The following is a 137,376-nucleotide window of genomic DNA, read 5'->3' on the forward strand; positions in this document are numbered from 1 at the left end:
TTCAGTGTCATTTTAACAATAAATGTATGTGGTCATAAGAAGCTTGTATTCATTTTTGTTCTTCAAGTGCAGTAAGGAAGAGACCAGCAGCATTACAATTATATATTATGATTAAGTTCAACCAAGGAGCTCCTTGGTTCAACATATGAAATACTGAGCAGTTACAATGGCAGTCAACTCTATCATTTGATATACTAGCTTTAATTGCTAATATAAGGTGATAGTTTTGTCTAAATTGCTTTGTTTGCTGCTGATCTTTTTCCTGCATGACAATATGATCCCACAACTTACATGCTATCTCATAAGTCAGATAAAATCCTCGGCCAGCTGAGTTCACGTCAGTTCGGAAGTTAAGTTGCAGCGTGGGCTTGCGAGAGTCAAACTCTATCAGCTGTCTACCACAGTACGTCAACGTACGACCAGTGTCGTCCTAGTTAACGGAGGGTTAGTTGGTTAAGTCATGGCAGTTAGTGCAACAAGCAGACCAAACTTTAAAATTTAAGGTTAGAAGACAATCATGCTGAACTTGTGGTGAAAATGCTAGAGTTGTTATTCCCATAATTTTGGTCTTGATTTTAGCCTCAAATAAGCCTCTACCAGGCTTTGGAAGCAGCTGAAAGAGTAGAAATTGGCCTTATTGACAGAAAACATGTCAGGGGAGTTGGTCCCACTAAAGGAGGCAGCAAACATTCCTTTAGCAGACCAACTCCCCTGGCATATACATATCTGTCTACATGTATTTGTACAGTTTCCATTCTTTCCAGCCACTTGCGAAGCCTGGTAGAGGGTACTTACAAATGAAACCTTAAAAACAAGCAACAGATTAGTAACACTAACAGTTACTGCACTGCATTTACTATTACTTGCCAATTTTGTAGCAAAGCAAATCTTCTCATGCAAAGCACATTTACATCCTTCACAGAACACATTGCACCATGTACAGAACACATTGCTATGCTTCAGAATCTACACATTTAATGCAACATGCTTGAAGAAATTGCCTTGAAGAAAGAACATATATTGCAAGACAGAAATTTAAAAAAAGAGATGTCTACAACCAGCTTCAACCATGCCAAATTTATAATGTCAGTAAACATTATTGTTAAATGGACAATAGGTTACCACTCTGGCAAAGAAATTAGTTACAAAATCATGTAAACTAATCAAGGCTAAGATCCCTAACGTGTAATAACAATGTACAAATTTTACCATCTTTCACAATTCCATGGAATATGCATGTGACTGCCGAATAAAATATTACATATTATACTACTGGCTCTGCCTAGAGATGTTGCAAAGAACACGAAAATTGCCGAAGTCAGTGCGACCTTACCATAGGGTAGTCCCTCAGCTGGAGGTAATCATATTGACACTGGGGATGAGCCTCGATCTGCATGTCTGTGATCTTGATCCGGAGCCTCTGTGCGGGATCCGGAGCCTGGATGGTCCAGCGACAGTTGAGGTTGTGAGGGTAGTTGCCGGGGTAGTTGGGCGACGTCAGAGTTTGCGGGGTACTGGTGGCATTGAATGTCCCTCCGCATTGTGCTGTGAATGTATTTTCATTTCAATGTTGCATTACAAATGTACATGCACTATATGCATTATACACCAGTCAAATTTATTGTCAAATGCAGCATCCATTTAGGCTACACCATAACATTTTTGACATTTTTCCTCTGACATTTTAAAGTGACCACGAAAACTGCAAATATAAAAGTACTGTGAAAAAAATCAGGAATTGCTAGTATATACAGTCTCCAGTTTAATTCTGGACTTCTAGTTTCCAGCAACGTTAACCTCACACCTACATGTAGATGGGGTAATATCGTAAACTATACGTAAAAATGATGTAAGAAATATGTGGTAGCCATCAAAAGATTAGGGATTAACCCAATTCTGCAGAATTCTGAACTGGAGCCAGAATTCTGCAGAATTTTGGGAACTGGAGCAATTCTGCAGAATTATTGGCAGCTACATACATGTATTCATATTTCTCACATCATTTTTACCTATAGTTTATGATATTAGCCCATCTAGATGTAAGGTTGCTGAGATATGGAAATTAGTCTGGAATTAAATTGGAACTCCAGATTTAAACTAAAGGCATGTTGTTTACTGGTATATCAACTGAGAAAAAATTTGTCAACAAATGAGAGTTGCTGCACTCACAGTCCACAGCCTGCCATCTGGCCACAAAGCCGGTGTTGGTGACGCTCTGGTCGGTGTAGAAGCGTATCCAGAGGAAGTTGGTGGACGTGTTGAAGGCAGGCGGGATGGTGTTACCACAGTAGGTGCCGATCAGAGGGTCCTGCTCACTCGGACCATCTCTTATCTATGGGAGGAAAATTACGTTTAATAAGATACTGTGGCAAAAAACAAACTAGAAAGTCAGAGAAAGGTGGATGACAGAGTATTCATGGTGCCACAATGGTCAACCGACATCAAACCAAGAACAGCAAGTTTTAACTAGAAAGGTAACATTTGCAAAGCAAATGCATAATGTTCACCTTTGCAGATGGTCTGCTCTGTTAATTCTTACTCAAACACAATATCATATGTATACATGTATATGGTGACAGGAGTCTAAATCCATCCTGCTATAAAATTACAACATGATGTAACCCAACACCAGTTTCCATGGTGACAGACGTCTGGTTCGGGTCATTGACCTTTTGTGTTTGGAACGGAAGAGTAAACTGAGAAAAAACAATGTTTTCCTTTGGTAAACATAAAAAGACATACTTGTAGGTAGTCGTATCTGCACTGGCTCTCTGCCTCCACAGCGAAAGAGTCGAAGCTCAGACTGATGACTTTTGTGTCGGCCGCCGTGACTGTCCAGGTGCAGTCCTGGTTGTTCTCGTACTGACCGTTGTTGTCAACGTCCACGGGCTGGATCGTCCCACTGTCAGCGATCAACGATCCGCCGCAGCCTTGGGCAGGGCCTGTTGCCATGACAACATCAATATAAGACCATTTAATTTGATAAACACAAAATCCTAATTATAAAAAAGTTAAAAGAAGAAGTTTTCATCAATGAACAACTTCTTGTTTTTAGGTTCCTGACTTAATAACTAAAATTTGGCCCAGGCACCTTCAGTTGTTTATTTCATTTTTAATTTTTTTTTGAGTAAAGAAAACATAAAAAAATTCATATTATTGTATGGTAAAATGTACATTTGTACCTGTCCACCTACCCCCCCCCATACCCTCTGAAGTAGAAGTGGCCAGATAAAGTACAAGGTAAAATACTGGGTACAACATACATGTACATGTGTATACTTTTATACCATGCGCGCATTCCACCTCATATTCTATGCTTGTAAGATGGCTAATGGAAAATAATACAAGAGTCATACATACCGAAAGTTTCACGATACACAGCCCTGAAACCGGCAGCGGTTACGGAGTAGTCCGTGACGAAGGCCACATACATGGCGTTCCCAGTCGACCTGACCGTGTCTGGAATCTCGCTACCACAGAGCTTGGCCAGCAGCGGGGAATCAAAGCTGGGCCCGTCACGCACCTCAAGGTAGTCGTAGTTACACTGGGAGTGAGCCTCAAGGTCAAACAAGGAGAACCTGTTGGGAAAATACAAGTCAAGTTTTTTTTATAAAACTTTGAAACATGCTAATTATTATTATGAAAATCTTAGTATATTTCTTAGCACTTTGAGTTGATGCCATACATGTAAATTGTACATACCATCAATTTCCGCTTCAGTGTTTTAGAAGTGTTTGGCCTTTTTAAAAAATCAGTCTAGGGGTTCAATGGTGTTTAAGAGCTTCTGTGCTTACTACTTACTACTTAATGTAAAATGTTTGCCAACATGCAATTTTGTATATGCCAATTGGGTTTAGATCTGGACTTTTAAGTGACTTTGTATTTGCAGAAAGTATTTCCGAATTGCAGAACAAAATTTTCACATAATTCAAATGAATTGTCTTTTGTTATATCTGTACTTACTTGAGTTCCACGATCCTGTCTGTGGCCACAGTCATGATGTAGGTACAGTTCAGGTTGTTGTGGTACTCTGCAGGGTGGGTGGGGCTGGCGATCACTCCAGACGGGTCTGTGAACCGACCGCCACATTCTGTCGACAAAACGGTTGGATTTAATCTCCAAGCAAATTTATACGTGGGATAACAGTGGGCAAACGCAGAAAACACAAGAAGTCAGAGCCATTATAGAACCTAACTATGGAAGAAAAGAAAAGTCCTTCTGATGTCATACTCAGTACAAATATGCAGAAACACACGCACACACACACACACACAAGAGACCAAAAACAGTACCTCCTCCATTTTTCATGTAGAAATGTGCAGTAACACACACACACACACACACACACACACACACACACAGATCAAAATCAGTACCTCCATTTTTCATGTACAAATGTGCAGAAACACAGACACACAGACAGACCCAAAACAATACCTCCATTTTTCATGGCGGTAACAACTTGAAGGTTTACCTGATACTGTATACGTTGCCCTGAAGCCCCTACGCAGCACAGACTGGTCGGTAAAGAAGCGGACCCACATGGTACCCAGGGTGCTGTGCGGGCTGGGCGGGTCATCGCCACAGTAACGACCCAGCTGCTGACCCGGGGTGGCCGCTGTGCCCTCGTTGACAGACACATAGTCCCAGCGGCAGTTGGTACCATCTGAAAGTTCAACAGATATATTGAAATCATATGGGGATTTAATCTCCAAGCAGATCTTAAATTTGTTAGCTGCAAAAGACAGTATCAAATTGGCCAGGCAGTTGCTAGGTAGTTACCAATTTGTCACCAAAAGTTTTGCTGGCATAAAAAAAATTACCAGTAAAAAAAGAAAGCCTAAAAGCAGCATTCGCCCAACGTGTACATATTATATATACATATATATATATATACATAATGTACAGTATACACATACAGGCACAGTATGTGCAACCCATACATACAAGTGTATATGGGCACAGCAGGAAAAGGGTTTTAATATGAGCGATCACTGTTTTTGTTTACATGATAAGCATGCAAGTTATATAGGAGCCCTTGTAAATTCTCAAAGAACAATCAAAACCTTAAGACAGACATATTCTGAAGTATACACACCTTCAATCTCGAAGACGTTGGTGTCAAACTCCAGGACAATGAAGCGTTGTGAGTCGGCAGGGGCAATGGTGTAGTTACAGTCCAGGTTGTTGTCATACAGGTTGGGATATCCAGGGGACATGATAGAACCTGAGTCACCCGTCAAGGTAGCTCCACAACCTTAAACATAACATACAGTACCACATCATGTACATGGATAAATAAAAATACAACCTAGAACTTTTTGCAGACTTGAAGTCATAAGATTGTCTTGAAAACACTAGCTTCAAACATAATTCTTCTGCTACGTACTTGGTCTATTAAAATACGGGAGCGTCTATTTAGCGAATGACCCCAAATGACCACTCTACAGAGCTAAGCGTAGCATGAATCTCAATTTTTTATATGGTCATGTTCAGATTGTGCTTCCATTTATTCATCCCAATTTTTAAGCAAATCAATTCAAAGTTATACAGTATAAATCGAAGTTGACATTTAGCGAATGACCAGTACTCCCTGAAAAATACCGGCCCTCACACAGCGGAGGCAAAGTCCACCACAACAGGCACTTTCAAATAGGTGTCCCCTGAATTTCAGCGAATTTTCCATGTTTTACAGGCCTAAGCTTGATGTTTCTGACTTAGAGAGAAGAGATGCTGATTCAGTTAGTGCTACTATAGTGCCAAGAAGTGGTCCATGTGGCCTTGCACTCAGCAGTCATTAAAAAAAATCTGTAATGATCCTTACCAACTGTCCAGTTGGCAGAGAATCCCATGCCACTGCTGCTGTAGTCTGAGCGGAACTTGACAAACATGACGTTACTGGTGGACTGTACAGGTTCTGGGACGTTGCTGGCACAGTAAGAATTACTGGCACCAAGAACTGGATCATTCTCGTCATCTCCATCTCGAATCTAAACAAAAAAAAAACAGAATTAGTACATAACAAATCATTTCGGTTGAACATCAATAAAGTACCTGGAAAATTATTTTCAGGGACCCCAGAAAGTGCAAAATAGAATGAAATGGAACAAAATTGTGTTACATATTTTGTTTTCTTTCATTCCATTTCGCATTTCTGTACAGTCACTGTGGTATTTTCGTGTGTACATTTTTTACGATTTTAAATTCTCCAAACCAATGTTGCTTTAGTGTGAATGAAATTGTATGAAAATATCATATAATTCGTATAACTTACTGTGTACTTAGGGATTAGGTATTTTGGACCTGTACCTAAATTAAATCAATTTTTACAGTACAGTTACTGTACCCTCGTTCACAGCTTTACCTACCATAACATAGTCGTAGATACAGTTGCTGTGAGCTTCGATGAAGAAATTGGGGTCAAAGTTGAGTGACACATGGTAGCCAGGGTCCACATTGATGGTCCACTCACACTCCAGATTGTGAGGATAGTTCTGGGGGTAGTTGGGACTCATGAGGGTACCAGAGTTACCATGGAGAATTCCTCCACATCCTGAGAAAAACAAAGTTTCAAAGCAAAAAGATATTAAAACTTCATGCAGAATAATGCCCCCAATTTGAAAAAAAAAACTTGTATTCAAACTTGCAGGTGTGATATATAAGTTTATTAATAAGGCAAAAAATTACTCTAATTTATGTTCCAGAGAACAATGTGTTATGCACCGAGTGCATTGCTATCGAAAATTCGAATGCCGGATTCGGACATTAGAATTGATGTCGTTATAACTTTAAATTTTTTTGGTTAGCTTCAGGTTATTTCTCATTGAAATGTGTGTTTTCTCTTTTTCTTAGAACTATACTACACAGCGTATTCTGCATTACCCTTGCTCCCTCCAGCCTTAAGGTGATCTGACCTGCGGTTGGATTGATACCTCGGGCGATACAGAATACACCGTGTAATTCTATATTATACAACAGTAACTGTATACTGACCCAAGCCATCCGTGGTGTAGGTAGCCCTGAAGCCCATAGCCGATTGACTGACGTCTGTCTGGAAGTACAGCAACAGATACCTGCTGCCGGAGGTGAAAGGTCGAGGGCCGTTGTTTCCGCAGTATCTACCGATCTGTGGTGAACTTATGCTGGCACCGTTGTAGATTGTCAAGTAGTCAAAGTCACAGTTTGGATGATTCTCCATGGCAAAATCTGTGAACGTGATCTGGAGGGCACAAAGTTAACAATGCATTTGTATAGCGTGAGTAGGTAGCCAGATGGTCTCAGTTTCTTCTTCTCTTCTCATTTTGAGGCAGCCACCTTCAACTAGCTGAAGGTTCTGCTGCCTTTTTGTGGCTAATACGAGATGGGTTTGAAGTCATTATGAAATAAGTTTGAATTGCAATTGGCAACACAAGAAATTAGATGTAACCAAATTTTCGACTGATGTACAACTCCAGTCGTTGAAAATTTGCATACGTCCAATTTCTTGTGTTAGCAATTGCAGTTCAAACCCGTTTCATAATGAAAAATAGTTTTGTGGCTCAAAGGTACAGTATATCCGATATTCTTACCGAAATTGTCTGTCCCTCTGGTGCCCTGATGAGCCATGTACAGAAGTCGTTGTGGTCGTAGTTGTTGGGGAAGTTGGGACTGGTTATGACGCCATTGGTTCCATCCAATACACCTCCACAAGCTAGAATATCAAACATAAATATACTGTAAATATTCTTCTTAAGAACTGGGGTGGCCTGCAGCAGTAAAATCAAATATTTCTACTAATAAGTAATGTTTTTGGGTTCATGCGTCTTTGTGTGTGTGTCTAGATCTGTTTGTGAACTCAAGAAGTTGTGAATGGATCTTTATGATCTTTGGTATGTCTTTTTAATTTATTTTTTTTATATTTCAACATGTAATCACAAGATGTGGTGATGGCACACTTAAGTTATTTTAACTTAACTTAAGTTATTTTAACTTAACTTATTTTAATGCCACCAAACCGGTGTGTTATGCCTAAATAGGGGGTTTACCGGTTATGTAAAACAAACAAAAAATCATGACTTACCAGAGAAACTGTAGGTGAGGCTAAAGCCAGGGTGGACCACAGAGTAGTCGGACACAAACTGTATCCAGACCTGGTTTGTAGGGATGGCCATGGTGGGAGGGGTGTCTGCACCACACAGCCGAGTTAACAAGACACTGTTCATGTCCCCACCTGTGGAAACAAACAAGTGATGAAGCCATTTGAAAGATGACTGTATTCATGCCCATAAAATTGAGGCACTGAGGAATAAACCTAGTTCCTCAGGCTTTGTTTTCATTATATTTTTCCAGTTATTCAGCATATTTAACCCTAAAAGTCGGCAAAACCAAACCAATCTTTAAAGATTCTTTAACTTTTTATGTATGTCTGACAAATGACCACAATGCTCTGTTTTCTATGTCAAATATTAATTTTGTATCTGAGGTGACAATATAAAGCCAAATAAATGTTCACCAATGATTGAAAGGTTGAATAAAGGAATGAATGAGAAATAAATGAATGTATGCATGACTTAATAATATTGAGTGAAATAATGAGTGAATAAACAGATGAATAAATAATTGAATGAATGAACAGATGAAAGAACAGATGAAAGAATATCTCACCTGCACGGATTTCCAGGAAGTCGTACAAACATCTCCCATGAGTCTCCAGCTCGAAGTCAGTAAACTGCAGCACCACGGAGGAGTTGATGGGATTAGGGTTGTTGACGACCCAGATACACTCCTGGCTGTTGCTATAGTTACCGTTGCCATAGTTAGGAGAGGTGATGGTGCCACCTCCAGGAGGACCACTCAAGACCCCACCACAGGCTGAAAGGTGCCAATCAAAGGAGTTAATCAGGTTAATCATAGTCTACCAGATACCTTTGATGCAGTGTTGACGTCACACTTCAAACAAGCCACGTGACAAGTCTCACTCTACTGAGGAAGACCAGAGTGACTGGTTGAAAGCTCTAGGTGAGAGAACTTCTCTGTGTTGGATCAAAAGTTTAAACTTTAAACAAGCACTGCTTTGTTGCTTACTTGCAAGTTGGTTGGAAGAGTAAGTGGCACTGAAGCCTCCGTTGCTGACAGAGCCGTCTGTTTGGAACACCACAGTCATGGTGTTACCACTGGACTCTACAGGGGTGGGAGGGGTGTCTCCACACAGCCTGGTCATGAAGGGGGAGCTGGGAGTGATGCCATTGTAAACCTGTGAAAAAACATACATTTTGTATATTGTGTAACTAAATAGCAATGTATGCATACGTTGTACAATTCAAGGTTAAATAAAGTCACACTGATTTAATTTTAAGGATGACATCTACGACCGCATTGGTTTTCGCCTGTTCTCAAAGAAACCCACCTCTTCCAGGCTTTGGCCTGGATGCCATCCTACGGATTTCCGAAGCTCCACGGAACTCAAAAACTCCAAAAAAAGGCGAGTGTGTGCCAGCTTGACTTAAAAGTCGCTATGTACTACCAAATTTACAATTATACGTCAAGCTTTGTATTCCTGTGGTTTAGCAGCATTTTCTTTGGGTGGAAATTTTTTTATTCACCTGTGCACACTAGTTTGGATGTCTTCAGAGGATGTCATCCAAAAAATTATGTCACCGTAAAAGGTAAAAGAAAAAATTGTTTTTACTCACAGCGACGTAGTCATATCTGCAGCTGCTGTGGTTCTCGATGTTGAAGGTTGTGAAGCTGAGCGTGATGCGCCGTCCCTGCGGTACCGTGATCTGCCAGACGCAGCGCCGGGAGTGCGGGTACTGTCCGGGGAAGTTCGGCGACGTAAACGTACCAGTAGGAGTGGTCAGCTGGCCGCCACAAGCTGACAGAACAAAAGAACATTTCAGTCACTGACGGAAAGTCGTAAGTGCTTCTTCAAATATCTGACAATTCACTTGCTTGAGTAGAATTTCTTGTAAAAATGTTTCTTCCTAATCAAGAATCTGATCACATCAATGTCATTTATTCTTAGCCTTCAACAACATTATTAAATATCAGCATGCGGAGAGTATGAAATGAACAATGAATGTCAAAATATGCACCACAATTGTATGACAGGGGGTATAATAGATGTGTTACTCAATGGAAGGCATTTCAGCACCATGTAGGCATGCTGTAGAAGTTTTTTTGTATGACTCACGTGGTCCTTTTCCTTTACGTTTGAACATATTTTTTTGTTATTATTTCACATCTGGTAATATAACAGCCCACATATGATGTACACTCAGTTTTTTTTGCAAATCAGAAAAAAGTGAAGTGAGTGAATCCAACGACCAACAAATAAAATTGGTGTGGCCTTACAGTGGAGTTACAATGGAGTAGGGTTCATTTAACTTCGTATAGAAATGACCAGAAAATTCGCTTTTCCAATGTCCTAATGTTACATAATGTAGCTTTAATGATAAGAAATGCAGACATACATTCCACACTGGCCTGCCAGGTCATACTGAAGCCAGGTGCCTGACCGCTGCCGTCTGTGTGGAACTTGATGTACGCATAGCTGTCGGACGTGTCCACGCTGGCCGGAGCGCTCGAGCCACAGTACTGACCAAGGACGGGAGCTGACCACCAACAGAAAAATATCAGGGTTAAAATAGTAGTAACTGTGTAATGTTTGTATATTGCAATGTGTCTAGAGGACTCCAGTGGTTGTATTGGAGGTTCCTAAATATGAAGAAACAAACAAGCTAGAACTGACCAGTTGAATTGGTGCCATCCCTAATCTCTAAATAGTCCTGGGTGCCACAGCTGCCCGAGTTGCCCTGGATGTTGAACTGGTCAGCGAAGGTGAAGGTGACGTAGTGACCGGTGGGACCCTGCAGGAGCCACTCACAGTCCAGGTTGTTGGCGTAGTTATTAGGGAAGCCGGGGCTCATCACTGTTCCAGAGTCACCGGCCAAACGCCCGCCACAAGAAGCTGTACAGGACAAAATCAATTATGTTATCCAAAGGAAAACATATTGTTTTTGCTCTGTCTCTTCTTCTGTTCCAAACACTGACCCGGTCAATGACCTGAACCAGGCTGTCTGTCACCATGGTAACTGGTGTTGGGTTACATAATGTTGCAATTTTGTAGAAGGGATTTAGACTCCTGTTACCATACATGTATATGTGAATGTGTTTGAGTAAGAATCATGTATGTAATGGTAAACATTATGCATTGCAAATGTTACCTTAGTTTCTAGTTCAGTGTGTTTTTATCAATCCATACTTTATTTCACTCTACATCTAGCGGAATCTTAATGCAAAGAGTTGAAAATTCACAACCATGTTTAGCACGAGCTGACATTTCAATGAACGTCTGTCATCTTCATCAGGGCAATGACTATTTACAAAAATGACAGAAAGTCATTAAAACGTTGACTCTTGTTGAACAAGTGAGTGTAAATAAAGAATTTTGCTATTCAATCATTCATCAACCTGATGAAATAATTATTCACAGATGTACTCACCGATGCTGTACTTGGCCTTGAACCCTGCATGCTGCACACTGGTGTCCGTGCGGAAGCGAACCATCATGGTGTTTCCGACAGTCCGCACGGTTGGAGGAAGTGTCTGTCCACAGAACGTACCCAGGACCGGGGAATTTTGGGAGTCTCCCTCAAACACTTGGACAAAGTCATACTGGCAACTAGACGACAAATGGAGATAAAGCACAAAAAAGGATGTCACTGACAGTGACTGACTAATGGAATCTGTAGGTCAACAGGTCAACTATGGACTGTCTAGACATTGTGACATGGGTGGGTGTGACATAAATAAAATACAATATGGTGCACTGTATTAAAATACAGTGCACCATAGCTAAAAGACTGAATGCGGCTACAGGACATGTCCACACGACTGTAGACGCAGAACACAGTGGATGATGATGATGATGATTAAAATACAATACGGTGCATTGTATTTTAAAAATTGAAGAAAAAAGGTGTTTTACAATGGAAGGCATTTTAGCACCAATTCAAACTTCCGAATCCGGACTTCAAATTTCAGTAAACGGCACACACACAATGCGTCAAATGCATTAGAATTATTCTAAGGAACAATTTGAAGCCCGTGTGAGAACCAAATGGAACCCTGCATTGTAAGACACGTACTTTGGATGAGATTCGATGTAGAACGTCTCCACAAAGTCCAGCTGGATGGCGGAGGGAGCGGTGATCGTCCAGAAACAGTCGATGTTTACAGGGTAGTTGCCGGGGTAACCAGGTGACATGATGAACCCTTCTGTGACTGAGTTGGTGAGAGCCAAACTGCCTCCACAAGCTGTAAAACAAACAACATATTAGTTACAGTTTATCACTGATTATTCTGAACAATAATGGCATCGAGTGAAATTTCAGGGCAGCAAAACTGGATTTTCAAAGTCAATTTTCTGGTCATTCTCTTAAGTTAATGTAGTTAGATGAATCAATCCTATCCTATAGCATTCTGATAAATTTTGTGATAAGTTTGCAGTTGATACTATTCATGTAATTTGTAAAAATACAGCAGTAAATACTACATAAGATACACACTTTCACAGCGTTGTGAATTAGCAATGGAAAAATCAGGAAACATTAATTAACGTTATCATTATATTTAGTTGCCTTTGGCAAAAATTAGGAAGACAACGTTGCCCTTTTTTCAAAGTAGTTACAAGTGAATGTAAAAAGTAGTTATAATGTTAATTTTACAATGTATGTAAGAGGACTTCAGGAAGAGTAGTGGTTGTATTGTCACTAATTGAAGATTCCTTCATAAACAAACAAATAAAGTTCATAATGTATGCTATGTATGCTGATAGTTTTGGCTACATTTGTCTATAACACTGACCCTGTCCTTGAGCTTGGAAGTTGACCTTGAAACCTGAGCCTGCTCCGCTTCCGTCGGACACAAAGCGAGCGTACAGCTTGTTGCTGCCTGTCTGCGGCAGGTTGGTTGGTGGAGAGCTGCCGCAGTATTTACCGTCACCGTTGTTGCCAGGTGGAAGGAGGGGAGGGGAGTCAGCCTGGTCTCCATTTAATAGCTGTGGAGAGAGTACAGATGGAACATTTTAGGCCATGCCAATTTCTCAGATTTTGAAAAAAAACGCTCACAATCATACACACACACACACACACACACACACACACACACACACACACACACACACACATGGACGGATGAACGGATGGATGGATGGATGGATGGATGGATGGATGGATGGATGGATGGATGGATGGATGGATGGATGGATGGATGGATGGATGGATGGACAGATGGACGGATGGATGGACAGATGGACGGATGGATGGACAGATGGATGGATAGCTGTAAAACTACTGTCAAAATTTGTCCTACATGTACATGTATTTGCTCTAATATTGAAAGACGTCTGCCAGACTTTACCATAAGATAGTCTCCTCCACAGTTTCCAGAGTTCCCCTGGATGTTGAATGTGTTGTCGAATGTGAGGCCGATTGTCATGCCACTGGACACAGTGATTGGCCAGCCACAGTCCACGTTGCTAGGGTAGTTGTTAGGGAAGTTCGGGCTCATGACCGAACCACTGTCTGCATTGATCGCGGCACCACAAGCTGAAAGTGTAATGATAAAAATATGTCAGACACTTTTTGCATTCTGCGTTGTTAAAAAGTGTTTAGGATAGTGCAAAAGTAAAACATTTCATTGTCAAATGCAGGTAACACTTTACATGCACATAAACCCTACACTGCATGTCGAGTTGTCATCATTGCTCTCAAAAAATATATTTCAAAGGAATCAAGCTTAAAATTGGCAGTTGCTGAGGAAATTCTCTGAAATCTACGTGTACTTGTCTTTTGTCTTAAGGTGAACTCAAAGAAAAATGTGAATAAATACATGTAAATCCATTTTCTAACTTTTTCAGTTATCCCCTTCATTTGGTATATACATGTAACAAAGATATAACAAAAAATGCACAAAGTAAATCAACCTATCAACTAACTAATCAATGAGTAAGTAAAACTGAATCATTAAAAAACCATCTGTCAAAACTAACCAGCTTGATATGTTGCAGAGAATCCGGTACTGTTGACGGAATAGTCGGTGGTGAAGCGAACGACCATGGCATTGAGGGAGGAGTCCAGAGGACCTGGCAGGGGGTTAGGGCGGCCGCAGAACTTTCCAAGTTGGGAATCATTGATAGTCTCACCTGTACGTTGATATAGAACATCAAGCAAATCAGTACTCAAATAGAGGGACTGCCATGTCACTAACACATCACCAAAAAAAAAGGAAAATACTGCAAAATTGTACCAAAATGTTGACAATGTTAGGAAATGCTACAATTATGGTTCATGAGTCCAAGTTTGCATGTTTGGTATAATGCAATATTTTAAGTTGAAGAACCCTAAGACATTAAAAAAATATTGTCTGCATGGACATGTATAAAGCATGGTTAGACCTGATTTCTTCATGTCTTTGACATCTTATTATTGACAATGCATAATGCCATCCATGCACACTTGGGACCATGAAACAGCTTTTATAACTTGTTGTACAGCATGCAGCAACTGTGGACAAGACACTGAGCACAGAAGCACATCTACATGTACATTACCTGAACATAAAACAGGGATTAAGAACCAGCATTTGTTAGGAAAAATATATACATTGATCATAGATCATCATCATAAATGCATATTCATCTCCATATCACAGGATACATGCAGTCCTTGAATGAGTGAGTGATTCAAGTCACAACTGCCCTCTGCTTTTAATGTTGTCTAGCATTCGATGACATGTAAAAAAACTAGTGGATGTTGACCATTAAATGGCTCAAGATCTGCAAAAATCCATGCAAAGCAGGTTTAATTTGCTGCATTGGTTATATCCTTTGTCCTGCAAATGTGACAACTGGTCATCAGTGAGTTAGGTTGTACACACACAAACATGCAAACACACACAGAAACACACACACATGCACACACATTACTGTGTTAGAAAGTTAGTTGGCACACACAAACACACACACAACAAAGATATTGCTACTTGTTAGTGTCAGTTACAAAATGTATGTCAATCCAAAAACAGACACAAATTGGCACGCAAACCAGAAATGTTAGTTGCAAACAAAGATGTTTGTTAGTTTGTGAGTAAGTTTCACATAACACAGAGAAACACACACACACACACATGTCTACTTCACCTTTAGGGGGCTGGGGGTTATCACCTAAAAGTAAAAGGAAGAAAAACATAAATAAAAGGAAGATAAATATACAGTTATCTCCAAGAAGATCCTATTGTGGCAAGACAGTATCCATTAGCCAGCTCTGCCCAATGCCACTGTAGTATCTGCTTGGAGATTACTTTATGATATATACATGTAGCCATTCAAGAAAACAGTCAACTTCTCATTGCCAAATCCAGAAGACTGAAACTAAATGTTTGTGTATGGATCTGTGGAGCTCTAGAATGCCCTGAAGACATCATCTAAGTGCATGCAATCTTTCTTTCATAGAACGTTTAATATATTTTGTACTGTGAAAGTCAAATGATTTTCCATTTTGAAATTTACGTGAAGTACATGTTATCATAATATTCTCCATGTATGTCCTGTGTATTGTGTTTTATGTAACGTTACATTGAACTAAAAATGTGTATGGTATTATTTTTTTATGTTATTTGTTTGGAGCCCTGAAAGATTAGCCAAAAAAAGATAACTCAGTAACTTAATTAACTAAACATGTCTTGAATACTAACCGTCAATAACGGTAACAGCGTCGTAGTTACAGGTTCCGTGGGCCTCCAGACTCATGCCGGTAAACGTGAGGCGGACATGAGTCCCGGCAGGCGAGCGTATCGTCCAGATACAGTCCAGGTTATGGTCGTAACCATTGGGCCAACCAGGGGAGACCAGAGGCAGGGGGGTGCTGCCGGCTATGACATCACCTCCACACACCCCTGTGGGAGGACAGTGTCAGAGTATAACCTTTAGTACACTGATTCAGAAGAAGCCTGACCTTGATCAGTCAAGCCAAGGTCATATAGGAACTTGTGACAAGGGTCTTCCATTGTACATTGAACATTGTACACTGTCAACCATTCCTTGCAAAAAAAAATCTTTCGTAACATTGTATCATTTTTGCACAGATTTTGGCCAATTATCTCACATTTCTGATTGGTGCTAAATCAACCCAGAAGGTTTGTGTCAATGTAAACAAACAGCTAACACCTGAGTGTGTTTCCAGCTTTTAAACACACTCGTATGGTGTAATATTTTGACACCTCCACTTATTTGCAATAGTCCAAGAGTAGGGTTGATTTAACAGAAATGAACATAAAATTGACATTACTAGTATCGTTCAAAATATTACATAATGCAGCTTTAAGCCCATCTACCTGGTGCAATGGTGGCAGGTTGGCCAGTTGGGCTCACATAAGGCTCAGCCAGCCAGGTGAAGAGGAAACCAGTGCCTGTGACGCTGTAGTCAGTGTGGAAGGCCACGCGGATGATATTACTGGTGCTGTACACAGTCGAGGGAAGAACAGTACTGCACAGTCTGTCACCAATCACTGGAGAGGTCGGGTTGGGACCATCTCGGAACTGTTGAGACAAAGTGAAACAAAAATCATGACTATAGTGTACACATTTGACTTCTGGGCACACAAATTTTCATTTCCGTCTGGCTACCATATGGCAACAAACATGTACATATATATAGCATGAAATTGAAACAAGAAATGAGATAGCCCAATAATAAACAACCTCTTGTCAGTATTGTCAACATACTTAGCATGTAGAAAAAACATGGAAACACAGACACACAAAACAAAACCTCCATATACGGAGATAACTGGGCAGGCGTCACCATTATATTGCATTGCGCAGTGGAGGACCCAAAATGGGAACAAGATTGTAGTCCCTAGTTATGATTCCTTGTTTCAGTGTACTTAACTATAGCCTTTCTGGCAAACCTAATGTTGGTATCTGCCCAACTATGCAAAGGTTCATGTACAATGCCTACCTCAAGCCAGTCAAAGGCACAAGAAACTGGAATTCCAGGCAGACCAGGGAAACCTTCCATGTTCATCTGAACAAAGTCCACACGGACTCGCATTCCAGAACCAACAGAGATTGTCCAGATGTAGTCCACGTTGTTGGGATACTGGCGCGGGTAGAGCGGAGAGGCCAGCTGTCCAGCTTGACCGGTCAAATCACCACCATGCACTGTTTGGAAAAAGTAGATAAATTCAAGTGTCAGTTTTCAAACTACTTGCATGAGTCGAGCAAGCTTTAAACATTGCCTTGTGAAACGAAAAGGACATTCAAGACCAACTGACCAACAATTTAGAATTGAAATAGATATAAATTTATATTTACACTACACTTATTAACATACATTGTAGGACACACACTTTAAATGTAGGTAATGTCCTTTGTGTCTTTCTCAAACACACCACACTACTTATACAGCTCATAGATCCTTGCAGTTTGGTAAAATTTTTGCACTAAAATATATAATGAAAGAAATTATGATGATGATGATATTGCTACTAGAAAAGGTTGCCAACAGTGGAAGGGTGGAATCTACATTAATTTTTCAAATTTTGACATTCTTCTTACTATCTCAATACACAATACACTAACAGGCTCCCCCCTGAGGCATTGCCAAAATAATACGTCCTTACACATGCTGTATTGTGCCATGAAGCCAGCATCAGTTAAAGAATAGTCCGAGCAGTACATTCCAAATTTTGACATTCTTCTTCCAGTCTGAAGACACTAAATACACTAACAGGCTCCCCCCTGAGGCATCGCCAAAATAATAATATGTCCTTACACATGCTGTACTGTGCCATGAAGCCAGCGCCAGTTAGAGAATAGTCTGAGCGGAACTTGATCCACAGCTGGTGACCGGTGGTGACGTTTGCCGGCACAGACTGTCCGCAGAATCGTCCCAGCAGCGTGCCACTGTCGTCGGTTCCCTCGCGAATCTCGACGTAGTCATACGTACAGGTGTTGTGGTTCTCCAGGTCAAACAAGCTGCATTACAGTAGAACAAGATATTTGAAACCATTCCAATTCAAAACATGAAATGAACACACTCAATCATACAAAGTCATTTTTATGCTGTTTGATAAGTCAAATTTTCTCTCAAAACCTCACCATCTGAATGTAACATAATTCTTTTCCAAGGACTGTCTCTAACAGTCTGATGTAGAAGAAAAAATATAAAAATATAAAAACATCCAAATGACCACCACCAACTACTCTCAACACCACAATTTGTCTCTCAAAATGTGGGAAATTGCATTTTTAAAGGCATCAAAGTCCAAAATTTGCCCCCAAACATTGAGAGTACTCTACTTCAGATCAGATCATGAACCTGAGCTGACAGAAACAAATTTCGAGCTGGCCACACCACTGGCACATTATACATCACTAACCTGAAAGACACCTGGACCCTGTTACCAGGTGATGCAGTGATGGTCCACACACACTCCGTGTTGATGGGATAGTTCTGTGGGTACCCTGGACTGTTAAATGCTCCATGCTCTGCAATAAGGTCTCCTCCACAAGCTATAGAATAAAAACCATCATTTCTGTTAACACTATTCAAAACAGAACATGGCAAACAGTGATGGCAGACTTCAACCCCTTACCCATACTGGTTTGCAGTCCCACAGAAAAAAAATAATAGCACTGTAGACAATGCATGAATGCTGAATTATGTACATGTAGTAATACATGTACATATATATTTGGAAACACACATGCACACACACACACACACAAACACACACAAACACACACACACACAAGCAAAACATTACACATAAACAGCCCCAAAAACAATACTTTACTTCCTTTTGTTCAAGTAATAATCCTCCTCCTCATACTTCAACTTACTGCACATTAGATACTACTTACATGAGATAGACTTGGTGTAGAGAGCGCTGAAACCACTCCTCTGGATCGAGCTATCTGAGGTGAATTGCACAGTCAAGTACTGGCCCAATGATGTGATAGGAGCGGGAATACGTGTGCCACAGTAGGTACCTGAAACAACATCAGGAAAAAGGAACTTATTTTGACAGAAAATACTTCTAAGCTGATATTTATTTTTTGGGTAACAGTACAAATGTAGGTGTCCAAACAGATAACAATATAACATGTGATATGACTGACTTACCAATCAAAGGAGACTGTGGTGTGTTTCCATCGTACACTGTGACATAGTCGTCACCGCAATCTCCGTTGTTGTCCTCTGTGTCCATATGTGTGAAGGTCAGGGTCACGTGTTCAGCTGAGGAGAAAAAAAACAGTTCCATCATCTTAAACTTACAGCTAGGTCAGGAAAAAAATGCTGTGTTTCCTGTTTCCCATACAACCCTAGAAAAAAATGCCGACCATAGCCTTTTTTTGTGTGGACCTCTGCAAGGGACATAAATTTTTCAAGCTGATCAACCTTTTCTACCTCCATGATCTGACACATAAGCGATGAAACACTGTACAATCGGTTTTCCAACATTGTCATTGAAAATGAAAGTGTCCCTATGCAAGTTTTACATTTTGTTAAAGGTCATTGGCAAAATTTTACAATTTACAGAATTGACTTAAATAACTGCATAAGGTTGTAACTTCAATTCTCCCTACTTACTTGCTCCACTGGCATAAATGATCCAGCTGCAGTTTGTATTCCTGTCATAGTTGCTGGGATAGTTGGGAGAAGTCAGCTGTCCATCAGTATCAGCACTCAAAAGGCCTCCACAGCCTAAATAAAGACAGTAACAGAATAAAACAACTGTCCTAGATAAAGACAGATATACCATGGTTAATATCTAATGTGAAATGACAAAATGTACTACAAATTTTAAATGAGTTCAACTGATTGCCTTTTCAGCACCAAGGAAAGGACCAAGCCAACGTTTACAACAAGCATTCACAATATTCTATGGAATATCAGTAGTTGATTCAACTAACTGACCAGAAGTTGACTTTGAAAATCCAGTTTTACTGCCCTAAAATCGCTTAGGGTGCCTTGCTAGAGGATATTTCAACAAAATGAATAGCAAAAGGTTGGAGTACTAACCAGTGTTGTAGGTTGCGTGGAACCCTCGCCGTGCGACGCTGGAATCGGAGCTGAACCTGATGTACATCTGGTTCCCCGTGGTGCGGAAGGTGTTGGGATCTGGCATGGTACTCCCACACACTTTGGCGATCAGCGAACCATTCCTACTGGGATCCGGGCCATCGTACAACTAACAGGAACATAGAAAATACAGTTTTAAGTTACTGTAATTTGATTTAAGCTACTCTACTTTGTGTTAAGTTACTGTACTTTGAGGAACATAGAAAGTACAGTACATGTAAGTTTTAAGTTACTGTACTTTGTTTAAAGTTAACTGTACTTTGTTGTAAGTTACTGAACTTAAGGAACATAGAAAGTACAGTAAGTTTTAAGTAACTGTACTTCGGTTTTAAGTTACTGTAGTATGTTTTAATTTACTGAACATAAAGCAACATAGAAAGTACAGTTACTGTAAGTTTTAAGTTATTGTACTTTGTTTTAAGCTACGAAACAGAGTGCATAAACCTTATCCTCAGGCTTTGTTTTTATTATGTTCTTCTAGTTAAGCATGTCTTTTTAAAAATATCCAAGAACCAATAAATCAACTTAATGTGGCCTAAAGCATATTTTGTTCATACTCACAGCCACAAAGTCATATCTGCACTGGGAGTGTGATTCAATCAGGAAAGAGTCGAACGTCAAGACAATGATCTTCCCCTGTTCCACAGTGATGGTCCAGGTACAGTCAGCGTTGTGAGGGTACACATCGGGGTAGTTAGGTGACTGGATCATACCAGTTGGAGTAGAGAAGTTTCCACCGCAACCTAAAACAAGAATTTAAACATCTCAGACCTACATGAAATATTTAGATCTTGTGTGAATGTTACTTTTTTATTTGTCTCATTGATCACCTCATATGAACGAAAATCAAAATATCCTAAGCTGGAATTGAACAATGCAAGTAACTCGGCTGAAGTGACAGCTGTTCTATTTTCAGTACTTACCCCCTTGGATGGCAGCGTAAGAGGCGTTGAATCCACGGCCGCTCACAGACTGGTCAGTCACAAACCTGACCACCATGGCGTTACCAGTACTGGACAGCTGCATCTCCCGAGCAAACTCATTGTTCTGACAGATTCTGGTGAGCTGGGGAGAGTCCAGGTCAGGACCACCGTATACCTACAGAAAAAATAACATTGGTTTACCTTTGCAGAAGGAAACATAATGTTTTTGCTCTGGTTCTTCTTCCTCTTCTTCTTCTCCAAACAAATAAGGTCAATGACCAGGACCAGACGTCTGTCACCATGGTGACTGGTGTTGTAGCAGAGAGTCTGTGGTGTTGGGTTACGTAATGTTGCAAGTGCCATGCAGAACTGAGTTCAAGGAGGGCTTTCAAATCAAACATTCACAGCCATCTCTTGACCTAGCCATGTTTCTCTCATCTATCAATGCCGAGAAGTGGTTGCATAGGCCTTGCAATGAACTACTCCGTTGAAAAAAAAAATCCCTAATTTTTTTACCCTTATTTTTCAAGACTGAAACAGGAAACACAACATTTTTTTTCTCCAGGCCTTATTACTAGACATGTAGTTGTAGTTATTAGACTGAGTACATAGTGTTAGAATGAAGAGTTAGAGTTTGCATACCTCCAGTACATCATAGTTACAGTTGGGATGATTCTCCACATCGAAGTCATGCAGTGTGAGCTGTATGCTGCTTCCCGGGTCCACGGTTATGTACCACAGACACTCCCGACGGTGGTCGTAAGGGTTGGGGTAGTTTGGACTGTTCAGGACACCAGTAGGACCATTCAGGTTGCCTCCACAACCTAGAGTACAACAGAGAAATGTTCAAAATGTTGTTAAGTAATGTTGTACATGTGTGCAAAGTTCAGTGGAATCCTATATAAACATGTACTAGTAAGTGAGTTAAACTGATGGTCTTTTCAGCACAAAGGAAAGATGCCAGTTTGGTTTCTCCAAAGGAATATGAAACAAAAAGAAAAATGTTCAAAACCATGGAAGTATGATGCAATATGCAATGTTTAGGGGAATACTACACAAGTGAGTTCTACTGATTGTCTTTTCAGCACCAAGGAGACCAGCCAATTTGGTTTATATGCAATTAGGTGCATAAAAAAGAATAATCTCTTTTAAATGGCATATGTTTAAAACATTTTCGATGGAAACAAGTAAGTGGGCTCTACTGATAGTCTTTTCAGCACCAAGGAAAGATGCCAGCCAATTTGGTTTCTCTGAAGACATATGCATCATAAAGAATCAGGGCTTTAGCCAGCTCGAAATTTTTTACCGTCAACCCCAGATCAACCCAATTCGCGAAAAAAATTACCGTCAACGTGAAAAAAAATTCCGTCAATCAATGCCTTCAATCGTTTCATGATCCGGTGATCGACATCACGCCCTCCCACACACTTCATGCATTCAGTGTTCTAAATACCCCTCAAGATTGCAGAATAAAAAAAAAATTACACAATCTGCAATTTTCCAGAATGAAAAAAAAATCTATAGTTCTCACAAGGAGACAACACGCAATGAACAATCCGCTATTCCCTTTGTTTTGACACGATCAAATCCCGCCGCGATTCAAGCGGCAGCCGGCTTCGTCATGCAAATGAACCTAGTCATGACGTCACAGCCTCCGATTTCCACCGAGTCGGCCCCGAGCGCTGACCGACAGCGAGCGATGTGGCTCAGATTTCCGACGATTTCCTTATTTAGAGCATTCGGAAGACTTCGGGTAGCAAACAAAATGGCCGACATGTACATGATTTTACACTTGTAGCTTCGCTTCTCAACCGAAATGAAGAAGTTAAAGCTCCTTTGCAGACTTAAGCGGCCATGGAGTTGATTTGGGGGTAAGCACTGAGACGCGATTTCGCTACGGCATGGGGGATTTTGCCGCGGAGGGAGTTACGTGGCCGGCAAAAACTCGCGTGTCGGCGATCCTCCAGAAATCCTTATGTTGCCCGCTCAAGTCTTCTAAGGAGGTCTGACGAAGTTTTATATTAAATAAGGCCACTTTGTGTGGATCGATCTCCGTTTGGATACTTGGGATAGTATGATTATTCAAGTACAGTTCATAATGTTCATTTTCAAAATGTTGATATTCATTTGTTCGTTGTCACGTTTATTTATCGTATTGTCATGTACAGTTAGCAGCGTGTGTCTGAATCAAGCCATTGTTCTTATGTGGTCGTTAGCACATGTTGTTTTAACAGACAGCAACATTGAAGAATAGAACCGAGTCAACAGACGTCGGCACGGTCCTTGAAGTTAGGTTTCCCGCCGCCGTGCGTTTGGAAAAGACGCCGCGCGCTTGGCTCATTCAAATTCACTAGTTTTCTCTATGTCTTTACCCACGATTTTGACCGTCAATGTTGACGGTGAGGACTTAAATTTTTACCGTCAGACGGGACATATTACCGTCAATTGACGGTAAAACGGGCGCTGGCTAAAGCCCTGTAAAGAATAATGTTCAATTTTTCAAACGATTTGGAGAAACCAAACTGGCTGGAACTTGCATATTACATTATACCAAACTGGCTGGTCTCTCTCCTTGGTGCTGAAGAGACAATCAGTAGAACTCGCTAGTATAGTTTTCCCCTGAAACTTGCCTATTACATTGTACTTCATAATGTTTTGAACATTTTTCATAATTATTATTCTTTATGATGCATATGCCTGTGGAGAAACCGAACTGGCTGGCCTCTTTCCTTGGTGCTGAAAAGACTATCTCAAACGATCTCAAAAAACCAAGTTACTAACTTAGAACAAATGATAGTTTGTACAGACTTACCATCCATAACCCACTCGAACCTGAAACCGTTGCGAGCGACGGAGGCATCGGACTTAAACTTGATCCACAGGTTGTTGTCGGTAGAGCGAAGGTCGGCAGGGGTCGACGTGCCACAGTACGTGCCAATCAGAGGGGAGTTGGCATCTCCGCCATCACGGAACTGTAGACGACAAACATTGCGTATGTGTTTTTAACAAAATGAAAAAGCAAAGCATTCTTAGGCCACACCAAGTAATTTTTATGGATGACTCCACGCGCGCATTGACATTGGCCTGTTCCCAGAAAAAAAATCCGCTTCTTGTATTCTTGGGATAAGGGAAGATGTGAATGAAGGAAAGAAACAGGACAGGGTGACAACTGCTGTTCCACTGATTTATTGCTATATTATTATATTCATGACGATTAAAATACTTGGTTGTTACACTGTGTTCTCTCATTCAATTTGTGCCCTAATATTTGTAGTCGCTTATAAGTAGTATATTTCAAAACTAGGCATCTTGCTTTTATTGGCCCTTCTTGTTCTTTTCTTGCTCTCGCATTAGATTCAGGGTCTCTAGAGGACATCATCCATAAAAACTACTTGGTGTGGCCTTTTTATATACCTTGCATTATAATATGTTGTCCGATGCGTTCTCTCATAGGAGAAAGTTTCTAATTGTGTGTCTATTAATGACGATATTGTTGATTCATTTAATGTTGTGATTTTTCAATTAACAAACAGACCTGACTTGTCAAGATTGACAGTACAAGTATTACCTGGATGTAGTCATAGTTGCATGAAGAGTGGTCTTCAATGTTAAAGTTGGTGAAGGAGACATTGATAGCATTTCCCAGTGTAGTCTGGATGATCCATGTACACTCCCTGTTGTGTGGGTACGGGTCAGGGTAGTTGGGACTGGCTATAGCACCGCTGGTCTGTCCAGTGATGGTACGATCACATACTGTAGAAAGGAGAAAGGAGAGAAGGCAGTGTTAGAAATATCCACATACAGTCTGCATTTTGCAGAGATATTTTTAATATTGAAGAATAAGAATTAAGGAACTTGCAATTTTGCAGACTGAAAATCAGGCTATAGTTTCAACATTAATAGTGTCAGCTCCAATGGGTTTTGCCTAGATGTTGCATGCAAAGAACATATCTTGTTCCTGCTTCTAAACCTAAACCTTTGTTGCCTGGCAGCTGTAGTTTAGTGATGTTTAGTATATCCATGAATAATTTTATCAGGTTGGTAAATATTAAAGTAAAGTTACTTTATTCACAATCATTTGTTTTACATGTACATGAGCCAACATTTCCATGACCGTCTGTCATCTTCATCAGGGCTATATTGGCTAGGATGACAGACGGTCATTGAAACATCAGCTCATGTAAAACAAATAGTTGTGAATAAAATAACTTTACTATTGACAATGTTTACTGCTTATTGTATAGAAAACAAACAAAGATTGACTTACAGCTGTGGTAGGCGGCCTGGAAGCCCCGTCCTGCTACAGAGTAGTCTGCCCTAAACTTGATGGTGAGTTGGTGAGTGGAGCTGGTGAGAGGCTGGGGGATGTTTGTACCACACAGGCTGATCATGAGCGGGGCCAGCACATCAGGGCCATCATACACCTGGGGGGGGGGGGCACAGAAAGTTATTTTAAAGGCATCCAATGCAATTTCAAGGTGGCTAAAAAAAAGGAATGACGAGGAAATCTGTCTGATATTTACTGCCATTTCTTGGCACATTTTCTTGGCACAATAACTGGCATGTTGAGGCAAAGTTGTATTGAGTGCCTTTCCCAAGGGCACAACGTCGGGGCATGTAGGTAGAATTGAACTCAGCCGAATGCCCTACCATTACACCACGTGACGCCACACAATATTTTGAAATCTTCACCCTCTGAAACACTATTTCCTACATTTTGAGGGGAAAATTTTGATGGTAGACTAAGCTTACATTGTAGTTTGATGACATCTCTTTTCATATCTTATCATGGCAATTTTTGCCTGTCAAAGATGGAGTCTATCATATGAGTGGCATATAAAATTCTGTCCAATGATGGAAAGATGGATGCTGGTTAGAACGTCTTATAGAAACTATTGCATCAAAATTAATGCATTTACAAATGTAAGTTCTAATTTTTGACTAATACAATACTCACTCGGACATAGTCATAGGCACAGCGGCTGTGGCTCTCAAGGTCAAAGTCGACGAAGGTCAACAAGATGGCGGACCCCTCAGCTACAGTAATGTGCCAGTAACACTCTCCCTGGTGGTCGTACGGCAGGGGGTAGTTGGGAGAGATGAAGGTACCAGTAGGGGTGGTCAGGGTGCCACCACATCCTAGGGAAACAATGTGGAAGGTTTATAAGAAAGCTAGTTTAAGTTATGCTACAAAACACAAGTCACGGATTGAAATAACACCTGCATATGCAGGATAGTGCAGGCAAAATTGGAGCTATATAGGTGTTTCTGATGTCCACCTGCACCTACATGTAACCTACACTGGTCCACGTTTATAATATATACAGTCATGTAGTTGTAGGTGTATGAGGTTTTTTATTTGCTGCATTGACTAAGAATTATAAAAGTGGTTGAACAGTTTTTAGCATGATCCATACCTTTTAACTTCTGGGTGGTGCAACTGAATAGATTTTGAACCAGTTGTTAGAGTATTTTTGTGTATCTTTGGATTTGTATTATGATACTCTCATAGTACACAAGTATTATATATATGTATGAAAATCATTCAAAAACACAATGACAATCATTGTTTGTACACTACTGACCTGTAGATGTTCCATCGTACTCTGCATGAAAACCTTGCCCAGAGAGCGAGTAATCCGTGACAAACTTCAGGTACAGACGGTTGCTATGGGAGATGATGGGATTGTCGATGGTCGTACCGCAGTACGTGCCGATCAGCGGAGACGTGGAATAACCGCCATTTCTGAAATTATATATCAAAAAGTTTTATAATTACAGGTATGTAAGTAACAACATGCAAAGGACTAGTTCGCATGTACTTAAATTCAACCTTTAGCACACTGATGTAGCCTTTAGGCCACCAATGGTTAGGCCTAGGAAAAAGATATTGTGTTTCCTGAAAAACCTAGAAAAAACTGCTATCCCTAGCCTTTTTTTATGCGCACCCCAAGATCTGACACCTGAGTGATTTAACATTGTACAATCGGATAGTTCTAGGAAAAAATGAGTTTTTGAACACCTCAATCCTTGGTTGATAACTCTGGTATTTGACTAGGCATGACTATTTCTTGTTCTTTTCTGGGCTTTTATTTGACACACTGTATTTGATAGTTTGACAACTTTGGACATTTCACATACCTGACTTCCAGGTAATCGTAGTTACAGTTAGCGTGGTTCTCGATGCTGAAGGTGGTGAAGTTGAGTCGAATCTGCTGTCCAGTTGGCACGGTGATCGTCCACTCACACTCACGGTTGTGGGGATAGTTGCCCGGATAGTTGGGACTTTCGATGATACCAGTCGCACTGGTCAGGGCATTGCCGCACACTATGGAGATAGAGGTGACAAGAAACATTCAGAGAACACTTAAAGGAAATTCAAACCCTACTACTGGATAAATTACAAGTGAAATGACATTTGCAAAGCAAATGCATAATGTTTACCTTCATATATGGTCTGCTCTGTTGATTCTTACTAATACACATTCATATGTGTAAATTTCACGTTTTTTTTACAAGGTTTTGACCATGATTTTACCGAGTATCTGTTATCAATCAAATTGAATGTTGTTGATAACTTACATAGAGATGCATCCAAGGCCACATAGGATGCTGTGAATCCTTCCCTGGCGATGCTAACATCAGACTGGAAGATGACTGTCATCACGTTCTCAGCACTGGTGACCACGGGGGGCGTGGCTGTGCCACAATACCTGTATAGGGCATGTCACAAACAGGCCTTGATTCATAAAGCTAATGTCAGTGTCACTTAATTGTCCATGAATAAAATAAAAATCAAATATTAAAATCCTTAGAACATATTCAAGAGACAGTTTGATCATTTCAATTTCAACTTCAATTCAAACACTACAAAACCTCCTTTTCAAGTTTTAAATTCCTGTGAATGGACAGTGACAAATGGCCTAAGAACATTCTCAAACTGGATGTGGAAGGTCCAAACCCTTGTGGTTGACCAAAGAAGAAATAGTCTGACAGAGACTTCCAACACTTGCACCTACATACATGTAACGTCAACCCACAGGACAGAGGCAAGTGGGCAGCCATCAAGCCTCAGTATTGCAGTGCATGTACGTCTAACCCTCGGAAGACTGAGAACAACAGACGATAAACCGGATAGTGAGTGAGTGAGTGCAAAATGACTGAATCTACATGTACAGTAGGCAAAATGAACCTCACCTTCCAATGAGCCCACCAGTTCCAGTGGCAGTTGAGTTGTCGTACACTTCCACATAGTCGTAGTTACAGTTGGCATGATTCTCCAGGGTGAAGGTGTGGAAGGTCAAACGCACGACCTTGCCAGGGTCAACTTCGATGAACCAGACACAGCGAGCGCCATGCGGGTAGTTAGTCGGATGGCCCGGGGATGTGAATGAACCTGTGTCACCATTCAGTGTGCCTCCACATCCTGTCAACATAGGAAGAACAAGATGTTAGAGTTTTTTAGGCAGCATTGTATTACATTGTATGTAATTATAATTCTCTAAGACTTATAAAACTAAATTTAATAAAAGGTGATGTATATATTGTAAACTGCCTTTTTTGTCTTTGTGCTAAAATTTATATGTTGTTTTGTTATAGATGTACATGTATGTAGTTGAAAAGAAAAAAGGCGAATAGTACAAAATTTTTCAATGTTAATGATTTGTTTCTTGCCAAACTGATAAAACTATTCACTGTATTCAAGCAAAAGAAAGAGTATTGAACGTACCACCCTGGTTAGTATCGTAAGTTGCTCTGAATCCGTTGTTAGCGACAGAGGCATCGGTGTGGAAGTGGAGCCACATGACGTTCTGTGTGGACACGACAGGAGGGGGGACGGCCGTACCACAGAGCAGCGCCAGGCGGGGGGAGTCAGCACTACCTCCGTCCCTCACCTACAGAAATACATGATACAGCTCATCAGTCATCATCATTGATAGAAATACTTTTTTTTCAGTCTAATGCAATATTGCAGAAGGTCAAAATTTTGTTCTGCAATTCAGAAATATTTCTGCAAACTTAACACACACTTAAAAGTCCAGATCTAAACCCATGACATATACAGTATTGCATGTCTGCAATATGATCCTAACTTCCCAAATTCTGAGTGGTGCAGGTACAATTATTTGTCTGGTTCAGGTCATTATATAATGTTACCTGTACCAGTGTGTGGAATTAAGTATTTCGAGCCTGGAATTAGAATGTATTTCATGAGACTTACATCCAGGTAATCATAGAGACAGTTGGTCTGGTCCTCCACATCGAATGTTACAAAGGTGACAGTGATGGTGTTCCCAATGGGCTGCATGATGGTGTAGTAACAGTCCTTCTCATGTGGGTAGGCGTTAGGGAAGTATGGGGACAGCAGGGTGCCTGTTGGGTCTGTGAAGACTCCGCCACAAGCTGAGTGAAAACAATGGAAGAAATTTAGGTGGTGTTCCACAAGGATCTCTTCTTGGCCCTCACTTATTTTCAATAAAATTTGTTATCTAGTATCTACACATGATTAATCTGACTCATCTAATGTTGAAAAACAAAAAAACAATGGTCAACAAACAATGCATAAAACTAGTGAAAGCTCAACAGTGATAATAAGTTCGTTATCTACACATGATAGAGAAATGTTACTGCGCTATACATATGGAGCTGTCATTTTCTAGGTTTGACTTTTGCCTGAATCCTGAATGTAGTACACTTTTACACATTTACTACAGTAATGAACAAGAAATCTCCTATATATAATTACAAAGTGACAACAAAACTTTGAAGTTATGATAAGAAGAACTGCAATACATGGCAGTGAACTTACTGACTGCCCAGGTAGCCCTGAAGCCAGAGCCGGTCTGTGAGGCGTCTGAGCGGAACTTGACAAACAGCTGATTGGTGGTGGAAGTGAAGGGTGCTGGGATGGTTTGGTTACAGTATCGGCCGACAAACGGAGCCGTGTCATCCCCACCGTCCCTCACCTAAAGACGGAAAAGTCCACATTACTGTAAACTTTTTTTTATTTTTGTAGGAATTTCATTTGGTGGTGTTTTGAGTTTGTTATGTTTAACTTTACAACATCCGGATGATCTATAGCCTAGAGTAACAAAGTATAGCTCTATTTATTCTTACTCAAACATGTAATCATAATATACAGTGGCCAGCCCCTGAAACTCTGTCCTGCCACTTGCTACTTTATGTAATTCAAAACCAGATGGTGCCTACTCAAGTACCAGTTACCATGGTGACAGCCATCTGGTCCAGGTCATTGACCTCATTTGTTTGGAAAAGAGAAAAAAGAAGAAACAGCAAAAACAATATACAATATTGAATAGGACCAAAACAGCTCGCAAATCCAAGACATCAAATTAGTGTGGTCTAATTTTCTCTTGCTGCAACACTGACCTCCACATAGTCCCAGATACAGTTCCCATGAGCCTCTACGTCCATGTTAGTGAAGGTCAGAGTGACGACCTCTGTGTCGGGAACACGGATGACCCAGATACACTCCTGGTTGTGCGGGTAGGCGTTGGGATAGTTGGGAGAAATGATGATGCCTTCATCTTCTGTGAACAGCCCACCGCAGCCTCCACCAACTGAAATTTAAAAGAGAATACATGTATGCTGATATCAGGGTTTGAAATACCCACTCTTGCTATGCAGTTTTCTGTGTGAGACTAATAAATGGAGATGCCAAGCTGACCAGCGTGAAAGTTACAGCTTCTGAAATAAACTGTGCCCCGCCACAGCCAGCATGTGAGCGATACTTTAACAGGTGGCCTGGCTTATAATTATGACTTTCATGCTAAATGTTTGTACTTACGTTGTTGAGCAGTGTATGTAATGAGGAAACCGGAGTCGGTGAGGCTCTGGTCCGAGTGGAAGCGTACGTAAGCGAACGGCCCCATGGTTGTGATGGGGGTGGGGAGGGTGTCGGGCGTGCTGCACCACTTCCCCAGGGAGGGGTCAGTCTCTGTATAACCATCCAGAATCTACAGCAAAACAAAAACATTACAACACAACAAAGTATGACAAATTTTTTGGGGGGTGCACCATATAATATAAAATAAGAAAGTCAGCACAAAATACAATCATGTTTCATTTCAAAAAGTACTATAAGGATTTTAATTTATCATTTTTCTTACACTTAGATGTTGTTTACTACTAGACACGACATTTAACATATTATGTAAACCTATGAAAATATTTGGTGCACCCACAGAAATGAATTGGGTGCACAGCTCAAAATTTGGGTGCACTAAGGTGCACATGCACCCTGAGTATTTTGAGCCCTGATATACTAGTCTAAGACTAAGTACATACCTCCACAAAGTCATAGGCACATGTATCGTGGTGCTCCAGTGCGAAGTGTGCGAAGGCAAAAGTGATCTGGTTTCCAAGCGACACCTGAATCCGCCACACACAGTCTCTGTTGATGGGGTAGGTGCCGGGGTAACCAGGAGACGAGATGGACCCATGATCAGCACCGGTGAGGTCCCCTCCACAAGCTGAATATAATTTAAAAATTATTAAACATACTACACGTATCATTACACAGTATTAGTAGCTATACACTTGTAACAAAGAAACAGTACGTTAACGCGGCCCAGTTACAACAAAGATAAAGTTCCTTATCATGGTTTAAGTATATCTTCATTTCCTTTCTTAATAAAACCTCAACCTGACGTACCAGGGTCCTGGGACTGCCAAACCACCGTGAAACCATCTCCCGACACTGACTGGTCCGAGCGGAACCAGAAGTACAGCTGGTTGTGCGTGCTGGTTATCGGGTTGGGCGCCGTCGTGCCGCAGTACTTCCCTATCTGGTACGCAGACGCCGACCCGCCGTCGTGGATCTGTACCCAGTCGTACTGGCAGTTGCTCGCTTGTTCAAGGTGGAACTCTGGGAAGGTAATGTACAGCACCTGGAAGGTTCAAAGGTCAGAGGTGAAAGGTTGTTCGTTGATAAGCACAAAGCAATTTTAATTTTTGTTGTTGATCCTTTGATGATGCCTAAGAAAATTAAGGTTGTGTTTCAGTCCTGAATGAAACTATGGTTAGTAAGGATTTTTAAAAAGTTTTTTTTCTTTAGAGTAAAAAATATAATTTTATATATCTGGCTTGAAGTACCTTTCCAGGAGTGGTAGTGATGACCCATGCACAGCTGAGTCCATGTGGGTAGTTCTGTCCTGGTGTGAGGGGGAACGTGAAGGAACCAGACTCTCCTGACAAACTCCCACCACAGGCTGGAAAAAACAATTAGTTTTGTTAAAAAACAGTGCCACTACATCTGAAGTTTCACAACACATAAAAATCGATTCCCCAGGCCACACAGTTATACGGCATAAGGTACACATACTGGACACGGAGAAGGACTACTTTGTGAGGGGCGTGAAGGAGGCAATTTACATCAGGGCCCATCAACCATCTCTGAACTGTGATGGTGGTAGATTCCACAAAAAAATCAAATCATTGTTGTAGTACTTTTCTTTAAAAATGAAACTTAATTAGTTTTGCTGACATTCTACTTATTCTATTCTATATAATCAATCAACCGCAAGCATCAGGGCAGATGCACCCAAAAACTTTTTTTGTGCACACAATTCTTTAAGTTGGGTGCACCAGTGAACCTATTCCCAAAAATGAATTTCAAGCCCTGCTATGAGTCTCTCTACTTACTTTGTTGGGCCTGTTCACAGTTGGGCCCAGTAAAGGCACTGGTGCAGGTGCAACTGTAGCCATTCACGCCGTCAACGCAGGTGGCGCCATTTTGGCATGGGTTGCTCGCACATTCGTTGATATCTTGGTCACAGTTGGTTCCCGTAAAACCAGGATCGCAATTACAGCGATACCCGTTGTTGGTATTCTATGGAGCAATAAAAAAATATAAATTGATATCTCTTATATGAACATAAGGCAACACCAATCTAAATTTGTGATTCTTGGATATAGAAAGAATGTCAAATGTCACTTATACATATAGTAAGTAAAGCATATTTAGATACAGTTTCAAGATATGTTGCCAAAATTTTCATTAACAATCTACACAGCAAGGCATTGGAAAAATGTTTTAGAAGACAAAAATGGTCTAAGTGTCCATACCACACAAGCTCCGTTAACACATGGGTTGGCGGCACATGCTCCAGCCGACTGAACACATCCGTTCGATCCCTCTCCATTACCAACGTAACCAGGCGGACACGTGCACGTTCGGTACGTGTTACTGATGACTAGTTAGTAAAAAAAACAACACATCATGCAGGGTTAGTAATACTGATACTAACTCATGCAGGTTAGTGGTGGTTTAAACCAGGCTAGATCTGTTGTCCGCATGCCAGGCTGAAAGACAAAACCGTGGCGTTACAAACCCTGTTGGATCGGACCCTACACCTCCCATGTTGACAGGGGTTGGGTCTGCAGGGGTTGGGGCGCGCTCGGCACCCCTGAGGACCAACCCCACTCCCGATGAACCCAGTAGGACATTGGCACTGCCGCATGACATTGCCAGCGCTGGCTAAAAGAAATGGCTTGCTTAGTACCACAATGTAAATGTTTTTAAAGATAAAATATAAATATAAAAGGAGTAATATAAAGTATTACTCAATACCTTTAGCAATGTACATGTATAGTACAGGCTAGGGGATTCATTCCTCAAGCTAACCGACATCTCACACACGCAGTCGTCCCTCGATCAGTAAGACATCTTGAGCCATATAGTTACCGTTTTAACTTTTATTCAGCCTGTCACACACAAAGTTCTAAACGGGAACTATGCAGCTCCATGGCCAGATGTCTTACTGAGGGACGTCTGTGTGTGTGAGATGTCGGTTAGCTTGAGGAATGAATCCCCTCTACTATATTCAACAACTTAGCAATGGTTCAATAAAAGAAATGGCTTGCTCAGTAATGTTACCCCATGGAAAGAGTTGTCAACTGGTACTACTCAACAACGAAAGAAAAGAGTTTTGTTTAGAACCACATGCAATTTTTCTACTCATATCTATTAATAACTGAGTATTAAGCAAATAGCATTCCAAGGATATGTTCTAACATTCATATGAAAACACTGAAAACTTATGTTTATTTATGAACAACTACATGAGTGCAAACTTTAACTTCAAATACAAGTACAAATCATTCATTGTAAATTACCGAGAATCTTGAAGATTTGATCTTTAAATGAAGGGGAAGAATAGAAAGTCAATGTGCCAGACCTGGGTTGGATGTGCAGGTAGCCAGAGGGTGACAACCACCATTGTTAACACTGCAGATATCAACATTAGTGCAGGTTCTTCCATCTCCTGTGTACCCTGGAAATGGGAAGAAAGAACCATGGATTAAGCCTCTGTCACACAAAGTTACAATGTCATTTAAATGAAACATGTTAAGACAAATTTCTTTCTCAAGACCATCCAAAAATATGATACAGTCGACTGATACCAATACCGTCGACTGATGATGATGATGTATTGTTTTACCTGCAGGACAGTTGCCACAGAAGAAGGACCCTGGGGTGTTCAAGCACTGCACCAGAGGTGCCTGCGAGCAGCCACCATTGTTCGTCAGGCACTCGTTTAAGTCTGCACAGGCATACCCATTGCCAGTGTACCCTGTAGGTGTGATACATAGATTTTGTAAATCATGATATTTTTGACAAAAAGTGTACAAAGAAGGTTTCAACATGCAAAGGGCAAAGCAGAAACAGCGTACTAGTTCTTCCATGACAGAAAAGGAATGTTTTAGTGTAAAATGAATGAAGTCAATAAACACAAATTCACAGTTGATTGAACAATTCTGTAGTACAGTATTAACACACTGGAAACGCATAATTGCAGTGTCAACCAATGGATGGACAGGGCAACCACTGCAAACATTAGAAACTTGACTGTACTTACCAGCAGGGCACTGTCCACAGTAGTATGTCCCCGGTACGTTGATGCACTGAACAGGAGGATCATGGGAGCAGGGCGGGATGTTGTTCTCTGTGCACTCATCAATGTCAATCACACAGGCAGGGCTGCTAGGGTCTGCACCCTTCTTCCAGCCGTCATCACAGATACAGTCATAGGCAAGCTGTGGGGAGAAGGATTATGGAATAATGTATGAATGAATAAAGAATGGAAAAGCATGCCATCTCATTACATTATGTTTTCAGTCTGATTTTTTAATTGGAAACTGGGTGAGTGGGTGAGTAGGTGGGTGGGTGTGTTGTGTGGGTGTGTTGTGTGTGTTGGTTGGTTGGTTGGTTGGTTGGTTGGTTGGTTGGTTGGTTGGTTGGTTGGTTGGTTGGTTGGTTGGTTGGTTGGTTGGTTGGTTGGTTGGTTGGTTGGTTGGACGGATGGATGGACGGATGGACGGATGGACGGATGGACGGATGGACGGATGGACGGATGGATGGATGGATGGATGGATGGATGGATGGATGGATGGATGGATGGACGGAGGGAGGGACAGACGGAGGAATAGACAGAGGAACGGATGGACGGATGGATGAAGTACAGAAGAATACCATACCTGTCCAGGCTGTGTCCTGTCCATATCCACACATGTGCCATGCCCACAGATGTCTGTTGAAGACCCACTGCTACAGTCATTAACACGGACGTTACACAGGGCACCACCCCACTCTGCAGTACAGGTACATCTGTGGAGAAATTGTTCAAGAGAAATTTATTGACACAACAAAAAGTACAGCGACTTTCGTAAGGTCTTAAACTACATGTAGACATACAGACAGATACGTGGGTACAACATGGCTACAAGACAATAGATGAATTGACTTTATCGTTATCTAGTGGACAATCAATAATAAAATGTTGTTCATCTTTAATGTCATTAAATACAGTCAAACTTGCATCTCTGTCTGGTTGCCATGCTTTTTGTATAAGACCAATTGTCTAAGAAGACCACATTTTCTCAGTCCACAGGGTAGTCTTTGACTGTATATCAAACTCATAATATCAATAAACTAAATTAAATGCTCAATAACTTTGTGACAGGCACAAATTTTCCAGCCAGCCTATGCATGTCTTGTTGCAAGCATGGGGAACAATGAGACCAAAATAATAACCCTGATGTAATCGAGATGAGAATAAGGAAACTCACTGGAATCCTCCTGGAGTGTTGGTACAGGTGGCGCCATTCTGACAGCCTTTAGAAGTGCCCTGCCAGTACTGACATTCATTGAAGTCAGTTTCACAAGTTGCACCCTGAATAAAAAAAGAACAGAGTCACAAACTGGGTTTGTCTAACAATTCAATGTTTATCATATTTTCAGAATGCAACTGATGACACACATGTTCAAATCCAGGGGTCGAAATAGATTTTGGGGCCAACTTGCACTGGTGCAAATGAAAAGAAAAATACTTGCACCGGAAGAAAAATAGTTGCACCCTCCAAAAATACAGAAGTGATGGGAAACATCCGCTGGCAGCGACGTAGATAGTAACCTTCTGTTACTTACAAAAAATGAAGAAAAACTTCATGGATTCTGGTTTTGTTCCTTTCCACTCCAGTTCTTTATTAATTAATATTATTGGGTAATTCTACAGGTAGTAACAGTGGATAAAGCAAACTTGCACCATGGTGCAAGCAGGCAAAAAATTAGTTGCACGACACCAAATTTACTTGCACCAAGTTGCACACAGAGGGTTATTTCGACCCCTGAAATCCCTACCAAAGAGTTCCACTCAATGATATTGATAGTTCAAGCAAAAAAAAAAAGTTGTCAATCCTACGTTCATAACTTTTGATATAATTTTTTGTGGTGTACAGAAAGTGCAAATTTGCCATTCTATTTCGTTTCATTTTGCCTTTCTGTCATTTGACAATCATATGGGACAAAAACTAGGAGGTGCTTAGTCTACCAGTAAAATTTGCCCCTCACAATGCACCTAGGGTCCAGATTTCAAAACATTCAGTGCATGGCATGATGTTATGTTGAACAAAATTGATATTTCAAGGTAGCTCGAACACTGGTCCCATTTCATTCTATTTCATCCAATTTCGTTCCATTTCGCACTTTCTGTACACCAATGTTTTTTTGCATGCTGTCATCTTGGCAATACTACATAAATACTACTGTATGGCATTGCTAATAAAGTCATTGTCATTGTCATTGTCATTGTCTGTGTGGACCTTACCTGCCACTGTTCTGGGCATGAGCAGAGAAAGCCGTTGTACATGTCCATACAGGTGCCTCCATTTCGACAAGGGTTACTCAAACACTCGTCCACCGTAAGTTTCTGGAAAAAGTGCAAAATACGTCAGGAGACTCAGGACACTATGCAATACATTCTGCAGAACAAGCTGACAAACAAGACAATACAACATACATAACATGCATTGTGAAGTTCCGCTGCAGTACTATGGAAAGCTTCCAGGGGGCTTATAATCTTAGTAAGTAATTATTTTGATTGGCAAAGCACTACTCGTAATCTCATACTTAATTCCATAGCAATCCATTTAAAACTTCTTGAGCTATGCTGCTAATTTATAAACTACACATCAAGAAACTACAGGTATATATGAAAAATATAGTTTCTTGACAAAGGCAATAAGGTTGAGATTGTATCAGATGTGAAATACTGTCATCATACTTACTGTTGTCAGAGTGTTCACAGATGTCTGTATCTGTTGTACCTGAAATATGAAGTAAAATTATAGTCAATATAGTCAATCATATCAATTCAGTACAGAAATATTCCATTTTTATCCTAAAATTTGGCTGGTGTAGGTGAAAATTTGCCATTCTATTTTGTCCAATTTCATCCGATTTCATTCCATTTTGCACTTTTAGGTATACCAATTTTTTTCTTGCATGCTTTCATCTTGGCAATGTGTGTTGACGGTCACTCCATCAGAGTATGGCAATACATACACAATGTTTATCCATTTTAATGTTACCTGCACCAGAGTAGGTATGCAGAAAGTACTTGTAGCTCTAAACAACAGTTATGACTTACTGTCTGTTCCAAGGTTGTCAATCGTGTCTGCAACTGTTGTACATCTGTGGAACCCTGGTTCTGATGACAGGTCAAAAGAAAGGAAATTAAACAACTGAAATCTAAATACGCTTTTGTCTATGTACTACAGTAACTGAAAATTCACAATTACTATAAATTTTGTATTCACAGTCACTGTGGTAAATTAAACAGCATTTTTTAGGGTTTGGAATTTTTCTATTCGCCCGCGCACACTACATCACAGTAGTACATGAACTTTTGGGGTCGTCAGAGGATGTCACCCAGAAAATTACATGTAAGTCAGTGTGGCCTAAGTAAAACTACATTGTCCTAATAACTCCAGGTGATCCCCTGACATGGTCACTATACAGTCCTGTCCTGGAATATCTCCTGGAATGTCTTGACCTCTCTGGGTCAATGGACCAGTCTATTCTACTAACAGGGGTGTGACTGTGGGGTCTTACAGAAAATACATTGCATATACAAGTACATTGTACATTTGTACTTACTTGTTGCAAGTTTGTAACATCTCGTCGCAACGTAGTTATACTATTGTCAAGATTGGACAGCTGGTTCGAAATATCCTGTGGGGAAAATAACAATAACTCTCAGAAAATAAAAGATACAGTGTAATTACAAAAGCAATAAAAAGTTCTAAAAAATATGCAGCAATTTTCCCAAGGCATTTTATATAAAATATGATACTTAAGCATTGACACTGTGTCAGAAATACATTAAACAATTCACATTTACTTACATCTGGAACTGTTCCTATATCTTGCTCATGTTGTCTGACCTGTGGAAATACAAAAAAAAGAAAGCAGTTTAATTACTTGCTGCATTTTTTGAGTCAACTATAACATTTTCATGATACATGACATTGTGTACTTCTAGCAAAACCATTGTCAAAAAGAGGGTGTGCAGCATACAATTACAATGCATTTCTTCCATACTAAAATGTCATTCCAAAATCCATACATCATCATCACCATGATATTTAGGATATATGCTGTGGATGCTGTGTCCAACATTGCATCAGAAAATATGTATTGGAATGCTTGATGACCATATTTTTTCAGCTCTCATGAACTGACTAGAACAGGGTGACCATAATCAATGCCAAACTTATGACTTTGCATAAGTTTGGCATTGATTATGGTCACCCTTGTCTAGTCAGTTCATGAGAGCTGAAAAAATATGGTCATCAAGCATTCCAATACATATTTTCTGATGCAATGTTGGACACAGCATCCACAGCATATATCCTAAATATTTTTATATGTGCAACATTAATTTACTATGCACATATCTATTATCTTGGACTTGAATTGAAAATTTAAGTACATAGATCTATTAAGTACATATTAATGATATGTGACAATCCTGCATGGCAGATATTAGAAATCCCAGCAATGATTGTAAAAAAATATTTTTATTCCCATACTACATTCTAATCCCATACTACTCACTCTTGTATCATTTATTAGCATTTATGTGCTACTGTAGTTATGTACCAGTAGTTGCCATACTTTGTACCTTGTACAATCATTGTGCAATAATATTAACCATTATAAGGCCACACCAATCTGATTTGTTGGTTCTCGAATAATTTCTGTAAAAATGTGAAGGGACAGGGCGAAAAAAAAACAGCATCCTCTGATAGCCCCCAAAGCTACAATAGGAGCCATGATGTCTGAACATACCAGGCTGGTTTGTAATTCAAATTTTTAACCTTTTATCAAACCAATGTATTGATCTGAGAGCCAATTAATTATATTGGTGTGGCCTACACAAGCAAAGCATCCTTTAGCTTTTTGTATACGTTACCTAACTTCTCTAGCAACTGCATTACACAAAACCATTACACAACCAGTCTCTATAGCATCCCTACTAGCAGTATGCAGGTGTAAAAGTTATTAGATAAGGGATCGTTCTGTGCATACTGGACTTTGTATGGAGTATGCACACATTGGGACTGGTGCCTATAAGGAAGGAACTTCGTTTGCACATTGATAAAACTTTTGTTGGAGAGTGACTAGGCAAATGCGTTGGACAAATAGAAGGGGTAAACTGGACGTAACAGGTAATCCGGGAGGTGATGCAATCTTGCCGGAAAATTGAGCGTTGAGGAGCGAGGTGGTGACTGGTACAGAATTATTCAACGCAGACAGCTGCAAATGATACCTATTAAGGCCACACCAATAAAATTTCTTGGTTCTTCGATTCGCCCGCTTCAATTTTTTTGTGATTTGCAAATTTGAAGAAAAAAATGAAAAATTGAATTGGTGTGGCCTTACTATTGTAACTGCAACTTTCTATTAGTGTGCTGATCCCTGTGCATTTGGCTAAATGGGTGAAAGGGACATTCGATTACTACATACACCTACAAAGATTCAGTATCAGATGTCCATGTTATTGAAAGGTAAGCATTTTGTGTAAAACCATGTTACCACAGGTCAACACTGACAGGTCATGAGTGAAATTGATTAGCCTTTGATCTTATTTCTTAAGGGGAAGGAACTGAAAAGCCCTTAAATTTGCTTGGCTTAACTGACCTAATAGTTCACCTATTTCTTTATACATACATGTGTATGTGCAGCATTTAAATGTACTAGACTAAAAGAAAACAAATCTGAATCTAGTTTTGTGTCATGATCATGACAAGAAAGGAAGAAAGTGCAAATTCACCTTCATTAGGACATTTTTATATAAAATCACTGAGCAGTAGAGCATCACAAATACCAAGGACATTATATCAAGATATAACGAATCCAAAAACCATGAAATAAATAAATGTGGCTTGGCCTTACACTAAATTAGGTTGCATTGGCATATACAGTTACAAGATGAACAAGTTTGAACTGTAATTGCTAACACAAAAAATTGGACTCACCCAAATTTTTCGACTGTACAACTCCAGTCTTTGTCACATTTGGATGAGTCCAATTTTTTGTGTTGGCAATTACAGTTCAATCTTGTTCAAAATGACTTCTACCAACACAGATGAACTTTCGAAATATCAATTACAAGATGGTGACAGTTACTCTTTGAGAAATGATGATGCATTCATCAAAGAGTTTGATTAAACTTTTGGTTCAACTACTGTGTTCGTATCTGATGCCATCTATAGATTATGTTTGACATTTCCGGTTGGATACTCTTCAATACCTTTGCTTAAACTGACAAGCTATGGATTATTACACGTCAGTGGTTTTCTTTCGAGTTCAACGTTCCTTGAAAAGATCTGTTGTTCCTGATTTACTGATACTTGTACACAGTTGAAGCAATGTGAACTTTTACGATCCTGTTATAGATATAACATGCTCTTTTGACTACGATTTAAGGAGTACGGTTCTTCAAAACCTGGTCTAGGCTTCTTGATGATCACATGAAAGGATGTAGTTCTTTTCACAGCTTTATGAACGGCTGAAAAATTCGAAAATTTCTCCCATCAGCAAAATGCCTGGCAGGTGGGTGGGTGTATTTACATCACGGTTCACTGCAACTCGGTAATTAAACTAGATCTCAAGCCATACCAGAACTGATGAAGTTAACCACATGACCAAGTTTTTTCTCAAATATTCGAGCATGGAAGTGTACTTTTGTTAAAGAAACAATAAAAAGATATATTATACATTAAGATAGTATTAAATAGTACATTGTGGTTTTTAAAACCTCACACACAAAAAAGAGAAAACACTATCAGCCAACCTTCCCGAGACGACATCAAACACACTATACAATAGTGGCTATGTGTGGAGAGCTTGATCAAATATTGAGATTCCTCTACACAAGTGCAATTCGGCGTGAAGAGGTGACCGGTACGGGACAGGTACCGAGGCGGTAAAAAGGGGGAGGTGTCCCCGACTCCTTATAATTTACTCTTGACCGATTTTCTGTCACCTCCCGCCCACATTTGTGTAAGAGAAACGTGGTATGGGGAGGTACGGAATGACAGGACACATTTCCTGACATCGCATTCGTGCTTGAGAGGCGTTGACTTGACAAAACGTTGACACTTGCCAGTAGGCCAGTCGTGGTATACTGAGTAAAGATTCGGATTTAATCTTAATTTATCTCACCCGCAAATAGCCGTTCTTGTTTCCACCCCAATAATATCGTTTTGCCAAAACTCACAAACTCGTTTTATGAGTTGAGGATAGTTCAGTCAGACATAGGTAGAAAAAGCCAACAAAAAAGACTAAAAAAGACCATATGCACTACATATACGTATGCAAAAGCGCAAGTAGCATTATTGGTGTGTAGGTAACGCATTATGACAAGTAGTTACGTAATACAGGCCGCGAGGGTGTGTTTGGTAATGATACTCGTACCACTGAGCTACTGAAGATTGGCAATTACAAGAGAAAAGGGAGTAAAACACCACTGACCTTCCGATTTGAAACAGATGGGGAAAGTCATGTTCAAGACGCCTGTTTTCTCTTTATTTTTGGCCCTACCGCTACTGAGGAGAGAATATACGTCCTTCCACACAAGGCGTCCCAACCGTAACCTACGGCCTTCATTCGTTTTCAGGACGCTAAATATACATTCTTATCACTTCCTCGATATCTTCCTGTACAAAACTGTACCTCCCCCTAACCCTACTGACATCTACATGTATCGGCCTGATGTTGTCCTCAGCTTCTGTTTTCCATGGAGAGCTGAAAAGTTAGAAGTAACTTGGAGGGCATGCATGCCCTTTGTAAGGCCATGTTGATTTGATTATATGGATGACATACTTTGGGAATCCCAAAACTGATGCGAGCGTGCGATTAAAAAAAGTTTGGCAAAAATTGTCTTCATTATGAAATCTAGCTTGATTTGATCTATACGTGCCAGAAAATGTATGTCACAGTTACTGAGTTCGTGATAATTGGTTAGTTTGGAAATGTAGATTTGTTTGTTTATTCGTTCGTTTGTTTGTTTGTTTGTTTGTTTGTTTGTTTGTATATAAGTTTTCTTAGAGTCTCTATTAGTGTAAAGTTCACACTGTTCGTCCTGGGGTCGATTTTGATATAAGTTTAATGTGATATTTCTTCTTTCTTTCTTCAGCTGTTGACTTTCAACTACTATGAAAGTGTGATGTCAGGTTTTGTACTAATTTGGCAAACCCTGGAGTCCATTTTGATATAATTTTAATGCAAGTGAGATGTTCTTGTATCATGTCCAGGTTTTGAGCGGATTCGCTTGTTAACTTTCTAAGAATGATACGGTAGTGGATCGGAGGTATCAGTTGTCAGTTTTTGTACCATTCTGTGCCAAACCCGGCTTGTTTACTACACTTCCCCAGACAGCCCAGGGCCTTCACCCGCGGAGTAGCGGGGTTCTGGGCAGAAGCTCACCGGTAATCTAACCCAGACTGGTCGGTGATTGGCAGTGTTTATCGCGAGCTGACTCAGCTACACTCCGGCCGTTCACCTCAGCCCCCAAGCAGATGTTGAAAGTGTGGAAAGCCATACTGTACTAGTGTTGTACATAATAAATACATCAGCTACTATGAAGTGCAGTCATTGTTTACGATCACAGTTCAGTGAAACAGCCTATAGACATCTATCTTCCGTTTAGATCTACCATTACACAACTTTTTCTACAACTCTTTTCAGAGTAAGACCTGTATATTCTTTGAATTGGTATTTATTGTAAAAAAAACCTCTCCTTTAGCTGCCCACCCGTGACAGCTATTCTTCCAGGAGAGACTGGAGTACATAAAACATTACAATACATCAACATACAATTACATAAAGTTACATTACATCTAGTTATTTAAAAAAATGAATTTTTTTAAATGAATCTTTACTGATTCATGTCCCTCGTCTGCTTTGTAGGCCTTGTTTGAAATTCTCATGTGATGACACTGTTTGTAACCCATGTGGTACAGAGTTCCATGCTGCAGTATCAAGGACTTGTTGAAAATTTAAAGTTCGCGATCAAGAAAATTGATGTCACGCCGGCCACAGAGGTCAACCGTGTCAATTGGTAATGATTGGCACTGTGAAGTCAAAGATAAAACCAGTGGAGGGCAAAGTACAAGGGTCGGAGGAACACCGTCATGATAAAACAGCCAGTTAAGCAGAAATCCATGAACTTGAGACTCAAATACGATGCCTTCTATTGTGCTGATAAAATATTAAACTATGAACTCTATAACTATATAATGGTCGGAGTGAAACAACCATGATATATGCTAGTTAAGTAGAAATCCATGAACCTGAGACTCAAATACGATGCCTTCCATTGTATCATGATAAAATATTAAACTATGAACTCTATAACTATATAATGGTCGGAGTGAAACAACCATGATATATGCTAGTTAAGTAGAAATCCATGAACTTGAGACTCAAATACGATGCCTTCCATTGTATCATGATAAAATATTAAACTATGAGCATCAAGAGCTCTATAAAGCTTTAGAATAAGTGCTTGTGTCAGGCGGTGTTAGGTACATGGACTATAAAACGTACAACGTTTGTTTGAAAATCTGTGTTACATGTGGTGCTTTTTTCGCTTTGGAAGAAAGAAAGAAAGACTGAAAAGTTCTGCTCTTGTTTGAACACTATATAAATGGGCAGCAAACAAATGCCATAATTGCATTAAGAATAAGCTAAAGGAATTAGCTACTGTTCATTGCAATTGTCACCTAAATAGTATTAATTTCATGGATTCACAACTTTTGTTTGTATCCAACTGTTTGTTGGTACAGTTGTAGTAAAAAGTCGCTGTACTTTCGTTGTGTCAATAGAGGTGTCATTACGTAAGCAATGACAATTAAAATGAACATTTAAAAATTCAAAATATGAATAGAAACTTCCAACATCTAAAACCAACATTTAAAATAAGCATTTCAAATTTTAAACATAAATAGAAACTTCCAACATTTAAAACGAACATTAAGAAAGAACTTCCAACATCTAAAACCAACCTTTTAAAATGAACCTTTAAAAATTTAAAATATAAATAAAACTTCCAACATTTAACACGAAGACATTGCAACATCCAAATCCAACATTTAAAATAAACGTTTCAAATTTTAAAATATAAATAGAATAAAAGAACTTGCAACATCTAAAACCAACATTAAAAACCAAAATTTAAAATGAACATTTCAAAATTTACATTTTGTTTTGCCAAGGACGCTGCGGCCCGAAAAATACCTGTAACAAAGTGGTACAAGTGGTACAAGTACTACTAGTATCTACCTGCTTATCATACAATAGATCAGTCAACATAATCCACCGTCTCTGTAAAAATTCCACAGGACTCACTTCAACACGTTTACGACCACTCATCTCCTGATCCCGACAAATTTACGACTCACTCCAAGAACAGACTGTCCTGGTCTCACGACATAAAAAACACTTCAAGAAAAAAACATAAACGGAGTCTTTGAAAACTCATAACACGAAATTCAGGTAGATGACACCTAAAGCGAGTCTGATATGTTTACTATGTTGTGATCTGAAGGTAGACAGAGATTTGACACCTCAAATTGACCGGTGATATAGGTTGTTTATTTGGTCAACGCCTCTATGACCTTTGGTTGCCACTAATGCCCATTTAACAAAGTCGGACACAATGTCATAAATCTGTCACTGTGTACAAACCACGTGCACTCGATATTCGCAGTAAAGGGGTTGGTTTAAGTAGATAAAGACAGATTTACGATATTGCCTAGTACTTAGTTACTATCTCCAGGGAGGTTATATAACTGTAGCCTCCACCAGGCCTTCCTACGGGGGTACATCGTAGAATTCGGTAAAAAGGGGGGAAGAGCCACCTCCGGTGCAAGCAAATGAACTCTACGGTAGCTAAACTCTCCTGGCTAGTAATAGCCTTGATATTTGGCTAAATTTTACTGTTTTTGAAACCCACGTTGTTACTGTTAATCTGGTGGAGACTACAATGTAATGTAACCTCCTTGCTATCTTGTATTACAAACTATGGCCACCGGGAACATCGGAACAACGAAGAATACTGCAACTTGAAGGGCGAAATGTTTCGAAAGATTTATGATAAATTGTTGGCGTTTATCTTGATTTGTGATAAATACACTCCAATACACGTTATCTTGAAAAATAAACTGCTACCTGGATGTTTCTATAAAGAGCTTTCTATCAGCTTCAAGAATCACATGCAAGTAAGTAGCTGATACGACTCTAATTATTAATAACGTCTTGTAAATGAATGAATGAACGTTTATGAACGGTGTAATGTATGTCAACAATGACAAAGAAATCAATAATACTACTTGTAGTCTGTTCTAAAAGCTATGATTACAGGAATATGGACGTAAATGGTGCGTTATTCTATTACATTACAATCTCTTTTGTAAAGCGGATTTGTACTAATATATTCTTGGGCCATTATACTGACACGGATATAAAGTACACTACATACATACATGTATACACATTGTACGTAAATATGGAGTCGAGGCTTGACATAATTAGATTATCATGTCTGTGTTTGTCTTTGGCAAGGGTTTACTAGATTGCATATGTGATCATATTCATTAATTTCGTCTATCTACAGTGGAACATATAGGCTGGACAGGTCATTAGAAAATGCTTATCTTGAAAGTTTTTTAAGTAAGATAAAACTGTAATTTCCAACTCAAGGAATTAACAATTTCAATTCCTGTACATTGGAATTGAACTTGTTTATTCCTTGACGAAAATTTGGGAAAGTGCAATTTCTTGAGTTGAAAATTACATTTCAATCTTGCTTCAGAAACTACATATGATGATTTGTTGATGTAACCCTGAATGGTTAGCGTTTAGCTGCATGGGATGTGTCTGAAGTAACTCAAGACTGTGTTAAACTGAGCCACCGCTGGTACCTCATATTTGCTTTTCTCCAAGAATCCACCTCGTGGGGTGTTCCGACCCACTTGTACCCACCATGCGAATCGGTTCTCTGCGCCTTCTCACCTATTTGAGAGACCGCGAGATTACGCAAACATTGCGGGCATTGCCGCAAGAACAGAGTGGGTCTAGCATTTTGCCCCGTGTAAACCGGGCCATACCTCTAAAGGTATCGGAAGCGGCTAGAAAGAGTAAAAGTTGGCCCAAACGACAAATAATATGTCAGGGGAGTTGGTCCGCTAATTTTGGGTGCAGCAAATTTCACGCACTCCCGTAGCGGACCAACTCCCCTGGCATGGCCAGTTTCTAGTCTTTTCCACCGCTTCCGGAGCTAGTAGAGGCTAGGTCTAGCAGGCGAGCTACTCTCAAACTTTCAAAGCAGAGGTTTGGATTTGGGGTTATTCTGGCGTGTTTTTAGGTTTTTTGGGGGGTTTCATTTCTAACACCGATAAAAAAAATTAAAAAAAAAAACGCCAAATAACCCAAAACCCAAACCTCTGCTTGGAGAGAACAGGCGAGCATCCTTGTGTGTTATACACAGTTATACCAGTAATGAGAGGAAATTGGCAAACACTGTCGACCATTCCTGGAATGTAATACAATCATTTCCAGGAACTAACGGTGCAGACATTTCAATTTTTTGCCGAAAGCTCGGAATTTCCTTTTAGTCTTTTTACCCCCAACCCCTTGCCTATGTTGCATTTCAGTATTTGAACAGCGCTTAAAATTAAGGAGAGAAACAATGATCTAGCAAATTACTTTAAACCAAGTCGCCTTTAATTCTTACATTCATAGCACGCTATGTTTTTCATGATCAATTAGATTATAAAGCGCCTTTAGCAAGACCGACAAACAAAAACACGTGCGCTAATCCTCTTTAGAATTGCACACAGAACGGCCCTTCAGCTTGGAAACAAATACTAGTAGATTGGTTTCTAATTTGTATATTTACCGACGAATAAAAGGCTGTGGCGTGAATAGGAATGGTGAGACGGAGAAACAACTCGCCTTTCTTCGCAGACGACTTTTGTTTGGATAACGTGGGCTGTGAATGGCATGCTTTCCCGCCAAAACGAGTGGCATTAGACATGTTTATGGCTCTCATTCAAACAGTGACGAAGCAGGTTGGGACATGGCAATACCAGGAACTCGTGATCAGCGGCCACTGGATTCTACAAAAAAAAACGCTACTACTGCGAAAATGGTGGTTTTGTTGGGGGGGGGGTAGATTTAGTACGGTTACGACGGTAGTTTTAATTTGTTGGTGTCTAATTATGAATTACTTTCTTACACTTGTATCAAATGTTCCTTTTGTATTTGTAATTAGCCCTCGGGCATAAGTCTGCAATAACCAATTGTTATTGTTAGTTTTGCACCACCTTTTAGAGTTGTTGTTTTGTTTTATTCATTCATAACATTCCATAACAATACGTTTTTATAATTTTATCTATCTATATTTGATACCTGTACTTTTTTGTTGTGTCAATAAAGAATAATGTAAGTTGCTTCATCCATAGTCTTGTACGTAGATCAATTCTTTTGTACCCACGTGTTCAGTTATACACCGTACGAAAGTCGCTGTACTTTTGCTGTGTCAATAAAGCTCTCTCTGCCGTAATGGCCTCCAGGCAACCCCAGCCACCGACGCGAATGAATTTTCCCTGGGAAGACGCCGTCACCTTAGCATATCCACATCTGGTATGTATCAATGATGCCGGGTGTTGTGTTACGTGGCGAGGCTCGGAGCTCAAGGTTACCGCCCCTCGCACCGACACCGAGGAAAGACTTGTTCCTTCAAAAACAACTGCGTCACATGTGGAACCTGTCTCCTAATGGCATCGGCCGTGCGGTAAACATAAACTTGTATGGAGTTTAGACGGGAGAGATTCAAATACAAACACAAAAGGGGTGCAGCTCAGATCATGCACATTCGTGGCAGGTCGTACAATTTTGACAAGGCGTAAAGACGCTCTAACAGTAATCTACTAGTATATTCTGTAACAAGACGATTGAAAATCGTAAGACATGCACTATTAGTACATGTATCCCACGAATATAAATAATTTGCGATCGTACTAGTCTAAATACTAGTCTAAAACCTCTGAATGTTTGATACGCCTGTAATCTCCAAAAAAAAAAATACCTCGTCAGCATATAAAAAGAAATGTTGACCCCAACCAAATATATATATTTTTTTAATTTCTGAAATAGAATCATCTGACTCCCAATGCTTCAACTCAGAGAAGCTACTGCGCCAAATACAACCCCTCCCCCCACCCCCATTGCTAATGCCCTATAAACCCACCAATATGCGGTAACCCCCTGTGGTTGCATGTTTATTACTTTTTCCCCATCATAGCTATTACAAACCCTCACTAAATCTTCTCTACTCTCCTATAACCACTTACCAACGTAAGCAACAAGAAATTGGAACCCGAGTAAATTCCAAATACACTGCGCTATCGCCAAAACATGTCCCCGTTCTGCTTCACATTTTTTTCATAATTTCATGTCGTCTGACAAGCTAATGTTGGAATTCGAAACGGTAACTTTAAAAAAAGGCACTGAGTGTTACTGTTGAAATGCTTATTATCCCCTTCCCCTCCCTAACTACAAGTTATGTTTCCTTAGAAAATCAAAATTACTACCACACTTTGTTCCAAGAAGAACCGGAGATTTGAACTACTACATCCTGTTTGGAGGTACAATTATAAGTGGCGTACAAATTATACGTGCATCCTCCTAGTCCTATGGGAATTCTCAATCATTCATGAACGGATGCCTGGTTTCCTGTGGTTTGAAACGTCGTGGTTGACGGTGTTTTTGCCAGAAATGATTCAGCAGTTCAAAGTTTCTGGTTTCTCATCCCGCTGAGGAGAGTTAATCGTCTCATCTGCCTGGAGCTGTGCGCAAATTCCCACCATCTGCGGGTCAGTACAAGCTGTGACATCGGCAGTGGATGTCACAGAAACTGTGTCGTTCGTTTGTTATTACCATCTGGTTGTCGACGGACCTAGCCTAGATGCGGGCCATACTCTCCAAGCAGAGGTTGGCGGGGAAGATCGTTTTCTGGGGGTAGCGACAAAAAAAAACGGGGCATATAATATAGAAAGGTAACGATCTTCCCCACCAACCTCTGCTTGAAGAGTAGCGGGTCGGAACTAAAACTTCTGTTACTTGTAGTATGTTGCTGTGTAGCGCATGGATGTAGATGGTCCTAGCCTAGATGCAGGCCAGTCCCTCATTCAGATATGTTGCTGTGTAGCGTAGCTCAAGGCCAAATGAGGGGTCGACTGGCGTAACGGCAGAGTGCTCGACTCGGAACCAAGAGGTCCCGGGTTCGAGTCATGACATGCCACCGATCTTGTGCCCTTGGAAAAGACTCTTTACACGACGTTCCTCACAGGAATCATAGGAACTTGTACGGCCATGGAGACCAGGAGCTATCCTGGTCCTGGCAACAGTGTGGCAATGAACCTTTTCTTCTAGACGTTTCTAGTCACTTTACTAATAGGTTTTATCATCTATCTGATCTTACATAAACACGCTCTTCGGTTTAAATCGGTCCCAAGGGTGTTTAATCATGTAACCACGTTTCACAAGGCAATAATTTTGCTTGATGCGTTACAAATATGTGTTGTTTTGTAAAACAAAAGCAATTATGCATTCTGAGTCTGCTGTGCAAAAAACAATGAATTTCTAACTAACGTAGATTAGTTTTACCTGTTTATTTATGAAACTTTCCAATCGGTTACCTGTTCACACGTATTGTGTATATTCATTGTATTTTAATATTTTACCCACATTATTTAGGAATAACCGACAACCGTCCTACCATATTTGTTTTATTCAGAAAGAACATCAATTATTCAATAGAAATAAAGAAACAGAGAGACGACTCAAGTTCTATACAACTTATCATTTCGTCCCCGCCACTTATGTAATTAAAATTAAGTAGACACTCAAAATTGTGAATAATAGATGAATAAATAAATAGAAACCTATTAAACCCAAACCCCAAGAAAGAAAGTTAGAAACCTACCATGTTGATGAGACTGGACGAGTCCACTACACTATTGGGGTCCTGAGGGTCCTGGAAGTTGACCCATGCCCCCGGTCCGGACTTGAACGTGATGTTGTAGTTGTTTCCGGTTTGGAAAATCAAGTGACCTTGATCGGTCACCATCTTAGGCCTGAAAATTGAAAAAAAAACGAAAAAGTGTTTGTTTTGCTTCACAAAACTCGTACTGTGCAAAGATATGAATATTCTACATAATTCGTATTACTGCGAATGCATGCATATCAAGTGCTGCACTAGTTAGTGAAAGTCATAATAGACTAATACATTGAATGTTTTTGTATGTTTCGAAGTCACAAAATTTGTTCTAAATTTTCTACGTAATTCGTATTACTGCGAAATTGTGCGAATGCATGAAAATCAAGTCTGCAATAGTTAGCGCAAGTCATTATGAGACATGTTTCGAAGTCTCAAAATATTGATTTATGTATTAAACACTTTAAATTAAACAAAAATAGACGAGCTAGCAAGGCATATGAAAACCAAACCAACCGTAACAAGATTTAGTTGAGACTATAATTTTATTTAAATCAAATTTGGCAGAGGTCGAAGAGCAAAATTAATTTTCAGAAAGGCTTAATAACATTTTGAGAATTAAAACCCATTTCTATCATAAATTTCCAAAAATATGTTAGCTGAAAATGTTTTATATTTTAAAGTATACGGTAGCTAAAAATGTTTTATATTTAAAATAAACGGTAGCTAAAGGGGAATTTTCGATTAGGCAATGTTATAAGCGCTGACGATAGACACTCTTTATTTAAATGAGGTCAACGTTCTTGCGGCCATATATCAAAACGCCCGTAGGTCCACGTAACGTTATCTGTACATCAAAAACAAATAGATAGAATACCACGGTTGACACTTTTTCAAAATCTAGAAGCACGCCGTTATGAAACAATAGGGATTTAGATACGAAATGTATACGATTTATTGTTTATCGTATTCGTATCTCTGGATAATTGTCTTGATGTTATCGGGAAATCGTCTGCTTTAGGTTGGAATTCAGAACCCAGCTTGGCTTCTTGTCGTCTCTTGACAAGTTGACGATTGATGTGGCTTCCTAGACAAGACACTGAATCCGTCTTTCCAGATCAAGGGCACACGCTAACGTATTCAACTTCTAAGAAATGCCGTTATATTTCTTAGAAATGCTGTGTACATCCTGGACTTGTCAACGTGTGCTTGCATATCTTCTTGACAGTTTTTTTCTGTCATGCTTGAAAAATCACTCTCCGATATCATTTAACAAAGAAATTGACCATGATAAAAAAAAGTAGGCGTGCGCTAGATTTTTACAAGGCTTTGTTTTCGTTTGCTAACACGGACAAACGGACACTAGAGCATGTTGCACTCGTACTGTGGTGTGATAATTAAAACAAGGTGTCGATCCGCCATTTTGCTTCATACATTTTTAATCCACTTTGCCAACAGACGGTAAAAATGTGAAGTAGGCACTAAAGATTGGAAGTGTGATTTCTCAATTTGTATTTGAAGTTTATTTTCACACGGAGTTTTGTTTTCGTTTTTTTCGTACGGTCCCGAAAGAAGGTAAGAGTAGACGCTGTACATGTTGCGTTGATTGTAGTGATTTCTAGAGGGGATACCTTCCAAGGCTCTGACCTCTTTCTCCTTGGGGACAACTCGTACCAGCTTCTGACGGCTCCTTCACCGCAGTGTCTTAGGGACCGATCATTTCTCACCACTGAGGGCGAGTGTCAAGATGTTCCCTAATCGTCTTGTATCGTTCAGTATAAAACTTAGATTCTAGACAAGCAAAAACTAATGCGATTTTGGCCTCCTTTTTTTGACAAGGCGCCAATATTTCACTAGCAGTGGTTAATGGTTTGAATTAGTTCAGCTAACATAGAGACAGGTTTTGGTTAATTTTAAACAGGGGCGTTGGCTACGTCCGCGACATGCACACATGACACGGGAATAAAAAAAACTCCGTTTGTGTACTCTGTAACACCTAACACACATATCAACACTACAGGGTACCGCAAGCAACGACTACTATAGTTTATTAGGTCCTGACGTTAATTCCTGATATCAAAATTTATCCTGTAAACTTTTGTCACCCTTGTTGATAAGAGTGTTGACTAGGTTTAGCCGGTTACTCCCGGTTTGGAGTTGATTTCCCACGTGTACACTTTAGTCGGTTAGTGAACAGTCCCTTGCTGGGTTGTATAACACCCCAAACGCCGTATGGGGTTAGCTTGTGGTAGAATCGCCGGGATTTCTAACCCAAACATATCCACAGAAGAAAAATGTTGCCGTTTTCACTTAGCCTAGTACTGCAGTGGCCTAGCACAGAGGATTTTCGTTCCCTGTTTTACTGTTCTTTCTTTACGTCTGCGTCTAGGCTAAACAAACCATAATTCAGACGACCTTGTACGATTCTGTTCCAATCTTTCACTCTTATAAACTTTGATGTAAAGAGCCTGGCTTTAGCTAACGAAAAAACCTCACAAACCGGACGTGGACGTATCTTTCCCTTCGCTAAACTCTGAATCATACAAAGTTCAACAGATAAGATTGTTCGCATACTTGGGTATCGCTTAGAAACGGGAAAGTAACACTCGGCAGTACAGACGCGATAGAGTGATGACAATCTCTCTCCCTCTGTTGAGTTTACACATAGTTTATAGGGACATGTTTAGACTATTTTGTGGGCATGGTAGAGAAGATTAAAAGGATGCTACCGGGGGTAGAATGTATGATTTATCCCATTAACTCACTGTTTAAAGTGCTGGCCATGCCGGCAGTGGGTAGTTTACCTAAGGTACTGACTGTGTACAAAGGTGCAGAGAGAGAGAAAACTTACTGCTCGGACGTGACTGCTCTCTTGGATCGTGGGCTTGCGGCAGAAGCCACGAGACACACCAGCAGGGCTAGCAGCGGGGGTATACGGGCCTTGAGAGCCATGCTTCCCCGTCAACAATCCGTCGCTATCCCTTGGAGTTCGGTGCAGAGCAGGTAACGTATGTTAGGGAATGTGGAAGACAGTGCTACCTCCGTGGCTCGAGGCTAGGTCGCTAAGAGGGGTAAAAGTAGGCGGAGTATTTGCTCTTGTTATCACGCACGCGCGCGCTGACACTCCCCCTGGCTGGGGCACATTATAAAAGGAAAGGTGCCAGGCTGTGATTGGTTAACGAAGAATTAGGGTTTTAGTGGTTGTGCGGCAGAACTCAGTCAAAGTTTCTTTCCCCAAAATACTACAAAGACTCCTTGAATGACCCTACCATTCTTTTTTAATGAATAAATGAATGGCGACCTTCATTGCTCATTTTTGCATTGCAGGTCGACCAAAAACATAATACAAAATACAACTGTCTAGTATTAGATACTAGATAACTTTTTAGTTATGGTAGAGATAGAAGAACAGATATGTGTGTCTAGTTGAATATGAATATTTCTAAAGTGTATACTTCATTGTATCTGCATCTTCTATTCAAGATGATGAGATAGAGAAAGAGTTTTACAGTGAGTTATACGGCTGTGGTCTGGCTTTTTAACAACGCAGCTTTCAATGTGCTAGAGGTTGTATAAGAAGACTTCTGAAGGGGTGAACACCAAGTAAGCACATAATCGTATGTGCAGACAAAAATCAAGTGCAAAGTCAAGAAATCGTTATACATATATACAAGAAAGAAAATATACGGTAAATTTTTGTTCTGCAAGTTCAATACCAAAGCTTAGTTTCAAAATTCTTGGACGCCAGCAGCCCTGTAACCGGACGACGTTGTTTATAATAACTGTGTTTTCCCCTGAGTTAGCGGAATGTGATAGTCAGTCCCCACAACCTGGTACTGGGTAGTACACAAGTCATGCAAGTACGGCGTTTGAGCCAACTTGATATCCTGTTTTGATAAAGTCTAATAGGAGGGACAGAGCTATGGAAAAAACGTGGAATAATCAAATCATTATCACAAAGCCATCTAAATTTTCTTTGATTTTATACAAGAAGCATTGTATATGACCTAAATATGCAACTTCACCTATAAAATCGTTAGGTGTAATAAATAAAAGAACTGTACATGTATTTATGAGATGGAGTGGCGAGGAGACAGAAACAACAGAGTTCTAACGTTTATTCATTGATCAGTGGTATTCATGACAAATGTTTTTGGAGTGGCGAGGAGGCAGAAGCAACCGAGTTCTAACCACTATTTATTTACCTACGGTACATTAAAGATACATTATTATGTAACATTGGGACGGTAAAAAAGTAAACTTCGTGGTCATTTCATTACAAACTACTTAAGTTGCAGTACCAGTACCTACTCCATTGCAAATATTTATTATTACTATTTAGGCCATTCAGGAAGTGGAGGTGCTTGAAAGAAATGTCTTACGAGTTTCTGTAAAAACTGGAACTTCACAGCCATGTTTGTTTACATGGCTGTGAAGTTGGTATTTTGTGGTGACACCATAAAATGAGTGCACCTCGTGTGGGCTGTTTTAGCGGCAACCATGCATGTCAGAAATATGAGATAATTGCACAAATGCGTTGAAAATTGGACCTAAATTACAATCACACGAAGATTTTTTTCATTGAAATATTTCAATTTTTTGTGCAAAATGTTACATAATGCCCCTTTAATGCATACTCGTTTGGTAGTAATAATAGTATCATTACAATCAATTGTATTCGTTAGAAATATTTTCTTCCTGTAATTTCTCGTGACCAATAGCAGAATGTTGCTGTTACTTTGACTACTGTGTAAAGCGAATCTGCTACCTCACTATTGCTTAGAAGGGTGGGCGATGATATGACTAAACTATTTACACACATATGACAATGAATTTCCCATCTACTGCATCACATAAAACATAACCTTCTGGCGAATGTAACAACAACACATTGTATGAAAAATTTCGTACATGCACTGTATTTGTATTCTAATGACAAATTGGTAAGTTTTAAGTTGGCAAAAGATCAAGTTCGCTTAGAAGTATCTTGAAAACAATCTAAAACCTACATGTCAAGTTTGATGTAGTCCAGAGCCAAAACGTTAAAACGAGTGGTATAAAAATTGTTCCATTAACAATATATTTTCACCAGTGTGAGCAGATAACAGTAACATTGGACTGATAACATATATTGATGTTATAGCGTGGATGTGATATTAGCAATCATATCCTGAAGAGCATTGGCCAAGAACCAAATTTTCCCTACTCTTTTTCACAGTGAGAACTATGTGTATATCTTTGATATTTTGCGTTTTTAAAAATCATAGGAATGAAAAATTGACGTCTGGAATATGCATATGGACATATGCTCGAGAATATGTCCATATGTACATGGGGGGACAGAGTTTGTATTGGTACTGCATACGACTGTATTTGTACTTCAGTTTGTTAGAACATTTACAATAGTTAAACATTAACCGCCTTTTAATGGGCCACTAGAGTAGGTTGTTATAGACATGTCATTGTGGTAGGCATGTGAGAAAGGGTCACATGGTACAGTGTGTGTACATACGTGTATGCGCACCTGTGCCAGGATGTTATATCACTACATTTATACCGTTAGGTAACTTGTCAGCACGTAATTACACAAAAGGGTGTCATGTGCCTTTTAAGAATAGGAGGTAAGAAGATGTAAAGATAGCTCAGGTATTTTTTTGCTCTCAGAAAAATTACAGATATTCTAACTGGTTGCTTTAGTCTTGCACATTTAGTAGCACATTGTGCAGTAACGTTGAGCATTTTTTCGGCTCTTAAATTGAACAATTTTTGCGAGTTAACCTAATTGTGGGGGGCGTACTAGGTTTCACCCCTTCAGTTTGTGTATATGTAACACTACGTGTATGTATGTATGTATGTATGTATGTATGTATGTATGTATGTATGTATGTATGTATGTATGTATGTATGTATGTATGTATGTTATGTAGTTATGTATGCGTGTGCACGTGTTTTATGTGTTTTATGCGTGTAGTGTTTGTGTTTGTATATCATTGCTCGTGCGTGTGCACATGGTGTGTGTGTGTGTGTGTGTGTGTGTGTGTGTGCATCTCTCTCTCCCTCTCTCTCTCTCTACTCTCTCCCTGTGTGTGTGTCGTGTGTGTGTGTGTGTGTGTGTGTGTGTGTGTGTGTGTGTGTGTGTGTGTGTGTGTGTGTGTGTGTGTACCAATGTGGATGTTTTTTAGCGTGTGTGGAAAAATCATCATGAGACTTTTGAGACTCGTTATTTTACTGTACACACACACTGCCGGCTATTCTCGGAACTCAAGGATATGGATAAGGATCAGGAAACTCCGAACGGAAGCTGTATGCTTGTCGAAGGATTATAGACCGACACTCCTTGTGGATTACACGGAAGTTAGGAGGCTGTAAGAGTGCAATTTGTCTAAGGATTTGCAGGAAATATAAAAAATGATCGCTACGATCATAATAAATAATTAATCATAAGAAATGCAGTTTTCTTTAAAATTCTGTAATTCACTATATATTCATAGTGTTCATAGGAAAAGTTCACGGTCTGAGAAAAATGGACATATTCACGGAACTATATACGGAACTATATATTCGCGGTGGCGACAGGTGCAGGAAAACGAAAGCCCAAGAATTATTTGTTAACCGTGCGTAATGATAAGCTCACGGTACAGAAGTGATAGTGAAAACGGTGAACATAACAGTACAGTGAAAAAAAAAACAGGAATTACAGCTATCTGCGTACATTTTGATACCACACAAGTATCTTTTCCACATTGGAAAAGCTGTTTATCTTGGCTCACTGTTTAGCGTATTTGACAAGTGCAGTGGAAACCCGGATACAGTGTTAGACTTTTAAGGGTAAAGAGCGAGTTCACATAGAGTTCAGTCTGGTTCACTCACCACCACACACGTTCATCGCCATGCATGGGACAAGTTCCAAAGTGTGCGACTTTATCACGCGATCCGTGACGTATGGTCACGTGATCTGTGACGTAATTAACCTGGTTAGGCTGCTGACCTATCAGCGCAGTTGTTATAGAAACCTGGCTATGGAGTTTCTCCTCACAAGTCGTTTATTTACCAACAGAAGTGACTCTAATGGCCGTGTTAATTAATGTCTATGATAAATCAAATGTACATGTGTGCTGAGATGTTTGAATAGCAATAATCATTAAGGTAAAGGTAATGTATGTAGTCAACCTTAACTGAGGTGAGGCAAGCATGATACTACATATTTGTAATAAACTTTAAAGAAATAATTATCAAATGTCACTATTGAAGGTTCCCAATGCAGTTTTTAGGGCTTGAAAACCGGACTTTTCAAAGCCAATATTGTAGTAACTTATCTACATACCAAGCCGAAACAAGACTGTACATCGACTTTCATGGAGCAAAAATGCCGAAAATTGTGACTGGTAGGATCCTGGGCTGATTTTGGGGTACCGCCCAGAAAATAACTTGTTTCTGTGGTTCTGTTGTAAACGCCCAACGTATTAAACACATACTGATGCAAATGTGATAATGTAGGGCAGTAAGTGTCAACAATATACAGATTGCCTTGTTCAGAATATTATCAATATTGCTGCCCCGAAATTGCATTGGATGCAAAAAAACTGTACACGACCGCTTTGTACAAATTTCTAGAGCCTTCCAAACGCGTATAAAGCACTTACATCTGCTTGGAGATTATGAAATGGCCTTGTTGACATGCCCTTAAAGTAAGTGTTTGCTCGAAACCGGTACAAGCCGGTTATCAAATCGTTCTTGTGCCGTGCCAGTCGGCACTTCCTAGACAGTGTCACTTGTGTAATGGTAGATACTAAAAGCCTCTATCAGGCTTCGGAAGCGGCTGGTAAGAATAGAAATTGGCCAAATAGTGCGTATACGGAACATAACATTTGAGTTTGTCCGAGCACCCAAATGTACTCCTTTTAGTGGACCAAGTCCCCTGCTTGCTATCTCAGTCTATTTGGCATATATGCTATAATGTTATAATAATATTTTTGGGTTCCACCCATAAATAGCTAGAACCAGCCAACTATTTGAAACAAGCAACCGTTTTGTCGGATCCGTCAGTGACATCACATGTTTGCCTCATAGATATCACTCATATCAGCTGGCATATAATTGACCAAAAATTGACTTTTAAAATCCAGTTTTGCTAACTTGGGCCTTCACTGGAAATGCGCCGTGTTAGTTTGAGATAGAACCACTAGATGTCGTTGCTGCACGCTCGAGAATGTGCCGGAAACCGACCACTGTCGTAAATACCCACACGCGTGGTCCACAACGCGGAAGTAAAGTTTTGATGCAAAACAGTGACAGGAGGGTGTCCAGTAGAACAAGTTTATCAAGGGCTCGTCGCGTTCACAACAGGTGAGTTTTGGGTTGTATCTTTGCTTTATTCTCTCCTTTAGATTATATTCGACATTTTGGACGACTATTCCACTCTATCTTACTTACTGTGTATTAGTAACTTACATCGGCGCTCAGGTATACATAAATTGTACCTTAAATTATTTATTAAGCCTAATAGATGCTTTTAAGTGTTAACGTTGCAGAGTTACAGAGATTGTTTAATGCTTTTAGCAGTAATACTTTGCGTATGAAAATACTCATGGAACCTAAAATGAATTATATTTCACAGCAGTCAGGGTTGGATAAGTTTTAAGTTCAAACAACGATATGTAATTCGTTAATAATTTAAACCATGGGTTAACCGGTTTGAACTACATTTAAGGTTGACGTTTGATGTAAAGAATCGACTTCAGAGTAAATGTAGGTCAAGGGATTCAAAAAAGTAAAAAAAAGGACAGTATCAAGTTGTAAAAAATTACACAACGTTTTCTGCATGTACATTGTAGTTATATAAAGGCATCCCATACAATTTCAGTACTCTTCAAAGATCAACTTGAAGATATAACTTGAAATGTGTATGTCACCCAGCCCCTCCCCCTTCTTACCACTCCTACAGCAATTAGAGTATGTGCCCTGGCTGCATGTATGTCGACATGGAATGACGATTGGTCATTTCTTCATTTAACCGTGAAATTACCCACATGTAGTGCAACCACTTATTGCTATTAAACTTCGACCACCATGCACACACTAAAAAATACATACATAATACCACAAGCATCAGGGGCACTATTACCAGTAGACTTGTACAGTACATAATACATTACTAGTAGAGTAATAGCCTACGTCATCACCTTATTTCTCAGTAATGCCCCGTGGTTTGACCACACTAAGTCTGCCCGGTCGAATGTAACTGCCTCTCGTACAGGTAATGTTAGACTCTGTATCAATTGTGGCTCTCTTTGTGTACATAAGCAATTTATCCATCACATATCTACATGTAGTGGCAAGTTAAATGGCACTGTAACAGTTCAATCTTACTATACTATACCAGAAACATGGTTGATTTGACTCTCAGAATTTCATAGTACATGTACTATGATGTAGTATGAAAAATGTTAATCAAAGAGTCACTAAGCCGTGCATGATGCTGTGATTATTAACAACCCAACCGTTGGATATTTGCAGAGGTTGTGTCTTACGACTACTTGAAGTGGTCCAAACTGATAAATATATAAAACCGCAATAGACAAAAAGCACAATAATTCAAGACCAGCTAATTATGTCTAGATGGTAACGGTAATGTCCTAATGAATTTTCCAAAATGCCACCATATGTTAAGATACCATATATATATGAATATCATGCTTTTATTCTTTATGTGCCAAAAAGTATAACAAGCCACTTGTTATACTAAGTTGTTTTTCTAAAGATTAAAAAATTTACACAAACAACAAAAAAGGGCTATCTTCTGCATTTGCGGTCCAAATTGTTACCAAATTGGAGCAGGCAACTTTAACTCCCTAAATAAATTTTTCCTTACTGTATTTGCAGGTTGAAATGACCATCTAAAGTTCACCAAATATCATCATCCTACAACATGGCAGAACGTGGTAGAATACTGACGTATGGGTCCTGTTGGAGGTACCTAATCATCATCATCACGCTGCTAGTAGCATCGCGACGTTGCGATGTCACCGCCGACAGTCAAATCCTGCAGAAATGCCACATGAAGCCGTTCGGTTGTCACAAGCCGCCATCCGGAACGGTCAAGGTTATCGACAGCGTACCCGACCCCGAGACGTTCTACCGCGAATACGTCCGGAAAAGCACCCCCGTCCTCATGAAGGGAGGAGCTGCTCACTGGCCGGCCGTTCAAAAATGGCCCGGAAACGAAGAGTACCTCACGGAAGCATTCGGAGACGAAGTCTTCAAGGTGGACTTCCGTAAGGTCTGGAAGAGCGACTTTGCCATCAAGAAGAAGATGAAGATCAGAGACTACTTGAAGATGTACCGGGATGAGCCGGTCTATCTGGATTCCTCGGTGAGCATCACGAGTCAGATGTACAAAGACATGGAGCTGCCAGCCTGTCTGGCCTGTCCTGAACAGACTGCTAAAGTAAGTATCAGGGTTGGGATTTTTTTTAGACCATGTTGATTTGATTATAGGGTTAAAGTGACTGTGCTGTTCTTTTTCCCCAGCTGACAAGTATAAACCTGCTGTACAGTTGAGGTGACATGTGCAGGATTAAAGTGTGCTGTTCTTTTTTCCCAGCTGACAAGTGTAAACTTGCTGTACAGTTCAGGGAACACCAGTTATGTTATTCACCATGATGGAGTGGACAACATCCTGACTGTGGTGTCAGGAAGGAAAACTGTCCTGGTGTCCCACCCCAAGTACTCCCACCAACTGTACATGAATGACTTCACCGTGCTACCAGGTAGGTTTAACGTGGACCCTAACATTGCATGTGTATCGATGAGCTTCTACTCTCATTGGAAAAAGTCCTGCAAATTAAAGCATTATTATGACTGTGTTTTCTATTTTCCTTATTACCCCCATGAAAAATGCAAGTATTGTTTTTGCTATGTCTGTGTGTATCCAGAATGAGAAAGTCACTAAACACATCTACATACTTTATTAGGTTTTTCATTACATGACCTCCTTGACAGCTGGTGTTGTTTCCCTTCCACAATAAAGAAAGACTTGTAGACTCAATATGGATAGTGAATGAGAAGAGGACATGGTCACCATCACACATGATCTAAATATTTCATGAAGGTTTGAGATCTTTGAATTCTTGTTCTATGAAATTTTGACTTTTTTGTTCTATGAAATTTTGAAATTTTTAGGGTTGGCACCGCTGGATCCAGAGGAAATAGACTTGGTCAGGTACCCAGGTGTTGCTGAGGTGGACTATACCATTGCTGAGCTGGAGGCAGGGGACATGTTATTTGTTCCACAGTATTGGTATCACCAGGTAATGATATTTTGGCATTTAATGTATTACACAACGATTGATAAGGTAAAACTTATTTCTTTTTTCTATTGGCACTCATCTGGTGGCACAGTGTGATATGTCATACTTGGGGTTTACGGAAAAGCCTGTGCTGTGTTCCTGGCTATCTGGCTTAGCTATTTGAGCTGTCTAGCATGTCTCACTCACTGAGGCTACTCAGATACCCCCATTCACATCCTCACAAATGATAAGACACCTAAGTAGCTACATTGTGTGCCCTCTAGCGGAATGCATGAAAATTACACCCAGTGTGATAATGGAGAACTGTTTGTAACGTAATAATCAACGTTCTTTGTACCATAAAAAAGTTCTTTGTACCATGAAAAAGTTTATTGTTTTAGCATTATATACATATATCTATGTATTGTAAATCCTTGTAGCCATGATACATAATTATACATAATCCTTGCGGCCATTATGTATAACCCTGGAGATCATTTAATATTAGATATGCCTACTCAAAACAGGTGCGTTCTGAGGGAGATCCCAACATTGCCTTCAGTATCTGGTTTGAGCAGTTTACAGAGTGTAATGAGAGAGTGGAGGACGAGGTGGACCCAGACCTGATGGTTGTGGAGAGTACAGAGGTGTTCTTACGGTGCCTGGAGGAACAGCCGCAGGAGATCAGCTGTAAACAAGGGACCCAGAACCTGTCTCAGGTTAGATCAGGCTACTTCTGTTGTACATGGTATATGAAGAATTAAAGTAACACACATGACAAACCAGTTAAGGTTGAGTAAGTTTTCAGATAGCATCTAGTGCATCATTGTTTAGCTCATGAAAGGGTTAATTAAAGGCATCCAGTGCAATTTCAGGGTGGCAAAACAAAAAGTATTTACTGCCATTTCTTGGCACATTTTTGTCATCATTTCATAATAATTTGAAGCATTTGAAATAGCCCCAAAACAAGCCATGTCTCAGGGATGTCTTGGGTATCAATAGCTAGAACCAGTCTATGATACAAAACAAGCAACCATTTCGCTCAGCGACATCACATTTTTGCCTCACTGATATTAGTATATATATTATATGCTATGGGATAGGATTTATTCAAGTAATTACTGCATTAGATAACCAGAAGTTTGTCTTCAAAAATCCAGTTTTACAGCCCTGAAATTGCATGTACAAATTGCCTTTAACATGAAATCCTTTCCTATAAAGAGAATATTTACAACATGTTGATACTATTGTGAGTCATGATACTTGTTTGTAAACAAATTACCTTGTTCTTTTTAGATCATAGCTTCATTGCCAGAAGAGACAAAGGAGAACTGGGTGGTTGGGTACAAGAGTGGTGACATCAAGGAGGCAGAACCTGTGCCGGACAAGAAGATGGCTAGTGGATATTCTAGTAAGAGCTTCCAATAATATGACTTAAATGCACAACGTTTGCATAAGACACTTCTGTTACTTAGAGACAATAATGTTAAGAATAGACGTATAAGTTATTGCTTTGACCATTTGCTATTAAATCACAATATGTGCTGATATGTTTTTTTTACCTTGTTATGATAGTCTACCTTTTATTTGACATTCTAAAAAATACTGTTTAAAGTTTATTTAATATGATCTTAGAAAATATATAAGTATTTTTAATAACTACAAAACAATTTTCTTATTCATTTGTTATGTTTTCATTTTATTTCATTTTCAGTCCCTGTTCTTGGGTTGGGCACAGCACGGATGTACCAAAAGACATATGATGCTGTATTATTTGCACTAAAGTCTGGCTACAGGTGAGGTTATAGGTGGTGCATTAGTGATGAATGAATTGCTGATAATCTTATTTCAAGTCTTACTGGAATACTGTCATGTTAACTTTAACACTACAGTCTGATGATTGAAAAAGAGTCCTCTCTGTAATCTGTGACAGTTACACCGCATGCTTACATTACTGTGAATACTAGCAGCTTTTTTACACGGTCCTCTTGTTTATTTTGTTGCTTCATTATTTGGTTGACTAATTGTTTGGTTGGTCAGTTGGTTGATTGACTAATTTGCTCTGTTGGAGGGACAAAAGAGGGAAAACAATTTTTCTGTAAGAAAATTTTCTTATGATGCTATTCACTTTTTTTATCTGCATAGGATGATTGACACAGCGCAGGCCTACATGTACTCGGAAGAATCCATCGGTAGAGCGATCAAGGATTCAGGTGTACCCAGAAAAGACATCTTCATCATCACCAAACTGGCTCCAAAATTCTTCGGCTTCGGTCCAACCAAGAAGTCCGTCGACGTGTCTCTCGAGAAACTGGGAACCGACTACATCGACCTGTTCCTGATTCACTCTCCTGACTGCGAGGAGGAGGGTGGCGAACACGATGGCGACGATTCGTTCAAATGCCCCCTGGGTAATCCCAAGGCATCGTGGGAAGAGAGTTGGAAGGCCATGGAAGAGCTTCACCGAGAGGGAAAGATCCGGAGTCTGGGAGTCAGCAACTTCTACCCCAAACATCTCAGCAAACTGGTGGGCATGGCAGAGGTGCCTGTCTCGCTGGTCCAGAACTGGTTCGACCCGTTCTACCAAGACCAGGCCACGAGAGAGTTTTGCCGCCAGCACGGCATCGTGTACCAGGGGTACAGCACGCTCGGAACGCAGTGGCCCGAAATGATCGACCCGTCCATGGCCAACCCGATTCTCACGCATCCCGAGTTCCATAGAATTTCCTCTGCGATCGACCGGTCGATACCAAGCACCGTTCTACGCTGGGCCATACAGAAGGATGTTGTGGTGATCCCGAAAGCCGTGACTGAGAAGTACATCCTGAACAACCTGAATGTCCTGGAGATGGACCTAAGTGACACCGCCATGGAAGCGATTGACGAGTCCATCATTCCTGTTGAGATTGACGAAGACGGGGAACCGATCTTGGATGATGCTACATTGAATAGGATCATGGGAAATGTAGAGGAAACACCTGAGGTTCACATCCCAGATTTTAGGATGCCCAGTGGACACACAAGTATGTATCATACTCATACATAAAGATATGTTTGATCTGAAAATGTACCATATAGTTGTCCTGTTTTGCATATTTCAAACATGGTAGAAAAAAACATGTCAACTTTCCAAATGAAACTATAATGAGTCCTGAATTTATATGATGTATACATAGGTCCTATAGGTGTGTTTTTGTTCAACTTTTAGTTTTGTTAGGTGCAAAACAGTCACTATTTCAACACAGCAATTACTGATGCGAAAGTAAGAAATCTCTGACACTGAGAAGAATGTTTTTTTCCAGAAAAATTTAGCTTTTCTTTATTTTAGGAACTGATTTAAGAGAAAACTCTAATAATTGCCTAAAGAAACTGATAATATCAGAAATAAGTAATTACTATACATTCTGACTTGTTTGTTTGCAGTTCCTGTTTTTGGGATTGGGGTGGCTGGGATGATAGAAAAGACATATGATCTCGTGCTGTTTGCACTAAAGTCTGGATACAGGTAAGCTATGGTTCATACTTATATTATCTGACTGTCAAGAACAAGCAAGTCATTGACATCTGATACTTTGAAGCATATAAGAGCTGAGTCCTAAATTTTAAACCTGTCATTCAAAATTTTAAGGTTTTGGAGTTAGTAGAACATTCATCAATCAGTAACTGTCTTGAAATGTAGAAACACATACCTCCAGATTTTTGATGTCTACTGTACATCTTGATTACGGAGTGACCTAGTCTTGCGAGAACACGAGACTAGGTCGAGACTTGTGCAGGTCCTCTGGCCTCCCCTGCCTCCTTGAAGAGTAGGGGTAAATGTATATATATCTATAGGACTTGGGCAGCTCCCAACCTTCCTTGCGATTCATCCCGGCACGTTCCAACTGGATTAATGTTTTGAGTTGATGAACACATTGTTACTACTTTTCAGGATGATTGACACAGCACAGTCGTACTATCTCTACCACTCTGAAGAAGAAGTCGGCCGTGCCATAAAAGACTCCGGAATTCCTCGAGAAGAAATCTTCCTCATCACTAAGCTTGCTCCAAGGTTCTTTGGCCATGACTTAACACTTGACTCAGTCCAGGAGTCACTTGAGAAACTTGGTATGGACTACATCGATCTTCTCCTGATCCACGACCAAGACTGCAGCGACCCTCACTTCCAGTGTGCACCGGGTGAGCCCAAAGGATCATGGGAAGAGAGCTGGAAGGCCATGGAGGAGCTGCATAACAAGGGCAAAGTTCGCAGCCTGGGCGTGAGCAACTTCTACCCGAAACAGCTGGAGAAGCTACTAGCCATGGCGGAGGTTCCCGTATCTGTCGTTCAGAACTGGTTTGACCCGTTCTATCGCGACGAGGCCACAAGAGACTTCTGCGAACAGCACGGGATCGTGTACCAGGGTTACAGCACGCTCGGCGGCATGTGGACGGACTGGATATTTAGGAGGAAAGCTGTGGAGCGGACGAAGAACCCCGTCCTGACAAGTTCCATTTTGGCGAAACTTTCCAAAACCTTAGACATCCCCGTGGCAAACATCGTCCTGCGGTGGGCCTTACAGAAAGGCGTGGTCATCATCCCAAAGTCTGTGAAGAAGGAGCACATTCTAAATAACCTTCAGGTGCTCAACATGGAACTGAATGAGCTCAGTGTCCGCATTATTGACGAAAAGATAACTCCTGTGAAGATAGATGAGGACGGTGTACCTTCTGTTTACACAGATGACAAGGAGTGGGGCAGGATTGTAGGGAGCCCTGAAGACAGCAAACAACAAGACATCAAAGTACAGAAGAACAGTAAAGACCAGAAGAGAACAAAGTTACTCGAAGCAGTGAATTTGGAAGATGAGACCATTTTTGTTGGTTCTGATGATGGCAAGATGTATGCCTTGGATGGGGAGACTGGAAAAGTCAAGTGGACATTTACTACAGGTTAGTCAAGGTGGAATACAACACCAGTAACAAGAATGTGTCAATGGCATGGGTAATCTTTCTTTGCTGTTCTTGGTGCTGAACATCATCCACACAAAAAGATGCCTGTCCTTGGTGCTGAGCACTATCCAGACAAAAACATACCTGTCCTTGGTGCTGAATACTATCCACACACTGGTAAACATACTTGTCCTTGGTGCTGAACACCTTCGATACACAAACATAGCTACCCTTGTTGCTGAACACCATCCACACAAAGGCAAACATGGCTGTCCTTGGTGTTGAACACCATCCACACACAAACATGGCTGTCCTTGGGGTTGAACACCATTCACACATAGGTAAACAGACCTGACCTTGGTGCTGAACACCATCCACACATAGGTAAATAGACCTCTCCATGGTGTTGAACACTATCCACAATACAAAACAAACAACTATTTTCCATCAGTGTCATTTTTACCTAACGGATATCAGTATGTTATGAGATAGGACTGATTCAACTTACTACATTAAAAGAATGACCAGAAAACTAACTTTGAAAATCTCTGATGTGCTTAATAAACTCATGTTCATTCCTGACATTTCTCCCATTTCCTATAGAGAAGGATCTTGGTTCTTCTCCTGCCTTCAGCCCTGATCAGTCTGTGGTGTACTTTGGGACAGAGGATGGACATGTGAACGCCTTACATGCTAAAGACGGGCAGGTTGTTTGGAGATATAAAACAGGTTTGTAATATAGCTTCAGTGTTAAGATATCAACCTCCTACTTGTAAGTCAAGTCACTTGTGCACATTTTGTACAGTTTTTTTTTTAATTCATCCTGATAAATGTAAGTTTGACTATCCATTGGACAACACATTTATAGTGTAGCTATTTCTCTAAATCTGCTAAAATTTAGAAAATTTTGTCATTTTTAAAGTATTTCTTGCATTTATTTGGTGTGTTAGCACCTTTATTACCTATGCCAATTAGTGAGGAAAATTAATATCTCTCCACCTTTATCTAATCTTGAAAGTTACTACTTCGTCAGTCATAAAGGTTAACATTACAATGTATTTGGTAAAGGTATGAGGTCATGGAACTATAGTTCATATCCAAGTCTTACATACATGTAACTCAACAAGGCCAATGATCAAGGTTGCCTGTTGTTCTTAATGTAATACTAATATTATGAAGTACTAATTGTTGTATCTGTTGCAGGTGCCTCAGTTACTTGCTCCCCCTCGGTTGGTGCGGATGGTACGGTCTACATCGGCACCCTGGACAACCAGATGTACGCCTTCACGCCAGACGGGAGCGTGAAGTGGTCACGTGACCTGGGCGGAGAGATCTGGACACACCCCGCTATCGGACACGACGGTCGGCTGGTGTACGTGGGAACGATGTCAGCAACTAACTTCAACGCCTTTGCACTGGATTCACAAACAGGTAACAAACTTCAATGTTTTTACCCAAAATTCCTATCAAATTATGGTAAGTTAGCCCCTTTCTAGGACAGATTTGAAGTAGTCAGTCCCCTCCCATTTAAAGAAAAGCACTGAATTACATCAAGTTAAAAAAATGCATTTGCATACAAAAATTAGCTCTTTTCATCTTTCCTTTAAAATGCCCATGGTACCAAAATAAGACAATATCTGACTATAGTTGACATACATGTAACTAGTATTACCTGGATAACAGGCAAGTTTACAATAAATACCTGCTTCCCCTGTTACATATTACATTAAAGACATACCAACTATCTGTATCCAAAGAAGGTAGACATTATTAGAACACAAAACATAGCAGTGAGAAGCAGTATGCCACATTCAGAAGCTGTGAGGAAGGTGTTTGATAGAACCAGGTGAGAGTCTATACCATTTGTGTAAAAATAATAATACCCCATGCCCCATGCTTTCTTCTTCTTCTTCTGCTTCTACAGATACATTCTTAATCTCTTTTTTTTTCACAGGGATTCCTGCCTGGTCCTTCAAAGCAGCAGGTCCTATCTGGGCAGCCCCGACCCTGAGCCCTGACGGTCGGTACGTGTACTACAGCTCTCAGGACTCCCATATCTACACTCTCCGGGCAGACAGCGGCAGTCTGGTCAGGAAGTTTGACCTCGGGGAGGACCATGACGGCATGGACTCTACTCCTGTCATCAGCAGGGATGGCACACTGTTTGTTGGTGGGTTAGAGTTTGTTTGTTTGTTTACTTTTATTTAGGACACACCAATTTCATTTGTTGCTTCTCAGATTTGTTGCTTCAATTTTTATTTATTTTTAAAAGATGATAAGTCAAAAAGTAGATAAGTTGAAAAATCGCAAACCTCCCTACACAATCCAACATTGGCAACATAATACTAAAAATTTCCCACGAAAAGCTAAAAACTTTGCCACTAGGTTCCCCTGTTCACATCACTACACCATTTAAATTCTTGTTTCAAAGTCCTTCTAACATTACATAGTATATAACTGACAGAGACAAAGTAAGTAACAGGTTGATACTGGCTTGTCCAAATCAAAGATAGAGCCTACTAAGAGTATGATTTTATCTATGTCTGCAGTTCTCAGTTGATTGCAGACAAGGGCCCGGCTTTGCTTGTTGTATGCAGGGCAATGTAACAGAATAATGACTTTGTATGTTGTTTCCCATTCTTGACCTGCTTTCACAGGCACAATTGCAGGGTCAGTCATGGCTGTGGACATCAGGCGAGGGAAGCTAAAGTGGGAGAAGGTGTTCGGGGGTGAGATCATGTCTTCACCAGTTCTGGACAACGAGGGGTACCTGTACATCGGCTCTGGTGAAGGCCAGCTAGCTCTCCTCAAACTCAAACAAAAAGGTCAGCCATACCCTCAGTTCTTGTCTCAATGTCAACACATATCAACAACACACAGCACAGAATGGGTGACTTGTGCCTTTTCAATTATTGAAGGAGTTTCCAAGATTTAGACATTTGTGTTTATGTGTTTGTGTTTGTGTGTGCATGTGTGTGCATGTGTGTGTGTGTGTGTGTGTGTGTGTGTGTGTGTGTGTGTGCGTGTGTGTGTGTGTGTTTCAGCTTCAGGGCCTTTTGATCAGTTTGTAATGGATATGGTTGGGTTCAGTCTGTCCCAGAGGGAGTAAGTCATTAACCACTTCATCTGCTAGCACTCGATGTTTTCACAGGTGTTTTTTTGTTACATGACCTCCTTGACAGCTGACAACTGGTGGTGGTGATTCCAAGTTTTGTACAATAAAGAAAGACTTGTAGACACCATGGTAAATGAGGTCACCATCACACAAGATCTAAATATATCATGGAGGTGTGAGATCTCTGAATTCTTGTTCCAGATGGTTCTGTTGTATGGAAGTTTCCAGCTGGTGAAGAGATCTGGTCCAGCCCCAGGTTGGACAAACACGGCCGCGTGTACATCGGCTCCAACTCCGGGCCTGTCTTCTGTGTGGACCGTGAGACCGGGCGTATGGTGTGGTCGTACGAGACCGAGGGTCCTGTCGTGGCGACGCTACTGATCACAGCTGAACACCAGTATGTGTACGAGTACGGACAAGGCACAGAGAACAAGGATGAGCTGTAAGCGTGCTGAGGTAGTGAAATATAGTGGTGTTAAAGGTGTACATGATTATTGCTATAAAAATTGTCCTATTACTTCTTTTGAAGGTGTACATGTATTCGCATGGTAATAGGACTTTAAGATATGATTGTCTGTGTCAGGAAACCGCTTTCTTGCATGTTGTGAGTTTGTGCTTAGCCTTATGCACAAGTGTACCATTGAGTCTCAGAGTTGGAGTTAGGTTACTTCATCCAGATATTGATTCTTCCACAGTCTTTCCCATGTTTTGTTGCAAATGTTTGGATGTAACCCACCTGATCTTCCTTGCATCTGTAATAATTGTGTTTTATATGCTTAATAACGATGACAGTATTTTGTTTCCCACCTTACTTTGTTGCATATGTTTGGATGTAACTTTAATACCTATTGCATTAGACTCGACAAAATATAACTATAAGAACCTTCAAATTAAATTGTCATGGAGTAACAGTGAAAATACGGTACATGCAGGTTTGTATTTCTAGAGCTGAGATATTCCAATTCTACTATCATTGTAACCTGTAAAATGTAAAAAGCAGAAATATATATTCTGTGTGTTGCAACAAACATACTATGTTAAACATGCTGTGCACAAAATCAGCATTGGTGTCTGTGCTCAACCTTTATTGCATTGTGGCAATCCAGGTGAAATAAAACCAACTTCATGTTGTTCCTGTCTACATGTACTTTACATCATTTATGTCCAAACATACTACTCCAATTATTGCAGTGCTGTTACCTGTACCAGTGCAGTAATGCAGAAATAAGTATTTTGACCTCAGATACATTCCACTAGTACTTTTTTTGCAATTAATGATACAGCCCAAATTGGAAAGACGTTAACACTCACTTTAGCACAATGGTACAAGGTACAGCAGTCACTATGCTTGTAGGGACAAAACAATCATGATGAATCATAAGCTAACACAGATTATTCATTAAAATGATTATAAACCTACATCAACATGTCAATAAATGTAAGTTAGAAATATTCAGGAAAAACTTCAGACCGTGCAATGCTGCTATTAGTCACTTAGACACGCTTCACCATGTCTGACACACAGACCAATATTTCACATGTACTGTTATGTCCAACCCATATATCCGCCTAGTTCTTTTTTTGTGCACCTCATTCTAAAAGTGAGACCAAATCATCTCGTCCACTTCACATTAATTGAATGGTAACTCAAACAACACGGTACGATATTTTGTGGCTCTAATTACATTGTTGTTTAGCTTTATAGTTATGTTGTTTTTAAACAACATAACTATAAATAGTCTTTACTATACATGTACATCGTACGGATGTACATCGTACGCATAAGACTGTCAAGTGATAAAGCTCATTCATATTAGCCACTTTTCATACACAGCCATTATTCATCAATATATTTTCGTTACATAGTGTTGAACGACATCAATTCAATAAGACATTTAGGGTATACAGAATTTTTACATTCACTAATTATTACTTACCACATAAAAAAACGCCTGGCTTCAGGGTGGTCACAAATCTCACAATCACACGATCTAAATAAGTAGGACTATTATTATAGTAGTCTCTACTAGACTCCGATGAGTTTCTGGAAATAGATGAACAAATTACTGAACAATACGCCAGATCAGTTAGCCGAACAGATCAGCTTTCTTCCTGAAAACAACTTCAGTCGTCTAGATTCAATACGTTTTCTATAATATAATAATATCCTCTTGTAATATTTTCACAAAAATTATACAAACTCTTGACAATTCTTTGCTGGGCAGCGCTTTTATGTCCAATGCAACTTGGTGAAGTGTTCAACTTGACAAAATCACTAGTTACGATAAATAGTATAAGGAATGTGTTCTGTTCTACAATATACGGTATTGTTTCGACCATGAACTTAAAACTCCACAAAAACCCTGAGGTTCTTTCCACTTCTACGTATGCAGCGAAATTCAATCCACTGGAGAACAATTTTTTTGACCTCGGAACGGTTATTTGGACACGATTATGGATCACGATTATGATTTTGACATTTTGGTTTGTATATTTCTGTTCAGCCGTTTATATATGTTGTATCGTTTGTTAACTTTTCAGTCATACTGATTTTCAGTTATACTGATCTCTGTTAACTTTTCTCAGTTATGTTTAATTTACTTTTATACAAATTGCTTTATGTTGTGTTTATGTTATGTTATATTGTTTATGTGTCCCTGCTGGGCCCTTTTGGAAATCAACAATTTTACTGTTGTAAAGGCTACCCAGTTGTTTATAAGATGAAATAAATAAAAAGATAAATAAAAGAGTAAGTACATAAAGACATGAATAGGATCCAAATCGTTTATCAGTGAGTTCAAGAGGGATGTCATGAGGACATTTGATGTCTTTAATCTGAAAAGCCTTTCCTTTAATAAAAGCCTAGTAATTGTGAATGATGAAAATGTGCCTTTCTTGTTTCGAATTGCTTTGTTTTTACAGTTGAAAATGTTAGGGAAATACGAATTTTGGTGGGAAGATGTTTACAGTGTTATCATCTACGTCAGTCACCACCAACTGTCCTCCCGGTCCTAGAGCGATGCCCCATGGGCTGTTCATCCTAACGACGGTGCGGACAAACTCCCCGCGGCTTGTGAACATGTCTATCCGCCCGTTTCCGCCGTTAGCCACGATGACTCGACCCGAGCTGTCCGTACAGATACCCCGGGGAAGTTTCAGTTCGCCCTCGCTGTGTCCATATCTTCCGAATTCGTATAGCCAGCGTCCGGAGTGGTTGAAGACCTGGACATTGCTGTATGAATAATCGGTGGCGAAGGTCCTTCCTCCGTGGTGCGTGGCGTACAAGAACTGGTGCCATTTTTTAGGGTGACGCAGTTCCATTCTTCCGTGGAATGAGCCGTTTGGTTGAAACATCTGGATTTCTCCACGTAGGATCACGATGATTTTGTTGTTGGGCACGTCCACCGTCATGGCAATGCTCAGGGTTGAACTCTTGACAGGCACGGCAAAGTTGGTCAGTGGTACGCCGTCTCGGCTGTACTGTACCACACGTACAGGGTGGTCATGAATATATTTCTTTTGTCCCACTACCCACACATGACCCTCTCCGTCAATAGAGACACCGCTAGGCTCCATTTTATCTTCGCCTTTCACCGACACGTGAGTTGGGAAGAGGCGGAGAAAGTCCCCGTTGATGTTGAAGACTTGGACTCGTTCGTTGCTCTTGTCGGTTACAAATATCTCATTGTCGGCAGACACGGCCACTGCGCGGTTATCCAAAAACTCGCCCGGGCGTGATCCTGTGCGTCCAAACATGATCCTCTCTGTCTGAGAGTTCACTCCATGGGTTTCTGTAATAAATGATTACAGGGTTCTAAAATCACCGCTCCGAAAGGCAATTCCTCGTAAAGAAGTTTGGCGGCTAGCTTTCAATGCAAATTCAGTGATATTCGGATACGAAATAGCTAGAGAGCTGTTGCTACATTTCAAGTTTTACAGTTTTAGTACTGGCACATATATCGGCATTCAATGCGTCCTTCTCCCTGCGTTGGCGCAGGCCAGCCGTCAGCCAATCAGATACTTCCCCTTCTGCTATTGGAGGGGAAGTTTCTGGCCAATCACGTTGCCTCTTGAAGCCAGGGAGAGACGTGGTTGGCTGGAGACGGCTAGCCAGCACTAACGCTGCGGGAACGAATCGCAGGCCGGTACGCCAGGGATGTTGCTTGATATAGTGTATACTATCTACATACAGCAGGCCTAGACTGGCATGACAGAATGAAGTTACACATTTTGTACCTTCTGAGCTGTTGAAGGTTGATGGTTCTGTGGCAACTTGTGGGCTGTTGGAGATCACAGTGGGCAGCGTCACATTGGCACGTTGTGAGCTGTTGAAGGTTGGTGTCAGTGAGACATTCTGTGGTTTGACGGAGGTTGAAGACACCTGAAGACAACAAATTTGCAATATTTAAGAACATATTTTACGAAACATATGTACCATATTTGACATATGAGAATGCATATGGTTATGCTTTTGGTCAGTGTTGTAGACAAGCAATCATTATGAAAGAAGTTGACGGAAGTTGAGGTAAGTCTTCTCACCGTGGACATGACCATGAGGTCAGTCTTTTCCGTCCTCCCAAAACTGAAGTTGGTAGGATGACCGCCAGGGGTGTAGGTTGTACCCACAGCTGATGTCGGCTGCAGACAGATTAACGCAATGTTGCTCACACTAGAAACTGATGAGCGACTAAATATTTGACAGATAGCTTAGCTCAACATAGTTTATATACAAACACCCATTTTATCAGTCTAACTGTTTTTAAGCTATTGTTTATTGCTTTTCTGTGCTAAAAATGATCGAAAAATCTTTTTGGTATCAAAGAAATTACTTAAATCTAGCAAAAAACCCAAGCTAAGTACCATTTGAATATCCTGGTTGCTCCCGTTGAGGTATAGCCAGGTAATGGCCCATATGAAGAGCAGTAGCGCCAGGAAGGCAACGGTTACTGCCGCTATGAACACCCGGTGATATGTGCAGCCTAAGTTTCCTATCAAGGGATTAATACAATAGAAATATAAACAAGAAATGCCTTTGAAAAAAAGCTGGCCGAGGGCCAAGATGTAAATAGCTGGTTGGGTGGCGTGAGTGTGATGACAATGTGTGACTCAAATAATTGGTCACGTTGGCGATTTGAATCGCACTAATATTTTATTATTATTAATGCTAACGCTGGCTGGGAAACGTTTCAATAGGGTCCCGTAAAAAGAGTAGTGCAAACATATCCACAGGTACTATCTGCTGTGGAGTATTACAAGTAGATGCAACAAAAATCTCTCTGGCAGATTATAGACGTCTGTACAGGAGGAACCAAGGTCTAAGGTAAGGTAAATTCACCGTTACAATGTATCAGTCTTTTCATATAGTACACCAGCAAACGGCAACTTCAAATGTAATTGTGTCTTACCCTTAGCTGTGTCCTTATGAACGTTTGGCAGGTACATTGGATTCGGCTTCAGAGCTTTTTGAAAGGCCGAGTAAGCATCATTCCTGGCCGAGTTACCCTCTGTTATGCCTGTAGCTGTAGGGATGTCATTGCTGCGACCAGAAACACTGTTTTCGTTTTGTAAAAGTTCCTTTGGTCGCGTTTCTCCGGAATCCCGATCTTGCTGCGATGAATCCTCGTCATCTGGACACATGTACGCGGTAGCGTATGGTTTGATGCCGTCTTTTTGTCCATTCTCGTCTGCAGTACCGACTGCTGTTGATAGGGTGTTGCCATCATCATCATCCTGGTACCTAACAGCGTATGGCTGGATGTGAAGATCGTCATCACTGATGGCTGACCTCAGCGTGGTGTCAACATCGTTGTGCTGTGTAGCGCCATATGCCTGCAAGCACACATCGTCATCACTTCTAGCTGTCGAGGCGGCTGTTTCGTCGTCTTGGAGACGGGCAGCAGCAGTGTATGGTTGGGCGCGGGGGTTGCTGTTGTTGGTTGGCTTTGAGACTGGTTCGTCAACGTTCTGGTACGTAGGCAGTGCGTGCGCCTGAATCCCTGCATTGTCATCATTGCTTGCTGGTGTGATGGTGGGCTCGGGCTCGTCAACTTTACCACGTGAAGCGGCATGTGGCTGGATGTTGGGGGCGTCCATACCTGGACTGAACGCGTCTTGTTCGTGGCCGCCAACGCTTGGCTGGTGTGGCGTCTGGACGTGTCGTGGGTACATCGGGTTGGGATCCCGGACATTTTCTGCTTCTATTTCAACCGAATTCGGGGTGGTTTGTTTGTATGTGGGATTCGGGTCCCTGGCGTTTGAATTTGGATCTGAATGAAGCGTGTTGAGCGGATGACAGGTGTCACTTTTAGCGTCACCATCATCCTTTATGTTGATTGAGACACCAGTGGCGCTGCTTAAAGCTGGTTCTGCTTGTAAGGGCTCTGTACGTGAAGTTTTCTCTTGCTCCGAACTTTTCTTGTAAAGTGCCATGTCGGTGAAAGGTTGCTGGTCTTGGATGATCAGCAAATAAATACAAGACTGGGAACTTTCTGCAAATGAGCAACGACAGTGATAGACGTTACTTCTAATTTTGTAGACTACGTTGCAGTGTGCATATCCATAGGTAAACGCTATCTTTTAATGTAATTGATTAACAATTTCCCAACATTAACTAGAAGTGCCAGACAATCAAGTTCAATCATTCAACTTGGTAATACATAATTGCTGTCATGGCTTCCTTTCCTTAATTTTCACGAGGGCCATACTAGATCTTTTGAGGGAGTTTGTTCAATTTTTTACGTCATACTGAACATTTACTTTGTGTATGAATCTATCTAATCTGTTGACGGTATAATATACAAAAGAACTGAAAACAAAAATAGTTATGTTTTTAACATTTTGACGGCCTCTTTTATATGGTCTCCTGTGGAGGTCAACTGAACTGCAGTCGGCTCACCCTGAAACGTTGAACATTGCGTAATGCGGTGCATTTATACAGGAAAATCTTCACGATCCAAAACCATACTGTCAGAAACCTGATATATTTCTATACCACATAGCGCAGTTTACTCCTGGCTACCTCTCACATAAAGTCGTTTTAGCTATATGCATGATTCAAGAATTTCGTCCGCACTTCGTTGTATACTCGCGTCATAGACCCGGGGGTCACCCATACTGCAGGCACAAGCGGCGGGCCTAGTACGTGTATGAGAGGATGTAGCAAGTATACAACGGTCACGATTATTGATGGACAAACATCACAAACGCCATTGATAACGATTTATATATTTTGTACTCACTGTGTGTCTCAGGCCACCTTCAGGTTCAGAAATTGGTAGTGAAATGAGAGGACTCCAGTCTAGTTGAAGAGCAGGAAGTGCGTCTATGGTAAATGGCGTCTGGTGATGATGACATTAAATATGTAGAGTTGGATCGAAATCATTTATGCAACACTTGGGCCGGACTACTTTACATATAGGGGGTTTCAAACGTTAACTTTAATTACTCGTGTGCATAGAAACGCCCTGAGGTCTTCCCTCCATGAAAAGTGACCAGTAGACGATTTGTATTTCGTGAATAAACCAAGACTCTTAACAAAGAAAAACAGAGAAAGTTTTAAAGTTACGTTCCTATGTAAGATAGTTCGCTCCATAAATGATTTCATTCATACTCTACTTATTGAATGTCGTCACCAGACATCATTAACCATAGAGGCATCCCGGCATCACAATTATAGTACCTGAACTGGGGTCTTCTCACTTCTCAAACTAATATCACTGCTTTCTTCGTGTACCAGCTGGCTAAGCCCGAAGGCGAACTGAATACTCAGGCACACAGTGAGTACAAAATGTATAAATCGTTATCAGTGGCACTTATGAAACCGTAATTAAAAAATAGCATTGCGGAAACCTCTGAGTAGGGAAACCTTTGACGCGGTAACCCGTGGATATAGAAGTCCAAGTCATTTTTAGAACTATACGAGGTTCTATAGGCTGTCATCGCTACGTTCGTGGTCTATATACAACGATTTCTATAGACTTGGACACTCCAACAACATTGCCGTCTAAAGTTTCTTCTCAAATAGATTCTCACAAAGAAAATATTCGGTGCGAGGTTAGATAAATTGAACGAACTCCCTCAATAGATATGACATGGCCCTTTGTGGAAATTAAACATACAAGAGAAATGAGGCAGACATGATTACAATGATACAATTTGAATGATTGAACTGCAATAAATATCTGGCACTTAAAAAAATCAATTTTGGGAAATGCTCAATAAATTACGACGGAGGTAAAAAAAATGTTTCAATGTACTGTAGTCTACAAAAAAACTCGAATAAGGAAGTAGTCCTTTCCATTTCGATCATAAAGTATACAACACAGCGTGACTGCCATTGCTTCTTTGCAGATAGTTCAGAGTCTTCTACCCTGAAAAGATATAGCATGCCGTCTGTAAAAATGAAAGATACGAAGGAAATGAAATTTTGTTTATTTGTTTATTGTTTATTTAACCAGAGAACATATCGCCCTGGAGGGCGGTTTTCCTTGCACCCTGGGGGGCAATCCCCAAACACAATAAAATAATAACAATATAATACAACATAAAGTAATCACTGAAGAAAACCTATGTACAATCAAGGGGCAAATTAAAATAAGGTAACTTAAGCACGAACTTGAGTAACAGTAATGATTGCAATTATGCATTGCTAAGTTCAATGATTGAACTTCGATGATTGTCTGGCACTTCACTTCAAATTAGTGTTGGGAAATGGTTAATGAATTACTAGACAGTATACCGGATGGGAAAACAAGAGAGTGTACTAATGAGCATACGCACTACAACGTAGTCTACCAGAGAAATAAGTATTAGAACAATTTCTGTTTCGATCGTGTATCATAAAGTGACTGTCATCAATGATTGTTACCTTTGCAGACAGTTCCCAGTCGACGTATTTAGGTGATAATTGTAAAAAAAACAACGTATGGTGACTTCGGCATTACTGAGGATGGTGTTACGGAAAAATACAGAAGATTGTGGTCTTTAGAACGATTTCTTCAGAGCTGGGCACCCAAACAACATTGTGGTCTAATGTTTAGTATGACGTAACAAATATCGAACAAACTCCCTCAAAAGATCTAGTATGGCCCCTCGTGGAAATGTAGGAAATGAAGCCATGACTGCAATTATGTCTTATTAAGTTCAATGATTGAACTTCGATGATTGTCTGGCACTTCCTACAAGTGTTGAGAAACGGTTAATGAATTACATCTGAAGGTAAAAAAATGGCATTTACTAATTAGTTTACACACTGCGGTGTAGTCTACAAATATTTCTGTTTCGATCATAACGTGTATCATAACGTGACTGTCATTGCTCATTTGCAGACAGTCTCAGTCTTGTATTTACCTGCGGATACCTGTATATACCGTAAATTTCAACACATTAGTTAGATTCATACAAAAAGAAACGTTCAGTATGACTTAAAAAAAATGAACAAACTCCCTCAAAAGATCTAGTATGGCCCTCGTGAAAATGAAGGAAAGGAAGCCATGACTGCAATTATGTATTACTAAGTTGAATGATTGAACTTGATTGTCTGGCACTTCTAGTTAATGTTAGGAAATGGTTAATCAATTACATTAAAAAAGAGCGTTTACCTATGGATATGCACACTGCAACGTAGTCTACAAAATTAGAAGTAACGTGTATCACTGTCATTGCTCATTTGCAGACAGTTCTCAGTCTTGTATTTACCTGCGGATTGTTCAAGACCAGCAACCTTTCACCGACATGGCGCTTTACAAGACAAGATCGGAGCAAGCGGAAACTTCACGTACAGACCCCTTTCCAACAGAACCAGCTTCAAGCAGCGCCACTGATGTCTCAATCAACATACGAGGATGTGACCCGTTGAAGGATGATGGTGACGCTAAAAGTGACACCTGTCATCCGCTCAACACGCTTCAATCAGATTCAAATTCAAACGCCAGGGACCCAAATCCTACATATAAACGAATCACCCCGAATTCGATTCAAATGGACGCAGAAAACGTCGGCAACCCGAACCCCACTTATAAACAAACCACCCCGAATTCGGTTGAAATAGAAGCAGAAAAAGTCCGGGATCCCAACCCGATGTACCCACAACACGTCCAGACGCCGCACCAGCCAAGCGTTGGCGGCCATAAACCGGACGCGTTCAGTTCAGGTATGGACACCCCCAACGTCCAGCCACATGCCGCTTCACGTGGTAAAGTTGACGAGCCCGAGCCCACCATCACACCAGCAAGCAATGATGACAATGCAGCGATTCAGGCGCACACACTGGCTACGTACCAGAACGTTGACGAACCCGTCTCAAAGCCAACCAACAACAGTAAACCATACACAGCTGCTGCCCGTCTCCAAGACGACGAAACAGCCGCCTCGCCAGCTAGAAGTGATGACGATGTGTGCTTGCAGGCATATGGCGCTACACAGCACAACGATGTGACCACGCTAAGGTCAGCCATCAGTGATGACGATCTTCACATCCAGCCATACGCTGTTAGGTACCAGGATGATGATGATGGCAACACCATATCAACAGCAGTCGGTACTGCAGACGTGAACGGACAAATAGACGGCATCAAACCATACGCTACTGCGTACATGTGTCCAGATGACGAGGATTCATCGCAGCAAGATCGGGGGTCCGGAGAAACGCGACCAAAGGAACTTTTACAAAATGAAAACAGTGTTTCTGGTCCCAGCAATGACATCCCTACAGCTGCAGGCATGACAGAGGGTAACTCGGCCAGGAATGATGCTTACACGGCATTTCAAAAAGCTCTGAAGCCGAATCCGATGTACCTGCCAAACGTTCCCAAGGACACGGCTAAGGGTAAGAGACAATTACATTTTAAGTACTCGTTTGCTGGTTTACAATCTGAAAAGACTGATACATTTGTCACTGACATCTTTGTCTGCCAGATAATGCTTTGGGTGTCAAGAAGCAATATTTATTTGCATCACGGCTCAGGCCCTTTGTTATACCAGTTTATACCTGTGTAGGATTCCTGTTTTTATGTAACCCTATTGCAACGTTTTCCAATTAGCGTTAGCAATAGTCCAATATTCATGTTAACCAATTATTTGAGTCACACATCGTCATAACAGTCAAGCCACCCAACCAGCAATTCCTATCTTGGCCCCAGACAACCTTTTCTTAGATGATGTTTTTCTACTTTATCAAACCCCTGATAGGAAACTTAGGCTGCACATATCGCCGGATGTGCGTAGCGGCAGTAACCGTTGCCTGCCTGGCGGTACTGCTATTCGCCTGGGCCATTGCCTGGCTATACTTCAACGGGAGCAACCAGGATATTCAAATGGTATTTTGCTTTCGTCTTTTTTGCTAGTTGTAGGTAATTTCTTTGATACAAAAAAGACTTTTTGATCAGAAAGATGGCTTAAAGCTTTAACGATGAAATCGTTATCTACAAACTATGTTGAGCTAAGTGATCTGTGAAATATTGTGTCGCTCATCGATCTCAGCCTCTAGTGTAACCAACTGCCGATGTGTTAATCTATCTGCAGCCGACATCAGCTGTGGGCACTACCTACACCCCTGGCGGCCATCCTACCAACTGCAGTTATGAGAGGACTGAAAAGACTGACCCTATGTTCATGTTTACGGTGAGATCGAGAAGACTTACCTCAACTTCCGTCAATTTCTTTTTATACTGATTGCTTATCTACAACACTGACCAAAACTGTAACCATTCTTATATATCAAATATGCTACATATGTTTTAAGTGTGTTCATCCATATCATAAGTTTGTGTTATGATACATGTACATATGTCGTTTTCTCTTGCTCTTGAAAACTCATGTACGAACTTATCATATCGTCTTCAGGTGTCATCAACTTTCGTCAAACTGCAAGATGCCCCACTGACACCAACATTCAACATTTCGCAACGTGCTACGGTGAAGCTGTACACTGAGAGTTCCAACAACCCTCAAGATGTCACATTTCCATCGACCATCAGCGGTTCACAACGTGCCAAGCTGTTCAAAACCTCGAACAACGCACAAAGCACCGAAGCACCATCAACCTTAGACAGCTCACAAGGTAACTCTCAGGCTAGGTCCATGTATATACCGGCCAGCGATTCGTCCTTGCTGCGTTAGCGCTGGCCAATCGCGATCGTCTCCTGCCAGCCAAGTCGCCCCTGCGGCCAAATAGGCGAAGTGATTGGCTAGCAACTATCAACAGCAGAAGGGAAGTATCTGATTGGCTAACCCCTACCCAATGCTAACGCAGCACGGACGGATCGCAGGCCGGTAACCCAGCATCACAACTGTTACAGTAAAACCTAAAATGTAGCAATAGGTCTACGACATCACTGCATTTGTATTGAATTCAAGTCGTCAGACTTCAATGTGATTTCATAGTTACGAGGAATACATTACCTTTTCGAGCGGTGAATTTTTAAACTTTTTTTAATCCATTATTATTACAGAAACCCATGGACTGAACTCTCAGACAGAGAAGATCATCTTTGGCGGCACAGGATCAGCCCCGGGCGAGTTTTGGGAAAACCGCGCAGTGGCCGTGTCTGCCGACAATGAGATATTCGTGACCGACAGGTACAACACACGAATCCAAGTCTTCAACATCAACGGGGAATTTCTGCGTCTCTTTCCAACTAATGTCTCAACGAAGGGCGAAGAGAAAATACGGCCTAGAGATGTCTCTATTGACGGAGAGGGTCATGTGTGGGTAGTGGGACAAAAGAAATATATTTATGACCACCCTGTACGTGTGGTACAGTACAGCCGGGACGGCGTACCTCTGACCAACTTCGGCGTGCGTGGTTGGTCAAAAGACATTGCCATGACTGTAGACGTGCGCAACAATAAAATCATCGTGATCCTACATGTTGTGCATGGGGAAATTATGATGTTTCATCCAAACGGCTCATTCTACATGAGCATGGTACTGGCCAATCCTCGAAAATTTCATCAGTTCTTATTCGCTACGCACCACGGAGGAAGGACCCTCGTCACAGACTATAAATACAGCAATGTCCAGGTCTTCAACCACTCCGGACGCTGGCTATACGAATTCGGAAGATCTGGACGCAGCGAGGGCGAACTGAAACTTCCCCGGGGCATCTGTGCGGACAGCTCGGGTCGAGTCATCGTGGCTAACGGCGGAAACGGGCGGATAGACATGTTCACAAGCCGCGGGGAGTTTGTCCGCACCGTCGTTAGGATGAACAGCCCATGGGGCATCGCTCTAGGACCGGGAGGACAGTTGGTGGTGACTGACGTAGATGATAACACTGTTACCATCTTCCCACCAAAATTCGTATTTCCCTAACATTTTCAACTTTAAAATCAAAGCAATTTTTGTTCAATCGTTGAAGCAAAAAGCAAGAAACTTTCCATTATGATCGGCACAATTGCTAGATTTATTAAAGAAAACATTTTGCCGGTTAAAAACGACCTGCAGTTGGCGACTAAAACGTCCCCATACCACTCCTCTTGAGCTCACTAGTCAACCATTTGACATCTATACGTTTATCTACTTACTCTGAATTCGTTTGTTCTTCAGAGGACTTAATTTCGCTGTAGAAGTGTAAAGAATGTTTTTGTGGACTTTTCAGTTCATGGTCGAAACAATACTATATCGTTTCGACATAAGAAAACACATCCCTGATACTATTCATCATAACTATTAGATTTCTTAAGTTGTGCTCTTCACCAAGTTGTATTGAACAGAAATGCTAGCAAAGTATTGTCAAGAGTTTGTATCATTTTTGTGATAATATATAGAGGGGGGATATGTATCATAAACGTATTAAATCTAGACGTCTGAGGTTGTTTTCAAAAAGAAGAATAGTAGGCTGATAGACATGTATATTTTCTCTATAGTCCTAGTCTGTAACAGACTCCAATGGGTTGCTGGATGAAAAAAATAGTAAAAACTGGTCAACTAAACCATTGGCTTCTGAAAATATAGTAGAAAATCCATTGGATTCTAGAAATATAGGAGGCTACTATGATAGTCCTACTTGTTTGAGTCCTGTGATTTTGACATCTGTGACCACACTGTAGCCAGGCGTTTGTATGTGTATGTAAGTAATGCTTAATGAGTGTGATGTCATTGTTACACATAACCGAAGTGTGTTGCTCCAAAATAAAATGTGTAGAATGTGGCCTAGTAGTCTGAATAATATGCCAGAGGAGTTACCACCCTATAGGTGCGCGCCTAGCGGTTTATACAGTTGCTGCAGTTAGTACGATGCAAGGGTTACTCTCCAAGGTGCTGATTAGTATATCCCTAACACAGCTTTGGTCCTGTATTATATATCATGAACGCTTATTTGCATGTAGCCCCACACAAGTTGGAAAGGATAGCAAAAAAAGTATAAACACCTCTGCTAGCTGTTTTAAGCACCAGAATGTGCAGTTCGTGGGTCTAGGTGTCCAGGTACGGAAAGAAAAGACATGTACATGTACAATTTAGGCAAAAGAAAGAAAACTAGTTTGCAAATGCATAATGTTTACCTTCACATGGTCTAGCCTAACAAACTACAGCTCTTTTTATTCTAACTCTATGTTGACCAGCCTCTCCAGCTCTGTCCCGCTACACTAAAGGGTGTCTGTCTGCTACAACACCAGTTACCATGGTGACAGACACATACTTTTTCTGTCTATCAACTCAAGTGGCCCCAGGGCTGCATTTCCCGATAGATGAAAACCCAAGCATACCTGAACTACATTAGATACCACACAGCTGTGTCTCCACGAAAAGAAGAAGCTAGAATTGTCATCTGTACCGACCGGAGAAAACAATACCACAGACATAATATTCACAAACAATTTCCTCCCTACACGTCGCTTCGGGTCATTCTATCCGCTATATGAAACCTTTTCAGTAGTAACGACGTCATGAAAACAATCGCCCACGTACGTATACATTCCCTTCGGCGTGCGTGAGATGGCAGACGCCGTAAACTTTACGCGCCAGGCCCCGGTGTTGTCATGAAGCACGGAGATACATCTGACGATGCACACTTGGTCACAAACTGCAGTTTCAGATCTAAGAAAGAAGCAGAGACAGCAGAAACAGAAGCGCTCACATGATACGGTAGGGAGAGTTTGGGATATTCTTTTAGGAGGAGGCATGTTTTCCCGTGGGCCAGGGGCGGCACGAGGGGTGGCGACCAGGGCGCGGCCGCGGAGGTTTGACGCGGAGGCTGACTCGCCCCACCCGCGGGGCTCCACGCTCCCCCGCCCGGCGGAGAGGGTCGTGATCAACGTGAGCGGGCTGCGGTTCGTCTCCACGCTGCAGACGTTAGAAAGGTATCCGGACACGTTGTTGGGAGACCCGCGTAGACTACGGTGGTATCACGACTCGACTAGGAACGAATTCTTCTTCGACAGGTAAATATGACACCGAGATATGTATATCCTTTTTAAAGGCATCCAATCAGGGTGGCAAAACTGGATTTTCAAAATAAATTTTCTGGTCATTCTTTTAATGTCCTAATTTGAATCAATCCTATCCCATAGTATACTGATATCTGTGAGACAAAATTTAAAATGTGATGGGAAACGGTTGCTTGTTTTGTATCGTAGGCTGGCTCTAGCTATTTCTGGGAGGTACCCAAAAATAAAGAGACGCCTCAATCAGCTATTGCTTGTTTTGTGGGCTATTTCAAACGCTTTGAGTATGAAATGATGACGAAAGTGCGCTATGAAATGGCAGCAAAAGTCATTATCAGACAGATTTCCTCATCCAGAATATTTTTGTTTTACAATTTTGCCGCCCTGAAATTTCAATGGATGCCTTTGAATACGCGGGAATTATGTTTGAATACGCTAAATTAAAACGCAATCTTCTAATTGAAACTGTAGGTTCCAAATTTAATTTAATCGCCCCTTATCCTTTTCAGAAGATATTTTCGTCATATCATCCAGATACAGTTACAGAATACGTATCGAAAATTGGTGTAAACATTTGTCGCCATACTTTTGTTACAAACGATCTGTTTTCTGTAATGTCAGCCGACCTACTATTTTTACAGGTGTTCATGAAAAATTGATTTTTAATCTTTCTAATGAATATTTCGCCGCATGAGAATGGATATGACACGACACTCGTAAATTTTCTGCGGCGTAAATATGAAATGAATCCATGGCACGCATCGTAATAATTTCTAACAGAGGCACCCGATTCATTCACGTGGGGCATTTTGAATTCCACTGCCACTGCATAAAAAAGACCTCAAACCAAACGTTAACAATAGCTTAAGTAAAAATAGTCCTGTCCTGTAGAATATTAATTTTTGGGGGTCGTGTGGCGTAACGACAGAGCGTTCCACTTGGAACCAAAAGGTCCAGAGTTCGAATCCTGCCATGCCACCAATCTTGTGCCCTCAGGAAAGGCACTTAACACGAATTTCCACACTTTACTCAGGTGAAAATGAGTATGTCTATTGTCCGTTCATGCGTTTGGCTGAGTTAGTGGCGGCATAAAAATAAGTTGAAAAAACGTTTGCCGTCGCCATGTCTTGTAATAAATGTTGGAATAAAAATATATTATCTCGCTTAATTATATGTAATTTTTCTCTCTCTTAGACATCGCCCAAGTTTCGAAGCGATCTTACAGTTCTATCAGACCGGAGGAGAACTCAAGTGTCCTCAAGAAGTCCCCTCGGACGTCTTCGTGGCCGAGATGGAGTTCTACGACTTGGGAGAGGACATGATCAAGGCGTAAGATGGCTAACTATTCAAAATAGGGAGGGTTGCGAATGTTCCCTTCGAGTATCTGCTTGGAGATCAGCAGTTTTGTCATGTACATGTCAGGCGAGATCACTGTGCTAGGAAATTAAAGTATCACCAACCAAACAAGTATTTATATCGCCAAAAATAGTTACTCAAGCAACTGGATATGATTTTGGAAACGGTCAGACGTTTCAGGTAGCATCTACTACCTTTCGTCACACTAGAGACTGCAGGGGAAATGCAAGTTTATAAGCATTAACTATTGATGATATGGACAGTAAAGACATTTTTTGTGGAAGTCTAACAAAAGTTAGACAAGTCAAGACAAGAATGATGCAAATTAGTCCAAAGCTCGTTTTTTCAGAAGTGTACATTTACAGTGACTGTCTTTATATAGTTTAACAAGCTATGACTCGTTCCCAGGTTCCGAGAGGAGATGGGTATGGAACTGCCGTCGTCAGACGAGATCCCGCCCCCTGAGAACGAGATGCTACTGAAAATTTGGCGCCTTTTCAGAGACCCCGGGTCATCCTACATGGCCAAACTGGTCACAGGTGGGATGTTGGGATATTTTTTTCATACTAAGGAAGTTTGATTCTTGCTTATACACAAGCATTACTTCTCTCGCGTTGCTTACGTTTGGTTTTAGACACCTTCCTCAGAGTTTCTGACTGGAGTACTGCTTCTCGCGGCTATATGTAGCCAATGTAGGTGGCGCTTTTGCGGCGAGAACACAATCCCAAACGTGACTTAGATTGTACCCCCCCTCGTCCCGGTTAATCAATGGAGTTGACTTTCTTATCCAGCTTCCTTGATCTACTGGATACGCCTGCTATCCTCTCTGTCTATTACCTTGGCCCGCTAATCACAAGCTTAAGACAAATTACAAAATAAATCCATCCAAATGATCTTAAGTTATAGGTGCGAACACAAAATGTACAATGTAACTCAAAACGTAACCCCCGTCTGGAGGCAAAAAAACAAACGTTTCAGCAAACAAACAAACGTTTCAACAAACAAACAAACAAACGAGCACTCTTTCCCCTGCAGTCACCTCTGTGCTGATGATCATCATGAGTGTGTTAGTGACGTGTATAGAGACGGTACCAGAGGTGCAGACATGGGTCCACACCTACACCTACACTAGCGGCGCTAACGGAACTCTACTGAGGCTACCTGCCACTAGGAACCCGTTCTTTGTAGCAGAGACCATCTACGTGGCCTGGTTCACACTGGAACTAGTCTTAGGTGATTAAAATTATGAAATCTTAAAATTGTGTGTGTGTGTGAGAGAGAGCCTGTGTGTTTGTGTGAGCGTGCGTGTGTGAGTGTGAGAGAGTGAGTGTGTGTTTGAGTGTGAGTGAGTGTGCAAATGAATGAATGAATGTGAGAGAGATCTTTAAAGAGCGAAAGACACAATGACAGAGAGGGGCACGGTGTTTCTTGTTAAAAATGTTCACACGAAAAGAGACTTTGATACTAGCATCGATAGAAAAACACCTTTCTGACCACCCCTTTTGTAACTTCAATAGAACATCACTGAAAAGGTTTAACAATGGTGACGTTTTCATCTTACAAATTGATTTATAAAAACACAATAATTCTATTTTCTGCCCTCAGGTTTTCTGGCATGTTCAGATCGATGCAGGTACAGTAAAGACTACATGAACATTCTGGACTTTGTGGGGATAATTCTGTATCTGGTGGATGTGGGCATAGAGCTCAGGTAAGTGACTGTCTGTGTTGACTCAGTAATTTTATTACCTTATTACCTTCGTCAAGAAAGTTATGTTTTGTTGGCGTTCCTGTGTGTGTGTGTGTGTGTGTGTGTGTCTGTCAACACGATAACTCGAGAAGGCTTAATATCTTAATATTTGGTATGTGGGTAGGGGTCTTGATGAGAAATGATTAGATTTTGAGCCTCTAGCGGTTTGTTATGGAACTGCAGTGGAACTTCCGGCTTTGATATCTCGTGATCTGGACATGTTAGGGGCACGAATTTTAGATGGTAGATAGCTCGTATGCTCAGAAATAAGTGACATACTTTCAGGCCCCCTAGCAGCATGTTCTGGAACTGCAGGCTCCATCAAGGAGAACCACAATTCCTCAATTGAAAATGTAATCATCTGGTGAAGTACGGCAAAAGTATGAAACACTTTGTGTTGTTCCATCCTAATGAGGTATTCCTTTTGCTACTAGCGCTGTGAATTCGGCAGGACAGATTGACCGGGTTGTCAGCGCCCTGTGGGTCGCCCGTCTCATCCGGATCCTGAGGGTGGTCAAACTGACTCGCTACTCTGTAGACATGCAGCTGTTCTGGAGAGCTATGGTAGGGGGCGCTCTTTCCAGGCTACTGTACTATCTATAAAACGGTTGAGACTCATAAATGCTGCAAAAGACAGGCATGTGCCGGCTTGTTGTGAAACTAGTTATGTACAATCGCAAATTCGCAATACCAGCTTTGTATTCCTGTGGTGTAGCAGCATTTTTTTTGGCTTTACTTTTTATTTGCCAGCGCACACTAGTTTTGGGGTCTTCAGAGGATGTTATCCATAAAATTAAGACATTATGGCCTAAATGTCGGTATCAGATTTTCTTATCCAGAATATATTTAACCATGGGTGACTCTCTTTAAGACCAACAGCCTTCCTATCATGGTCCTTTGGGACGCTTCAAGAGTAATAAAATGATGATAAAAATGTGCCAAGAAATGGTAGTAAATGTCAATTTCAGACAGATTTCTTTGTATTTCCTAAGACCAACAGCCTGCCTGCCATGGTGCTGCATATGTTCACCTCGCTGGTTCTCATGGTGCTGTTCTCGGGTATCGTGTACTATTGGGAGTCGGAGGAACCCGGCACAGCCTTCACCAGCATCCCCGACACCTTCTGGTGGGCCATCATCACCATGATCAACATCGGCTACGGCGACCACATCCCCCAAACACTCGTGGGAAAAATAATCGCTAGTATCGCTACCATTGCGGGGATTGTGTCCCTGTGCCTGGGTATACCAGAGTTTATGGAGTGTTATATCCATCTGTATGAAGCAGCTAGGTACAGTGCAAAGAGACAGGCCAGACGTAGGGGTGGGATGTCTAAATATGGGATACTGGGAGGGACTAGAAGACGAAGGGATGGAAAATTCACTCTCATCATATAATAAGCTTCACAGTTTGAAGTGCATGCATATGATGCCATTATGTTGAAAGTTCATCTGTTCGTGGAAGTCTTTATGAAGCAAGTTTAACCTGTAGTTTCCAACATAAAAAATTGGACTTACTGAAATTTTCTTTGACAAGCCAGGCTCTTTGCGTGAGGTATTAAAAAGGTCATCTACATCAGGGCCTTACAACATCCCTCATCAAAGACGGGGGATGCCACAGACTCTCTACAACCTCCTAGTACATGTATGATCCACGGCTCACTGAGTCACGTTTCAGCTGCATATGTGACACAACAGAAGTGGTGGATTGTTCATTCCTTGACCAAAACTGTTGTACAATGATCAAAAATTTGTGATTGTGTCCCTGTGCCTGGGTATACCAGAGTTTATGGAGTGTTATATCCATCTGTATGAAGCAGCTAGGTACAGTGCAAAGAGACAGGCCAGACGTAGGGGTGGGATGTCTAAATACATGTATATGATACAGGGAGAGGGAGGAGGAAAAGTGATAGGAAATTCACTCTCATCATTTAAACCAACTGCACAATTTTGAAGTGCACAGTCTGTGTTAATTGGTAGAAGTCATTACTAAGCCAGTTTACATGTTATTTCAACACAAGAAATTGAACTTACCGAAATTTTCCTTGATGTGCCCGTCCTATTGTAAATACTTGGCAGATGGGTTGGCGGAAAGGCTGGTCCGGTCCGAAAAAGGGGAAAATGCTGTCTTGTCTGGCCATGAAGTGGAAAAGCTGTGTAGACCTATCGCGCAATATATTAATGCAAGTACATTTGTATATGAAGTGTTCTATTTAATTTACTAACATTCAAACAAGAATTAAGTTCAGACTTCTATGCAATTAAATTTAGACTCTGTTTTGTACAAAAACTGAAAAATAATTTCTTAAAGAACAATAGGTTCATTTCACTTACTGTCCAGCACTGTCACTTACTGATACTCCCAACTAGATCAATATGAAGAGAGTCAGTAAAATCATCTTTTCAGTACTAGTCATCCAAAAATTCCCTGAATTAAAAGTGTCTGTAAGCTAAAATCTACATTTGAAGTGAAACAATAATTGTCTTTTTATAATTGTAATAAAGATGCAGTTTATATCTTGCAAATGTGTCAGGTCTTTATTTTACTAAAGCTGTGACATACATGTACTTATGCGTGGAACACAGAACCATAGATTTTTACACATACTTAATAGATATAATTTAAAAAAAAACATAGACCACACCATAGTAAAGCTTGTTCCTCAAGTGCACGTATAAAGATAAAAAATATATCTTCCTGACTGCATTTTTATGTTTAAAAGCCCTCATAGTACATCACATCTGATACAATCTAAGACTTAGTGATTGCCAAGACAATTATTGGTTTTGATGTCCTCATTCATTTTTTTGCAATTTGATTTGCAGACATCAAAAGCCGTTCTGCAAAATATAATTCATTTCTCTCAACAAGCTACATGCAGAGCACTTGAAGCTTAAATGACCAGGCCACAGTAGGTTAATTCCTAATCTTATTTATAAGCCACAGTCTTAGTATAACAGTGGAGTTCAAGTGCCACCAACTGACCTGACCTTTTAGCCTAGCTGTTAGTGCCTTGGGTTTGGCAGTTCGGGTTCGATCGCCGGGAGCCAGCAGACTACTACTTGCCCCTATATAGTTGTTTCATTTTGATAAACCTAGCTATGAAGTAGCCCCAAGTTGTCTTTACAAATGGAGTTAAACAATAATTGCCTCTGCCTTAAAAGCAACATCTGGAAAAGGATGCTCTTTTTATTCCCCTTTTGTTTGAGGAAGTCAGTATGTCGTGATGCAAACTAGTTGAAACTGTGCTCATTAACCTACAACTAATAAATAAACTCAGTCTAGTAATAACCCTGATCCCTATGATACCTTTAGAAAAAAAATCCTACATTTCACAGAAATTTCATATATCATACAATCATATACTTGATTGTTGAACTGCTTTCCTTAAACACGTTTGCTTGTCATTTCCTGCCACCATGTAATGCCATTGTTGTGCTTTGTATTAAGGATTGCATGTATACACTTTTTAGAGTCATTTCTTGTGAATTATTTGAGGATGATCCATGCATATAGTTGAAAAAATATTACTTATTTTAATGAGTGAGAACAGATTCACTTTTGCCATGTTAATTTTTCTAACTGTTTAAGACTTAAGTCTTAGTTACAGTTACCATGTTTTGTTATATGTATGTTGTTCAGTTACTTACAGTGTTTTACCATATTTATGTTGTTCAGCAAGGCAAAACTAAGAGCAAAACCTACATTTGTAGTCATTACATTTTCATGTAAACTATTTTGGAATTTGGAGTTTTAGCAGCTGTCTTTAGACCTTCTGGTGCTGGATTACAGTTTAGCCTTCTCCAGTGTGATTAGGTTGTTACTACCAAAGATGTTTTGAGGGTCTGTGTACTGCTTGACGGCCTTCATCATCCCAATGCCAACATCAGAGACTGTCTGACTCAGCCATTTCTTCCTCAACTTGCCAACTGTAGAAAAAGAAGTAGTTTTGGTCCAAACGTCTTTGTTCATTGAATAATACATGTATCAAATGAAATGATATTTGACTGTTTTCAGGAACTGTAACAGCTGTATTTCAGTACTATTGGTCATTCTTAAAAGACATACCTCCATGATGGTGGGATAAGCTGCCACCACAGGCCAAGATCTCATCTCTTGCTGCATTCTGGAAATTAAAATATATATAATTATACATTTTTGTACATTACACATGTCTGACTACATTCATTTTCACAGAGATTCAAAGACCTATTTCCTAATGTTCAACATATGAAAATGAAAATGAACTTCAGCTAGGAACGTCTTCTCAAATAGTAGGTAAAAACCTTGAGAATGATGAAGAACACGCCACATTAATTTTTTATTGAAAGAGTAGGGGTCCATCCTGGTTCGAGAGGATTCAACCTTAGCACAATCTGGTCTTATGCAGCTTGTATGTTTATGTACACAACTTAAGTGTTACTGGTTATATGCAAAACAAACACCCCGAGTTTGTTGTCGATCTTACCTCTATCTCCTCATACACGTGCACTGGGTTGTTCAGGCCTCGGTAGTTGAAGGCAAAGTAGAAGTAAACACAAGCACCACTGTCATACGTTTGTGTGACTCTGGAAGAATAAAATCAGACATAAACTCTCACAAAATCATCCACTATTTCTTAAAAGATTCCTGATCAAGGCTTCTGGTCAATTATACATGTAAAGAACAGGTCATAATGCGATGATCATACCACAGAAAACCGAATGGCACTTAGCACATGTAAATCAAGGTCTCTTAAATCTAAACATTATAATTTTTTTATCTATATTTATCTATTTCTTTTTATTGGAGTCAAAATACAAGAGAGGAGCTGTGGCTTACCTGCAAGTGTTCATGGGAGGAAACTGGACACCTTTGTCGTGACATTCCCTGGTCAGACGTTCCTTCACATTTCTGCACAGGTCCAGCACCCTGTCAACACATGTTGGTACTGCACTTTCACATTGACTTGCTAGGGGGAGCAGCTGTACTGTTGATAACTCTACTGTTTTCTCAAAGATACACTTAAAGGGGAAGTCCAATACTTTCAGTTTTGGGGCCTTTCTAACCAAAATCCTATTTGTAAATGGTGATTTATTGGTTTCTGCCAACCCCGCACATATTTGCCGTGATATCTGACCCGATCGATGTTTCGCGGCTAGCGCCAGATTGTCCGCTAGGCGGCGCTGCGACTGAATCTGTGACGTAAAAGGTTTCATTCTGCTACTAGCGTAAACAACAATGGCGGGCGTGCAACCCTTCCGATTTGAACCACAAACTGACAGTAGTGGCGACTCTGAGCCCGATCCAGGCGATGACAACGTTTGGGATGGCGGTGATGTGGAGACAGAGCGTTGGAGGTTGGGGAACCGGGACTGGTGCCGGTGTGGAAACGAAGACAATAGAAACTGCCTGGAAATGCCCTCTGTACGGGAGAGTGTTTGTTGTCACGACCTGCCAGAGCTGACAGACACTGAAAAGAACGTCGGTACAGACCACCCATGCATCAGAAACCACCCTGACTTCGATGTGATTCTGCACCCGGCAAACCTCCTAACTTTGCTGATTTTCGGTGGGATCTGATCCGGCAGGGCGTGCAGGAGCCGGTCTCTAACATGTCAGTACCGCGGTTTGTTTACGTTGTAATTCACTCAACCCTTTGACGGATTTATTTATATCGACCGCCCATACGCCCAACAGAAAGGAATTGAGGTGGCAGAATACTACCATTCCTGTTTTGTGGTTTATAACAACTTGTCAAAACAACACCTTTTTGTCTGCTAATTACAGTACATTTCTGTATGCGTTCTAATCTTTGACACATGTGTTAGTCGGATTTACATTTTCCCATAATAATTGTGCTCACAGCTAGTACAGTGGTCGTCACATTTTTGGTTCCATCTGGAATTGTAAGGCTTTGAAATTTGAGGTGCTATTGTTTAATAAAGAAACAGCTAGCTACATGCGTACTTCTGCCATATAGACTGAAAATTTCAACAGAATTCAATGACAACTAGAGTTCCACGAGCATCCAGGCTCGAAATGGTCTGAACACACCCGCCAGTGGACGCTCTTCTTGTGTACTAACTCCTTGATTTTCTCCGGCGTCAGTTTATTTACAAGATTGTTCCTCATGCTGACCAACCACCTGTGTAGCCTATCGTGGTCTTTTGGAAACTTGTGGAAGCTTACGCCGCGCTCCTTTGACGCAGGGCCATACCAACAGCCACAACTTGCACAACGCGGCATACTTGCAGCGAGCTATGTACTGGCAGACAGACTGAAATGGCGCGCGCTCCAAATCTGTTCCAATGAAACCTTTTACGTCACAGATTCAGTCGCAGCGCCGCCTAGCGGACAATCTGGCGCTAGCCGCGAAACATCGATCGGGTCAGATATCACGGCAAATATGTGCGGGGTTGGCAGAAACCAATAAATCACCATTTACAAATAGGATTTTGGGTAGAAAGGCCCCAAAACTGAAAGTATTGGACTTCCCCTTTAAACTGCAACTATACTTAAAAAATCAACACTATACAAGAAAACACATACCTGTCCCAGGGTACAGATGTTTCAAAGGACTCTGACACAATGTAGTGTTCCAAACCCAAATCCTACAAGCCAGACAAAAAACAACAAAAGTTGGATATAAAATCTGCATCATATTTCAAAACTATTAATACTTCCATACATTCCACTAGTATAGGGACTTTCATTTTCGTGTACATGTATATGTTGTTTCTGCATTGCCTTACACATGTCCACATACCTTTTGCAATATTTCTTTAAATTACATTTGACAACAAGATCTTAATATGTTTCTTTATGAATATGAATATGAATATCTAATAAAACATGAAAGCGTACCCTCAGATATGCGATGACAAAGGTGAGCATGTATCCCCGCTGTCCATTCTCTTCTCCAGCTGGCAGACCTCTGTACAATGTAGTACAGAAATAACACACAGGATGAGGATAATTGTTTATGGTTAGGCCTTGGAAAAAACATTGCATTTCCTGTTTCAGTCCTGAAAACTTGAAGATTAGGGCCAGTAGGTAGGGATTCTTTTTTTTCTGAATTTTTTTTATTGGGCTTTGGCAATCTCTAGTGATACAACTTATACAATACAATTTAACACATTAAACCTAGCTTGAGGACACTTTTATTTTCATTGTCAATGTTGAAAAACTGTACAATGTTTCATCCCTCAGGTGTCAGATCATGGAGCTGCTATAAAAAGTAAATCAGCTCTAAGTATTTGTGTCCCTTGCAGGTGTCCACCAAAAAAAAGACTAGAGTCAGCAGGTTTTTTCTAGGGTTGGTCGGGAAACAGGAAACACAGTTACTTTTTTCCTAGGCCTAATTACAGGATGAGAATTATGTAGTACACAAACAGTAAACATTACGCCTGGTATATTGTACAGTACAATGAATCTAACCCCTTGCATAGGAGATGACATTTTGAGGTCATTGGGATATTACACTTGTACAGTCATACAGGTAAGATCAGCTAAAGGACATTATATAGGATCAGCTGAAGTGCTGAACACACACACACTGCCTACATAGTATTATTTTACAGTGTACCTCAGATGCAACAGTAGAAAATCAACAACATGCCAGAAGTAGTTCTGAGGTAAAAGAAGAACCTTGCTCAACTTAACTAGTTGCTCAACTTTACCTAGTACTGATATTAAGACTGACTAAACACTGACCAATCTGCAAACAACAAAAATGCATTACACCCCACTTGGGAATAGTTGACCGCGAAAAGGAGGTTCAACCGGCTATACAGTTACAGACTCTTCCTTTGTTGTGCTATAATAAGCAAGTGACTCAGAGGTTTCGTGGCGGGAAATCCCCTCACACAAGTCACATGAGCACCTTAGTATGAGCAACGTAGACTTTATTCTGATACATCGACTGTCTTGTGTAACTATTTTCTCCTGTATTCAACCACCAATTTGTGTCAGAAAATGTTGCTTGAGGTAGACATTCATCCCATGGACTTTGGAATTGTCCTGATGTTAATCTTTCTGTGCTATCTGTCGGTAGCAATACTTGTACAGTTCGTCTGTGTTGACCAGGTAAGACTAATTTTATAGTTGTTGACACTTGGGGTGGGACATTTACACATTCAAGTAAACTTTCTGTAAAGCCAAATGAATGTACAAAAATGTAGGATTGACATCAAAATTTGGCACTACGGAAAGAATTTTACCACAGACAAGTTAAAAAAGGCATGACTTTGTAAGGATCTACTTTGTTAGTTAGTGTTATTTCATCAACTGTATTTATGCTAATGAGGACCTTATCTGTGTAATCAATGAGAAACCAATCAAACAGTAATTGTAATTGTAATTGTGATTATTGTCAGTCATAAAGATTAACAACTGACCACAGAGCTGGCATTTCAGTGCTGGACATTAGCACAGACATTATTGCAACAGAATACATGAGTTACATTGGACATTTGTATTCAGAATTTTCATTTATCTTTCTCATTTTCTTTTACTTTCAGGGAAGAACACAGACTTCCCAGCATGTTGAAGGGAATGGCAACATAACTGTCAGTACTGGTAGTGGGAGTACTGTCAATATCAACACATGCCCTCAAGATGGGTCAAAAGAGGATCACACCACTGCATGTAGTACTTCAACACAATGCTCAGAAAAAGAGTGTAAAGCGCTTGTTCCAGCTGTGCCCAAACCTATTGGTACACCTCGAAGACTGAACACAAAGACTCAGAAAACCTGCCGTCAGTTCATTGACAACTTTGCCATGTTGTCAGCAAAAGGAAAGGTAACCGAATGCCGTCAAACTATTGGCAAGCTCCTGAAGGCAAAGACAGATCCAGACTTCCAAGTATCCCTACGCCATGGAGCAAGTCAAAACGCAATCAATGCGGGGAATTTGGAAGAAGCAAGTCGTCTTCTTCGTGAAATTGAGTCCATTCTGCCCGAGACAAGCCATGAGACAGAGCACAGGCTACGGTGGTACCATCAGAAGTCTTTTCTTAAGTTGCGAGCTAGGAAGTACGACATGGGGCTCCTCTGGGTACAGGAAGCAATCCCTCTGATCGAGACAGTTGCACCTGGCTGTATCACAGGATGGCTGCTCGTCAACCACGCCTGGTTCCTGACCGAGATCGCCGCTGGCCAAGATGACGAGGAAGACAGACGATTCCTCATTAAGAAAGCTGAGACAGATTACCAACACGCCATCGAGCATGCAGAAAGAGAGGACCCCAAACAAATGCTTCACTTCCAGTCACGATTGCCCCAGTTTGCCAAAATTGGTCTCGCCCTTATGTACCTTGGATGTAGGGAATCCTGTGACAACTCTAGGTTGGGCATAATCTCCAAGGATGTTTCCTTAGAAGACATAAGGAAGGCTAAGAATGTTATCGCTTCCCTGGATAAGGAGGGAATGCTGTGTAATATTTCTAAGTTCTTGTTAAAGGTGGTTAAATCGTGTCTGCTCTATAGGCAGGGTAGTTACCAACAGGCTTATGACTTAGCCCTGGAAGCCAGGGACTTCGCCACTAAACATTCATTTGGGGGGTTTGCTAACTTTGCCAACAGCATTGTGAACTATCTACAGGACTATGTTTAAAATGTACATAAAGTATGGAGTGGGAGAGGAAGTCTTGTGGACTATTTATAGGACTTATAATGTTTAAAATGTACATAATGTATTAAGTGGGAGAGGAAGTCTTGTGGACTATTTACAGGACTTATAATGTTTAAAATGTACATAATGTATTAAGTGGGTTGACAGCACATGGGTGAGGAGAAATTGAGAGGTAGAATGACAGGTCAAAGGTCTTATAGAATCTGGCTGGGAGCTAGCATGGAGGAATTCAGGAAGCTGTGGATTGCATTCTGGGATGTCTGAAATCTCTGATTTCTTGTTTGATTTTGATGTGAAATCTTATTTAATAGTATAATAATAGACTGTTAGTGGCAGCCTTCAATGTAACTGATTGTTACTGACTAATGTTGATTTTAAAAAAAAATGTAGTACAGAAACAATGCATAAACAGGACGACAAGTCAGTTGTACAGAAACAATACAGACTATGGGATGACATTTTCATCGCATTAAATTGAACTCACCGAAACTGGCTGGCAATTTCATACACTCTTTTCTCCTGAGCCAGCACTTCCTATAGGTAAGACAGAAGATCATGGATAAATGAAAACATTTTGACAATTTTTTTCCCAAATTCTTCTTACAGCACATTGTCTTCATACTACATTGTATTTCTGGCATGTAGACCAACCATAGTGAATGAAAAAAAATCTCAACACACACGTCTTATAGAAAAGATTTGGGTCCTTCCAGCTTTAAGTTAAACAAACCTTTAGGTTTATTTAATCACAGTCCTGTAGTCTTATACTGGCTTGTACATGTACCTTCTGTATGAAACTGGTGTGTTAAGCGGCTTAAGCCTAAATGTAATCTATAAGTTATACAAAACAAAGACATGACAGAAACTTACCTCTTTTGCACCCTCAAAAAGCAGTGTAGCCACACAGAGTTGGTTAGGGTCAAATCCCTTCCACTGTAAAAGACATGAGCAGCTTAATGAACAAACTTTCTACCTAAAGTTTGTGATAAATTTTAGTGAGTTTACTAGCAAAATCATGGATAGCATCTTCATGTCAGCATCATGTGCCTTACCTTGGTAATGTACATTTTCTTCAAACCATCCACAAATGAAGTGAATATGCTTCCAGCCTGAGGCTTCAGAGCTTGACCTGGAAAATTGCATGATGAAAAAAGATGATTTTAAAAGTTTGGGACACTTGGACAGAGTCCATCTCCAGTTTGTGTAGCCCAGATGGACTAAGAAGAAAAAAAACTTCACAGATCACAAAATATGCAGCAGTTATACTATTGATATTAAGACAATATAAAGAAAGAACACTGTTTTTCCAATATCCTAACAATATTTGGCTACGGTAACCGTCTACCTGCTGCCTAAAACTGTTACTGACAGAGAATTGCAGTGTACTGAAGAATAAAGACTCACCAAACTGGAACTGCATGTTGTCCATGAGTCGGATAGAGGAAGGGGCACATCTCTTCATGCAAAAAAGGAAAAACAAAACAGTTTCATCAACATTCCCTTTTGAACCCCTCAATGTAAAATTCCCACATCAGAAATACAATAATTCTATTATTGCACAACTTCAATTTTACCTGCACTAACCTGAATATAAAACCATTCAAAAGTCCCTGTACTTTTGTTGAGTCAATAAAGAATCTATGAAAGCAGGCAGGTAAAATTGCTGGGATGGACACCAGGCTACTGATAGAAGAAATCAAGGACTACACACCTGTCGAGCGATCTCTCTCAGACAGGCAACTCCGTCTTCAAAGTTGCGGAAGATGACCGACCCATACTTCTTCATCTCAGGGAGAGGTCTGATCTTCATAGTCACCTCTGTCACTACTCCAAGGGTTCCTGAAATGGGATAGGTACATCAATATGTAAACTAAGTCCCGGTGTGGGAACCAGTGAAACAACTAGGAGCAAGTAGAAACAGGAAAACCCCTGAATCAAACCCGCACCAAACCCAGGCAGCCAGCTTGCGACACCAAAACGCTAACGACTAATCCAAATAAAGGTCCGGACCCATCAGACAAGTCATCAGTTCGTAACACATGAAACCTCACTGTTACACAGACTCATGGATTCAACTCCTGTAATAGATCTGAAGTGTCCTACATGTACTTAATGCCTGTGGCCAGTGACCACAGAGGATATGAAGATACTAACTTCGGAGTGACAATATGCCATGGTTCAATGGATATGCTCCAGGAAACTTGCACATAGTGAGTCAAATGAACAGTTAAGACCCAGATGGCGTTCAGGACATGAGAAGACCTAGCCGGCCAAGATGGTACATGTAGGGCCATAGAATGGACAGTGAGAAGTACCTTCGGACCCCATGATGAAGTGGTGAATGTCCGGTCCTGTCGACATCCGCGGCACCTGACAGTTCTTCTCCATTACTCCACGGGGGGTCACCATCCGCACATGCACCACCTGACACATACAAAACAACACAATCTTCACATGCACCACCTGACACATACAAAACACAGCAATCACGGGGGTCACCATCCGCACATGCACCACCTGACACATACAAAACACCACAATCTAAACTCAGCTGAAAAGTGCCACTTTCTTCTTTTTTTTTGGCGATGCCTCAGGGGCATAGGCATTTATTAGGCTGATGTATTTGTTATGGGGGTGGGGGTCAGGAAACACAACACAATTTTCTGCCATCTAACAGCTTTCAATGGTACTACAGCAGAACTTCTGATTTCTATGTATCATGTTCTGGCTAGGATCATGATTCTTTGGTAGAGAGCTCTTGAGAAGTAATATAGATTTGGGTACCCTAGCAGCTTTTTGGGGGAACTGCAGGGCCCATTTTGTTTAAGACTTCGGAAGAGGATGACTCAAGAAAGGATACAACTGTACATGTGTCATGGCATTGCTAATTTGTTCATTTCAATTTACTACAAACTAAAAGTGAGGGACTAGGGACTACTAGAGACAAGAAAGAAGCACCATCATAAAAATTCTAATTAGAGTGAAGTTTATGCAAATCTAGACTCTCCTCACCAAGTCTTCAATGTTCCCGTAGATGTTTTTCTTCATCCCTGAAGATCTGGTTGCCACCCAGCCTCCCAGTGAACTGAACTCTATAGAGTCAGGTTCATGGCCAGTGGTATAGCCCTTCAAGTTCAACTGTGGGAAAGAAAAGTTAAGACCAATTAATGGATGGTAGGTCTGAAACACAAAAGTACAGTCTCCTGTCTCCTGGCCATGGGATTTCAACCCTCGCTGAACCCTGCCCCCCAGCTCATGAACACAATATACTGCACGTCTAAAAGGTACATGTATAAACCAGTCAAACTGGCCAGTTGGTGGCACTTGAAGTGCTTGAGTTTGTTTCTGTCTGGACAATTTTAGAAAAATGTGTATTTCCCTCACCTCTCTCTCCAGGTCCTGTCCAATGATCCCTCCCTCAGCACACATGGTCAGGTTCTTCTCATCAAGCCACAAGATGTTGTTCTGAACACAAAAACACAACACAAAAACACAACAGATATTCAGACCTTCAGAGGCATTCTGGGGTTAACACAAAGGAGGGCCTGACCAGTGGAAGGGTTTTAGAAGCATGATTTAGCCAGGCTATCTGTTGAATAACCAAGGAGGTTAAAATCAAGGAGAGAAGACATAAATATACACAATGTAGAATACACCATGTTATACTTTATTTGTCATACCCATGACCCAAGAAAACAGATATTTCAATGTGCCAAAATATGGTGTATTTAAACAAAAAGTGTAATGGCATCAATTCCAACATCCAAATTCAGTGTTCAAAATTTCGAAAGCGGTGCGGGAAACACGTTCAAATTATTCTATGGAACATTTGGAAGCCTGTGTGATAAAAAAGAGAACCCCAAGCTGTATCGCTAGTTATCACATGGGCCCAAAACACCTGTATCAAACGTTATCGTGGCTTGACATACATGTATGTATCACCTTGCTGTACTGAGTTAATGACCTTCGAATGACCTACCATTTGTGACATGTCCAGTGAGACTATCATCCTAGTCTCTTCTTCAGGACACTGCAGGGCCCCAGACACTGTTGTACCACCTAATGAGGAGGTGGAAAAGTAGAGAAGATGAGCTGACTGGGCCATAAAAAAGGGAGCCCGTTACAGAGTAAACAATTGCTAAAGTAAAGGTTACACATTTTTGACAGTATGTATGTATGCTTATACAGGAAACTGGGCATTTCTGAGCAGAATTTGCTGTGAAAATTTTTAAAAATAGGCCCAAAGAAATTGTAGCTGTACAGAGTGGACACTTTTACGCATGTCTGAGTGACTGGTCCCTCCACATAATATTGCAAGAAGTAGCAGATCTAGGTTTCTGAACTTAATACACTTAACAAAGGCAGCTGACAAGTTGAGAAGGTATCAGGTACTTGTAGATACCTAACTTTTCTCTATGTTGGAAGTACATAACCTTCAAATAAGATACATGTACACACATTTGTATATCAACATAACTACTCATAGTAATTTTGCTGACTAAACTGTCTGGTCTAAGTACCTCCATACGGGATGATGCACACATCATGCTTGGTGGCCAGTCTCACAATCTTCACTACCTCATCATGGCTACCTGCAAAAACAAACACAAACAGAAAACATACTCTAAATCTATAAATGTTTGCATTCTTTTTGGTAAACTCTTAATACAAAATCATGACACTGTCAATATATTTTTCATTTTCTACTGTACCAAAGAATTGTTTCAACTGCACATATAAAGTATCATGAGATCCCCCCTCTTTTCTACTGTGAAATGACATTTTGTTAGTTTCTGTAAAAATGAATTTGCAATCATGATAACTGTTCACTTTAGTCTACTATAACTAGTACAAGAAAGGATATCTATGGCTTTTTTATGCACCAAAATCATAGTACCTGGTAGTAGACCTTAAAGTTTTGCTGAGTCAATAAAGTCAAATTGTTAATGCTCTAAAGCAATAGAACAGATGCAGTTTAACAAGATTCAACTGACACATACTTGGCCAGATGACGACATCAGGCACCCTCTTAAAGGTTCCTTCTCTAAGAATGAAGATCTCATGTAAGGTGTGTCCTGGAAGAAGGAAGATATCTTTGTTACTTTTATGGAACATTAAAACAATATAAAAAGGAAATCTGGTCATTTCTTTACAAAGTTTCTTACCCAACCAAAATAAATGAATTTACAGCAATGTTGAACGAACCGTGGGCATGGAACTCTCGATCAAGAGGGTCTTGCGAATAGCTGATGTCAAGTTCGGAGACATCTTTCAAGAAATCTCCATTGGTCACAGGCTCTGGGACGTCTTCTGGCTTTCTCTCAGACTAAGAAACAAAGATTTAAGTCACACAAGGAACCATCAAGTTTCATCAACTTTAATGATGATATAAGTAATAAACAGTAAGTTTATTTGTAGATTCATGCCCAGGGGCTGATTGCCATATGACACAATGTTTACAAGTTACAACATACATACATACAAGTGGAACAAGTGACTATGTCATGTATTCTATAAATTGCTTGTACAGAATACAAGAGGGTATAAGTCAGTGGTCAGTGCATAGTCCTGAGTGGTTAGTGACCATGGATCAACCTTTATCATCCTTAAATATTTGCGAATATGACCTTAAGTGAGACGTTCTACCTTTTATGTACTTATATTGTTTAGGTTTAAATGTATGTCTTATGTAATGTTTGTGTGCTTATAATTGTTTTGTGTGCGGGCTACAACACCAGCCCCCGCTGCCTGTGGCCCACGAGTATTGTATTTGTTTGCAATCTCAATAAATCAAATCAAATCCACAAAACATGACATGTTTCATGCAGATGCAGTATGTTCTGTGGATGTACCTACCTGTGCAGGTGAGGTGTGCTGTATGTCTCCTCCTGTGTTCTTCTCCATCCAAGTCACAAGGGAAGGGAGGACCATTCCACTCAGACGGTACCTGTCACATTCAGAACAAATAATTTTCTTTACTTGAGTTAGCTCATCTATGTTGGTGAAAGTCAGCATGTCTGCAGAACGTACAGTGCCTGTGCAAAACCGATTTTTCACGGTTTTGGTTGGATTTTTGGTCAACATTCCTGTTGCAGAGGATTTTACATCATAACATCTGAAAACTACAGATGGGATGTTAACCTTACGTGCGCAAATACGACCTTGTACGAGACATTTTGCCGAAGTGCTATGCACAATAAATTACGGGTTTCGCGCAGGTGCAGTACATTCTGGTGATGTGCTGTGGAAGTCACTACTACACGTAGTAACGCAAGGTTACCAGTTTACGGTCGAATTATGGAAAATTCCATTTTTTGTGAAAACGCATGGGCAGAACTAAATATTTAACCCTTGTGAAGAAACAGTAGTTCGTCAGTTATAAAAGTGTGTGCCGTGTCATTTCTTCCCTGCGTTTTTTGTGCCGTGCCAGCTTTTATTTATTTAGTAGTTAACAGTGGAGAATTGCTCTAGGGTGACCAATTAACGGTCACTTGGACCTTTGTCCTTGTATGCTCTACGTATAAGCGCACATAAACAAACACTTTCTGCAAAAAAATACCGAAGTGGTCAACAACAAACCACGGTAAAATGTCAGTGTGTAGCCCACTGTCGCATGCAGTAGCGCTGTGGTGCTGAATGAGGCTGGACCTGCATTTTTCCCTTAGTAGAACGTGACATAATGGCCCAAGATGTTCCATTAAACCGTTGCAATAGATAACAAGCGTCTATGCCCCTCCAGACACAACGGAACGTCGTGAAAACCCGAGCAAACTTTTTGCTACAGACGCAGGAAGCCATTTTGGCATTTTTGCATAAATTAATGTGCAACAGCGCCACAGTGCGACTTTTACGTACCTTTCTGCAGTTTAAAACCGTGACGTCACCTGATGCAACGATGATGATGATCAAAATGGCGTTCGAAAAAAACGCTAGTCGGCGAGAACTGCCACTGTACTTTTGCTTGTTTATTTCAAGGTGTTTGAAAGTTTCATACCTCACAACACCATGGATGATTGAAATAAGAAAGCCAGGTTTGATGCCAGTTATCGTTACAATTTCCTAGCATTCTTGGGATTTTAAAAAATCGACGAAATGTTGAGTATTGTATTATGTGAAAAACACAACATGCGTCCAAGGCCATGTTACCTTGCTGTCCCGTCATATCGGAAGATACTCTGCTGTGTCGCTGAATGCAAACTTATTCCCATCCAGTGAATAAATAAAAGACACATATAAGGATCATATTCATGTTATTCTTTGTTGCTCACGACCGTTGATTTTTGGCTGGTACACCTCGAAGCGTGGCCGTGTCACTAACTGACCGTAAACTGGTCCTGCACGTAAACTGGTAACCTTGCGTTACACGACATCACAGAACCAGTGGATTGCAACATTAAGTCTCTGTGAAGATAACTGATTTTGCAACTTACTTTTCTCCAACAAACTCAGCCAGTCCCTTCTTGTTGACAATGAACTTGGAGTCTTTGTAGCCCCAGCCATTCCACTTCAAGACCTCCTGTCTAGTAAATATTAATTGAAGATAATTATAATTCATAATAATAAAGAATTATCTATTGCCAAATGTTTATACTGTTATAATGTTTACTTTTTAATTTAAGGCTGATATGTGTAGTGTGTGTGTGTGTGTGTGTGTGTGTGTACTAGTACATGTGTGTGCATGTGTGTGAGCGCATGTGTCATCAGTCAATTCCATGTATAATTTGTAGACATACATTTGTTGTATACCACACTGAATGTAGTGTAAAGCGAAGCTAGCTTGTTTAGTACATGTACATACAAATTTATGATTATCATGTTGCCAATGTCTTCCTAAAAAGACCTGGCTGAATTTAGCATATACATGTGTATCTAGCATTGACTCTACTTAAACTTTTCACACTTGGCTGTATGTCATCCTACATTGGGCTCTTTTATCATGGGCAAGCGTAGGTAGATGTTAGAAATATGTAACACAAACATTAATACTATTCTACCCACACAAAGTGTGTTACATATATTATAATAATTTATTACTTTTCTCACTGCACTGTGTAAGGTTATACATGTACGTACAATTTCGAGCCCTTGTTACCTAGCCTAGAGGAATAATTTATTCCCTAAAGCAAATTAAACAGCATTAAGCAGTTTCCACCAAAACAGAAAAGATTGTACAGTTAAAACCATAGGCTTTAAAAATGCATTTTAGCGTTACTAAGCTACGCATACGCCCCCCTCCCTCCTACCACCACACCCAGTACATGTGCAACTGTCACGTAGAAAACTTCATCGCTTACCTGTGTTTAGAAATCACGCTCTTAACTTCTCCGCATTGCCTCATCTCTATCTGAGACTTGTCTTTGTTTTCTGCCGATTTGGGACGGTCGTTAGAAGCCAAATGTCCCGAAATCGCTTCAAAACGACGAGACTCCATGCCTGCCTTGCCGCGATGTTCCGCCATGTTGTTGACCACCTGTTGACCCCTGACCTACATTTCAACTCTCGCTCTGATTGGTCACACTTGTGGTCTGATACGTTAAGTATGATCTGATTGGTTATACCTTATGGCGCGAAATTTAAAAATTTAAGCTCATGGCTGGGTATGGCTGGGTGCACTCACTCACTCACTGTCACTCACTCACTCACTGTTACTCATTCGTTCACCTAAGAAATAAATAGCTTAAACTTAAAATAAAAACTTGCCGGATTACAATTCTTGTGTCCACCACATTTACTATAAGAACTTCATCTGAAACAATAACAGATTAGCTCCAGATTAATTAGACATGTTTACTGCATATATTATCTCTTTTAATAGATGTCTGGAACACATGATAGGGTCAGTCATTTACATCATTTCCACCAACAGCATGTTTTCTAATATTCTGTTGCTATTCTGCTAAAAATGTATCTATACCCATGATATATGTATACCTCCATTGTCATACAATTACAATATTGAAAGAACATATACAGTTACCATAGAAGTATTGGTTTCCTTTAATACTTTGGTCTAGCCCACAGTTGATTTATACATGTACATGTATATGAAATTCATCCTATCAATGTAATCACTTATTGTAAAATTTATTTATTTTTGAGAGGACTTTTGTTTTGCATTAGACTCACCAGCCCCTGAGGTAGGGGACAATGGGTTGGCGGAAAAAACGGTCCAGTCTGGACTGGTTATGGGGTTTGCATATTAATCTGGACTAGTTAGGGTTTGACCCCTTTTGCACATTGTTGTGCCCCCTGACAGAAAGAGGTAGAATTGCAGCCTGGCACCCCCACTGAAGTGTCCCCATATATCCCAGTATGAAGCTTGTTGATTGGCTAATGTTCCTGCGCTAGTAATGTCTAACACAGGCTAATTTCCAGGGTGCACCAAAAGATCCTCAGTAGCCATTCTCCAAGTTGATGATGTACTTCAGCTCTTCCCCCTTCACATACCGCTGGTAGTTATCATAGAACATCTCAGCCACCTGTTTGGGAGAAAGTGAAGGGTACTGTAGAAGAACTGAAACCTGATTATTGCAAGTCTGTTTTGTCAAGAAATTAAAAAAAAATGTCTAGATATATTTTATTGAGGTATAAGACCTTCAATTTCTTGTTTTTTACTGTGCATTTATACTCAATAAGATGGAAATCAAGACTATTGAAGACATTTTGTCTTACCTGGGAAGGAATAGAGACAGCAGATACATGTGGTGTAATGGTCACCTGCAAATAACAAAAAAAAACATAACATCATTCAATTATTATTCATTATACAAATGGAAAATAAAACAACCAAAGCCCACTATATACCCATATGAAAAACCTACGCAGCGTGTATGTAGAATTTTTATGCTCACAAAAAAAAACTCTTTAAGTTTCAAATCTAAGAATGCTTGAATGCATGTTTCTTAAAAAGATGAATTTTACTTAAAAAGATGAATTTTACTTATTTACCTGAGGCATTTTCCACAGCTGGCTTGTGGCAGGAAGCGGTTCTGTTTCAAAAACATCTAAGATGGCATGTGAGATCCATCCAGACCTGGGAGGGAATTAAAATTAAGTATGGATCAATCTCAGCTAGTCCACGGTTTGAAGTCTACATTAAGTTTTTCAGTAAGACCACAAAGCAAATTGTGTGGATGACATCCTGTGCAGACTCCAAATCTAAAGCGATAGGGCGAAAAAAAACGAGGCGGGCCAAAAAACAAGATGCAATGCAATTCAAAAAAGTAATCATAATTTTAAAGATCTTTTGAGAAGCAAAAATAATATTTAATATTAGTAGTTGGCTTTGAAATATATGAGACATTACTGTATGGCGTTCACTATGGTCTCTTCACTGATGACATCTCCTCTTCCAATGTTGATGAATACTGACTTCTGCAGAAGAAAATGATTATAATATAAATCTGATTATTTCCTTTATTTCTACTCTAACCTTTACTTCTTTGCTTCATTTGACAGAATTTTGTTGCTTATGATGGACACAAATTTTGCCCTATCTGTCATCTTTGACAGACAAAACTTGGCGCGTAAAGAGATGGAAAGAATTGGTCAGAACACTTCTACTTTCACCTCTTTAAATACTTTCGAGGACTCGAAACATATGATATGTATGAGGAATGGCACAAAATTTACATAAAGCCAAAGAAAATGACCTTTTCTTTACAGCTTTCCAGTATGTTTCCATTTAGGAGTCCCTTTGTTTCAGCAGTGCTGGGGAGAACACAACAGATGTAGTCACATTTCTGCAGAACTTCTGGCAACTCTGAAAACTTTCTGGGCAAATAAAAAAGAACAACAGAAAATATGAGTAAAAGGCAATTGATGCAGTACATTGAAGTTGTGAAACAGTTTTAATGTCATCATTCTATGCTAAATTCAGAAAGGTAGTGGCTACATATGTATGCATCATGTTATGATTGGCAGGCTGTTTTCACTTGATACTAAATCTAGTTGCCAACAATGCTGTATGCTGAATACACTGATTGCACCAAGGAAGTTAACCTCCTTGATTGTACTACTACTCTATGCTAAATTTGAGTGGCACAAAATAAAATGCACCTGGCATTTGAATTGCTTACACTCTAAGAAAAGAGGTATATGTATTGTGTGTCCTTACCTGTAATGGTCCACATATGGTGATCGCTTGTCTTGACTGAGCTCCCTCCTGACAACACCCCACACAGTCATACCAAAGGTCTTACAGTACCTCGCAACTGAAACATACATGTAGAAGGTCACCACAAGGTGGAATAGTGGTCTTTTGATTAGGGTTTTAGATTTGAATCCCTAGCAGGCTCCAAAGTTGTTCCTGTGGGAAATGTGTGGGGTCATGTGGTGTAACGGCAGAGCATTCAGTTCAGAACCAAGCAAGAGGTCCTGAGTTCAAATCCTGCCAAGTCACACCAACTTCTGCCCTTGGGAAAGGCACTTTACACAACTTTCTTCACTTTGCTCAGGTGAAAATAAGTATGCCAGAATGATCATTATCATGATCGTGGCCATTAAAGGAAAACCAAAGGCACTTTAAACCTAATTGATATTTCCTCACTTGATTCTGGTGAAAATATGCCTAACTTCAGTTAGACATCATCTCAAATGTTTGAAGAGAAATGCACTTCGAGCACAACACACTTATAAAAAAGAGTCCATCCTGGCATGAGTGGATCAAACCTTACAGTCCAGTCTTACATGTATATGCAGCTTGTACCTATTGTTCCTACAGCTTAGTCTTATGCAGCAGCTTACTTACTGTACAAAACTGGTCTTCACACCAAAAGGCAGCTAACCAGTTACGCAAAACAATCAAACAAAATATACCCACTGTCTTTCCCAATGTCTCCAACCCCCAAAATGCCAACAGACAGCATAGTCAAAGGCCGGTAGTTGTGAATGTCTCCAGCTCTATCCCTGTACAGGAGGCAGACACATCTGTAATGACTTAACTTTTAACATACAGTGAATTGCATACATCTACCATGTACCGAGTGGCTTCCTGAACCTCTTCAGACCATGTTTGGGGGTTAGTCCTGAGCCTGGTCATCCATACGTACACCCAGGACTATAGGAAGGAAGTTAAACCACTCCATTGTCAATTGCATTCTCACCTCAAACAATTGCATTGTAACACTGTTAACCCACCAAAACTGTTAATCGCAATCTAAACTTTCATACACAGTAACTTCTGAGGCCAATCTTGTTTCCAAGTACATTGTACAACATGAAGTTTGTCAGCATATTCAATTTAGCCACTATTGTGTTCTAAAGACGCATCTCTAATTATTTCTCATATACTTTTTCAATGTTATGATATGGAATGCAAAATAAAATTATGACATACCATACTCCGTTTCTTTGGTTTTCCCACTGTTTCTGAGCTCTCCTCTCTCTATTGACAATGTTGGAGATGACATATTCAGCCATCGCTGGTCCAAATACTCCACCAAACCTTGTCAGGGTGTAGCTGGGAAGAGGCTGTTAAAAAAATAACAACAACAAAAAAAATGATTGAATGTAAGCAATTTACAAATTTTTCCTAATCCATGACTAATTTTTGCTTCACGATAATGTCACATATATATAGAATGCTACATGGTATTTATGTCATACCCATCCAAGAAAACAGACATTTAAATGCGAAATGTGCAAAAATTTTGTGTATCTAAAAAAGTGTAACAGTGTCATTCAAATAATAAGTTGCACATCACTTGCACTCATCAAACTGAGCGTGTGACTGTCAGTACCTTTGTTTTGTCCAGATGTTTCAGCATAGAATCCACACCTATAACAGACCACAGAAGATATGTTACTTTAATACACTAATTTATATACAACATACATTTGTATGTAGTTCTGATACACATGCATTATACGGCAGAAGACATCATCTGAATAAAACACTTGGTTGTGTAAAAAAGAATCTCAGTCTTCATTCCGACACACCATTACATGTATAACTACAAAATACTGTTTATTTCAAGTATTTGACTTACTGAAGATTAAATAACATAATCTATTCTATACTAAACCGCTTCATATATCAGATATGTCATATACCTGCCCATGTTGATTGCACCCACTTGAGCTGAGGGAGTTTGTGCATGAGAGGAGGCATGAGGTTTGGGTCTGCCACAAGTATCTCTGCTTCCTGTAGAGCAGCCACATCCTCCGGGGTAGGAGCAGAGGGAAGCAAGCCGTAGGTGTCTTAAAGTTAAATCATGAGGGAAAGAAGTCAAACATAAGACTAGTTAAGGTAACATTTGTAATTATGTATACGTATGGCGACAGGAGTCTTTGCAACATAATGTAACCCAACACTACATGTAGTTACCATGGTGACAGACGTCTGGTTCAGGTCATTGACCTTAATTTGTTTGGAGAAGAAGAAGAAGAAATAGAGTTAGTATATATTCTGCAACTGACCGAAGTTTGACCCAACAACTTTGACGACCGCCATCCCAGGACACAGTTTGTGCAGGGATTCCTGTAGTGGTGCCGCCAAGTACGTGTAGAGGTGGACTACCGGTAGACGGGACGCCATAGCCGGACGTAAGATAGTGGTTCTAACTTCTGAGATGAAAAGATCTTGTCTTATGTGTCCTTTTTTTGGCGAAAATACCACTCCCAGATCAGAAAGTCTTTACAAAGGTTGAAGGTCAAGAGATTGCCTCATTAGTTTTTAAGGGGCGTTTCTTAAATATCAAAACATATGATATTACATGGCTTCATACAAACTTATCGTCAAAATATATGACATTAACAAGTAATTTTGAGGCTTGATGTTCAACTTTATATCGATATTTTTCGACATAGCCTTACAATGAATTACAAAATAAAAAGTAATTTTCCCCCTTTGTTCATATGTATTACTCCAAATTAAGCGGCTATTTCAAAATGGCGGAAGCAGACGAACAAGTTGACACGAGCGACTGTGGGGACTGTGGAAAGGCGAGAAAACAGAAGAGAAGGTTACCAGAATGGATGAAAAACGTCGTTGTAGACAAGGTGAAGAAATGAGACCATTAGATGTGGTGTAGTTCGACCTAAGAATCTTTGACAGTTTGATATTTTTTGTGTTCGAATGTTCTCAAGCAAGTAGCTGCTCACTGAGATACTAACAAAAACCCAAACCTCTGCTTGGACTAAATTGGAAGCTCCTTGGTTAACACAGTTATGAAGTTCATAACTTTTGAATCATGCAAAATCATGCACTGTCATGATTTTTATTCCTTTGAATATTGCATAGGATTTTGAATTATTATGTTTCATGATATTATTTGTAATCATCATGGGCAGTTATTATGATGACATGGACACTAGCTTTATTCACATTTATACACAGGATCATACCAAAATGAAGAGAAAACGGGGAGGGGCACAGAAAGGTCAGACGACTCTTGTTACAGACCTCCCTGTCCTGAAGTTCACTGGTAACATCGTGTATTGTTATCAGAAAGATGACTGTTCGTTTATGTGTGAAGACATCATGTAAGTATCTTCTCATTGCTTTTTCTATAGGCTTTTCTGTCTTACTAGGCACTAGTAGTAAATTCATATTAAACAATCATCTGTCCATCTATTCATGCATCCGTCCATCCACCTACCCTTCTTTGCACCCATCCTCCCTATCATCGATTCATTCATCCATCCATCCAATTGTGAACACAGGTAAACATGCCTGTCCTTGGTGCTGAACACCACTCACACACACAGGCAAGCATAGCTGTCCTTGGTGCTGAACACTATCCACACACCAGCAAACAGACCTGTCCATCTGTACACAGGTAAACATGCCTGTCCTTGGTGCTGAACACCATTCACACACAGGCAAGCATAGCTGTCCTTGGTGCTGAACGCTATCCACACACGGGCATATAACAGGGTAACATCAGCTCAGGAAAAAGCACAGAGTCAGACATGCAAAAATAAAACATAGAGATGCAAAAAGAGATGCCTGAGGTGGGCAATTGGGAAGCTTGCCAGAGCATCTCCAAAAAGGCACTTTTGGATGCCTGTACAGACTCAATTTCTCAGTCAACGTGATTGAAACTTCAAGTGACTATATTGTATGTATACTTTTGTCATTTGGTCTTTAACCCTTAATACATTCCTCTACCTTCTTTTCTCCTAATACTAGTAATAGTCACTGGAATTACCAGTACAATGTATCATTTTTGTGTGTAATTATGTTTCCTTGCAGGAGTAATTCAACATCTGGCCCCAGCTGTGTAGTAGGGTTTGATATAGAGTGGCCTGTGACATACACTGCAGGGAAAGAAGAAAAGACAGCAGTACTCCAACTCTGTCCCTCTCACAACAACTGTTACCTGTTCCACCTGTCTTGTATGTCTGGTACGCACATCAATATAAGGTTATTGGCTTGTTTGAATGAAAGTGCAATGTTTGAAATGTACAACTTTTATCCATAGTTGTTCAATCCTTGTTCAACTTCTAGATCTAGCTGGTAAAGTGTCCATTGAACTCCATTCAAATGATATTTTGTATCTTGTCAACTTAAAATCTATTGTACCCTTGTATCTTAGTTACTTACACTACGTATTTCATTTTCTTTACACTTTGGACTACTGTATCACATTGTAGTTAAGAGTATGCAATACAAAACACCTCTCCATAGCTATATATTGGCAAATGCATTATTGATTACTGTAAAGGATATTGTTTTCTTATTAGCCCTTTTTATTTTATGACATTTAGGCTTTCCTGGCGGATTGAAGAAGCTTCTTGAGACTGAATCGATGAAGAAAGTTGGAGTGGGCATCCAAGGGTGAGAAAGCATCTCGTTATCACAAATTGCTGCTGAGATGTTTTCCTGGCTTTCTTTCAGTGTAAAATGAAGTCTCATTCTCCAATGAAGCAATTCACAGATTGAAAGTCTTGCTTTTTTGTTTGGAACATTCTTTGTCCATGAGAAGCTCAAATTGGCCTGCAGTATAAGGCCTAAGAAAAAAATGTTGTGTTTCCTGTTTCCTAACTGACCCTAGAAAAAACTGCAGACCATAGCCCTTTTTTCGTGTGAACCTCTGCAAGGGACATAAATTTTCAAGCTGGCCGACCTTTTCTTATTCCATGATCTGACACTTGACTGTGTGATGAAAGTCATGAAGCGTTGTACAATTGGGTTTTCAACATTACGTTGAAAATGAAAGTGTCCTTCTGCAAGTTTTACTTTGTTAAACTGTATTGTATAAGTTGCATGACTAGAGATCGACAAAGTCTAAAAAAAAAAAAGAAGATAATCCCTACATACCGACCCTAATTTTTTTGAAGACTGAAACAGGAAACGCAATATTTATTTTCCTAGGCCTAAGACAAAATATCTTACAAAGATACAGTTTACATCATTTTAAGCCACAGTGTCTTGTCTTGTCCTTGACAGAGATGTGTGGAAACTGTTACGAGACTTTGACATACAGATGAAGGGAGGGGTGGACCTCTCCAACCTGGCCAATCAGAAAACTGGCAGTGCAGAAATATGGAGCCTGGATAACCTCTGCAAACATGTGGTAACTTCTTGTTCCAATATTTTCTTTGTTAGTACATGTAGTACTAGTAATGTATTTTGAAAAAGAGAAAGTCATACTTCTTTTTGTCAAACTCAAATAGCATTTTTTTATTTAATTCTTCTGAAATCAATGTACAAGGATTCTAACTGCTGCATTAATATTTTGCACACATTATATATAGAGAGAAAGTTTACTAATTATTAACCAGGAGACTGACTGTTGCTAAACATTAAAAATTTTTTTGAAATGGACCAGTCTAACACAAATGATGTCAATGACAAGTTGTTCTTGTTTAGTTAAAGCAAAGACTGGATAAAGACCCAGGAGTCAGGAAGAGTGACTGGAGACAGTACCCTCTCACCCCTACACAGAAGCAGTATGCAGCAGCTGATGCTTATGTACGTGCCATACATTGTAATTTCCAAAATTTGTCATGTTTACCTCCGTAAATGGAGGTATTGTTTTGAATGTGTCTGTTTGTTTGCTGGTCTGTGTTTGTGTGTAATGTATTTTCCATCTGCTGGTCACATTTACCACAAAGTGACAGGAATAAAAGTTAAGTAGTACTTTATATCAGTGACTCACCCTAGTTGACACACAATTAGCTTCTCTAAATAAGTAAACTTCAAAGTCGTTCAAGGACTTATTAAAAGTTGTTGTCCAGACAGTTCCATCTAGTTTTATAACCCACCAATTATGTTTTTTTTTTTTCAGGCCGGTCTTCTTCTGTATAACAAGTTGACACAGACACGAGGAAAAGGTAATACTGACACAATGAAAGAAGCAATATATAAAAGGCAATAAAAACTACAAAACACATCTTTCTGACAAACAAGTCATTGTAAGGGAAGTGAGTGACATTAAAATGGATTTAAGGTAAAGCTAGAGAGTTCTTTGTTATGCTTGAAAGGGACACATTTTATTTAAAAGAAGTGCATGTGCATGCTGGTCTGATGTACATGTACTAGTACTGTTATGGCTGATATTTCAATGATGAGACTGCATTGATTTTGTTTGTTAAAATTGACTTGCTACATGCATACAGCAATCTCCTCGCCATTCATAACAGTGTTAATAACAATCTAATATTTGTTCAATATGACATGATAATATAATAGTTTCAATTGGTACATACATGTATACATGTACATACATGTATATGTCAATCAGATGTTTTCATCTCTATTTCTTTTATTTCTATAACCCTGCAGCTATGTATATTTTGATATTTGACATCTCTCAGATATAGATATGATTGTATACAATGTATTTTTTTAATGAATGATAATTGTAAAATTCTGACTTGATGAAAAATACCTTAAACACCATTCAGTGTACACCATACAAGTGAATTTACAGTACACAACTTAATGAATTACAATGACCAGTCTACCTCTTCTTTACCGAGTTCCTTCAAGGCAGAGTTAACCCTTGAGAAGCATTTGCAGTCCTTGAACTTGCTTGCTGACAGTGGTGAGGGGTGGGCAGTCTTGACCACACGGTGTTTGGCCTGGTCCACTAGTTTCTCCTTCTTGTGAGCGAACCCTCCCCACAGAAGGAACACCACTCCCTGGGTGTGGTCACTCACAACCTTGATGGCAGCGTCTGTAAACTTCTGCCACCCGATCTTAGCGTGGGAGTTTGGTTTGTGGGCTCTGAAGAACAAGACATGCCTACCTTTACATATGAGTTGAAACAAATTTGAGTTAGATTTGAGTCAAATTTACCTGAAAACTGCCTTTATATAAGAACTTAAACAAATTAGAGTTAAATTTTAGTCAAATTTACCCCAAAACTGCTGACTTACTCCCTAACTACTAACATAAGTCAGCAGAACACCAGCCAACCATTTCTGGACCTCCCGACCGATCTCCGAATGTTTTATTTTAATTTTGAAACATTCGGCTGACGTAGCAAAATAGTAGCATTCATCATTGAACACCATCCGACTTTGCACTGACCTACCCCCAACTGTTGTTGAGGGGGTCATTCGTCTAGTGTTTGGGAGCCCAAATGCATGACAGGTCTCTTTAGTGTTCAGTAGTAGGGGAAAAAATGATTTGACTCCCTTGCTTACTGTACAGTTAGAGTAGCATTCAGCAGCAGGACTCCCTCCTTGGCCCACTTCTCCAGACAGCCGTGTTCGGGCGCGGTGAAACCTGGGATGTCTGAACTCAGCTCCTTGTAGATGTTCTTAAGGGACGGGGGGATCTTCACACCGGGACGGACCGAGAAGGACAGTCCGTGGGCCTACGGGATTATACAGTTCAAAAAATTGATAAAGACAGTCATTGTGTGGATGCATAAAGAAAATTTTCTTAGCCTGTATCATTATAATGCATTCTTACTAGTGTATATTGATTGCACTGTATGAATTATACCAGGTATTGTAGGATTTGTACTTTACCTCTAAGTTAGATTCTTATCAACGATGGACAATGAAGACAAGCATCATAATATTATGTACTATTAAACGACAATAGTCTCACCTGGTCAGTGTCATGATAAGGGTCTTGCCCAAGGAGAACCACCTTAACCTGAAGCACAAAATACTTCCCATCTAACCAATAGGACTTGGTCAAACCATCAAAAACATGCAACAGACTGAAAGAAAAAAAGGATTGTCATATTGTTTCTTTTCAATTTTCAATCAACATTTTGTATAGTGGTCAATCCCATATCCTGTCCATCTCTGTCAAAACGTTAAGATGCAAAATAAAATAAAAAACTATGGCAAAAATATTTGACACACGTAGCCACTACCTCATTGGTCAAAGAATTAATTACCATGCTCCCATTGGTTAAAATGCTAATTGTGATGGACAGTCAGGTTCAGTCTGCTCTTAATCTACATGACAATAACATACACAAAGAAATGCACCCATGGCCCTTAATACTGACCTTGTCCAGTGGTGTAAGATTAAATGCATTGAAAATAAGTTCCTTTGGTGGAAATATTTCCTCTCCTTTTGAATAGTCAGCTGACAAGGACTCCTCGATGCCACTGAAGTAATCCTTCTCAAATTCTTCCTTCAGTTTGTCCCTCCATGTCTCATCTTTAAGAAACGACGGCAGATTCAAGGAGCCACCAGATGATGCTCCAGTTGTCTTGTCTGAAAATAACAGTCATTTTAGACCTGGCTTGTTTTCTTATCTGTCAGTGAATGTTTTTGTTCTAGTGTAAATTTTTTGACTGACAAGAAATCCACTAATCCCCAAATAGCAAACCACCAGTACTGGTATGTGACTGTCAGCAACTGTGCTTACAGTCTCATTTCAGTAACATTTCAGTAAAGCAGCATAACAGTCCCAACTGCATGACAAGTAGCAATTCCTTATGAATTATTTTGACTGATTGTTACTGACAATAGCTTTCTTGACATGTACATTTTTGTACAGTACTGACATGCTACTGGCTATTACTGTACTGCTACTTTAAGATTAGACAAATTTCACCTTTTACACTCAGTTGAAGTTGGTTCAAGGAGTCAAATATAGAGACATAAATACCTTTTCTTTTAGAGTCATTCTTCTTTGCTGCTTTAGCCGTCGAAGTTGATTCCTCTGGAGCTTTTCTCTTTCTGGGAGGCATGACTTTTGTGTGCACCTGTTTAAAAATCCTGGTAAAATGTCCAAGGGTCTACTTATATTAAACAATACATATATGATAGATACAATGTACAATATGTAATGAACAGACTGTCATCAGATAAATGTACTAAACATAAATTTTACAACAGCATGCAGATGAAGAAACGTATTCCCAGGGGACTTCTTGTTACAAGTAGTAATGAATAATTCAAATATACTCTGTCCTTGTGTCCTCAAACACAAAACATTGATATGTAGATCTATCTTAAAGTTTATGCCTTACAAGCATATAACGTTAAAGATAACAGGACTAAACATGGGCATTAAAAACTGTTTAAGAAAAATGATATGCTACAAGTTTAAAGTGTGAAAATTTGACTAATGCACATGTAATACTATACAATCTATATGACAAGGAAGTGCATTAAATTAGGACGTGGTCAACATTTACCCCCAAGAATTATTTAATAATCTCAAGACAACATTCTAGGAGATGAAGACGATCACAGTATTCGAGAATGACAGATATTCATAATAAAATATTAAGGACCGCAAACCTGTATGTTCTGCTGTAGCTAATAAGTATCATAAGCGTCTGTTGCTAACACAGATGTACATGTACATAGGCAGAGGTCAATGTCCTCACCTTACCTGCAGTCCACAACCTTTCAACCTGTATGGACTGAGACACTTTATAATGGGGGTGCCTAAAGTGCTATTCCTTATGTAATCTTTTCACCCTAAAAAAAACCAAAGGGCCGTATGGTCTTTTCCAAACACGTATCATATGTGTGTAAGGTCCTAATATTCAGCAGAAATCCATGCTAAATCCATGTAAAATCCATGTTAACATTTTCATCACTAGTGCTGAGGTCACATTTCTAACTGGGTCCCGGCAGGGCAGTTTAATAGAAGGAACGAACAGTGTGGCATTTAAGACAATTAAACACACAAAAAAAGGTGAAAAATTCATCATTAGCACTATCTGTGCATATTTTTGATATTAATTGTTCATTTTTCGTTTATCCAAACAGCCCGACCGGGCCCCGGTTTGGAAATGTGAGCTCAGCATAAGCGTGTAAATGGTCATTTGCATACTTTAAGTCATCTCGATGACGTTTAATATATATCCGCTGTTCTAACCTAGACATGTAACAAGTATGGAATTATCATAATTTCCCATAAAGAAATTCATAGCATATTGATTGAGCAAATCAGGCCCCTGTTCGGACCCTGTGAATGTTTGTGACCTCTGTTTGCCTGGCCTTGGGGACTTAAGGTCACTTAAGGACACACAGGGTCACTTAGGGTAACGGCGTGGACAGTGTTCGGGCACCACTGGCTAGTGTTGGGTGAGTAGTCTTGATTCTCAACAATTAATCAAGAAAAGGAAACCTTCATTGAGATACTAGCGTAATTATGGAAATATGGCGATATTAACTATTAGAAATTTGTCTCTGGAATCTCCAATGACGGACTGATCACATTAACGCGTTGTTGTTTGACTGATACAGATCATATTTACATGTATGCTCTGTATACTGAATATCAGGTAACCTTGGTACAGTTGGATTGGGTGTGACAATTACTTTTAATAGCTAAAGCAATTGTCACACCAAATCATGTACACTTGTTTGATAGAAGTTAGACGCCTCTGGTCTGTTCTTTGGAAGTTGCATATTAGCCAAGGTATGCAGCAGGCTAAAAATACAATGACTTCCAAGGACGCCATGTGAGGAATTCTAAGCATTGACCTGATTTCAGGACCAACGAGGGTATCATACTCTCTAATACAACATGTCGCTTGTAGATTATCTTACTTTATAGTACTATAGTTCAAGGTCGAGGAACCTGCTCTTAATCGTAGACCGATAAGGGTAGCATACTATCTATAATAACATGCCGCTTATTCGTCATCTTACGGTTTCATGTAATTGTATCTCAAGGTCGAAGAACAACTATACTTCAACATGTTTCATGGACTGCAATCAAAAGATCCGAGAGCCACGGAACAAGAGACCGGCGGCAGTCCTGACACTTTCCGCGTCCGCCAAGTGACGTCCCCGTCGGAAGTGGCCCTTATGCTGGAGTGGTCAGCGGCCGAAGGATGGCACCCGGGCCTATATGATGCCGAAAGCTTCTACCGCCAGGATCCTACAGGTTTCTACCTGGCTGAACTTCATGGCATGCCCGTAGGGGGCGCTTTGTTGGTTAAATACCGGAAAAACCTCGCCTTTTTGGGCAATTTGATCATCAAGCCCGCATTCCGCGGTAAGGGATATGCACGGAGAATGATCAAGGCCATGATTGAATCATCGGGCATGTCTGATGGAAACATCGGATTACACAGTGTGACCCATTTGCAAGATGTTTACAACAGGATGTTTGGAGCTAAGTTTGCATCGAAAAACACCCGATTTCGAGGGGTTGGCACCAAAAACATAAATGGCGTCAACCAAGATGGCAATCCGGCTGCTATTGTTTCTGTCAAAGGAGTAGGCTTTGAGCATCTCTGCGAGTTTGATGCGTCAGTGTTTGGCACGCCACGACCAAGTTTTCTGAAGAGTTGGATCTCGCAGCCTGGCATGGTCGCCCTGGCCGCTGTAACAACCACTCTGGTTGATGAAGACGACGAGCACAGCCAGGAAACAAGGATTGCCGGCTACGGGTGCATTCGTCTGAGCGTCGAAAGCTACAAGGATGTCAGCTTCCCTCGCAAGATCGGACCCATCTTTGCCAAATCTGCAGCGGTTGGCTCGCAGCTGTTTGCCGCCCTGGTAGCTACTGTACCACCGGGAGTTTCTTTCTACATCGACGTGCCAGAGGCAAACCAAAGCGCCATGGAGCTTGCCAGGGAATCCGGTTTAGAGTCGGTATTCCAGACAGCACGAATGTTTACCAAAGGGGACGAAGGAGTCAAATGGAGCATGGTCTACGGTGTTACCACTTTAGAACTTGGTTAGGACTGAAATATACAGGCCGTATTAAAAAAATGCTTAAATGTAAAAACATGATGAAAACTGGAATTCCACAACCTCATACCTTGGAGTGAAAACAGTCATATTTAAGTTTCCACTCTGTCCTATACTTTTATAATGTGGACCTGCTATATTTCGACTTTAAAATGAACCAACGGAAGAAATTGGTGTGGCTTGCTGGGAAGAATTATTCATCTATCCTGTCTTATGAGACATGTAGATCTGTTCGTGACGAATATGTGAACATACACAATTACTACAGATAGCCTCATTCAGCATATGAAAATAACAGTGAAAGAACAAGAAGATATTCTGAGCATTAGCCCTAGCTGCTATATGTTGCACAGCAACACAGTACTGTCTACACGCTACTCGTTTATATATAACCAGGAAGTCTATGTAGTATATTAGGTTGTGATGACACAAGAAGTTTATGTCTTGGATCTTGTGCTTTCAGAATAACAATTGGTAATGTACGTGTAGAAATAAAGCCTGTCAGTTGTCATGCTGTAATTAAGTTTGGTGCTGCTACATGTACATAGGCAGGGACCGGTCACTGACTCCACCCTTCCTTTAACAGGTAACCTTTCAACTCTGGGCTGAGACACTTGAAAGGGAAGGGGGTGTCTAGTACCATTCCTGATGTAGCTATGCGGCATGTATGTGTAAAAGTCCTGTTCATTAGCAGAATTCAAACATTTATCACAACTGTATTAGGACATTTTCGCATTGACTATGACAATCAGGTTCTTATTTGGACCCCGTGAATCAGTATGCCAGTATAGTGAACCCCGTCGATCGATCCGGAGTCACGACGTTGTCGCAAGGGTCACTAACACGCAGGCATCTGTTTGGGTACCACTGACGATCATTGGGTGAGTGTTGATTCTGAACAGTTTATCAAGAAAGGGAACTCTTTGTAGAAATACAACGGCATTGACTAGGAATTTGTGGGATCTCAAATGATAGATCGATCAAGTCAAAGATTTATACCAATACGAGTACTAAATATGAAGGTAACCTTAAATTAGTGTAGTACCATAAGCGTCGGTTGGGTGAAGTAATGCTTTATTTTGCCGTGTGAATGTGCACATACGTTTTTTTAATGTTTGATAGACGTTAGACCTATCTGGTCTGTTCTTTGGAACTTAACTGTTCTCAGTAAGTTCACTTGTCAACATGCAAAGAAGACCAAAAAGCTTTTCAAGCGTTTTCTGTTGGGGTTTACAAACTCTAGCTTTGCGGTTATTTACGTAACTAGTTTCCCTTGTCATATTCAGATACCAATGCATAACATCATAATGATGATTTATAAAATCACGTCGGAGTTTGGACCAGTGTGGCAAGAGCTTTATTTTGTCGTATAAACTTGGTCTTGAATAGCGTCAAGCGTACATGTTTGTTTCATCAAACAAAAGGTAGGCGCCATTTTGTCTGCAAGAGACTTAAAGTACGTGACTGATCTAAGGACCCCATGTGAGACGTTCAACCTGCTCTTAGAAAACAAGGGTAGCATACTTAAAAAAGACCTTGTTAGCCTGGTATCCAGTCTATCTTGTTTGGGGCAGGCTGTCGTCGGGGCTGTAATTCCCCTGTCCAGCTCAGTTTGAGACCGCCCGTTATGAGTGTTGCGTGCCTGCAGGCCTAGGGATTTTGCACGCTTGAGTTGATTAGCCCCACCCACCCTATTGAACTCCCGTCGTGCATAACCTACCGGGAACCTAGATATATCGGGCGGGCAAGAGCTACTGCAGCCCCGAAGAGAACCCGCCCCAACAGCGATAAGACTGGACACCAGGCTTTGTCATCTTACGATTTCATGTAATTGCATTTCAAGGTAAAAGAACATCTAGTCTTCAAGATGTTTCAAGATTCGAGAGCCACAGAACCAGAGACCGGTGGCAGTCCTGACACGTTCCGTGTCCGCCAAGTGACGTCCCCGTCTGAAGTGTCACTTATTATGTATGAATGGGCAGCGATCGAAGGATGGCACCCGGGCGTGTATGATGCAGAAAGCTTCTACCGCCAGGATCCTACATGTTTCTACTTGGCTGAGGTACATGGCGTGCCGATAGGAAGCACCTCGCTTATTAAACACGGGGAAAACTTTGCCTTTTTGGGTTATATCATCATCAAACCCCCATTCCGTGGTAAGGGATATGCACGGAGAATGATCAAGGCCGTGATTGAAGCATCAGGCATGTCTGACGCAAACATCGGGATAAACAGTATGATGTATATGCAAGATGCTTACAGCAGGATGATTGGAGCCAAGTTCGCATGGAAAGACACTCGATTTCGAGGGGTTGGCAGCAACAACATCATCAAAGGCGTCAAAAAAGACGACAATCCGGCGGCTCTTGTTTCTGTCAAAGAGGTGGACTTCGAGCATCTCTGCGTGTTTGATGCGTCAGTGTTTGGCACGCCACGACCAAGTTTTCTGAAGAGTTGGATCTCGCAGCCTGGCATGGTCGCCCTGGCCGCTGTAACAACCTGGTCAACCACTCCGGCTGGTGAAGACGACAAGCACAGCCAGGAGACCAGGATTGCCGGCTACGGCTGCATTCGTCTGAGCGTCGAAAGCTACAAGGATGTCAACTTTTCTCGTAAGATCGGCCCCATCTTTGCTGAATCTGCAGCGGTTGGTTCGCAGCTGTTTGCCGCCCTGGTAGCCACTGTACCACCCGGAGTTCCTTACTATATCGACATACCTGAGACAAACGAAAGCGCCATGGAGCTTGTCAGGGAATCCGGTTTAGAGTCGGTATTCCAGACGGCACGTATGTTTACTAAAGGGGACGGAGGGGTCCAGTGCAACATGGTCTACGGTGTCACAAGTTTGGAAGTTGGTTAGCACTGGATTTAAAAAAATGCTTAATTCTAAAATCACGATGAAAAGGTTCACAACCTCATACCATGAAATGAAAAAAGTCATATTCAAGTTTCCCCTATGTCCTATGCTTTTTTTATTGCCGACATGCTAAATTTGAACTTGTCCGGGAACCAACGGAACAAATTGGTGTGGCTTGCTCGAAAGAATTATTCATGCGTCCTGTCTTATGAGACATATTGATCTGTTTGTAACGAAAATGTGAACATACACAATTACTGTAGTCTCATTCAGCAAGTAATTGTAAAGATAACTGCAAGAAAATATTCTGAGCATTAGGCTTAGCTGCTATATGCCACAGCAACACAGTACTGTCTACAAGCTACTCGATTATATATAACCAGGAAGTCTATGTAGTATATTAGGTTGTGATGACACAAGAAGTTTATGTCTTGGATCTTGTGCTTTCAGAATAACAATTGGTAATGTACGTGTAGAAATAAAGCCTGTCAGTTGTCATGCTGTAATTAAGTTTGGTGCTGCTACATGTACATAGGCAGGGACCGGTCACTGACTCCACCCTTGCTTTAACAGGTAACCTTTCAACTCTGGGCTGAGACACTTGAAAGGGAAGGGGGTGTCTAGTACCATTCCTGATGTAGCTATGCGGCATGTATGTGTAATAGTCCTGTTCATTAGTAGAATTCAAACATTTATCACAAGTGTATTATGACATTTAATTTTCGCATTGATAATGACAATCGGGTTCTTATTTGGACCCCGTGAATCAGCATGCCAGTGTAGTGAACCCCGTCGATCGATCCGGAGTCACGTTGTCGCAAGGGTCGCTTAACACGCAGGCATCTGTTTGGGTACCACCTGCGATCATTGGGTGAGTGTTGATTCTGAACAGTTTATGAAGAAAAGGGACCTCTTTGTAGAAGTACAACGGCGTTAACTAGGAATTTGTGGAATCGTAAATGATAGATCGATCAAGTCAAAGATTTATACCAATACGAGTACTAAGTACTTAATGAAGTTAGCCTTAAATTAGTATAGTACCATAAGCGTCGGTTGGGTGAAGTAATGCTTTATTTTGCCGTGTGAATGTGCACATACTTTTTTTAAATGTTTGATAGACGTTAGACCTATCTTGTCTGTTCTTTGGAACTTAACTGTTCTCAGTAAGTTCACTTGTCAACATGCAAAGAAGACCAAAAAGCTTTTCAATCGTTTTCTGTTGGGGTTTACAGACTCCAGCTTTGCAGTTATTTACGTAACTAGTTTCCCTTGTCATATTCAGATACCAATGCATAACATCATAATGATAATTTATAAAATCACGTCGGACTTTGGACCAGTGTGGCAAGAGCTTCATTTTGTCGTATAAACTTGGTCTTGAATAGCGTCAAGCGTACATGTTTGTTTGATCAAACATAAGGTAGGCGCCATTTTGTCTGCAAGAGGCTTAAAGTACGTGACTGATCAAAGGTCCCCATGTGACAAGTTCATTGACCTGCTCTTAGACGACAAGGGTAGCATACATGTACTTTCAAAAATAACATACCGCTTGTTTGTTAGCCTAGTATCCAGTCTATCGAGGTTGGGACAGGTTGTCTTCGGGGCTGTAATCACCCCCACCCCACCCCCCACCCCCCGTCAAGCTCAACTTGAGACCGCCTGGTAGGAGTGTTACGCCTGTAGGCGTTTTGCATGCCAAGGGTTGCCACGATAGATCCTAGCTGAGTCGGGCGGGGAATAGTTTCTGCAACCCCGAAGAGAACCCGCCAAACAGCGATAAACCAGGTTACACCAGGCTACATGTTTGTCATCTTACGGTTTCATGTCATTACATATTTCAAGGTAAAAGTACACCCAGTCTTCAATATGTTTCAAGATTCGAGAGCCACAAAACCAGAGACCGGCGACAGTCCTGACACTTTCCGTGTCCGCCAAGTGACGTCCCCGTCGGAAGTGTCCCTTATACTGGAGTGGGCAGTGGCCGAAGGATTTCCCCCGGGCGTTTATGATGCAGATACCTTCTTCGGCCAGGATCCCACAGGTTTCTACCTGGCTGAACTTCATGGCGTGCCTATAGGAAGCACCGCGTTGGTTAAATACGGGGAAAGCGTTGCCTTTTTAGGCTATGTCATCATCAAGCCCCCATTCCGTGGAAAGGGATATGCACGGAGAATGATCAAGGCCGTGACTGAAGCATCAGGCATGTCTGACAGAAACATCGGGTTAGACAGTGTGATCAATATGCAAGATACTTACAGCAGGATGATTGGAGCCAAGTTCGCATGGAAAGACACTCGATTTCGGGGGATTGGCAGCAACAACATCAAAGGCGTCAAAAAAGACGACAATCCGGTGTCTCTTGTTTCTGTCAAAGAGGTGGACTTCGAGCATCTCTGTGTGTTCGATGCGTCAGTGTTTGGTACACCGCGACCAACTTTTCTGAAGAGTTGGATCTCGCAGCCTGGCATGGTCGCCCTGGCCGCTATAACAACCACTCCGGCTGGTGAAGACGACGAGCACAGCCAAAAGACCAGGATTGCCGGCTACGGGTGCATTCGTCTGAGCTTTGAAAGCTACCAGGATGTCAACTTTGCCCGTAGAATTGGCCCCATCTTTGCTGAATCTACAGCGGTTGGTTCGCAGCTGTTTGACGCCCTGGTAGCTACTGTACCACCGGGAGTTCCTTACTACATCGACGTCCCTGAGACAAACGAAAGCGCCATGGAGCTTGTCAGGGAATCCGGGTTAGAGTCTGTAGTCCAGACGGCACGCATGTTTACTAAAGGGGACGGAGGGGTCCAGTGCAACATGGTCTACGGTATCACAAGTTTGGAAGTTGGTTAGCACTGAATTAAAAAAATGCTGACATTTGCCGACATGCTAAATTTGAACTTGTCCGGGAACCAACGGAAGAATTCATGCGTCCTGTCTTATGAGACATATTGATCTGTTTGTAACGAAAATGTGAACATACACAATTACTGTAGTCTCATTCAGCATGTTAAGATAACAGTGCAAGAAGATATTCTGAGCATTAGGCTTAGCTGCTATGCCACAACAACACAATACTGTCTACATGCTACTGGTATATAACCAGGAAGTCTCTGTAGTATTAGGATGTGATCACACAAGACGTTTATGTCTAAGATAATGAAACACATGGCTAACATAATAAAACACTCAAGGGGTCAGTCTACTGAGGAAGACCAGAATGACTGGTCGAAAGCTCTAATTGGGAGAATTTGTTTGTGTCGGATTAAATATTTTAACTTAGGGCATGACAAAAACAAAGCATGAAGACTAAGTGTTGCGTTGGTGCATTGGTGCACTCAGTATTATGAATAAAGTTACGTATACATCCAGCTTACCACTGTTTTGTTGTGTTTACGAATAAGATAAAGGCATTGGTGATTCGGTCGTAATCATTTAAGCGCATATAACTTTCCACTTATAAAGGATCTAACAGTTGTGAATACACGAAAATCTTATTAGAAATACTCAGGTTTAGCGGTATCAATCAAAATGTCATTCGGCTTCCCTGCCAGAGTTCTGTTTTCCTCCATTGCGCCTTGGTACTTAGTGTCTCCATGGCAACGATGAGCGAACGCTGTGGAACGCGAAGTTGGTCCGCCATTTGCATCTGTCTCGGGCTTGCCTCAAAGTAAGGAAAAAATCACTGACGATAACCATTTATTTGTCACAGAAAGAATACCTTCGTAGCCTTTAGGTTTCGAGAAATGAGATGCATGTATTGTAGTCGATCTGAATGAGATTACTTATGAAGGTATGGATTATTTGTAAGTAATATCATAACGGTTGTATCAATTTGCATGTTGGTATGGCGTCGAGAATACAAAACGATCCCTTCTAGAAAAATGTCGTAATTTGCACATTTTACGTCGCCAAGGACCCCACAGCGAAGTCATTCGGTTCAAAATCTGTTTGTGTGTCGCTGTGTGCACCGCTAAGCAAAAATCAGCGTAGAGGAAACTTAGCATCAACGTTTTATTAATCTGCAAAGCTTCCTCGGATTTTTGGTGGAAGGAGAATGTTTACGGACTGGCAAACAGACGCTGGCGGCCTGCTAGCACTGCAGGAAAAACGTCCGCTACACCCACAGAAGGACCAACGTCTGCACACCAGGAGAAAGTCCGCTCCGGCGAGCAACAACAACATGCTGTGGCACCATCGGCGGGCCGCCATGTTTTTCGAGGAACAAAAACTTAAGAAGCAGCTAGATCTTCTGGAGTTTGAAGAAAGGGAGTCGAAGATTAAACTGAGGAATATGGAGAGAGAATTACGAAGGTATGTGTCTGTAATCCCCAATCAGATGTACAGGAGGCGGTTAACTGTTATATAATACAATACTAGAAAAAGTACCAAATTCTATATCATATGGCCCAAAACAGTGAAAAACACGGGATGAGTCAAATTCTTAAGAGATACATTGGCCATAATATGAGATCGCCCTTTGTTGCTGGGATTTTGTACACAAGTCATGTTTTATGTATCAAATGAAATATATATTACCGTGTACAGTTACTGCATAGTTGATTGGTTTACGTTGCTATTGACGTTATAGGTTTAAAGACTTAAGAAGTCTTAATTAGGATCGAACCAAATGATGATGACCTTTAATTTATGACCAGAACATATTTTGAGATATGGAAACCGGAAGCTCCGTTGCAGAACCTTAGCCTATAACCTCCTTGATGATATGAAGGTTGCTTTCATTGTTTCCTTACACAGTGACTTGAGGAGAATGCGGATGGAGCTAAGGTCTCGGGGGCTATCCGGGGCTACAAATCAGGGACTACGTTTACCGACAGGTATCGTGGTGACGGACGAACATGGCGACGACTGTGAGGTCGAATTTCTGTCTCTGACCAGGACGACTTACTCCAGAGAAACACAGGTAACGGATACTAACATAACGTAGTACAAAACTTAGTAGAAAGGTAACATTTGCAAAGCAAATACATTATGTTTACCTTCACCTGGTCTAGCCCAACAAAATACTGCACTGTTTATCCTTACTCAAACACATTCATGTAGGGTGAGCAGGCTTTCCAAATCTCTTCTGCTACATAGTGTAACTTAACACCATAGGGTGTTGCTACAGCACTAGTTACCATGGTGACAAGCGTCTGGCCCAGGTCATTGAAATTATTTGTTCAGAATGGAATTCGAAGAAAAAGAAATTGAGAAAAAATATGTGTTCTTCTGTAAAGGTAAACATAAAGAAAGATATGGGCTGTACGTTGTTACACTACACATGGTAGGATATTGTTTTTCTTATACCGAGTGATTCACATCTTTAACAGGTGTCACCGGTTGCCAGTTGTTTGGACTCCATGCGGCCCAGTTCGGTAAAACAACAGAGCAATTCGCTTCCGCACTACGTCTTACCCAGCAGCCCTTCTGCTCTCAGTACAGAGGTACCTAATGACAACTTGTCAGAGAGCGGATGCAAATCTTCAAAACGTGGCAGAGCCAAGACAATGACTAATCTAAAGACTACAACAGGCGAAAGCCGCGTGAGGCGTCGCCCAAGGTCTGCCTCAATGTCAAATGTGGATCCCTCTCTGCTGGTTCCCAGTCCGAATCCCGCGCAGGTTTTGTCTCGCGAGCGGGCGACTTCCACGGACAGTCTCGACACCGGGTCCTCTCAGTCGACCCCCGTGTATTTTCAGACTGATCTTTCGGACCAAGAAGACAGTGTAAAGACGAAATACACGCCTCTTGTGACAGAATTATATGCTAATGAAATACTCAGAATACAGCCACGTCAATGTGTATCAGAGAAACCGTGTGATTCCTCGGATTCAGAGTTTTTGGAGGGCAGATTGAAGACGGATCTGCCAAAGAATTTGTCAGATGGCGTCAAATGTCGTGTGAAAATGTGGCTACAGAAGTCACGCGAGAAAGAACGAGACCTGGTGAAATCTCGCACAGAAACCCCTCAAAGGGTGACCCAAGATCAACTCTCACTGTCGCCAGTACCACAGAAAATGTACGACAGTGAAGGTCAAAAGAATCGCCTGCCAAACGTCTTTGAACGGCTCTCTCAGGGGCACTTGAAGACAAGAAGGCCGCCTTTACCGAGAAGAATCGTCAAATGTGACCTAGAAAGGAGCGTTGCATCTGCATGGGAGCAGGCAAGAAAGTGTCGGTATATAAGAAACTACGTACCACCAGATAGAAGAGGTCGTTTCTCTACTTGAAATGCACATATGCACGTGTGTGAAATGTTGTTTTGCAACACATATATTGCAATTAATTTAACCGTTGAAATGTGGTCATCTGGTAAGTTAAAACTGACGGTTTGTACTACAAACGTGTATATTACCTATTTCATCTGTTGACCTGTACTTAGCCCGATAGGGCATGAATGTACAATAAAGGTTATTATTATAACGGTTATTATTATTAATATATTATTTCCAGCATTTGGACTCTCGGACTAACTTGACATTGCAAGAGGATATCTTTAAAACTTTGTTTTTCCAAAAGGAAATTCACAAATGTTATCTTCCTGTGTATGAATAGAATATTTTCTATTAAGTAAGTATTAGCATGACGCAAAATTTATGTAGTGTGCCGAATTTCCCAGTCCTGATTTATTAAAAGAAATTCACCTGTATCAAAATCTTCTGACTCATAATTAAGTTCTGATGTGAATCAATATGGATTAATTGATTTAACTCTGCGTCAATACTTAGTTTTATTTAATCTTTTTTTAAGATTTTTTTCATCGAAACAGAACAAGGTTCCGGTGTTACTGGCTTCCACATAAGTTGTGACACTCCCACCGAATTTCCTAGGAAAAAGCTCGAAACGCAAGCTAGGCTTATGCATTATATTAATTTAAAGACATGATTATATATTGACAAAAAAGGAAGCCAGAAAAATCTAATTTTAATATACTTCCTTTTCGTGGAATAAGTTGTGCACAAGTAATGCCTAAAAAGGTAGTACCCTGAGGCATATGAATAAAGGGGCCGTGCTTTTCTAATGATATACACTTAATTGCAACGTGGTACCAGTGAATCTGTAAATACACTTGTGGTATTCAACAAAAATGGTGTAAACTGTGGAAAGATTCTATGCAGTGCGTTATACAAAATTTTAAACGCTTGACAACTAAAACAACAGACTTCCTTTGTAAAATTCACTACGAAGGTGATATGCATAGAAAGCGTCACGGGGACTGGCTAAATATAGACATTCAGTGCGAACGTTGTAACACGTGGCCTGATTGGTCGGGAAAATGTCACTGGCTTTAATTAGGCCACAACAAGTACATTCTATGGATGACATCCTCCGTAGACTCCAAATCTAATGCGACAGGGGAAAGGAGGGCCAAAAAAAGAAAGATTCCTACGTACATTTTCAAATTTTCACATCATGAACCTAAAGAAGATATGATGATATCTATATCGTGCTAAGTTTGCTGCCGACTATTACAACACCCACTTGCCACTGAGAAATAAAAGTTTTAAATCATTGTAAAGTGGAAACATTAAATACAAAAGTTCATCACTACAAGTAAAACACAAAATAAATCCATGTCTCTTTTCTTCATATTTATCTGCCATCCACGTTCCGACATGGCATCAGACATCTTTGCCTATTTTTGGCAGAGGGCAACAAAATTTCTTGTTTTTTTTTGTTGTCCAAAATCAGACGCAAATTAAAGCCATCCATACAAATTACTTGCCGCGGCCTTAGTAAACCGAGTGGAATTATTTCAGGTCAGGTAAACGCAAATGAGTTACTCGACCAGTTGGCTTACAAGCCCTTGGGGCAACGATTAATATAATTTTGAGACACGCGACAGCTTCCGGTGTTTCGAAGGGTTTAAAAAAGAATATTTATTGAAATTGCAACGTCACAATACAGTGGACTATCCAGACAACAGTGCTGATTTCGGGCGTCACGTTTTACGTAACAAATAAAGATAGAAAAAGGCAATACCTGTTATAAAATTGATAATACAGCCTATAAGAAATATGGAAAATCTACCAAAATTGCTAAATAATAACTTCTGCGCTTTAAATAGTTCTAAGATTAGAGGATATTTTCCTGGCATCGAGAAATCATCTTCACTTATTTTTAAAATAATACATTGGTGACGCAAACGGATTTACATAATTGTACGAAAATGTCTGATAAAAATTAATCAATAAAGAGGAACAAAATGTCTTCTTGTGCAGGAGTTCGATAAAATAGAAAAGATATTAAGTGATGTGTCATAGCTAAAATGATAAAATACCCAGTTTCATATCGAATACGTGATCACGCCCACGTAACTTACTTCACTTAGCGGAAGTGTTTCGAAGGGATGCACCTGTTGTGGTTTTTAAATTGAAAACCGCCCACCAAGGAAATGAAGAAGACACGACAGACAATTGATATGGGGGATGTCCCTTTCTCAAATGACTCATGTACCGAAGTAGATATAGCACCCATCGCAGCATCTTACAAGTATATATAAGCTCGACTTTCAAACCAACGTTAGACCTTCATCTCGAAGTCAACTCAACATCATCCTAGACAACATCATCCTCAACAACGTACCCGACAGAGAAGAACTTGAGCGGCGAACAGTACCGAAAGATCAACATGAGTTCCACGGTGAGTTTTAACAGTCGAAGTAGAATTCCTATATATGTACTCAGTCCAATTCAGCAACTGCCATTGAAAATAGAATACTGTAGATTGTATGTTGTACGCTGGCCTTTGAAAATCATTTGACAAAAAGGGTAGAACCAATTTAGATTCATATATCTTTAGAGTCTCTTTAGAGATATATGAAGGCAAGGATAACTAGTGGTCCTTATCTACAGATCTTAAGTGCAAAACTAAATGAATGTCAACGAAAAATGCTGAAAACTAACTACTAGTAATCTCTCTGCTCACATTTTCCTACAGTATTCCCTGTTTCTACTCTTCCTTGTTGCCTCGCCTTTGACTTGCCTGGCGATACCTGCCCAGAGGGCTGGAGGGGACAGTTCGGACGAGTTTTCCGGAGTGCCGGAGAGCCTGTCCCGACGGGTGCGGAGGAGCACGGAAGACCTGCCGCCCCACTTCCACAGCTACCTGTCCCACCCGCCTGTCCCGTGGGACAACGACGCCGCCGGACGGGCCATGTGTTCCTGGACGTAAGTTAAATTATTTTTTTTGTGTCCCTGGACGTAAGTTTTACATTTTTTGTGTCCCTGGACGTAAGGTTTACATTTTTTGTGTCCCTGGACGTAAGTTTTACATTTTTTGTGTCCCTGGACGTAAGGTTTACATTTTTTGTGTCCCTGGACGTAAGTTTTATATTTTTTGTGTCCCTGGACGTAAGGTTTACGTTTTTTTGTGTCCCATCTATTATGTAAAAATATAACCTGGTATCCAGTCTATCGTGGTTAGGGCAGGCTGCCTTCAGGGCTCTAATAGTTTCCCCCCGCCCAGTACAACAGACCGGGGGAACCTAGCTCATGCGGCCGGGGAAGAGCTTCAGCAGCCCCGTAGAAAACTCGCCCTAATCACGGTAAACTGGATACCAGGTTAGTACAAATGTAAAACTTACACTTTCTTTTGAATTCTCAGGTACGAACACAACTTTAACGCCACACGTTTCCCCCACACCATCACCATGGCGGAGAGAACAGACGATGACGACCGTTGTCTTGACAACGGAGTGCGGCGGGTGGGGACGGTGTGTCTGCCCGTGATGTACAAGCTGAACGTGTGGGCCCGGGACGGGGACGACCAGTGGCAGCGGGCACAGGAGTTCATCCCCGTGGGCTACACCTGCGCGACCCCGCGGGAGTAGACAATAGGCACAAACCTACCAACAGACTCAGATCTTTGACCTTTTAACATTTCACCTTAAAAAATAGATCCTATCTACCATCACATTGAGCTACTCTTTCCAAAATCTGAAGAGGCTAAAATATAGCTTTTATCACAATTTGATTTTAATTTCTTGCGAAAATGACCGCTTTAACTCCACCAGCAAAATTTTATACAATGTAAAGTTACGACGAAATCTCAAAGTACAATGTAGACTTCCTCTCGCTTTTTCACCCAGTAGACCCGGCTGAATTAATGAACAGGAATTGCCATAGGGAGTTCCGTAAGTAGCAAACGGCAGGGCAGGGCGTTTCAGGTCAAATGTTGAAAGTGTCCAAGAGAAGACTGTTGGTGGTCCTATCTAAGCCTATAGCTTCATTAGAATGAAGAAACCTATATGTAGCATATAGTATATATGCTTGCAGTGATGCTCTAGTACGCTTTGGAAGCGATATTGTGACATCTAGTAGTCCCTAAGGGACACGTTTACGTAAAGTAGATATATGACAGTTATGTATGTTCAATTCCGTATTACTAAATGATATACTCATAAATGTAGCGATTTTCGTGGTACCGACTAATGCTAAAATAATTATGGGAGAAGTGACATGCTGTCATTATGCATTATTATCTAATGTTTAATTGTGTGGGTGTTCCGGTTCTCCCACAGGATAATGCCTGCAATACTAAGTGTTATCAGTAGATGGCGAAATGTATGGGCGTTGACACTGGGAGTCGACGTACATGCTAGTCCACATTCACATCATAACTAGTGAAATAGATTGCTGCATTTGAAGCTTGTCCTATTTTCTATCATGACTTTATCTAGAAATGATGAACACAGATTGACTTTCAAGCTATGACAATAAACCTTGTTTTAATGGATTCAAGTGTTTAATGGATTTAGTGTGCCTCTCGCCATACATTACAACGCCGTGTCACTCCTACTGATTCCACTGCGCAATATACGTCTACAAGGCTTACATCTCACACGTACACCCCTTTATGATAAACTTTGTGCTCAATGGTATCGCCCGACCAGCAGCTTTTCGTGTTCGTAGTCTTTGTTCCATGACCTTTAACCTTTACGTGACGTGTCACCCATAGCAACGGACAGGTGCCACACCGGCGTACACAATGGCGCCCGGGGGCACACAGTAACACCATAGAGGGTGACATGGCAAGTCTAACGCCTCATGAATAGTACATGACTACCAGTGTTCAGTCTAGGGTGACCTTTAATATTACACACCATTCCACAATCAGAGGTGCTTCATTCGCGAGGGATCTAGAACGAAGAACACACACAAAGGACGTGACGACCATTAAGGTAAGAACGTCTACATTATTACATGATAAAGTATGTGCTACACTCAATATAAATTAATAGTTAGTGCTTATAAACCTGCATTTCTCCTGCAGTCTCTTAGTGTCACTAACGAAAGGTAGTGGATGCTACCTGAAACGTCAGACCGTTTCCAAAATCATATCCAGTTGCTTGAGTAACTGTTTATGAGCGTAGTCTTATTACCTGGATGTCTAACCTTCACCGACGTATGTGTTACACTGTGTGTGACTCCATATAGCGAGTTTGATATTTTTTGTAAACGGAAGGCTACTGAAACCACAGCACGGCACATTTAGAGATAGCACTTATTCTTCTGTTAGTAATACATAAAGATACTCAAGAAAAACATAACTTATGTGCTAATCTACAGCGACTCGTATACATATAACCATAATTATCATATAGCCGGACGGCGCGGACCAATCAGAGGCCCGGATACCCGTGCTGTTATTTCCCGATAACAGCACATGTGGTGTTATGGCGGAATAACAGCACATGTCGTGTTATGGCTGATACCATTATGTTATAGGGTATAGGGGCATGCGACTCTTTCTGTAAACCTTTGTAGCATTTTTCTGTCCAATAAACTTTTTTGTTTAGCTTCATTTAAACTACAATTTGCATTAAATGAAATTATCCATATTTGTTTTAAAGCGTATAATATATTCGAATGTATTTTTATGTATGTATATATATTAAAGCTGTTGTATTTCAAACAGGAATTGTGTTGATTGACAGTTTGGATAGGCTATATGATAATAATTTTAATGCACTGCCTTTTCCTCGTTGTATATGGTGTCATAACTGCATGGGCAGCTGCCATAACCACCTCATAAACCACCTCGTTCGCTTCGCTCACACGGTGGTTTATTCGGTGGTTATGGCAGCTGCTCATGCAGTTATGACACCATATACAACTCGGGGCAGTGCATTAACCCTTTAATATCATACGTTTTATATGTCGTATACTTAAAATGATGTTAATGGGCAAGATTTAGTGGGAGAAAATTAGATTCTTAAGAGTGTCTGTTGCCAGAAAAAATGCTAATAGAATTAGTATTCACGGCAGGTTGCTGGAATCTGATTAGAACTGTCCGCTGTCTTTCTCTGTGCCGTTCATAACTCATTTATCGTCTCCTGGCTGACTGTCGACATTATGCAGCAGTCAACACAAACCTTAAGAGAGAACACCAAAATAATACATGCAGATTTAGTATACTCTGTCCATACTAAACATCACGATACTACAAGATCCTGGAACAAAAGCTCACTTCCAGGGTAGCAAAAATAATGCTGCAAAGGGGGGATTTTGGCAACATAAAAATGTTATTTTAACATTTAAGGCAATTGACCCCCATTTCCACCCCTATTAGATATCGCTATGTGGGCAATACTATCATGACATAGATCTCGTCATTATTTGATCTAAAATGCTGACTGCATGTACATGTCATAACCTTTCAAATTGGTACCAGTGTAGTGAATTTGTAGAATAGTGGTTGCACTGAACATCACCGTCTTAGTAAAAGGCAGGGGATCGTATTTCCTTTCATTGAGCCTAAATCCAAGCGTGCAAATATTTATTAGCCATTAGTAGCCGAACTCCAAGCTATAGAAACGTAATCTTATCGCTAAAAAATTCTCTTCGCCTCGGTCGGTCCAAAGGTTGAAGTCGTGAGTATCAGTGTCTTTATACTCGTGTATAATGCATTCTGCAACTTATGTTATACTCAACTGCTCTATCCATGGCCGTAATATTATAACAGGTGAATAATACAAAGATAACAATGAAATAGGCGACAGTTTTGTGTGTCACATTTTAAGGTAAATGTTTATCTGGCCAACAATTGTGCGCTGTATTTACATAACATGTAAAGTGTG

The 137,376-nt window shown here is 40.6% G+C and overlaps 12 protein-coding genes across 13 annotated transcripts; 8 read left to right on the forward strand and 4 right to left on the reverse strand.

Annotated features, from left to right (window-relative positions):
* Nucleotides 1–195: 195 nt before the first annotated feature.
* Nucleotides 196–54,016, reverse strand: LOC109474081 (cubilin-like; the record flags this gene model as incomplete). The annotated part of the gene is made up of 65 exons (XM_019774293.1): nucleotides 53,774–54,016; nucleotides 50,911–51,061; nucleotides 38,759–38,797; nucleotides 38,511–38,585; nucleotides 38,002–38,061; nucleotides 37,640–37,678; nucleotides 37,180–37,281; nucleotides 36,143–36,246; nucleotides 35,552–35,681; nucleotides 34,933–35,110; nucleotides 34,516–34,647; nucleotides 34,252–34,347; nucleotides 33,406–33,551; nucleotides 32,717–32,903; nucleotides 32,168–32,283; nucleotides 31,728–31,962; nucleotides 31,361–31,545; nucleotides 30,861–31,029; nucleotides 30,443–30,633; nucleotides 29,862–30,018; nucleotides 29,274–29,455; nucleotides 28,782–28,947; nucleotides 28,250–28,478; nucleotides 27,635–27,765; nucleotides 27,194–27,380; nucleotides 26,638–26,798; nucleotides 26,010–26,191; nucleotides 25,320–25,476; nucleotides 24,621–24,805; nucleotides 23,865–24,024; nucleotides 21,695–21,876; nucleotides 21,053–21,227; nucleotides 20,691–20,872; nucleotides 20,070–20,238; nucleotides 19,638–19,751; nucleotides 19,170–19,283; nucleotides 18,908–19,036; nucleotides 18,424–18,556; nucleotides 17,817–18,019; nucleotides 17,001–17,203; nucleotides 16,375–16,579; nucleotides 15,736–15,936; nucleotides 14,033–14,185; nucleotides 13,402–13,589; nucleotides 12,847–13,039; nucleotides 12,129–12,297; nucleotides 11,484–11,662; nucleotides 10,730–10,948; nucleotides 10,452–10,592; nucleotides 9,672–9,853; nucleotides 9,064–9,232; nucleotides 8,644–8,850; nucleotides 8,060–8,209; nucleotides 7,569–7,690; nucleotides 6,994–7,219; nucleotides 6,369–6,553; nucleotides 5,825–5,990; nucleotides 5,099–5,257; nucleotides 4,475–4,666; nucleotides 3,964–4,090; nucleotides 3,361–3,578; nucleotides 2,743–2,942; nucleotides 2,170–2,332; nucleotides 1,334–1,545; nucleotides 196–430 (listed from the first exon to the last, which is right to left on the reverse strand). Coding segments are annotated over exons 1-65 (10,498 nt in total), but the record flags the coding sequence as incomplete, so codon positions are not given.
* Nucleotides 54,017–59,145: 5,129 nt separating this feature from the next.
* Nucleotides 59,146–71,388, forward strand: LOC109474297. Its single transcript, XM_019774584.1, has 15 exons — nucleotides 59,146–59,268; nucleotides 60,805–61,369; nucleotides 61,526–61,691; nucleotides 62,104–62,231; nucleotides 62,738–62,929; nucleotides 63,507–63,621; nucleotides 63,925–64,006; nucleotides 64,356–65,233; nucleotides 65,634–65,715; nucleotides 66,142–67,142; nucleotides 67,746–67,871; nucleotides 68,346–68,573; nucleotides 69,097–69,312; nucleotides 69,800–69,967; nucleotides 70,459–71,388. The coding sequence occupies exons 2-15, from the start codon at nucleotides 60,851–60,853 to the stop codon at nucleotides 70,701–70,703; spliced, it is 4,146 nt and encodes a 1,381-aa protein (XP_019630143.1). The 5' UTR covers nucleotides 59,146–59,268; nucleotides 60,805–60,850; the 3' UTR covers nucleotides 70,704–71,388.
* Nucleotides 71,389–85,230: 13,842 nt separating this feature from the next.
* Nucleotides 85,231–90,226, forward strand: LOC109474146 (potassium voltage-gated channel subfamily A member 7-like). The gene is made up of 7 exons (XM_019774352.1): nucleotides 85,231–85,638; nucleotides 86,836–86,970; nucleotides 87,406–87,536; nucleotides 88,033–88,230; nucleotides 88,603–88,708; nucleotides 89,182–89,311; nucleotides 89,740–90,226. The coding sequence occupies exons 1-7, from the start codon at nucleotides 85,262–85,264 to the stop codon at nucleotides 90,142–90,144; spliced, it is 1,482 nt and encodes a 493-aa protein (XP_019629911.1). The 5' UTR covers nucleotides 85,231–85,261; the 3' UTR covers nucleotides 90,145–90,226.
* Nucleotides 90,227–92,150: 1,924 nt separating this feature from the next.
* LOC109474295 (alkyldihydroxyacetonephosphate synthase, peroxisomal-like) lies at nucleotides 92,151–106,842 on the reverse strand. Its single transcript, XM_019774582.1, has 21 exons — nucleotides 106,656–106,842; nucleotides 105,792–105,881; nucleotides 104,218–104,308; nucleotides 103,567–103,687; nucleotides 103,362–103,436; nucleotides 102,882–102,953; nucleotides 102,341–102,420; nucleotides 101,746–101,826; nucleotides 101,374–101,499; nucleotides 100,677–100,785; nucleotides 100,073–100,200; nucleotides 99,766–99,817; nucleotides 99,414–99,490; nucleotides 99,232–99,294; nucleotides 98,846–98,895; nucleotides 95,594–95,663; nucleotides 95,279–95,340; nucleotides 93,569–93,658; nucleotides 93,216–93,315; nucleotides 92,816–92,873; nucleotides 92,151–92,676 (listed from the first exon to the last, which is right to left on the reverse strand). Exons 1-21 carry the CDS (start codon nucleotides 106,817–106,819, stop codon nucleotides 92,534–92,536), a joined length of 1,902 nt encoding a protein of 633 aa, XP_019630141.1. The 5' UTR covers nucleotides 106,820–106,842; the 3' UTR covers nucleotides 92,151–92,533.
* LOC109474296 lies at nucleotides 97,405–98,665 on the forward strand. The gene has a single exon (XM_019774583.1). The coding sequence runs from the start codon at nucleotides 97,510–97,512 to the stop codon at nucleotides 98,341–98,343; it is 834 nt and encodes a 277-aa protein (XP_019630142.1). The 5' UTR covers nucleotides 97,405–97,509; the 3' UTR covers nucleotides 98,344–98,665.
* A 582-nt stretch (nucleotides 106,843–107,424) lies between the features above and the next one.
* On the reverse strand, nucleotides 107,425–112,009 carry LOC109474138 (glyoxylate/hydroxypyruvate reductase A-like). Its single transcript, XM_019774345.1, has 11 exons — nucleotides 111,781–112,009; nucleotides 111,415–111,561; nucleotides 111,102–111,139; nucleotides 110,699–110,832; nucleotides 110,183–110,268; nucleotides 109,478–109,574; nucleotides 109,014–109,134; nucleotides 108,668–108,735; nucleotides 108,310–108,394; nucleotides 108,034–108,078; nucleotides 107,425–107,840 (listed from the first exon to the last, which is right to left on the reverse strand). The coding sequence occupies exons 1-11, from the start codon at nucleotides 111,896–111,898 to the stop codon at nucleotides 107,754–107,756; spliced, it is 1,026 nt and encodes a 341-aa protein (XP_019629904.1). The 5' UTR covers nucleotides 111,899–112,009; the 3' UTR covers nucleotides 107,425–107,753.
* A 240-nt stretch (nucleotides 112,010–112,249) lies between these two features.
* LOC109474083 (Werner syndrome ATP-dependent helicase homolog) lies at nucleotides 112,250–115,703 on the forward strand. The gene is made up of 7 exons (XM_019774295.1): nucleotides 112,250–112,362; nucleotides 112,700–112,845; nucleotides 113,558–113,709; nucleotides 114,073–114,142; nucleotides 114,755–114,881; nucleotides 115,178–115,279; nucleotides 115,596–115,703. Exons 1-7 carry the CDS (start codon nucleotides 112,252–112,254, stop codon nucleotides 115,683–115,685), a joined length of 798 nt encoding a protein of 265 aa, XP_019629854.1. The 5' UTR covers nucleotides 112,250–112,251; the 3' UTR covers nucleotides 115,686–115,703.
* Nucleotides 115,673–119,133, reverse strand: LOC109474315 (uracil-DNA glycosylase-like). The gene is made up of 6 exons (XM_019774605.1): nucleotides 119,030–119,133; nucleotides 118,392–118,501; nucleotides 117,783–117,994; nucleotides 117,371–117,418; nucleotides 116,959–117,131; nucleotides 115,673–116,536 (listed from the first exon to the last, which is right to left on the reverse strand). Exons 1-6 carry the CDS (start codon nucleotides 119,059–119,061, stop codon nucleotides 116,257–116,259), a joined length of 855 nt encoding a protein of 284 aa, XP_019630164.1. The 5' UTR covers nucleotides 119,062–119,133; the 3' UTR covers nucleotides 115,673–116,256.
* Nucleotides 119,134–121,002: 1,869 nt separating this feature from the next.
* Nucleotides 121,003–121,897, forward strand: LOC109474275. Its single transcript, XM_019774547.1, has one exon. The coding sequence runs from the start codon at nucleotides 121,058–121,060 to the stop codon at nucleotides 121,433–121,435; it is 378 nt and encodes a 125-aa protein (XP_019630106.1). The 5' UTR covers nucleotides 121,003–121,057; the 3' UTR covers nucleotides 121,436–121,897.
* Nucleotides 121,898–123,445: 1,548 nt separating this feature from the next.
* Nucleotides 123,446–124,518, forward strand: LOC109474143. The gene has a single exon (XM_019774350.1). The coding sequence runs from the start codon at nucleotides 123,621–123,623 to the stop codon at nucleotides 124,302–124,304; it is 684 nt and encodes a 227-aa protein (XP_019629909.1). The 5' UTR covers nucleotides 123,446–123,620; the 3' UTR covers nucleotides 124,305–124,518.
* A 1,655-nt stretch (nucleotides 124,519–126,173) lies between these two features.
* On the forward strand, nucleotides 126,174–127,154 carry LOC109474139. Its single transcript, XM_019774346.1, has one exon. It carries the CDS (start codon nucleotides 126,474–126,476, stop codon nucleotides 127,143–127,145), a length of 672 nt encoding a protein of 223 aa, XP_019629905.1. The 5' UTR covers nucleotides 126,174–126,473; the 3' UTR covers nucleotides 127,146–127,154.
* A 964-nt stretch (nucleotides 127,155–128,118) lies between these two features.
* On the forward strand, nucleotides 128,119–134,247 carry LOC109474316. 2 transcript variants are annotated; one of them, XM_019774607.1, is made up of 4 exons: nucleotides 128,119–128,606; nucleotides 129,051–129,216; nucleotides 133,236–133,465; nucleotides 133,902–134,247. In XM_019774607.1, exons 1-4 carry the CDS (start codon nucleotides 128,350–128,352, stop codon nucleotides 134,125–134,127), a joined length of 879 nt encoding a protein of 292 aa, XP_019630166.1. In that variant the 5' UTR covers nucleotides 128,119–128,349; the 3' UTR covers nucleotides 134,128–134,247. The 2 variants fall into 2 exon arrangements, with proteins under 2 accessions (XP_019630166.1, XP_019630165.1); XM_019774606.1 differs by lacking the exons at nucleotides 133,236–133,465; nucleotides 133,902–134,247 and adding an exon at nucleotides 129,626–130,925.
* The last annotated feature ends 3,129 nt before the right edge of the window (nucleotides 134,248–137,376 follow it).

The sequence above is a fragment of the Branchiostoma belcheri genome, unplaced genomic scaffold (genome assembly GCF_001625305.1).
Source record: "Branchiostoma belcheri isolate BF01 breed outbred unplaced genomic scaffold, Haploidv18h27 scaffold30, whole genome shotgun sequence".
In the NCBI taxonomy this organism is placed as follows: domain Eukaryota; kingdom Metazoa; phylum Chordata; class Leptocardii; order Amphioxiformes; family Branchiostomatidae; genus Branchiostoma; species Branchiostoma belcheri.

Coding starts and splice junctions, on each gene's coding strand:
- LOC109474297 (XM_019774584.1), top strand. CDS start 60,851: ATGGCAGAACGTGGTAGAATACTGACGTATGGGTCCTGTTGGAGGTAC. Junction 64,007..64,355: donor GCACTAAAGTCTGGCTACAG/GTGAGGTTATAG, acceptor TTATCTGCATAG/GATGATTGACACAGCGCAGG. Junction 68,574..69,096: donor TGCACTGGATTCACAAACAG/GTAACAAACTTC, acceptor TTTTTTTCACAG/GGATTCCTGCCTGGTCCTTC.
- LOC109474146 (XM_019774352.1), top strand. CDS start 85,262: ATGCACACTTGGTCACAAACTGCAGTTTCAGATCTAAGAAAGAAGCAG. Junction 85,639..86,835: donor AACGAATTCTTCTTCGACAG/GTAAATATGACA, acceptor TCTCTCTCTTAG/ACATCGCCCAAGTTTCGAAG. Junction 87,537..88,032: donor CATGGCCAAACTGGTCACAG/GTGGGATGTTGG, acceptor TTTCCCCTGCAG/TCACCTCTGTGCTGATGATC.
- LOC109474296 (XM_019774583.1), top strand. CDS start 97,510: ATGTTGTCAGCAAAAGGAAAGGTAACCGAATGCCGTCAAACTATTGGC.
- LOC109474295 (XM_019774582.1), bottom strand. CDS start 106,819: ATGGCGGAACATCGCGGCAAGGCAGGCATGGAGTCTCGTCGTTTTGAA. Junction 105,882..106,655: donor AGCGTGATTTCTAAACACAG/GTAAGCGATGAA, acceptor AATATTTACTAG/ACAGGAGGTCTTGAAGTGGA. Junction 103,688..104,217: donor AGCACACCTCACCTGCACAG/GTAGGTACATCC, acceptor TTTGTTTCTTAG/TCTGAGAGAAAGCCAGAAGA.
- LOC109474138 (XM_019774345.1), bottom strand. CDS start 111,898: ATGGCGTCCCGTCTACCGGTAGTCCACCTCTACACGTACTTGGCGGCA. Junction 109,575..110,182: donor TGGAGACATTGGGAAAGACA/GTGGGTATATTT, acceptor TGTATGTTTCAG/TTGCGAGGTACTGTAAGACC. Junction 108,079..108,309: donor AGCTGTGGAAAATGCCTCAG/GTAAATAAGTAA, acceptor TGTTATTTGCAG/GTGACCATTACACCACATGT.
- LOC109474083 (XM_019774295.1), top strand. CDS start 112,252: ATGGCGGAAGCAGACGAACAAGTTGACACGAGCGACTGTGGGGACTGT. Junction 112,363..112,699: donor AAAACGTCGTTGTAGACAAG/GTGAAGAAATGA, acceptor ATTTATACACAG/GATCATACCAAAATGAAGAG. Junction 115,280..115,595: donor ATGCAGCAGCTGATGCTTAT/GTACGTGCCATA, acceptor TTTTTTTTTCAG/GCCGGTCTTCTTCTGTATAA.
- LOC109474315 (XM_019774605.1), bottom strand. CDS start 119,061: ATGATACTTATTAGCTACAGCAGAACATACAG. Junction 117,419..117,782: donor ATCTTACACCACTGGACAAG/GTCAGTATTAAG, acceptor TTTGTGCTTCAG/GTTAAGGTGGTTCTCCTTGG. Junction 116,537..116,958: donor AATGCTACTCTAACTGTACA/GTAAGCAAGGGA, acceptor CTTGTTCTTCAG/AGCCCACAAACCAAACTCCC.
- LOC109474275 (XM_019774547.1), top strand. CDS start 121,058: ATGGTCGCCCTGGCCGCTGTAACAACCACTCTGGTTGATGAAGACGAC.
- LOC109474143 (XM_019774350.1), top strand. CDS start 123,621: ATGATCAAGGCCGTGATTGAAGCATCAGGCATGTCTGACGCAAACATC.
- LOC109474139 (XM_019774346.1), top strand. CDS start 126,474: ATGATCAAGGCCGTGACTGAAGCATCAGGCATGTCTGACAGAAACATC.
- LOC109474316 (XM_019774606.1), top strand. CDS start 128,350: ATGTTTACGGACTGGCAAACAGACGCTGGCGGCCTGCTAGCACTGCAG. Junction 128,607..129,050: donor ATGGAGAGAGAATTACGAAG/GTATGTGTCTGT, acceptor TTCCTTACACAG/TGACTTGAGGAGAATGCGGA. Junction 129,217..129,625: donor CTTACTCCAGAGAAACACAG/GTAACGGATACT, acceptor CATCTTTAACAG/GTGTCACCGGTTGCCAGTTG.